At 41.4% G+C, this 144,179-nt stretch overlaps 1 protein-coding gene across 1 annotated transcript; it reads left to right on the top strand.

Annotated features, from left to right (window-relative positions):
* The first annotated feature begins 29,378 nt into the window (after positions 1-29,378).
* On the top strand, positions 29,379-109,717 carry TRPV4 (transient receptor potential cation channel subfamily V member 4). Its single transcript, XM_075214345.1, has 16 exons — positions 29,379-29,709; positions 48,154-48,552; positions 62,781-62,953; positions 64,649-64,801; positions 65,328-65,468; positions 82,874-83,172; positions 84,893-85,072; positions 86,445-86,603; positions 87,590-87,682; positions 88,914-88,987; positions 89,179-89,344; positions 92,418-92,484; positions 94,224-94,540; positions 95,479-95,606; positions 106,869-106,990; positions 108,779-109,717. Exons 2-16 carry the CDS (start codon positions 48,170-48,172, stop codon positions 108,928-108,930), a joined length of 2,607 nt encoding a protein of 868 aa, XP_075070446.1. The 5' UTR covers positions 29,379-29,709; positions 48,154-48,169; the 3' UTR covers positions 108,931-109,717.
* Positions 109,718-144,179: the final 34,462 nt, after the last annotated feature.

Here is a 144,179-nt window from a genome sequence, read left to right as displayed (position 1 = left end):
CTCGTTCCGTCTGGTGGCCTTCCTTGGCAGCAGATACCAAAGAGTTTGTGTTATCCTGTGAAACCTGTACCAGGAACAAGTCTTCTCGCAAACGTCCTGCCGGGCCTCTTATGCCACTGTCCATTCCAGCGAGACCCTGGACCCACATATCGATGGATTTCATCGTGGAATTACCGCGCTCATCCAGCTTTAACACCATCTGGGTGATAGTGGACAGATTTAGTAAGATGGCACATTTCGTCCCTCTTGTAGGATTGCCATGTGCTAAAACCTTGGCATCTCTATTCATTCAGCACGTTTTCAAGCTCCATGGACTTCCTGTTAACATTGTCTCTGACCGCGGCTCCCAATTTGTAGCCACATTCTGGAGAGCATTCTGTGCCCAATTAGGAATCAAACTATGTCTATCTTCGGGGTATCACCCACAGTCCAACGGACAAACGGAGAGGGTTAATCAATCCCTTGAGCAATTTCTCCGTTTATATGTAACTAAATGCCATAGTGATTGGGCTGCTCTGCTTCCATGGGCAGAATTCGCCTACAACAACTCGTGCCATTCGTCTACTCTGGTATCACCATTCTTTTGTAACCTCGGATTCCATCCTCGGTCCAACTCGCTGGAGGTCTGGAATCAAGCTAAATCTAGTTCTTCGATTTCTTATCTGTGCCGGATATGGAGAAAGGTTCACCTTGCCCTCAAACAAGCTTCATTTAAGTCTAAACATTATGCTGATCAGCATCGTGGACCATGTCCTTTCAAGGTCGGGGACAAGGTGTGGCTGTCTACCCGCAACATTAAACTTAAGCAACCTTGTAGGAAGTTGGGTCCTAGGTTCATTGGACCCTTCGCCATTATTAAACAGATTAATCCTGTGGCTTTCAAGTTGAAACTTCCTCCTTCACTCAAAATTCCTAACACATTCCATTGTTCCTTGTTGAAAGCAGCCACATGGTCACATAAATTCAGACCACGTCAATTGCACAGACCTTGTCCTGTCTCAGTCAGAGGACACCAAGAGTTTATTGTTGAAAAGATCCTAGACTCCAAAAGGGTGCAAAGTCAAATCCACTTTTTGGTCCACTGGAAGGGCTACGGCCCGGAGGAGCGATCTTGGGTGCCGCAAAAGCATCTTCATGCTAACCAACTCATTAAGGACTTCTTCAAAAAGTATCCTGGGAAACCTGGAAGTCGGGGTGCATTGACCCCTCCTCAAGGGGGGGGTACTGTTACGAACCGCGGCTCTCCGACGGGCCGCCGCGGCTCGCTTCCGGTCTTCTCGGACGCCCCGGCCGTCTCCATGACGACTGGGGTGTCACTTCCGCCTCTGACGTCCCGGTTGCCTAGGCAACAACCGGGACGCTGTTATCCAGAGGCCGCAGCGCCCGGCCAGCAGGCTGACACCCGGGCACATACCAGCAGGGAAAGGTAGGACTATTTATGTTCATGATGTAGACTCTGGTGATAGTCTTTCTGATTTTTATTTATTGGTGCTGTCTTGTGATTGCCAGTATTTCCTCGGGGCAGTGATTATGCAGTGGGAGGGGTTTTATTACTATGACTCCTATTGGATCTCCTTGCTATTTAAGGCAGTGAGGACTGAGCCTCATTGCCAGTTATAGCTTCCTGTTTAGCTAGGCTCCTGTTCCTGTTTCCCTGCTCCTGTGCTTATTCTATTATTGGATTTCCCGTGTATGACCCCTGGCTTGTTTTTGGACTTCGTTGTATTGCCTGTGACCCCTGACTTCGGCTCGTTTTCTGATATCCCTGTCTGCTGCCGGCCCTTGACCTTTTGCCTGGATCTCACATCGCTGTGTTCTTCTACGCTGCCTCAGGGTTCTCCCCAGTCAGTGCACACTACACGACCCTCCGTTCGTCTGCAGCCAAGTCTGTCCCCACCACTAGGGGCTCCAGTGAACACCAGACATCGGAGCAGATTCCGGGTTCTGTCGTGCTGACTGAAGGAGTTCCTAACACCCAGGTCTTCAACCCGGGATTTATCGAGGGGTAATTCCCAGGTTGCCTGCACTATGAATGGTCAACCCGGGTTTTTCAACCCGGGTTGCACAGAAAACAAGCTGATTGGCTGTCTGACCTGTAATGCTCACAATATTTACATTAACTGCATACATAAAACCAGGGAAAAAAACTCAAGAGGAAAACAACAGTATGGACTGAAACAACTACTTCTATCATCCACACCATAAGAAACAAACGAAAGAGAAAGGTCGCACATACTTTACATAGGTGACTAAAGTAAAGTACGGAGCGGTGAGCAGTACAGAACGGAATTGGTGGAAACACTGAAGAAATGTCTGATTGTTTACAAATGATACAATGGAACAATAAAAATTAAAATATCTTATAAGATACACTCACACATCTTTATGGACAAAACAGCAGAAAAGCAGACTATTACAAAAAAAAAAATGTTTTCAGCCAATGAAAACTGCTCTGGTGATGACTGCCACAAATTGCCAGGGCACAGACTTGTGCAGTATGAATGGGGTCAACCTGGGAAATTCCCGGGTCCGAGGTGCAGTACGAATGGTGTTTCTGAGCTGGGACGCTCCGAGCCCCGGCAAAAATCCAGCTTGAAAAACCCGGGATATTGCCGGGGCGGCAGTATGAAAGCGGTATTAGCTGTGCTTGCCTAGAATGAATGGGAGTCCGTCCCCGACCCAATCGCCGACAATATTACATAAAAATCTTTGCTAGGGCCCCCCAGCTGCCAGAGGCCCCTGGGCTATAGCCCAGAAAGACCATTAGCTAATCCGGCTCTGGTAAAAGGATAGGTAGGAAGTCCAGGAGGAGGACCTTTCCCCACCCCCCAAGGAAGACATGGAGTTCTCCTGGGACCCCTCATTGTAGTGAAAGTACACAAGACATACCGCCTGCACACATCCTCCTACCAAAGATAGACACAAAAGAGATAAAGAAAATCACTAAATGCTTGGAATTGATGAAAAGCCATTACAGGTTTTTTTTTTATGTTATATCTGTTTTTAAAGTTTATTTTTTGATTAGTTATACAAAATTGTTATTTAAAAAAAACCTTTGTGTGTGTTTTATTTTTTTACAGAAAGTGTGCAAAATATTAGAGCAAAATAAAGGAAATAAGATAATACAAATGAGACCAACCAGCTGCACCAAGTTATAGCCAAAAATCTGCAAATCTGGACGAACGATTATAAGTGGCAACAATCTTCCGGTCTGATGCCAGTACATGTGTGTGCTATTATTACTCTGTAATGAAGATCAATAATGTCATTCTTACATGCCATAAGCAAAATCTAATATACCAGTGATAAAGACCAGTAAGATTATTGTGCTAGTAGTAATTTATTATGCTAGTTTTAATTTACATAAACTTGCACCAGTAAACAACTTATAATATACCAGTGATAACTCCCTACATGATAAAATATACCTGTCACGATCTGCTTCCGGCTGCACTGCAGCACCCTCCATGGGGATGCTGCTTTGCCTTCTGCAGCTCCTGCCTGCAAGGGACTATATTAGACTCTGCATTAAATGAACCAGGCACCTGCAGTACCTCTGTACTACCAAAGGGGCCACTGTTGAACTTGGTCTATTCTCTTACCTGTAGGCGTTATGCTGGTACCAGTATAATGTCCAGCAATATTTCTTATACAATGCAGTAAACTAAAACAAACTGCAGTGCTAAAGTCCCAACCAGCTAATAAAAAAGAAATAAATCAATGTAATAGTCACAAATCACCATATAAAATGTAACATTTATTAATGTCATCATACCATAATAAAAACAAAAAAACACACATAGAAACGACCTTATAAACAAATTCAAAAAATATAAAAAAAATGATTGCAATACACTCCGATCGGATATATAACTTACATATACACACACACACACCGAGCTATTAGCGCTGATGGAGCTCAGAAGAAATGTGACCATTTGTATTGACAAAAACTCATATGATTGACCAATTAAAATAAAATGTAAAAGTAAAATATAAATATAACTGAGTCACTGTGTAAAATGTGTAGAATAAAGATCCGATCATAACCGCAATATCCTCAATATAATGTCCACATCAATGACTATAGATCATGAAATTGAAATTCATTTGTTCTCCTTTTTATATAGCAATATTAGAGGTGTATAATTATGCTCATATCATAAAGCTGCAATATCCTCAGTATATAATTGCAATCAGCCGTATTCAAGTCAGTGGCAATAACTCTTGAACTGAAAATCAGTCTGTTCTCCTTAATGTTAGATATAACAATATAAGAGGCATAGTATGCTCATATTGTGTATCTCCCGAAGGATATTACCTCTGTCAGTTGACTGTATAGATGTATAGATGACCTCTTCCCTCTGATGAAGTTACTTGTGTAATGAAACGCGTAAGGGATCTCACAAGTATAACATAGAAGTTGTCTTATATTTTTGACAGATTCATCATCTCTGGTTCTACCTGCGGGACTTGTATCATGTACGTCTAACATTTGGAGTTTTTTATTCTCATCAACAGCCGCACGAGTGGCTTTATTGTGGTATCTGGAATCAGATTTAGAGGTTGCTCTCTCTTTACAACAAAGTACTTGTCAGGTCTGTATAAACCATTATCCTAGCAGCAGCACGGCCGCAGAAGCTGGTTAAGTGATATGCCATCTATATTAGGATGCGATTACTGGCATCTCCACACATTTGCTTTGTACATCACAGCGTAAGAGTGCCTTATCATTAAGAGACCGAGTGTCTCAAGACTGGAATAAATTGAAGACATCTATACAGCCAACAGGAGTCGGGTCTGAAGAGGGGGAGGAGTCACGGTTAATCGATTACTCCCCAGGGGTGGATATAGACTTTTCTTTGGGAAAGGGGGGGTTAATTTATCAAATAGCAATGTTTGCAAATCATCGATATCCAAAGACTTTGCATGGTACATTTAAAGCAGCATTAGTTTTAAAGGCAAGTTTTGCCTTTAAAGCCATTACCGCTGTGATTTGCAAACATCACTATTGGATACATTTACCTCCTGAAGGTTATGTAGGAATATTATGAAAAGTGAGTTACTTCTGTATTCATCAAGGAAAGTTTAAGATCATTTTGCGTTCCTTGATGAATCAATCTCGGCAATTTTACTCTCTCATTCACCAACACTCTGTTTTATACATTATAAACATACGTCTATTTAACAAATCCCATTCATGTTAGCACTGAACAAAAATATGAGACACCTTAGGAAAAATAGTGCAATGTAAAGCAGAACCATACCTCTCAACCATCAGTCCATGCTCACAAAGACTTTTGAATTCACTAATGAGAAGTCAGCAAGTACTTTAAAGGTCTCATATATGTATATTTCGTCCACTTATCTGATGAAGTGAGCAGCATCTCACGAAATGCGTTATAAGTGGATGATACAACAAGACTTGAAAAGGATAAAATACTCTAAATGAAAACACTGCCCCATCCCTGATACTGTAGATCGAGATTGTGTTTACTATACTACATGTGTACTTTTCTTGTTTTTTAAATGTGAGGGCATTCTTTGGTTTTTATGATTTATAGTTTACAGTATTACACTATTGTAGTGTTCTTTTTAGAAGTAATACAGACTTTGGTATCGAATTAACCATTGGAGACACTTACTCTCTGCAAAGGGATTACTAGGAAACTCTGCCTGACTGGCTGCATTTGTTGGGAGTTGGACGCGTTTAAAATGACTGATAAGTCTGCTGGTCACTGATTCAAAGTGAGCACATATATAATATACACACTATATGGACTAAAGTATTTGGCCAGACCCGTTGCCAGAGGTGTATAAAATCAAGCACCTAGCCATGTAGTCTCCAGTTGCAAACATTTGTGATACAAAAAGGGTAATTCTGAAGAACTCAGTGACTTCAAGCGTGGTAATGTGATAGGATGCCACCTTTGCAATAAGACATTCCTGAAATTTCATCCCTGTTGGATATTTCACGGTCAACTGTAATGGATATTATTAGAAAGTGGAAGCGTTTAGGAACAACAACTCAGTCACAAAGCAGAAGACCACGTAAAATCACAAGCGGGGTTAACGACTACTAAGGCACATGGTACACAAAAGTCTGCTGATTCCATAGCTGAAAAGTTCCGAACTTCCACTGGCATTAATGTAAGCACAAAAACTGTGCGGCAGGACCTTAATGGAATGGGTTTCCATGGCCGACGGCTGCATGCAAGCCTCACATCACCAAGGCCAATGCCAAGCATCGGATGGAGTGTTATATATTGCACACTGACACTGGACTGTGGAGCAGTGGATACATGTTCTGTGGAGTGACGAATCACGCTTCTCTGTTTGGCAGTCAGATAGGGAAGTCTGGATTTGCCTGATGCTGGCAGAACATTACCTACCTAACTGCATTATGCCAACCAGGGCCTGATTATTCAATAGGCTGACTAGGCTGCAGCCTAGGGCGCTAGGCTTTTGGGGGGGTGCAAAGTTTTGGTAGTGCAAAATGGTGACAGGGAGATGTATAAGTTGTTCTCCAAAGTAAAAAAAAAAATCATGAAAAATAAGTGTAGTAAGGGTTTAATCGTGATGTATTTCCATGGTACAGGCTGAAGACAATGTGTCCTCTTTGGGTGAGTGCTTGAGGATAAGTGAGTAGGAGAGACAAGGATGTGAACAGACGCAGGTGTGCCAGCCCCTTCACATCTTCAACCTCGCGCTCATTTGTGCTTTCGTTCTGCTATACAGTTCTGGTTTTAATGAAAACAAAATGAGTGACAGATCACCGTGACCCTTTGAAAAAGCCAAGTGGAGCCGTGTTTCGAAAACACGGGAACATAATCTATGGTATGGGCAGAGGATGTGAAGGAAGCCAGTTTTTAAATGAAAGACGAGTTCACTTTTATCTGCCGCGTATTGTCATGGTGAGGAAGGTGCGGGGTGCTGCGAATGTATTAGCCTAGGGCGGCATGAAGCATTAATCAGGCCCCGATGCCAACTGTGAAGTTCGGTGGAGGAGGGATAATGGTATTGGGCTGTTTTTCAAGGTTTGGGCTAAGCCCCTTATCTCCAGTGAAGGGCAATCTTAATGCTTCAGCATACCAAGTCATTTTGGACCATGCTCTGCGATGCCACTTTGTGGCAACAGTTTGGGGAAGGCCCTATTCTATTCCAACATGACTGTGCCTCAGTGCACAGAGCAAGGACTACAAAGACATCGCTTGATGAGTTTGTTATGGAAAAACTTGACTGGTCTGCACAGAGCCCTGACCCCATCTAACAGTTTTGGGATGAATTGGAACAGAGATTGCAACCAGGCCTTCTCGTCCAACATCACTGCCTGACCTCACTAATGCTCTTCATGGGCCCAAATTCCCACAGAAACACTCCAACATCTTGTGGAAAGCCTTGCAAGAAGAGTGGAAGCTGTTATCACTGCATACTAAAGTATATGTATTTGACCACAATGTCATTACAGAGCCTGTTAGTGTAATAGTCAAGCATCCGAATAGTTTTGTCTATATAGTACGTGTGTGTGTGTGTGTGTGTTTGTGTGTGTGTATATATGTTATTAAAGTAATTATTAAAGTAATTCTATCGTTTTCAAATAAGCATTGCCCAAGCGATTGTATTGTGTTTCCAAAGCACAAAGTGATTTATTTTAGCAGAGGTAAAAAGTTAACAGTTTCAATACATGATTATTATATAATACAGTACAGTACAGCCAATACCAAAAGATACATAAATACCGCTGCGTTTGCATGCGCTCGCACTGCGCTCCCACGGGTACCAGTGAACCTTGAATACTGTGGTCGAGTAGACTGAAGCTAGTGGGAGCGCAGCTATGATATATATACATTCAGTGTTACAGAGTGAACAATGCAGATGACGTGGCTTGCTTCTATAGGTCCAGACTTCGGGTGGATCCAGGGTAAACAGGTCATAGGCTAGTTCAAACTAAAGAATCCAAAGGTGGGGGTCATCTCTCCAGGGGATGTGCTCTTTTGTTCCCACCAAGACTTTAGTTACAACTAGTCTATTAGCATTTTATAGTCAGCATCATATTAAAGGTTTATTCCCTAACATCAATAACTAGAGTATGCAATGTGCGATCTCTTCGCCGAATGCACCGGACAGCTGCTGATGTAAAGGGGATTAATATGATATCAGACATGACACATTTCCTTTAACCTGAACCTTAAATAACACTGAGGTGTACATATAATCATAATATATAAACTAATAATAAACTAAATGCTATCTGCTCATAAATCACTGTAGAATAGATTCAATATGAATATGAATTATATAAATAATTAAATGTTGTAATGCGAGTGTGTACGTGCGTATTTTACCGTGCGATCGCAGTATGCCACGTGTAGCGTGGCATACTGAGTGCAACCGACCAATACAACAATATTAACCAATATACTTTCGTTCATCCAATTATACGACTTCGACAATGTATATATAGGCGATCCATAGACCATCAGGGTCCCAAGACATAAATGAGGTTTTAAGAAATTTGGAATATTTTTGTCTAAAGATACTGATTCGGAATATCTGTTCTTCGAATTAACTCTTCCACTTCGTCCAAAAATACCTTTAAGAGCACCCACCTTTTAAAACAAATACATTTTCTTTATTCTCAATCCAGTTTCTTTACATTGCAGTCAACGTTTCAGTCTGATATCCAGACCCTTTTCAAGAGAAATTTACATAGAACAGCAGACAAGACAAGTATAAGCAAGATGACATTATAATTACCTGACTTAATATAGTGCCAAAGGGTTATCAACTGTAGTTCATCTCAAAGAATTACCAATTCTAGCGCATATATCCACCTCCAGGGGAGAGCTGGTGAATTTTAGCCCGGGGGGGAAAGGTTCGACTCAGTAGTCTATTTTAAAAGAAGAGATATGCAGGTGGCCCAGTGACCCAGCCTAAGGCAGCCCACTATGGGAGCGGCCTGGGTAGCAGATGCCCCCCAGCCCCAGTCCACCTCCCACTTTGTTACAAACAATATATGTTATACCCTGGAATGCACTTGAAGGTCACCTGGTTTCAGACTAACGTATTTAAACTACTACTAGGTGCTATACTCTACTAGTACACAGTAAATAGCATCTCCCATTACTCCACCAATGAACATATGTTCTCCAGAGTCCATTTCTGCCAGCATAACTCTTTAGCCATAAGTCCTTTAATACATACGTTCGTAATTCTAATTCCGTCACGCGCTCCACTGTGGAACGCATAGCAGGTAGTCTAGTAGTAAGGCATTTCTGAAACATTGACTACAATGTAAAGAAACTGGATTGAAAGTAAAGAAAATCTATTTGTTTTAAATGTTGGGATTCCTACATGGACCAGTACTGAGGAAGATAGTGATGTTCCTGCACTTTATTAAAATAACCCATATACTCATCACACTTTGGTACAAGGCAATCTATTCATCAGCCATGTACACATTAGCTATTTTCACAGTATGTTTTTGAGCTTCTGTTTTATGTTTCCGTATATATATATATATATATATATATATATATTTGTATATATGTAATAAAAAATAACAATATCACCAATAAATAAATGAGAAGATAAATTACAATTAATGTGGAAAAAAAAATGTGGATGTGTTTGCAATTATGATAATGATCACATATAATTACTCAAATATTTGCATGGATCATCACTATAATACACATTAATATTCATACTACCAAATACAGAGCTGTCGATCTGGATCAAAACATCCCTTTCTTGTAACATAAGTAGAGGCTTGCTTCTCCAATTAGCAGGAAATATAAAGAAGTGAGTGGGGGCGGGGCTTAGTGACGTGTTTCACGCTTCATTGTGGCACCACCCCCTGTTGTAATAGGCTAAATGTTGGTGTCCATTTAGGGGGTGGGGCCAAAATGATGTGATGTGATTCACCGAGCCCTGCTCCCACATGCCCGCCTTCCCCCAAGGCCAACACACAAAAGTTGGCAAGTATGGGTTTAACAATGAATGTTTATAATAAGGCTCTGATCCTGAACCACTTTCTCCATCATTCACCAGACATTGGGATAACAAATTCAGTGAGGAAAAGCAGTATTCTTTAGAACATGAATATATTGTCTTGACTTTCAGGAGATACTGGATCCCAAAGCATTGCTGCAAAAAGACTCTTTGAAGACCATTAGCAAGCTATACATTACTCTGGTTGGTCCACTTCTCACCCTATTTATTATCTTCTTTCCTTTTTCCCATTCGGTCTTCTTGTTTGGAAAAATCTCAATGAATAAAGTTTTAAAACACACATACATATAGAAAAACAATATTGTACATATGTATGATACAAAACAGTAGCTGTTCAGGGAATGTATTTAGATTTGACCATTCCGTCTTCTGTCTTGTTCATATACTATATACTATGTACAGTGTAGTAATAGCTTCAGGCTAAGATGTTAAGATCATGTGTTATTATTTGAGGCTTTGTAACGGATACTATGCGAAACCAAAATCATTCTTTTTCACTTCCCCTATATTTCACTGTATGTTAACTCATTGAACTATCGCTTAACAAAATGACCTCATTTGTCATCTGACAAGTCATATGTTTTTTTCTCGACAGTCAAAAATACATATGAAACATGGTCTGGCTTGGTTAAGTGCCCTAAGCAGTTGTACACAATACACATTTCTGAATCATTTCCCAGAATTTAGAGGAAATGTCACAATTAATCAAGGACAATCAGACAGGACAGGAGAACATAACAATATGTTAAGCTGATGAAAAGATAGTGAAAAATATGTTCCATCATGTTAGACATTTTAATTGTGTGTTGAATCACCAAAATATGGACTAAAATGTTTATCTATTTTTCCTCTAATGACAGAAATGTATATGTATAAATATGTTAATAAATTAAAATGCCTTTGCTAATTTGCTAATCTTACTTGTATAACTAAGCAAACATTAAGCCATCCTCCACAATAATCTGGCCACATATGGCTGGTCGTGCTGTGTGTGAGGTCTTCAGGGTAAATCCACACATGCCAACTTTTAAGATTTCCGGGGGAGAAGTCATGTGACAAGGAGTAGGAGGGGGACGTGGTGACATTGTCGTGTCACCAAAGCCCTACCCCCATGATAAAATGCCGAAATTTTTGGCATTGAATATTGGGGGCTTAATGACACAATTAAGCCCCGCTCCCTGGTAAGAAGCAGAAGTCAGTATGGGCAGCAGACAGGATGAACTGTAGCACGCTGAGGGCAGTACAGGCAGCAGATATGATAACCAATAACAAGTGGAGGTCGAGGTATGTAGCTGGAAAGAGTGGTGAAAAATGAGCAGAGTGTAAGGAATTACTTTGACACCTGCACCTCCGACCACTACAGGTCTCTGCATTTGCAAACTTGCCCTTAGATTTGCCCTTATCCAAGATGGCCAGTTTGGCATCAAAGAGAAACCATCTTGGATCCTGTTTCCTGTTTTGGCCTATAAATGGCACTTCCTGGTTCAGACATGTGCTTGAGTATTCTGCTTGCTCAGCTCCTGCTACTTTTCCTTGCATCTATGGCTACCCTCCTGTGTACCAACCTAGCTAACATCTCACTACCCTCTTGTGTACCGACCCGGAAAACATCTGACTACTTGCTGGATATCTACTCGGCTATTGGGCTTCAGATAATACTACCAGTATCGTTACACAGAGTCAATAATGAGCAGACATCACTACACTACAGAGCACGAACACTAGAATAGTTAACACTATTACAGGCAATGAGTGGATGGTGCGGACAGCCTAATAGACCCACTATTGACCAATTCCAACAGTGGATCAGTACTGCCCACTCAGAGCTAATCAGCAATGTCTAACACCTTAGTCAGAGAATGTCAAGGCAACCAATATACACAGCTTAGACAGGCTGAGAAGTAGTGGAGTCTGCCACGTTTCTGTCACAGCGTCTGTCCACAATCCTGGCAAATATGAAACTGTGGTAAATAGGAGGGAAAAGATGATCAAGAGATGATATCCAATATAAGTAATAATAAATAAACAGAAAGGATAAACAGATGAAAAATAAAATGTAAAGTATAATCCAATATAAAAAAAAACAATATAAAAATGAATACAGAACAAATATATAAAGATAGCTCACCCTGTGACAGCAGTCTTTAGTGGACTATAGGGAGTGTGTTCCAATGTGTTTGGCCACCTGTTTTGTGCCCTCCTCCGTGGGAGGACACTGTTAGCACACACACAACAAATTTTTTACTATAGCTAAGCATAATAGTATCCCTGTAACATCCATTACATATATTTATGTTCAGAGTTCATATTCATCAGGTTTAGCTTTTCCATTTCATCCATATCTCCTATCATATCAGGGTGTGCACCAGTAGCTTTAATTGGGGGTATTACCCTCTTTAAGCCCAAGCCAGTGAGCTTCCATATGTTTTCCTTCTTAATTGTTCTTATCCAATGTCATTGTTGAACGTGATTGTTCAGTTCAGTTTTGTTGCATTAATATTTTATTATTATCATTGCATGTCAGAGATTGAAACTGTTACCTTTAAGTTACACAGCCTTTAAATAAACACACCATATGGAATATCCCCATTTCCCGGTGTAAGTTATCACCAGCCAGTAATAGGTAGTTGTGCAGGAATTTCCTGAGTGAACCCCTTGTAGACCTTGCTAATATCTGCAACTCCAAAAAGAGGATGCGACTCGGGTGGAGGCACTACGTTTGGGAAACCCTGACAGTGAGATGTATCACCTTTCTCCACTCCATATATACTGAGATACCCAGCTGCACAGGGACTACACGATAAGAAATATTTTCCCTTTAGTCAGCCATAAAAAAATTTGCATTTTGAATCATTCATAAATATGTGCATGGAAGTTCTTACACTGTTACTGATGGAACTTACAGGAAAATTTCACCCAAAATATAAATTCAGTTTTGCTTGGAATATCTTAAATAAAACCTGGACCCAATAGATAGCTTTTCTGGGAAAGAGCTTTCATTCAATTTGGGAAGCATCCTGTAAACGTTCATATGTTATTAATTTATACAACATTATATTTAGTATTGTATATAAATGTCCAAATATGTACAAAAAAGAGACACAGTGGGGAAAACAAATTTGGGTTTGGAAGGTCGGTAAACACGCCAGAGGTCGGGGTCACAAGAAACACAGGCAGGGTCCAAATCCAGGCAAGGGGTCATACACGGGCAATCCAACAGAATATCCAAAGGACAGGAACAAGGAGCAGAGCTGGTCAGCAGACTGGTAACAGAAGCTGTAACCGGCAGTGAGGCTGCAGACCTCACTGCCTTAAATATACAAGTGGAACAATCAGAGCTTAGCTCTGTAAGTATTCCCAGGGGCTGGCTGATTAATTATAGCTTAATAGCCATCAGGCTATTAAGTGTCTCTGCGCACGCGCCCGGCAGTCCCCTTGTTGCCGGGACGCGGCGCTACCCTGCAGAGCGTCTGGCCGTTGCCTTGGCAACGGTCGGGAGTTAGGAGGAAGTGACGTTCCGGTCGTCATGGTGACGGCCGGGCACCGGGGCGCACTGGAAGCGAGCCGCAGCAGCTGTGAGTACCGCCGCGGCTCGTGACATTACCCCCCCCCCTTTAGGAGGGGTTAAGGAACCCCGACACCCAGGTTTATTAGGAAATTTTTTAAAAAAATTCCTTCAGGTGTTTTGAAGCATGAAGTCGTCTTCGCGGAACCCAGGACCGCTCCTCCAAACCGCGATTCCTCCACTGTACTAGGAAGTGCACCTGACCCTGCACTCTTTTAGAGTCGAGAATCTTCTGAATAATGTATTTTTGTGGTTTGTTCGTATTCCGCACAGACAAACTCGAAGGCTGAGATTGGTTTGGATATAGCACAGGCTTAAGCAAAGAACAATGGAACGTGTTAGGGATCTTCAACGAAGCAGGAATTTTCAATCTGAAGGCTACAGAATTAACTTGCTTGATGATGAGAAATGGACCGATAAACTTAGGGCCCAACTTCCTGCAAGGCTGTCAGAGCCTAATATTTCTCGTAGAAAGCCACACTCTCTAGCCCACTTTGAAGGAGCAGGTGGTACAGTGGCGATCCGAATTTTTTTTTGCAGAGAGTGAATCGCGTCTTAAAGAGAATTGAACTTTTTGCAAGATGACCTTGAGATCAGCGGCTGTGGAACGAATCCCCGGAATACCTGCAGATTTGAGGGAATATAGAGAATTGGACCTGGGATGAAAACCAAAATTACAGTAGAAGGGAGAGGTTTGAGTAGATGAATGGGATGAGTTATTGTAGGCAAACTCCGCCCAGGGTAACAAGGAGGACCAGTTGTCATGAAATTCTGAAGTATAACACCGTAAGAACTGTTCTAATGACTGGTTAACCCTTTCAGTTTGCCCATTAGACTGAGGGTGGTATGCTGACGACAGACTAATCTTGATCCCGAGAAGGGTACAAAAAGACTTCCAGAATTGTGCTATGAACTGGGAACCACGATCAGAAACTATATCAGCAGGGAGTCCATGGAGACGGAAAATGTGTTGTATGAACAAGACGGCCAAATCTCGAGCGGTAGGAAGCCTGGTTAGCGGTATAAAGTGTGAAATTTTGCTAAACCGGTCTACCACGACCCAAATGGTACTGTGTCCCGCAGAGGGTGGCAGATCTACAATAAAGTCCATGGACAAGTGTGTCCAAGGTTTTGCAGGAATAGCCAAAGGAACCAACTGGCCTACCGGACGAGTCCTGGGGATCTTATTCCTGGCACAAACCTCACAAGAGCGGACATGACTCCTGATGTCAGTAGACAATGATGGCCACCACACAGTGCGGGAGAGAATTTCCAAAGTTTTATAAACTCCAGGATGTCCAGCAGTTTGACTATCATGTGCCTCAGCCAAGACTGCTTTCCTTAAATGAACGGGGACAAATAAGCATCCTACCGGAGTTTTATCAGGAGCTAACATTTGAAACCTTTGCAGGGTGCAGCTCAGGTCTTGGGTTAACCCAGCATGGATCATGGAAGAGGAAATGATAGGCTCAGGACTAGTAACCGGAACATGATGTGCCAGAAAACCAGAGCATCTGCTCGGACATTTTTAGAACCTGGACGTTAGGTGATCACAAAGTTAAAACGGGTGAAGAACAGCGACCAACGAGCCTGTCTGGGGTTCAGGCGTTTGGCCGACTGTATGTATTGTAGATTCTTGTGATCAGTTGTAACAGAGATCTGATGTGTAGCGCCTTCTAGCCAATGTCGCCACTCCTCAAAGGCCCATTTGATTGCCAATAGTTCCCGGTTACCCACATCATAGTTGGCTTCTGCTGGGAGAACTGACGGGAGAAGTAGGCACATGGGTGTAAGTGGCGAGTATGGGGATTTTTTTGAGATAAGATGGCACCAGCACCGACGTCTGAGGCATCAACTTCAAGAACAAACGGTATTTCAGGATCTGGATGTCTAAGGACCTGAGCGGATACAAACGCTTTCTTTAAGGTCTCAAATGCGGTTATTGCCTGGGGTGACCAGTTAATTGGATCCATTCCTTTGCGAGTCAAGGTGACAATAGGAGCCACAATCTCAGCAAAGCCGCAAATGAATCTTCTATAATAATTGGCGAAGCCCAGGAACCTCTGTACCGCCTTGAGATTATTCGGTTGTACCCAATCCAGGATAGCTTGGACCTTGGTTGGATCCATGGAGAATCCCTCAGAGGAGATTACATAACCTAGAAAGGATACTTTCTGCAAACTCACATTTTTATAATTTAGCGTAGAGGTGGTGCTCTCGCAATTTCTGTAGAACTCGTCTGACATGATCCTGATGTACAGATAATGATTTAGAATATATGAGGATGTCATCCAAATAGATGACCACAAAATGACCAAGGAACTCCCGTAGCACTTTATTAATCAGATCTTGGAATACCACAGGCGCGTTACTAAGACCAAACGGCATGACCAGATACTCGTAGTGGCCAGAAAGCATATTGAATGCAGTCTTCCACTCATCTCCTTCTCTGATACGGATGAGGTTATATGCACCACGAAGATCGATTTTGGTGAAGACTGTTGCACCTCTTAATTGATCGAACAATACGGAAATGAGAGGAAGGGGATAGGTGTTTTTGACTGTGATGAGGTTCAATCCTCTGTAGTCAATACAGGTTCTTAGTCCTCCGTCTTTTTTGGACACAAAAAAACATCCAGCACCCAATGGAGATTTCGATGGCCTGATAAAGCCTTTCTCCAAATTCTCATCAATATATTCCTGCATGGATTTGGTCTCTGGACCAGAGAGAGGGTACAAACGTCCCTTAGGCAATTTGGAACCAGGAATAAGCTCGATAGCACAGTCAAAGTCTCGATGAGGTGGTAAAGTGTCAGCAGCCTTTTTGGAGAACACATCCCAGTAATCATGATATTGTGAGGGAAGTTGCTCCAGAATAGACTGAATCAAACGCAGAGGAAGAGTCAAGCAAGACTGTGTACAATAAGAGCTCCACTGGACAATTTCTCCTTTCGCCCAATCCACGACAGGGTTATGACGGGAAAGCCAAGGGTGGCCCAGGATCAATAGAACTGACGGACAATCGATAAGTAAGAAGGTCATTGACTCTGAATGGAGAGCTCCAATGTTCAGTTGCAGTAACGGGGTCTACCAAGTAATCTTGCCACCAGGCAATGGACTCCCATCTAAGCCACAAACGGTAATGGCAGATTTAAGCTTCACAGTCGGAATTCCCACGGAGCGGGCAAACCCGATGTCAAGGAAGTTGCCTGCAGCTCCAATATCAATGAAGGCCGACAGGGCCACGGAACTGGCACCGAAAGGGACTTGTGCAGGAATCAGGATAGCATTCTTTTGGGAAACAACTTGAAGACCTAAGTGGACCTTCCCCAGACATGCTCCTTTTTCAGGTTTGTAAGGGCAAGAGCAGGAGAAGTGGCCTTTATTACCACAATAAAGGCATAGGCCTTGTGACCGTCTTCTGTCTCTTTCGTCAGGAGAGAGGCGATACACCCTGACTGCCTAGGCTCCTCCTCCTCTGTGGGAACCAGGATAAATGCAGATGAAAAGGAGGATGCCTCTTTCTCAGTCTTCCTCTCCTTGAATCTCCTGTCAATTTTAATGGCGAGTTGCATAAGGCTTTCCAACGAGGTGGGGGAAGGATACTGCACAAGTGAATCTTTTATCTGCTCTGACAGTCCTAGGCGAAACTGGCAGCGTAACGTTGGGTTATTCCATTCACTGTCAGGTGACCATCCGCGGAATTCAGCGCAGTATTCTTCTACAGGACGTCCTCCTTGCTTTAGAGCCCGTAAATGAGCCTCAGCGGAGGCAACTCGGTCAGGGTCATCGTAGAGCAGACCCAATTCGTTAAAGAAGGCTTCCAAAGATTGCAAGAAAGGACTAGACTGCGGCAGGGTGAAGGCCCAAGACTGGGGGTCACCCTGCAGGAGGGAGATGACAATCCCAACTCTCTGTTGTTCTGAACCAGAAGACCGAGGTTTCAGCCGAAAGTAGAGCTTGTGGCTTTCCTTAAAGTTCCGGAACAGGGCTCTATTTCCAGAGAACAGGTCCGGCAAATTTAACTTGGGTTCATTGGTAGAACCGGAAATGGCTAGTGTAGTCCGGGGGTCCTCCTCTTGGGCGGACAAACGCTGGAACATTCCCCGGACCATCTGGTACAGGGTCTCAACATGACCCGCTAGGGCTTGAAAAGGAGACGATTTGGTTCCGCTTTCTTCCATCCCAACTTTGTCTCCGGAACGTCTGTTTTAGGCCGGTTATAATGTTAGGAACCCCTCTAGCCGGTACAGCACAACCCGGAGTCTGCTCTGCCAGTCAGGTTTTTACTGGAGCCCCTAGTGGTGGGGACAGACTTGGCCGCAGACTAGCAGAGGGTCGTGAAGTGCGCACCGGTTAGGGAGAACCCAGGAAAGTGGGGTGAAGTCCAGGCAAGGGTCGAGGGCCGGCAGCAGACAGGGAATCCTAGAAACAAGCCAAGGTCAAGGGTCACGAGCAAACAGGAAGGTCGGTAAACACACCAGAGTTCAGGGTCACAAGAAACACAGGCAGGGTCCAAATCCAGGCAAGGGGGTCATACACAGGCAATCCAACAGAATATCCAAAGGACAGGAACAAGGAGCAGAGCAGGTCAGCAGACTGGTAACAGAAGCTATAACCTGCAGTGAGGCTGCAGACCTCACTGCCTTAAATATACAAGTGGACCAATCAGAGTCTAGCTCTGTAAGTATTCCCAGGGGCTGGCTGATTAATAAATTATAGCTTAATAGCCATCAGGCTATTAAGTGTCTCTGCGCAGGTGCCCGGCTGTCCCCTTGTTGCTGGGACGCGGCGCTACCCTGCAGAGCGTCCGGCCGTTGCCTTGGCAACGGTCTGGAGATAGATCCTGGTCGTCATGGTGACAGCCGGGATGCCGGAGCCCACTGGAAGCAAGCCGCGGCGGCTGTGAGTACCGCCGCGGCTCGTGACAGTCATGTGACTGCTGGTTTTACACCCTCTGTGTTCCAAACTGTGCAGCTAGAGGCTTGCTCTGAATGGCAGCAATATTTTGATGGGTGGCAATGGAAAGACATTGGCATGTCTAAGGTATTTGCAATGCAGCCACCATCTGCATGCCTAAATAACTGCAATGTTTTTGTTTCTTCCGATTGTACAAGAAATGTAAATGAACTGCATGGGATGGGAATAGGATCATGGGAAACATTTAGTAGTTTTGGTGGAGTACCATTCTCTCATTCTATACGTATAGTGAAAGTATAGACATCTCCAGTGTCCATTTACTTTGATGACAGATTCAGACCATTAATGACAGTTGAGTGAGTGCTACATTCTTCACAATCAATAATAATTCTAGTTCAGGAGGTTGGGGGCAAGCTGTGCTAGCAGGTAATGCTTTATCATAGCTGCATAATGGGTTCCCTATTGTTCAGAAGACCTAAGTGAAGGTGTAAAACAAATAGAGTGGAAAACCAAACCTTAAAATCACAGTAAGACTTAGCTCCATTTCCATAATAATCAGTGGTATTCTGCAGACTACTGTCCCACTTGAGGGAAGGTAGAGGGGGAATGCTATTGAAGTAATTGTCAATCCACACTATAAAAAACACATGAACATGCCATACACTACATTAAGTATGTAGGATCCCATGTGAAATGCAGACACCGCACCTTCTGCAATTGCTGAAGCAATAAGGACTGAGACTTTTGGGACATGTGCAAAGTTGTTTGAATCTCATCATCCTAACTTTTCCAAGTGGGACCATCATAAACTCTATAAGATATAGATCAAGTCAACATATAGAAAAAGCTTTATTTTTTCAGTATATATTTTTGATTAATTACAAAGTATTTTTATAGAAATGGCCTGCAATCACCTTTCGCAATTTTTTTTAGGGGGGGGGTCGTGGGGGCGCCGCAATTTTTGCAGGGGGGGGGTCGCAGGAGGATCACGAGTGTGAGAGCCAGGGGGGTAGGGGGTGCTGGGAGAGGGATGAGAGGGCCAGGGTGTAGGGGCTGCTGGGAAATGGGGGTGAGAGAGCCAGGGGGGAAGGGGGTGCTGGGAGAGGGGTGAGAGAGCCAGGGGGAAGGGGGTGCTGGGAGAGGGGTGAGAGAGCCAGGGGGTAGAGAGTGCTGGGAGAGGGGTGAGAGCCAGGGGGTAGAGAGTGCTGGGAGAGGGGGTGAGAGCCAGGGGGTAGAGAGTGCTGGGAGAGGGGGTGAGAGAGCCAGGGGGAAGGGGGTGCTGGGAGAGGGGGTGAGAGAGCCAGGTGATGCAGGAAGACGTCTGAGAGAGCCAGGGGGAAGGGGTGCTGGGAGAGGGGGTGAGAAAGCCAAAGGGGAAGGGGTTCTGGGAGAGGGGTGAGAGAGCCAGGGGGTAGGGGGTGCTGGAAGAGGGGGTGAGAGAGCCAGGGGGTAGGGGGAGCTGGGAGAGGGGGTGAGACAGCCAGGGGGGAAGGGGGTGCTGGGAGAGGGGGTGAAAGAGCCAGGGGGGAAGGGGGTGCTGGGAGTGGGGGTCAGAGAGCCAAAGGGGAAGGGGTGCTGGGAGAGGGGTGAGAGAGCCAGGGGGTAGGGAGTGCTGGGAGAGGGGGTGAGATAGCCAGGGTTAAGGGGCACTGGAAGAGGGGGTGAGAGAGCCAGGGTGGAAGGGGGTGCAGGAAGAGGGGTGAGAGAGCCAGGGAGGTAGGGGATGCAGGAAGAGGGGTGAGAGAGCCAGGGGTTAGGGGGTGCAGGAAGAGGGGTGAGAGAGCCAGGGGGGTAGAGGCAGGGCTGGCTTTACCACTAGGCAACCTAGGCACTTGCCTAGGGCCCAGCGGTCGCCAGGGGGCCCGGCTGGTGGTGGAGGCATCAGCAAAGAAAAAAAAATATTGTGTCCAAGAGAGGAAAAAAAAAATCACGATTGCAGCGGCCCCTGGCAGCCTCCTCTCCTCCTTCCTGCTCAGCTGCGTTCCACTAAATGTCGGGCGTGATGATATCATATTCACCACGTGACGGGGCAAGAAAGAAAACAGAAGATGAGAAAACAGAAAGAAGAAAACAGAAGAGAAGAAAGCAATATAAAGCTAAGCAAACAAACGGAGGCACAATGGCACACTATGAAAAAGGGGAAAAAAATTGTTCCAAAAAAATTATGAATGGGGACAGAGGTGATGTGAATGGGGACAGAGGTGATGTGTAGGGGCACAGAGGTGATGTGTAGGGGCACAGAGGTGATGTGAAGGGGGACAGAGGTGATGTGAAGGGGGACAGAGGTGATGTGAAGGGGGACAGAGTTGATGTGATTGGGGACAGAGTTGATGTGATTGGGGACAGAGTTAATGTGAAGGGGCACATGTGATATTGTAAAGGGGCAAAAGTGATAATGGAGGGACAAAAGTGACAACGTTGGTTGTTGCTGCTAGGTACGCTAGATTGTTGCTGCTAGGTAGGCCTCCAATGATGCAAGTCACGTCCCCAATGATATGCCCGCACCTCCTTTGACGGTGCGCCGCTGCTGCGCTGCAGCACATAGCTTTCCTTCTACTCAGCTATAGGGGTATATGGTATGCTAAAAAAACATAGTGCTATGGATTGCTTCAGAGAGGTTGCTCCCAACCAGTCTCTTGCCTAGGGCCCCATGAGGTCTAAATCCTGCTCTGGGTAGAGGGTGCAGGAAGAGGGGTGAGAGAGCCAGGGGGGTAGAGGGTGCAGGAAGAGGGGTGAGAGAGTCAGGGGCATAGAAGGTGCAGGAAGACGTGTGAGAGTGCCAGGGGAGAAGGTGGTGCAGGAAGACGTGTGAGACGTCAGGGGAGAAGGTGGTGCAGGGGTAAAAGAAAGGGAGAGACATCTTAAGAATGGGAATGTCAGGGATGCATAAAACTCAAGTAGTAATGAAGAATGGGAATGCACAGAGGGGACAAGTGTTAAAAAAAAATCAAAAATCAAGCCTTCAAACTCCATTCACTTATTTTTTCCATACCCCCACTTCTAAATTTCCGCTTCAACCACTGCCCTCTGTTCCTGGTCTCGACTGCCTGTGTGAGCTGACAGCTGCTGCTCCCTCCTCGCACAGTGCGCCCAGTAGGAGAACAGAACACAGGATGCCATAATCAGGTAAGTTCATATATTTTCTCATGTGCAATGTGTTTTTAACCATCCTTTCTTGAACTGGGGGCACTACTGTGTATCCAATGACGTTTAAAACACTATGTATTGCTCATTATTGCGCTGTAATGTTTCTTGCATATTTATCTGTACAGAAACTATATCTGTACAGAAAAATATTGCTTGTCATAAATTTTATCTGTAATTGTGTCAATATATCTAATTTTTGTTTGCATTGTAAATGGTGTATTAAGCTGCTCCTGGGACTCACACTCTCAGTATCGAAAATGCTGTACCAATTTTTATTTGTGAATGAGTTTTTGTCTGGGCACTACTAATGATTTGGGGGCACTACTATGGCATAATGTTATTTTGGGACACTATTGTGGCATAATATGACCTTGGGGCACTAAGATGTGGCATAATATGAACTGGGCGCACTACGGTGTGGCATAATATGACCTTGGGGCACTACGGTGTGGCATAATATGAACTTCTGCCAAAGGCAAGTCTTTCATTGTTGAATATGATGGGAGCCCAAAGAAGTTGCTGTATCGTGGCCCAAAATTCCTCTTGTCGGCCCTGCCTGTGAGTCAAGGGGGTAAACGTCTCCAGGTAAATAATCAAAATGTTTCCTATCTGTTTCCATCAAACTGATGGATCACAACCAATTATCTCTCACCCACGTCTAATATCTTTATGTATATACGGTGTTATTTAAAATGAATAGAAAAGACGCATATCCAGTTACTAAAAAAAAAAGTTAGTAAAAAAAATATTTTTCTCTGACATTTTGCTGTAGATGGAAATACTTTTAATGGGGCCGTGTGGGTTCAAATGATCATTCAATAGTTATTCATGTGGAATGATTCATGAAAATTCAGCCATTACTATTTAATTGAGGGAAAAGGGTACCTGTTACCTATAGAGATTTGAAAAAACAAAACATTGGTTTCCTACAGTGGCGCCTGTTTAATTTGTGGTATTGCTGTAGTATGGGGTGGTGTGCTGGTGGCAATGTTGTAGTGTGTTTGGGGCTTAGTATTGTTAAGAAGTAGGAGAGGGTATTGCTATAATGTGGGGAGTGATGCTGATTGCTGTAATGTGGGGGGTGATGCTGATTGCTGTAATGTGGGGGGTGATGCCGGATGCTGTAATGTGGGGGGTGATGCTGGATGCTGTAATGTGGGGGGGCATTCTGGACGCTGTAATGTGGGGGGTGATGCCGGTTGCTGTAATGTGGGGGTGATTGATGTAGTATGAGTATGTGTGGGGGGTTATTTATTGCCGTAATTTGGGTACTAATAATGTATTGTCATGGTATTTATTGATGTAATTGGGGTGCTAACAATGTAATGTTGAGGGTCATTAGGAGAAATAATTCTCCACCCCACACACACACTCATACTACATCATATTGTACAGCACCAGCAACGCGATCTGTGCCAGCATCAGTGTGCAACAATATAGTGGATGGAGCCCACAACACGTGGGCCTGTGTGCTTTAAATGCCAGGGCTGATTTTTAGTCCCAGTCCGGCCCTGGTGGATATGTTGCCTATAGCAACCAATCAGATTCAAGTTGTCATTTTGTAGAATGTGCTAAAAACGTGTGAATTTGATTGGTTGCTATAAGCAACATCCACAGTTTGGTAAATAGAGCCCTGGACTGATCCTGGACTCCACAGGCAAACCAGCAGCCATAAGCCAGCCTGGAATTGCACAGAAATCTGCTTATATTGCTACAGCAAATGGGTGATCAATTAAAATACAATTGTTGTGATTCTGCTAGAAGGAAAAGAATTGGTAAGAGGGGATGGTATTCCATGACTGCAGCAGTGGCTTCAGGGCTAACACTGAAATTATTAGGGTTTGCAGCATTCAGTCAGAAGTGTGTGTTCAATACTGTCCAGAACTGAAGCATAGGGGATTTTGGGCTCAGACAGGAAGGTGATTATTTCACAGTCCTGGAAACTGGCTGAGTTGTGAGAAGGAGCTTCCCCAAACAACAGAGCCCTTACTGGTAAAGTTCTCCCCAGGGGCGGATTGGCCATAGACCTTACAGGGAAGTTTCCCGGTAGGCCGATGGCCTAACGAGGCCACCTCAGATTTTCCCTGGGGGGCGCGTTTGGATGCGGTGGGGGGAGGCACGTACAGGAAAGCAATCTAAAATATTGGTGTTCAGTGGGCAGCAACAGGCAGCCAATTGCTAGGCTCCAACGGTGCTGTTCAGCAGACAGGAAGTCTGACTTCACTTCCTGTCTGTCTGATGTGAGAAGAGACACTGCTCAGAGCAACTGAAGGTAAGTGAGGGGGGCTTAGTATACTATACTATACTAAGGGGGGATTACCTATACTATGCTATACTAAGGGGGGCTGCCTATACTATACTAAGGGGTGGCTGCCTATACTATACTAAGGAGAGCTACCTATACTATACTATACTATACTAAGGGGGGCAACCTATACTATACTAAGGGGGACTACCTATACTATGCTATACTAAGGGGGGCTGCCTATACTATACTAAGGGGGGCAACCTATACTATACTATACCAAGGGGGGCTACCTATACTATACTATTGGGGGGCTACCTATACTATACTATACTAAGAGAGGGCTGCCTATAGTATATTATACATTTGCCCTGCATGGCTTTAGAGATGACCCACTGTGTGTAAAGTCATCACATCTAGGTTTTCCTAAATGTTACTACAACCAAATTCCTGTAGTTCTAAATCCCGCCTACTTTTGTGTTGGCCCCACCTACAGTTATTTTGGTCCCGCCGACATGAGGCCACTTCGATAATTTTTTCCAGGGCCACTTTAAGTTCCCAATCCGCCCCGGGTTCTCCCTAATCTGCTTCACTATCTGATCCCTGTTAACAATTGCTAATGCAGGCAAGGGCAGACACTAGCTCGCACACTATATACAACTGCAGTCAGAAAGGATCTCACCAAATCACCAACCAATGGCTTTTTTGAATTATGCCTAACTCAGAGCTGGAGGCACAATAAATAGGAGGAGGAACAAGAGTCCATTGCTGATTTTTCTAATTCTATGTGTGCATTATAAAATGTCTATTATAATTACAGTTTGCTCAGGTTTTACAATTATATTTTTCAGATCTGCACACTTTAAAAAAAATCCTGTTTTGTATTAAAAGGGGCAAAAGTCCACATTTCCTGTAGTGGTTGAGTAGAAGCCTAAATGATTTTCAGCCAACAGATTCTGGGGTCTGATGGATATCCAGACCTGCCATTTGGGTGTGGTTAATTCTACACTAATTCCAAGGCAGACGTTCTCTCAGTCTGGAATAATTATGGGTAGGAATTTCCAAGCTGTCTGTGCAAAAACATACACGCCCAGTGACAGAGCCAGGTGGATCAACGAGAGAACCTCAATGGAAAGTTTGTATGTGTGTGATCCCCTAGGAGCTGGGGAGAGAGAGGCCTCAAAGTAGGAGACTATTGACAGTCAGAGCGAGTGACAATGAATTCACAGGGGCCAATTCAATTTGGCACACTATTACCGTTAGTACGGTAAACGTGCACACTATTACCGTTAGTATGGTAATTTTAACTCTGATTTCTGCTCGCATCTCTCGGGGCCATGAGTAAAATTGTGGGTTAAAATGACCATTTTAAAGGTAATACAACTAACGCCGCATTAATCCTAGACTAACGTGGCCAAATTAAGACTGACGCACATAGTTCAGAAGAAGGGTCTCTGAATAAGTCTACAAACCGGGTGATTTAATATTATATGAAGTCTATGTTAGTGTTTTGCCCCTACATGACAAAGTTCTACCTATTATATATAGACTATATAGTACCTATTTTTTCCCACGTACACTCTGTAGCTGGGCTACTTAAGCTATACCAATGACTACAGATGAAGTTGCCAAACAGTAAATATATAGGACAACACTGAAATGATATACTGTATACTGCGCCACAGTAACTCAGTGTAATACTGCTTATGGTCACAAGATGGCAGCAAACACTTTTAAAGAGATTAATAATTCAACAAATGTCTCCATAAATATATATACTACAAACTCAATTATTTCCAGAATAAGTTTCCTTTAATACAGTATTTGTGAAAAGAGCAACTTTATATATATATATATATATATATATATATATATATATATATGTGTGTGTGTCTAAGTTTTTTTAACTATATTGTCTAATGTTATTATATTATTTTGGAACAAAATGCACATGTCATAAAGTATCTTTAAATCATTTTTTTTTTTTTACAAAACATTTTTTTTTATTTTATTTAACTCCATGTTTACGCAAAAAACCCAGTGGTGCTAAAAGAGCTCTCTGTCAACTGTCTCTATAACAATACACTCATACCTTTATTATGCCAGCCACCCCACCACCAGAGTTGCTTGGAATAAAAGTTCACAATCTTCTCTTCAAAATAAAGTGAGACAGACCTGCAGATTAATTACATAGAAACATAGAAGCATAGAATTTGACGGCAGATAAGAAACACTTGACCCGTCTAGTCTGCACATTTTTTATCTATGGTGTAAAATAACAGGCATAGTGTATGATGTTACAACCCCTTAATCTAATCCATACCTGAACTGCACTTTTCAGCCATGTTGTTATCAGGAAGTATCAGTGAGGTAGCTATAACATCTACTTGGAAAAGTACTTCGGGGGTTAAATTCCACCTCCACACTAAGGTATTAAGTGAATTAAGATATCATTGTTATTTCTGTTTGCTCCCCAATGTCCACTAGTGATCTTTACAGCCAGCCAGGAGCCAGACCCAGTAGGGGTCACCTGATTGAAGACACCTGGGAGGGGGGGGGGGGGCTGGATAGTGTCAGCAGCCCACCAATCAAGACCTTTTGCAACTTCACTGGGCAGGCAGATCCCAAAGGGGGGTTACGAGGTGATAAAAGAGGCTACTTGGGAAGCTGGACATTTGTGTGATTAACTTTTGGCCAAGAGGTGATGCTCTGCCAGAGAGTTGATGGGGATCATATCTCACTGGATTTATCTGATCTAATTTTCTGACTTGTTGGACCTGCTACTGTTAAGGGGACTGTGCTGTACCTATCCCACTGGATTTATTTGAACTGATTTCCTCACTTCTTGGACCTGCTATTGTTACGGGGCCGTGCTGTATTTAATCCTGTTCTGCAGAATAAATCATCCTTCTATTTTTCCTCTCATACCGTGTCTGAGTGATTTGGGAACCACGTATCTTCACATATGGTAACCTTAAACCCTATTTGATCCTTAGTGCTTTGTAAGGATATCCTTATGTCTCTCCCAAGCATGTTTAAATTGCTCTTCTGTATTAGCCTCTACCACCTCTGATGGGAGGCTATTCCACTTATCGACTACCCTTTATATGAAGTCGTTTTTCCTGAAATTTCCTCTGAACCCACTTCCCTCCAGTTTCACTGCATGTCCTCGTGTTCTAGTACTTCTCTTCATTTGAAGAATGTTTTCCTCCTCTTCATTGGCAGATCTGCTTCATAACTGGCACTCGGTGGGAGTTCTACAGGAGATGGCTGACACATTTTAGCCCGGGGGGGGGGCAAGACTCGGATATTAGAAACATTTTAAAGGAGAAAAATGCAGGTGGCCCAGTGACCAGGGGGGCAGTGGGCCCTGCCCCAAGGTACCCACTATGGGATCGGGCTGGGGAGCAGACACCCCCTGCCCCCAACCACAGCCTGCCTCTGGAGTTCTACTAAATAGCAGTAAGATTCTGTAATAACTGCCACTATCAGCATACTTTCCCGAATGCAGCAAATTACAGCAATACATAATGAAGTACCGCCGCTATTTACCATGCCCGGAGCTGTTCTAGGACAGGTAAAGACCTCCCACTTCTCCATGAAGATGAGATGGCGTAACTTTGCTTTTCACAGCTTAATAAATTGATACTGCTGTTCCCATAGAGGAATATAGGGGCCGTGGTAAGCGCCAGTTAATGGGTTAAGACTGAAGAAATCTCTGATAAATAAGCTGACCTTCTGGCTCTTCACCACTTGTTAGAGAGACCCCATATTGTTACATGAAAATCGCTATCTTCTGCAAACATAGCACTTACATCCAAAACCCCATCCCACCCACTAGGTATACGCAGAACACGGACCACTCCTGAGTGTAGCAGTCTGTCATTTTCAAATAAAATCACTGTAAAAAAAAATAAAAAAAACATTGCTAGGGTTATAGTCGTATTTGGTCATCAGATTTGACCAAACATGTACATACCTGTATGTGGCTACATCTGAATGATCTTGCTGTTCTTTGGGCTAGGCAAGGCATCATTAGCACAATATGATGATGGCCACATGTCAAAACATGGCCATCGTTGTGCCACATTTCCTGTCTATCCCAGCTGACAACTGATTGGGATCGGCAATTTGGTGGCCAATTTATATTGAGATTAACCCATCAGTTCATAGAAATTCGGTGGTTGGTTTAGTGCGGGTGCTTTAACCACCCACAATGAATAATAAGCTTAGGGAATGTGAAAAGAAATTCAACTGAGCTGGGGAATTGTTAAAGATAATTGCACCACATTTGGATTGGAATATCCTAAGTCCAGTACTAATGTCTGCCATGTACCGCCTGCTGCTCCTCTAGGTCCTGTTCTCTCCAGCTGGCAGCATGTTGTCCACATTTACTAACACTATCTCGCCAACAGGGACATGGAAGATGTTTGGATTCCCTGAACACCGCACCCTAGGTAAATAAACTCTTTGGGACTGGGTTGTACTTACAATATTACATTTCAAAGTGACTTCTAGGCAATAAATAATTGCATGTAATTAGTATTACCTAAAGGACATTTTTAATCCAAGTAGGTGGTGAATTGTGTGGTGCTGCCACTATATTTTACTCTATGGCAGGACCAACAAAACCACAAAATGTCCAGCATGGGTAAAATTGCCTGTCTAGGTTGAGTTGTGAAACTTTTTAACAGAGGAAACTATTTTATTGTATAAATAGAAGGTATATTCCCCCTCACCAGGGAAGGGCTGGCAAAGGAAAAAAATGCAGGTGACCCAGCCCAAGGTAGCCCACTATAGGACCGGCCCCCAGCCCAGCCTGCCCCTCACTGTTCTATTACATACAGCACATATGTCTACTATACAACCACTGTCACTTATTGATCTGACATCAGATCACAGTAATGTAACGTTCTGATCCATGCTATCTCTGTATTAAACATGCATGTAATACTCATGAGTGGAGATAATACATTATCATTATTATAATAATTATTATTATTGTATAAATTGTGCAAATCAGGTCAGTTAGCATTTTCGGGAACCGATAAATAGAGGTTTCAAAGTGACATAAAACTGGTTTGTATCATTATTTATTTATTTATTTTTTATAAAAAAAATCTGCTTTTTAATTTTCAAAGACACACACACATATATATATATATATATATATATATATATATATATATATATATATATATACATTGTGAAACATGAATATGAGAACAATTCCTTAACTATATAATGCTGATAACAGTGTAAGCTAATTCAATGTGTGGGGATTGTAGTTCCCATTGTTTGTGGGATAATAAGCTATAGTAGTTTTCATCACTTTACATAAACTTTCACGTTGCACCTTTTGATGCATCAGCTATCCAGGCTGCTGGAAGTAGTGATGAATGTCAGGTTAGAGTTATTTTGGTTTAGGGAGGGAATGTTTTGTTAAGGAGGAGCAGGAGGCGGAGGGGTGGAGAAGAAGAAGGAGTTTCTCCATCTACACAGGGACAGCCGGGGTTAGAGGGTGAATGAGGGGGCTGCAGATTTGTTCTGCTCTTTCCTGTTACTGTAACTCCCCCAGCTGACTCCGGGACTGGATACCAGCAATGTGAGCAGTTACACGCAATTATTTTCCTGCACGACTTCTCTCAGCTAGCACTACTGGGTTCACTTCTACTACTACGGCTACAGTACAGGAGTGGATCTTATCAGCAGCTGCTCTTACTCCGAAATTTCTCTTCAATTAATCCACTTTCCAGGATTTAGTTTTGTTTCAGCCTAGTGATTCTCAGGCAGTGACTGCAACCTACTCCACTATCAGGTATGTCCTATTGCTGGCTGACCTACTCGGGTACTAGATTGTTCATGTGTCAGCATCGGTTATATGGATACAAAGTGCCTCATTAGTTTGTGGCAGGTACCACGTTTGATTTAATGCTACATTAATTTACAGTGGGACATGGAGAGTATCACCCACAGACAGACTTTTCAGAGCTTTGGTGTCACCAGTGACATAAAATAACCATGGTACCATGGCTGCACTCACAATACATTATACATCACTTTATAACCATATTGTCCTTTCTGTTAAACATCTTGGTTAGTAACAGATGATGTCTTGGCAAAAGAAAACCACCAATGAAAGTTAGGGGCACTCTGCTGGTTCCAGCATTTTAGATCTTGGTTAAGGTTGGTGTAGAGCAGTACAAAATCTCAGTCCTTTATTATGTAAGTGAAGATTTGCCAATTAAGAGTAATCATTTCAAGTAGCTTCTTAGCTCCATATAGCAGCACACAATGCCTAATCTGAATAAATGTACACCTAAACATTTTTAAAAATAAAAGAAAATGTGAATTAAAAGTGTCACGTGCAAAAGGCAGCCATGATGTCCACTTATTATCAGGAGTTACATGAACATGAAAAGGGTCAAACAAACAGTGTATAGGGAGAAAAACTGAAAAGTTTATATTAACGTAGAGGGGGGACAAACCTTGGCTGATCCTTCCATGTTGAAAACTAGTTATTGCACAGATTGGATGTGATCAATGCAGGCATGCACCAGTGCACGTGCAGACTTGTGAAAATACCAGCAATTGCACTTATATTTGCTGCGCCACTTAAATCATTGTATTTGTAAAAAAAAATAATGCAATATCTCCATTACTTAAAACTGCAATCCTATGATAGAATTATTATTTTTTTTACAATAAATCATTGTGGCAAGCCATAAGAAGAATTTTGGTATTTACCACATTTCCTTGCTTTATTTCTTCAGGCTGCTATTAATGATTTACAATTCTGGACAGTGTCATGGACTACCGTGGCAACCACAGTCATATGGCACGTGATGTAGTGTGCAGAGAGGCTTTGGAACACTCTTCTAATCTCCCTTTGATCTGTGTACTGTAAATTCCCCTCCTTCTCACCCTCTGCCTTCACAAGACATGCTGAGAGCTGTAAGTCTACGTGTGACTGGCAGCCATGCTGTGCACCCTCCAGAGAGATTTTGAAAAGGAGATAATAATTTGAAGGTGAACAACTTGCTATTTAAAGAAAAAAAAACTTCTATGTGTGTTTTTAAAAGTAGCATCAGGGTTACAATGAATGTAGAGTAAGGTATATAGCATGTTGCATATAGTTGAATGCTCTGATCTGACTGTATATAGGGTAAATTTAAGTTGAAAGATAAATGGGCTTTTGGGTTCAGTGTATAGTGATGGGATGGATGATTGGAATGCATGGAAATCAGATAAAGAATTTGTACTGTGCTGCTTTCATTGAATTGGATGTCCAGGAAACGCCTATCTCTACCTCTGAACTTTGCAAATAAAAGTATGTGTGTAAATCACCTCTATATGAAATGATATTGATACACCCACCAACTCCCGACCACCTCCCCCATACACAAACCTGGTTCTACATCTTGTGCTACCAGTGTCATAGATCTTGCCTCCACTGATGAAACATTTTGTCCTAATACAGAGGAATTCGCTCTCAGGAAAGAATCAAGTTTAAAACGAGCTATATGCGTTTGCACAGGGTGTGCCTTATAAATATTGCTTGTGGCCCTGATGCTAAATAATGCATAAAGTCATGCAATAAATAGATGCTATAGATAATCTCACTAGACATCACAGGGGTGACCACAGAAAATATTTGAAGACTAGACTGAACAGGCTTGTTAGATGATTTCCTGTTTTCCAGAGTATTGTTTTCTTTTTGTTTTCTTTGCATTCTGGGGGGGGGGGGGGCCTTTCAATTGTGCTTAAAGTACCGGGAGAAGAAATCCGCAATGTTACATCGCTTTGGCGTGCCTTCGCGACTGTTCCCGGGGCACTCCGCGGCTGACTGAACCACCCCATAGGATGTAAAGTGTATAGCTTATGGGTTAAACATATCAACCCTCGGTTTTGTAAAATCACAGATACTTGGAAATGTTCCCGTCGGCGTTTAAAACGGCAATTTTATTAAAGGCAAAACCCAGCACATCCCCACTCCGGGTTTTAATAAAATAGCTGTTTTATATCCCGCCAGAAAAATTGGTGATACATTTACCCCTATGTGTTTCTTCCATACATTGAAAGCAGTGTTTCACTTATTCTTTTAACATTGAATGCTGTTTATAAATACCCTGTAGCTTTCCTGGTAGTATTATCCTGTTCAGATATTTTGCAAGTCTCAACAGGTGCTAGATACCAGAGTCCTCATAATCCACTTCTATTAAACACAATTTAAACAGTATCGTACAACTCTGTCAATGGAGCCAGAAATGTGCTGTGCGTGTAAAATAAATGGAAAAAAAACTTGATCTGAGCACGTTTTGTTAGCTTTGCCATAGTTCATTTTCATATAATATATACTTACTCTGTAAGGCTGGATGCCCACTAGCGTTAAGAAAATGCAATGCGATGTGTTATCTGTGTTTATAAACACAATTGGGGGGGGGGAGGGGGTCAATGGAGGGCACTCAAAACAAAAATTTTTTACATGTACATGAAAGTAGAAAAGATCTGGGGGTATTATCATCATCATTTATTTATATAGCGCCACTAATTCCACAGCGCTGTACAGAGAACTCCTTCACATTAGTCCCTGCTCAATTGGAGCTTACTGTCTAAATACCCTAACATACACACACAGACAGACAGAGACTAGGGTCAATTTGATAGCAGCCAATTAACCTACTTGTATGTTTTTGGAGTGTGGGAGGAAACCGGAGCACCTGGAGGAATCCCACGCAAACACGGGGAGAACATACAAACTCCATACAGAAAAGGCCATGGTCAGGAATTAAACTCATAACCCCAGTGGTGTGAGGCAGAAGTGCTAACCACATAGCCACTGTGCTGCCCTTATGTATTACCATGCGATTCTAGCAAATCGCCGATATTCAGCAACTTTGCTGGCCAAATTTAAAACGGCAATGTGTTTAAAGGCAAAACTTGCATTTAAACACATTGCCGTTATAAATTTGGCCAGCGAAGTCGCCAAATATCGGCGATTTGCTAGAATCGCATGGTAATACATTTACTCCCAGGCCTCAGCCTATAGTTTCAGTTGAACAAAAGAATTGTAATTAATGGGTAGGGTGCAATTAGGCAGGAATTTAAAATGACCTTTATACCTTTTACACTTTTACACAATGTGATTTTGATTTTTGTCTGTACCTGCACTTCTGCAAAAGCTCATAGGATTTTTTGGGGTTAACAAATGCAGAATGTGGATGTGAAACGATGTATGTGCTCGATGGATAAATAGATGCATCTGTGCATAACTAGCATTTCCCCCCCCCCCCCCTTTATAAATGAGGCACTCGGTAGGTGATTTTTTTAACTCCTAAGGCAATTTCAGTTTCACTTAATCTACCATTAAAATGTTTTATAAATAGTCATTAAAATTATTGCAAAATTAATTGTTGTTTTATGGATTTGTATTCTCTGAACTAATTAAAGCTGCTTTGCCACGTAAAGCGGTGAACATTTTTGTTCTCCACTTAAAAATGGCTGCATCACGGGGTGTGGTTGGGTGGACAATGAGAAACTGCAATCTCCGCGTTTGGGGTGTGACACCCCCTCCAGAACATCACACAGCCCCAGTTTTCAGCCGTGTGAATAGTCAGAGGGCCCAGGGAAAAATGTGTCTAGTAAGGGCGCAGACCTATAAAGCTCTACTCCCTCACTAAGTGGTAATGCACTTTTATATTTATTTAAATTTGGAATTGGGACTTTGGCCCTTTTATTTAACCTAGTATCTGCTCCTTCTTACACAGACTATAACCACAGAAAGAGTAGCTATATGATGCATGGCACTTACTTTAGAGTCGAGCAAGAGTTCTACCAGGTTTTTCACCTAACCAGGGCTCACTTCCTATAGGTGATGTGTATCTTTATTATTATTACCACATATTTGATCCGGGCACATTGGTTACTGGTAAAACTACTGGATGTCTGTGTAGCAGTAGTCTCTGCAGGTTCTGTCTTGGTTAGAGATGGTTATATGATAAGACTAATCTTTACAATAACACAAAAGTGTGCTCCCATACCCGCAAATGCTGTTGGTCACTAAGGGAAGATTTTGCATATATGGAAATAAAATAAAAATGAGGTGCTGTGTATGTTAAGCCTCTTTGGTACAGCAAAATCTGTTTCCAGAAATGCAAAGCTCCCTCTATAGAACAGCAGCTTAAAGCCTAAAACCTAAAATTTCAGATATACAGAGGATCGCTTTATAAATACGTGACGGTTTGTGTAGAAAATATGCAATGAGGTTGTCATAAAGTAGATAATTGTAAAAAGTGGGGGACTGTACATAAAGCTTGTAAAGAAAAAAATCTTGTAGATCTGTAGTTGATATGTAGTAGATCTACAGCACTTACTGAAGGTACATTAGTACTTATAGAGCTGGAACAAATTTCTGCAAACAACAAATTCCTTTGGGATTTAAAAAGAGTTCTCTGTTGGGCTATGGAGATAATGTAAAAGATGTTAGAGGTATCCCAGTACTGTTGGATACTATCGCAATGGATGTAGTGCTCAACATTGCCATCCCATCCATTATAAACCAGGAAAAAGTAGCATCAGCATTTTGTAAGTCTGCTAACAGCCGCCCTCGGGCGTATTGTAAATCCCCACACCCAGAGTCAGCCCTTTCCTTACCTGCTGTAAAACCTCAGATTCTTTTGATCCTGGTCATCTTTTGTGTTATAAAATTCCCTGTTGTCAGGCCTGCCATCATAAACTGTGGGGCCTAGTACCAATTCATCTGCAGCCCCCCCCCCTCTTCTCTGTACATGCCCTCCTCCCTTATTACAGTAAATGTCTCCCTTCCCATGCACAGTACTTGCATCTTTCACTCATCACAGTATATGCTCCACTCCCCCTCATCACAGTATATGCTCCGCTCCCCCCCCTCATCACAGTACATGCCTCCCTCATCACAGTATATGCTCCGCTCCCCACCCTCATCATAGTATATGCTCCGCTCCCCCCCTCATCACAGTACATGCCTCCCCCCAACATCCCTCATCACAGTATATGCTACGCTCCCCGCCCTCATCACAGTATATGCTCCGCTCCCCACCCTCATCATAGTATATGCTCCGCTCCCCCCATCACAGTACATGCCTCCCCCCCAACATCCCTCATCACAGTATATGCTCCGCTCCCCGCCCTCATCACAGTATATGCTCCGCCTCCCGCCCTCATCATAGTATATGCTCCGCTCCCCGCCCTCATCATAGTATAAGCTCCGCTCCCCCCCTCATCACAGTACATGCCTCCCTCATTACGGTACATGCCTCCCCCCAACATCCCTCATCACAGTACATGCCTCCCTCATCACAGTATATGCTCCGCTCCCCCCCTCATCATAGTATATGCTCCGCTCCCCGCCCTCATCACAGTAAATGCCTCCCCCCAACATCCCTCATCACAGTACATGCTCCGCTCACCCCCGCATCACAGTACATGCCTCCCTCATCACAGTATATGCTCCGCTCACCCCCGCATCACAGTACATGCCTCCCTCATCACAGTATATGCTCCGCTCCCCGCCCTCATCACAGTATATGTCACCCTCATCACAGTATATGCTCCGCTCCCCACCCTCATCATAGTATATGCTTCGCTCCCCCCCATCACAGTACATGCCTCCCCCCAACATCCCTCATCACAGTATATGCTCCGCTCCCCGCCCTCATCACAGTATATGCTCCGCTCCCCGCCCTCATCATAGTATATGCTCCGCTCCCCCCCTCATCACAGTACATGCCTCCCTCATTACAGTACATGCCTCCCCCCAACATCCCTCATCACAGTACATGCCTCCCTCATCACAGTATATGCTCCGCTCCCCCCCTCATCATAGTATATGCTCCGCTCCCCGCCCTCATCACAGTAAATGCCTCCCCCCAACATCCCTCATCACAGTACATGCTCCGCTCACCCCCGCTTCACAGTACATGCCTCCCTCATCACAGTATATGCTCCGCTCACCCCCGCATCACAGTACATGCCTCCCTCATCACAGTATATGCTCCGCTCCCCACCCTCATCACAGTATATGTCACCCTCATCACAGTATATGCTCCGCTCCCCACCCTCATCATAGTATATGCTCCGCTCCCCCCCTCATCACAGTACATGCCTCCCCCCAACATCCCTCATCACAGTATATGCTCTGCTCCCCGCCCTCATCATAGTACATGCCTCCCTCATAACAGTACATGCCTCCCCCCAACATCCCTCATCACAGTACATGCCTCCCTCATCACAGTATATGCTCCACTCCCCCCCTCATCATAGTATATGCTCCGCTCACCGCCCTCATCACAGTACATGCCTCCCCCCAACATCCCTCATCACAGTTCATGCTCCGCTCACCCCCGCATCACAGTACATGCCTCCCTCATCACAGTATATGCTCCGCTCCCCGCCCTCATCACAGTATATGCTCCGCTCCCCGCCCTCATCACAGTATATGCTCCGCTCCCCGCCCTCATCACAGTATATGCTCTGCTTAATTAGGTGTAACCAGCCCAGGCAATGAGTGCTGATGCTCTGTTCGCTTTTGGGGGTGGGAAGTGGTTATGTCGTGGCTTCTGTTTATTTAATTCTAGATTTTTTTATACAGGTTTACACTCCAGTCATCGTCATCAAGAGGATGACTGGTGTATCTAATATGTGACTGCATCTAAATACGCCAGAAATGCGCTTTAAGCATATTTTTATGCAGCTTATTTTGACTTGCACCTATCTTAATGTACATGTCACTCAAAATATCCAAGTAACAGCACAATCTGGCGGCCTACATTTTTATATATATATATATATATATATATATATATATATATATATATATATATATATATATATATATATATAATATATATATATTTTCTTTTTTAAGGACTTGCAGTGGAGTCAGTCGCAAAAGAAGAGAGGGAACTGGTAGGGGGATTAAGTGTAGGGATCATGCCAGGTCACGGTCTATAACAAATCCAGACTTGGGTATATTTGTTTGACAAAGTGTAGATGTTGCCTATAGCAACCAATCAGATTCTAGCTATCATTTATTTAGTACATTCTACAAAATGACAGCTAGAATCTGATTGGTTGTCATAGGCAACATCTCCAATTTTTCAAACCCACAGTTTAGTAAATATACCCCTCAGTATCCTAAACAGGCTGTGATGCTTGTAGCTTGTGTGTAGGTTTCTGTTGCTGGTGACAGATTCCACGTGAAGCTGCCACCAGGTTAAACGTTAAGGCAAGAAGGGAAAGGGGGATCTTCAAACTTATGCCCCAGGTTTGTGAGGGTGCCGTTGGGCACTGATTAATACTCTTTATTGCCTTCTTCTTATTATGTAAGACACAGATTCAAGTTTTGTGATAACATGCATAAATGTCATAATATGTTACATATATATCTGAGGTCTCTAAATCTTTAGAAATAATTATAAGATGATATTATAAAGTATACAAACTGTACTGTTAGGAACATTGTGTAAATTCAACAGTACTGGCAAAATACTTAGGCAGTTAGGAAGAATTGATGCAGAACAGAAACTAGAGCAGGGACTATGAGCTATATTTACTGACCTGCGGGTTTGAAAAAGTGGAGATGTTGCCAGTCAGATTCTAGCTGTCCTCTATTTAGTACGTTCTACAAAATGACAGCTAGAATCTGATTGGTTGTTATAGGCAACATCTCCACTTTTCAACCCCACAGTTTAGTAAATATACCCCTATATATATTTGCAAATAAGAATGCACTCTTCGGTCAATGGCTAACCCCAGGATTACATTGGGTGTTGCTGGGCACTTCCCTAAAAACAGAGATTCTGCAGTAAAGATGAGTACTATACTCGCCTTCTAATAAACTGCAAACAATTAAAAATAGAACATTGATTAAATTGCAAAATACATTCTGTAATCTGTGCACATTTAACCTCTAGCAAAAATGTCCCCCGAAGGGAGGCTATCCTCTAAGCCAGCGGTTCCCAAACTGTGCGCTGCGCCTCCCTGAGGTGTCGCAGCGATGCTCAGGGGTAGGAAAGGGAGGGAGCCCAAGCGCTCCCCCCGTTTATCTTTGCTGGCCAAAAACAAACTTGCATCTACGGCGCCCAGCACCCTTACCCTCCACCCTGCTCCGTTCGCACTGAATGTCGGGCGTGACGTCATCAAGCCTGACATTCTCCGTGAAGCGCAGTTTAGGGAGGAGCCAGAAGAAGACAGAAGAAAGAAGGACAAGTATAAGGTAAGAAAATGAACGGAGGATAAAAGGGGCAGTGTAAGACAAGGAAAACTGATTTTTTTAAAAAGTTTTTTGAAGGGGCGTAGTGTGATATTGTGATGGGGCGCAGCGTGATGATTTTTGTACTTATTGTTGTTTTATTTTGTTCGATATTATTCCTGTTAATGAGTGCTGTAAATTGTTCTTTGACAGAAATATAATTGAAAAATATATATATAACAATATTCTTTTCCCTTGGATTTATGTGTATTAGTTTTGCAAACAACTTAATAAGTATTTCTGTCCTGACCTAAATACTTATTATGTTATTTTGACCCAACTACTTATAAAATGGGTCTGCTCGGTAATTATTTTGGATAAGGAGTGCCTTGAAAATATTATGGAGACACTAAGGATGCCTCGAACAGAGAAAGTTAAGGAACCACAGCTCTAAGCACTAGGGTCATTGTTTATTTTAAGGTGCCCATAACACTGCGATTTTGACAGACTATTCGGCCTTTTTTATAGACCATTAGCTGAACATTTTCATCATGTATGGGCCCAAAAAGACCACCGACCGCAATCAATATCTGATCAAGATATGGCCAATCTTCCTGAAATCCGTCCACTTTGCAGTCAGAGAGGCCGTATTGATCTGAAGTGGTTTCTTTTCTGTTTTTTTGTTTGGTTGGTTTTTTTTAATAATAAATCTATTTTATAGATCTTGCATCTTACTACTTTAGGAAAAAATTGTTCATAAAATTCTACAAAGACCCTTTAGGGAACTGGATTAACAGAGTTGTTTTTATAAACAAGTAACAAAATAGCAAATGTTGTTGTCTGATGCAATAAAGCGCAGGGTGGAGGGGAAGGAAAACTATAGCTGGATGGAGAGTCACGAGAGGATGAAACTGAAGTAAGGAACAGAAGTGGGATCTGTGGTTGAAAGTGAGACTGTGTTGAAGGAGTAATGGGTAAAAAACATTGTTTAATTTAGTCACCATAAAGTGTACTTGGTACCTACACACGGAAGAGGCAGCCATTTAATTTACTGGAAACTACTGACCTCACTGAGACATGGGGCACAAAGTACATTGAAGTCTGCAGTCTCCTGTTCATCCTTAAACCAATGGCTGGGAGTGCACAACTAGGAGGCGGAGACTGGTACAACCCCTGCACGTAGACGGTACGACCGCACTTACTGCAGTTGAACAAGCAATTGGTGGATCGCCTTCACTTGATGTTACTCATTCTGCAGCAATGCACCTGTCTGTAAAGGCCAGTGTGGTGCTCATGCTCTATAAAGCTGAACACTGGAGCAACAAAACACCATAGTGTACAAATAAGTGTGTCATTAAAGCAGTTAAGTGACAGTGGAGGTATCTAACTGCACTTCCCACAAAATCCAATGGACATAGGATTGTTGCTTACAGCCTAGGGTTAGTTTGCTACCATAGTTTTATCCTGGATTCTCCTCTAAATATTTGTTTTATATAACTATATAAATATTATAATATCTATCTGCAGTTTAGAGTTGAGCTAGGACAAGCCCCTCCCAATTTGTCAGATCTGCTCCTTTTTGTATGCTTGGCACCAACTCTAATTGAGGCCCCTGTGTGTTTACAGCCCTGCCATTTATTGGGTTACATCGAGGAATCCTGCACTCGCTGGCAGTTCATACAATTTTCACACTGACTTATGACCACAAAGCGTGATTTGTACTATTCCTATTCCTGTGTGTTTTAAGTGTTAATATGTCTGTCAGAGTTCACAACAAAGGTATTAAGATAACATAATTAGAGATTATTCTTTTTTTCTTGTAATTTTACCTTGCAATATGCAGTTGGTGCTGAACAGTATAATCACAGCACGTGGAATATTAAAACCAATAAGGTAAAGCAATACCACACCAAGCAAAGCACAGGTCTTAATTGCTGTTAACCATTTATTGTGCTGGGAACATATAGCTGTTTATGGAATGGAGAATGTTTACCTCCTCTTTTTGCTGCCAGTGAACTGCCGTTGCATTATGTTTCAAGTCTTTTTCCCACTGGTGTGAGTTTCACAACCTGTTTATTAATGGAGGTGCCATGGCTACATGTGACAGGGTATAGGGCAGGGAGTTACTGAAATATTATTGTGTCAGACCTATCAACCTGACTTCTTTTCTTTCTTTGTGATAATCAAGGCCTAGCCAAGTGCAAGGTGCACTGATTGTTGCAGCAAACAAAAGGTTAAGGACACAGTGTACCAGAATAATGAAAATAAAATAAGATGCGTGTATGGTATTTTGAAAGACTATGGAAATGTATGGTTCGCTGAAAAATATAGCAGAACACAAATACTATCATCATCATCGCCATTTATTTATATAGCGCCACTAATTCCGCAGCGCTGTACAGAGAACTCGCTCACATCAGTTCCTGCCCCACTGGGACTTAGTCTAAATTCCCTAACATACACACACAGTCAGAGACTAGGGTCAATTTAATAGCAGCCAATAAACCTACCAGTATGTTTTTGGAGTGTGGGAGGAAACCGGAGCCCCCAGAGGAAACCCACGCAAACACGGGGAGAACATACAAACTCCACACAGATAAGGCCATGGTCGGGAATTGAACTCCTGACCCAAGCGCTGTGAGGCAAAAGTACTAACCACTACGCCACCGTGCTGCCCAATACTATGCACCTCATAACCAAATATCTCATACTTACCAACTTTCTGAAGTTGGCTTCCGGGAGCCTGCCGGATGGGCAGATGCGGGAGATTTTCTACACTCTCCCGGGAGTCCGTGAGACTCTCGCGAAATGTGGGAGTCTCCCAGACATTCCGGTAGAGTTGGCAAGTATGAAATATCTACCATAGAAAATGTCTAGCAAATGCAGTTCTCATAACCACTATATGCTGGTACATGACCCGCTTAGCATGAATCTGTAAGGTTTTGCCCTCACAAGGAGTTTCTTATGCTTCATTCCAATCGAAACTTGAGAAAACTACCAGAGAAATAGCGTGACCTAGCGATCTATTTATCTCTCTGTATATATTATTTCCTCTGTATTGTCTATATTAGTGTTGGCTAACCTGTGACACTCCAGGTGTTGTGAAACTACAAGTCCCAGCATACCGTTCCAGCAATAAGCTGCTATATACTGGGACTTGTAGTTTCACAACACCTGGAGTGTCACAGGTTGGCCAACACTGGTCTATATCATTCCTGTTCATGTGGACAGCAGAGGGGACATGGTACAGAAATCGGTGGCCCTCCATGCCACTTTTTCTCTGGCAGTTTTTACGAGTCTTCTACTGTTTGTAACAAAGCTTAGGTAATTGTTCTTGTGGATAAAGCTTAGATCTCACACTCTTGACTGTTGGTCCTACAATTGTGGCTGCTGTACTTTGTTTTGTCAACTGAGTCTGTGTACTCTGCCTCTTCAACTTATTGTTTAAAAGTGTTCACAGTGCTTTACAGTAAGCAAACATGGGGTCTGTTTATTAATATCTGGTGATAGGGCTCATTTTCTGCCGCTGTTTATAGTGGCAATAGAAAATTAGCTACTGCCGTAATTTATTAAAATCTCAGTGAGGCCTTTGGCGATACTATTGGTCCGATGGTAGCAATAGCCTTGCCGGACCCGTGCGAGGTGATATATAAACATGCGTGACCTGACTAGCGGTGACTTGGCTTTCGGTTCCACTACTTTAAACTATAATAGAGATGTGCACTGACCCTCGTGTTTCGGTTTCAGAATCGGCTTTGCTGCTGGTTTTCCCAAAAAAGAAAAAAAGCGAAAGGTTCTGGATTTAGATCTGGCTTTAATTAAAATTTGTGAAAAATAGGTAAAATAATGTCATTTTGAGCTGTTTTTTCTCCAATATTATTATTATTTATAGCATTAATATTCATGTACAGTCCTTTAGAGTCTATTTTCTAATGATCATTTCACAACTGACTGGCTAAAATTAGTGACAGAGCTGTGGCACAAATATATGGCAGTTTAATAAAAGATACATTCCCTAGACTAGGGGACACAATAGATGATCTGGCAGCCATGCAAAAAAATGCACATTAGAGTTCATAAGTACCTTTAGTAATCTTCCAAGGTGCGATTCAGGAAGGAAGGAACATGCATTATGTCTTTTAGAAATCAACTAGGCAAAAATTGATTTCATTAAGACCTCTGAGACTATGCAAATGTTACTGTTTGGCATTGAGTACTAACTCTTTGATGCAGCTAAAATTATGTTTTAATAAAATTAGATCCACAATTATCCTCCTCTTGCACATTTGCAACTTCCATAGTAGTCTCCTCAATTTCTATGGGTAAATCCTCATCAACACTAATACTACTACTACTACTACCAATCCTCACCTTTCCAAATGGTGGAGCACTTTTCGAAGGATTCTGCTCTTTTATTACAGTGTCTGAATCTGAAAGCTCAGTCTCTCATACAGCACTCATGGATACCCTCCTTAGGGCTAGATTTACTAAGCTGCGGGTTTGAAAAAGTGGGGATGTTGCCTATAGCAACCAATCAGCTTCTAGCTGTCATTTTGTAGAAGGTACTAAATAAATGAAAGCTAGAATCTGATTGGTTGCTATAGGCAACATCCCCACTTTTTCAAACCCGCAGCTTAGTAAATCTAGTCCTTAGACTCTCCTTGGGATTCTGTGAGTGCTCAAGTTGTTCTTCAACCTCAGTGTTATTTTCAGGCACTGATTTAGCTGTTTTGGAGATAATCTGTCCATAACAAACGTACACTCTGAGTGACAAGGTGGTGCATGGGAAGTTGAGGAAGATGCACAACCGCGTTGGGAATTCTGTCTTGGAATGGCCTTTCTAGTATGTATACCAGTATCAGCAGTAGCAGGACCCCTACTAGCAAAAAGTGGACATAGTCTAAACCTTTTCTTGATACAGCGGGTGGTGTAGACAAATCACTACATTCATCAGAAAATTCCCTTTTAATCCTCCTCTTTACATCAAGAGCTGATGTTTTCTTTGAGATTGAATTTGACAAATAGTGTTTGAATTTTGAGGATGCTTTTGTCAACTCTCTTCTTGCATTACCTCTTTTACTAGTAGAGGTCGTAACAGTAGTACTACTGTCAGTACTGGTACTGGTCTGCTCCTGATCTGTACAGTGATCCATGGTTGCCAAAAGGAGTAATACTACTTGAACAGATTGGAGCTACTTGTAGATGGCTGACTACCACCACACTAGGAGAAGGCTCAAGGAAGGAATGTTATCTTACGATTCTTATGACACTGCTCTACAATATGCTTCTAACAAACTTTTATATTTAATTGGGGGGTTATGCTGCTCAGAGTCAAAGACAAGAACACCATGTTTACTTTTTGGGGTGTGTAGCTGCTGCTGACCCTAACACGCAGTGGGTATCACTGAATGACTCTTCCAAAATTGACAAGTATTCGAAAAGATTACATATAGCGTTTTTTTGGGGTGTGCAGCAGTGTGCTGACCCTCACAATCATACTTTTTTAAAAATAGATTTCACTGAATGACCCTTACTAAATGGACAAGTATTGAAAAATAGAAAAGATTACAATATAATAATATCTAGTCTTTTTTGGGGTGTGCAGCTGCTGCTGAATCTCACACGTAAACACCCAGTTTTGTTTTCAAATTTATTTCAGTTGTCACTGCCCCACACAAGATTACTTTCACTAGAAAAACTTTAAATTTTAAAAGAAAGAAATCTGTTCGGTGTTTTTGGATTCTGTTGCTAATTGTCTGACAAGAAAAGCACACTGTTTTTGTCAAAGAAATAAATATACTAGTTTGTTCAGAATGATATCTATCTAACTCAGTCTGTATATACTGTCTAGTACTAGTATATATTTGCAAAAACACATGCGCTATTGGGGTTGATTTAAATCATGCTTGCCCACTCTCCCTGAATATTTGGGTTTGTCTCCTGGACTACCAGGAGTGCATGCAATTTTCCCTGTCTGCAGCGGGAGCCTAATGATGTGATTCATGGTGAATTGGGCCATTTTGCCCCTGCGACAATGGTAACATTTTGTCATGGGGGGCAGGGCCAACATGATGAGATTCACCGCACCTTCCCCCCCCCCCCCCCACTAGGATCCCCCAGAGGGTAACAATGAAAGTTGTCAACTATAATTTAAATAAAAAACTCTATATAATGCAGCAGGTACAATCTTCCTTCTCATGTATGAATGATGGTAACAAAAGATAAGTTTTAAAGTACACCATAAAAATCGTTATAATATATGCATGATCAATGAAGAAATTTACATGATTTTGCAAATGGCTAATCCTAAGCAGCTAGCGACCGTCCTCCATTGTCAGTCTGAAGTTGCGCCAGTTAACTGCAAGTTATACAATTACTAAATGGTACAGTATATCTATGCAAACATGACCTTACAAGACGTTAAGCAAACGGGTGCATGAATAACTGCATCAGTACCTTTATGTCTAACAACCCACTGGTGCTGATATGGTTAAAGAAGTTGGCAGAAAGCAATGGTTCAGAATATGTAATTTGTGTTCATTCCTATGTACCATGCTGTACAATAATAGACCTCTGTATAGAATGCATATCACTTAGTCAAGTGTCTTTTAAAATGTTTTAAGTGTAGTTGTCTGCTCCTACAAAATGACATGTTTGTGTGTATTTATAGTGAATACAAAAAAGGGGTTTGTTTTAAGCAGTGTTTAGGCTCCGTTCCAAACCACATCTGGGAAAGATTTGGCCAGTGGCTTATTGTATAGTCTGTAATGAGAAGGTCTTTGAAAGGCAACATGACACTGAATCCTCGCCTGTGTCCCAAACCATAGCATTTTTGGTGTTTATGGGATTGATCTCAGCAGAGTTAGTGCTCTTACACACAGGCGCTATTCATGTCTTGCTCACACTACCCCTTGGTGAACGCAGCACAACCAGTGCTACAAATTGAACTTCATTGAGTTCATTGAAGCCGATGGAAAATGCGTCTACAGTACACATGAGCGTTCAGAGGGAATGCTGGATCATCATGAATACAGTATGTCATTGCTTTTCGTTCATGATCTGTTCACCCTTCACTTGATTGTGTACTGTTGGCATAGTCTTCATATAGTTTACTGAACCCCATTTGCAGTGCCAGCAAAGCTGCATTCACCAAACAGTAAATGTCGTGGAGACTGGTTGTACCCACCTGAAACTGTCCATATCTACATATTCAATGATGCATCCACACGGGTGTTCAGATTGTATTTGCTGTCTGCTTGATCTGCCATAGAACAGTATAGAGTACACCTCAGTCTTAACCTTTGATCTCCTCAAGGGTCACAAGGACCATTCACATGGCCTCTTGGGGCAACACAAGGTGAATGCTTGGACCAGATACAGAAGATACATACTTGATCTACGGGCATTCACACTGATTGAGTGTGTGAAAAGCCCTTTCACATACACTAATATGGGTTGAGATTTTATTTTAGAGAGTTGGAAAAGATAGAATCCTTTATAGCACTATTTGTATACAGAGCCAAATTTGCACCACTGAGCAACCTTCGTAAGTAATCCTCATGACGCATTTTAACTCAAGCGTAGATTGAAGTGCCCATTACACAACTATGCAATACTGATTTCTCTAGAGTTACATTTATTTGATGTGACTCATAGTGGATCCAAACCGATGTGAGATTTGATATGTCATAAAAGATAAGCAACTGCAGAGCAGCAATTTACCAATGCATAGTTGACATTATTTGTATAACATTACCCTTCATTAGCCTCTTTTTAGCTGGCCAGGTGTATGTATTGATATTGGATAGAATTATGTGCCCACTATCCAGAGGTACATTACAACCAGTGTTTCCACTTACAGGTTGTTCCCCTGTTGTTACTTATCATTTTTAGTATGTACCACTGCTTATTAAAAACATATTTTGACAAGGAAATATGAGGTCGAGACCAGGAAATCTGGATTTTGAAAGTGGAAACACTGATTACAGTGCACAGTAAGCCCAGCTTCAACATTGACAAGGATTGCTTTAGATGTAACTGATTCCTGTAGAAGGCTGTCAACAGTATCTGTGCAGAATGAAGTTTTGTGGGGGGGTGGGGGGGTTTGCACCCATTTAACTAATTAAGGAATGCATCTCTTTTTTTCTCGCATGTTTGTTCAAATCACTCACCAGCTACAGTTTTCTAGCTCAGTGTGACATGCTCTCTCTGGCTTACAGTGTTTTACATGTTTATCAACTGTGCAGCCTTTTCTCCCAGCAATAATCTCAGTCCGTCAAAATGCTGTTCACTGGGTTTTCTTACCGTCCTGAACTACAAAATTGCTAGTGTGACAGCCCTGTATATGAAACCATTGATGCCTTTTGAAATAGTATTTGACTAGAAGATCGCTGTGACTAAAAGGCTGAGTGACAATCCTTACGGTGTACTGTGGGTGTGTTCCTTACAGGTGTCAGTGCTATCGTTTTTAAATGTGTTCAAGTCGCACTTACTGGTGCTCATGTAGAGTTGGACCTCTGTCCGCAATGCAAGCGTAATATGTGCTTCCTAGTAATGCACATGCGCAGTAAAATGTATAAAGACTGAGATGTACCTGCCCATTGCGCCCCTCTAAGTGTACGGGGAGGGAAGTGGTGGGCTAGTTTTGCCCAAATACGCAGTATGTAGGGTGGAGGCAGGCACATATATGCTTTTTAGGAGGTGTATCTGTTGCTCCTGATTTGTTCTGGAGAAAGATCTGTGCCTATGATGAGCCTCATCAGCACGGGCCTTGTCCCATGGCTGGTAACTGTAACATTGGTGGTGCTAAAAGCATGGGTTCCCCGAAAATGCCAATACTAGTACTAGTCCATGCCTGCAGCCTGGGGTCTCTTTGCCATATACCAACCATCCCTAAGCCGGTCAGCAAGGGGGCTTAATTCTCTGGGGGGTTGGGACCCACAAACAAATACGGGCACACGTTCATAGGACAAACCATACTAACAGCACTAGGTACTCGCTTGGACTGTGGGTGTGAGTTAAGAAATATAATAAAACTGTTACATTTTCATTTTTGCATGGTACACTACAGGTCCCAGCATACCCTGTCCACTTGTAAGTGGTTGGGCATGCTTGTGCTTGTTGTACTGCAAGCATCAGCATACCCTTGGCTGGCAGGGCATGCTGGCACTTGAGGAACCACTAGTGCCACCCTGTCCTAGCATCAAGGGTCCACTGGTACCTGTAATGCATCTTGAAAAATGTAAAAACAAACAAACCACACAACTAATTAAAAGACAGACAAAACTACCTGACCCCTTTATTTGTTCACCTAAGTAATTACACCATGGCTGGCAGCTCCAGAATACTATATGATAATTCTGATCTTGGCAAAAAAGGTAAATCCTCATTGAGGATGCGGAACTTGGTCACACTTGAGTCTTGCTGCAAATTAGCTCTTAGCGGCAGTGCAGTAATATTATATTGTATTTTAATGATTGCATTAAATAACCTGTACAACATTCTGCAAAGGAGAAAATACTGAATTATTTTCTGGTACAAGGAAACAATATTATATAAACAATATTATATAAACAATATTATATAAACAGCTCTGATTGTGCTTTGAAATAAGGGACAACTGTAACCTCTAAAGGTATCAGCAGTTTCTATCCATATGGGGAAAAAACCTTTGGAAACAGTTTGCATAGAAAGTGGTAGTTTTAGTGTAAGTTTAGAGACAGGTTATTGTCTTACTTCTCCCTATCGGTCTTCCCGCCACTTGTACTGATTAGTTTGGTGCTGACATTCTCAGGCTCTGATTCTGATTGATACTGCAGAGGTAAATATAACCTGTGCAGAGAATACAAAAATAGTTTTCATTAGCAGTTGGACTGTCTAAAGATTATGTGGGTGTAAGGAGTGCAATATATTCATGTGATGTTAAAAAAAAAAAAACGCTCACAAAGTTATTCTAAATTTACACTTTCTGAGGAACAGGAACAGTCTTATGATTTCTTAGTTATTTGACTTGCATAATATCTTTTTTTCCAGGAAATCAGAATAAAGCATGACAGATCCCTCGCAGCACCTGAAACAAAGCGCGTCTCTAGATATTGATGAAAGCCAAGGAGATGATGTCTCAACACATAATGACACGTTCCCTCTATCCTCATTGGCCAACCTGTTTGAGAATGAGGAGGGGGCAGTACCCACTGAGGTGAATCGAACTCCACAGGCTCCTGCAGACAACAAGCAGAACCTCAGGATAAGATTTCAAGGTGCTTTCAAAAAGGGCATTGCTAACCCAATGGATCTTTTGGAGTCCACTATCTATGAGTCATCAGTGGTACCAGCACCAAAGAAGGCGCCCATGGACTCTTTGTTTGATTATGAAACTTATCATCATCATCCTACAGAAAACAGGCGAAGGAGAAAGAAGATACTTGCAGAGTAAGTAATTATTGTTTATTGCATGTTTGCAGTTACACATGATTATCTGTGATAAGAGGATTAGACGCTGGAACTATTGCTCACCTTCCATAGATTAGAGAGAGCAAATCATTGTGGTAAAACAATATTGTTACAGTTGTCCCTATATGTTAAAATATGTTACACTGTAAGGATCTTTTCAGTCAGATCCAAAAACATTCAAGTGTGCATAATGCCTAATAGCACCAGCTGCCCCTCAATCTGGTGGCACAGTCATACATTGCCGCAGTAAAAGTAATAAGTTATTAATTATGAAAAACATATACATTAACAACATGTAACATACATAGCAATCACAGGTGACATACACATCCGTCACAATTCACATTCTTCGTTACATACAGTAATGTATCTTTTTGTAAAATTATAACAGTCTGACAACTGTTTGACCACTTCTACCCTTCCAGAAATCACCCATTAAAGGATTAAGAGGAGTTTGTCTAATAAAAATACTTAGGGATGGATGCATACAAATATTCTTGTTAGAGGACTTTACTACGTTTCTTTGGTGGTGCTAATATGTTTGTTTATAGAGCTCACCACTCTGTACAGTTTCCTTGTTTCTCTTAGAATATTTTGTTTTATCTTGACGTTTCTTACTTTTAACTACCAGAAGCCTCCACTTTGCCAGTCAAGACTGCCATCAACAGAGGTGGCCATTTTGTTTCCTAATTCATGTGTGGGCTTATAAATGGCCACTTCCTGTTGTGCTTAACACATGAGTATTGTGGTTTACCCTTACTATGTGCTCCATTCTGGTTTTCTACAATCCTGTCTATCCAGCCTAGTTTACGTTTTATTTCTCTCATTCTATATTTTTGTGTACTGATCCTGGCTTACATCTGACATCTCATAAGATGTGTTCCTAAAACAGTTTATCTCCGATTCCTCTTTGGCTATCGGACTGTTTATCCAGTTTTTGTAACATAATGCATAAGGCTTAAAAGTCCTCTACAAATTGTCTGATATGAGCTTTATCTTCATACTCCTTCCAGGCAATTACAAAACATTACTGACACCAAAATTGTAGAATTTTATAGCACAGGCAAGTCAAGTCTTTCAAAGGCAGAATCGGTGCTTACATTACAAAGGTGTGATTGTGAGCTCAAGGTTACACTTTTAAATGGACACATTACTAATTTGCAAAATCTTTCTAGAAGGAGCGTATGCTATGCCAGTTGTGGTCCCTCACATCACTCCTTCCCTTCCACCAGCTTAGTCAGTGTTGTATATATTTCAACAGGTGTTCTATCAATTCCCCAACTAGTGTATCCAAGATACAATATATTCTTATGCTCCTTGCAGATGAAGCTTTAGCTTACTGAAATGAATAGTTCAGTGTTTGAAATTTTTTGACTGTTCAAACTGGAGTGTTAGTGCAGAAGCAGCACTACTAAAACTATGCCAGGGAAGACATTCTACATCGTCATCATCGTCATAATCAGCTATTTATATAGCGCCACTAATTCCGCAGCGCTGAACTCATTCACATCAGTCCCTGCCCCAATGGAGCTTACAGTCTAACTTCCCTAACATACACACACAAACAGAGGGAGAGAGCGACTAGGGCGGCGGTTCCCAAAGTGTGCGCTCCCAGGGGTGCTGCGGCGCTGTCACAAGGGTGCCGCGGGCCAGCCATAGAAAAAAACAAACAACACAAAAACTTACCAATCCGCGCGGCAGTGGAGGGGGACACAGCGTGAGAGGGGCAGTGGAGGGGGACACAGCGTGAGAGGGGCAGTGGAGGGGGACACAGCAAGAGGGGCAGTGGAGGGGGACACAGCAAGAGGGGCAGTGGAGGGGGACACAGCAAGAGGGGCAGTGGAGGGGGACACAGCAAGAGGGGCAGTGGAGGGGGACACAGCAAGAGGGGCAGTGGAGGGGGACACAGCAAGAGGGGCAGTGGAGGGGGACACAGCAAGAGGGGCAGTGGAGGGGGACACAGCAAGAGGGGCAGTGGAGGGGGACACAGCAAGAGGGGCAGTGGAGGGGGACACAGCGTGAGAGGGGCAGTGGAGGGGGACACAGCGTGAGAGGGGCAGTGGAGGGGGACACAGCATGAGAGGGGCAGTGGAGGGGGACACAGCGTGAGAGGGGCAGAGAAGGAGGACGGCGTGAGAGGGGCAGAGAAGGAGGACGGCGTGAGAGGGGCAGAGAAGGAGGACGGCGTGAGAGGGGCAGAGAAGGAGGACGGCGTGAGAGGGGCAGAGAAGGAGGACGGCGTGAGAGGGGCAGAGAAGGAGGACGGCGTGAGAGGGGCAGAGAAGGAGGACGGCGTGAGTGGAGCAGTGGAGGACACAGTGTGAGAGGGGCAGAGAAGGAGGACACAGCGTGAGAGGGACAGAGAAGGAGGACAGCGTGAGAGGGGCAGAGGAGGAGGACAGCGTGAGAGGGGCAGAGAAGGAGGACACGGCGTGAGAGGGGCAGAGGAGGGGGACACGGCGTGAGAGGGGCAGTGAAGGGGGACACAGCGTGAGAGGGGCAGTGAAGGGGGACACAGCGTGAGAGGGGCAGTGGAGGGGGACACAGCGTGAGAGGGGCAGTGGAGGGGGACACAGCGTGAGAGGGGCAGTGGAGGGGGACACAGCGTGAGAAGGGCAGTGGAGGGGGACACAGCGTGAGAGGGGCAGTGAAGGGGGACACAGCGTGAGAGGGGCAGTGGAGGGGGACACAGCGTGAGAGGGGCAGTGGAGGGGGACACAGCGTGAGAGGGGCAGTGGAGGGGGACACAGCGTGAGAGGGGCAGTGGAGGGGGACACAGCGTGAGAGGGGCAGTGGAGGGGGACACAGCGTGAGAGGGGCAGAGAAGGAGGACAGCGTGAGAGGGGCAGAGAAGGAGGACACGGCGTGAGAGGGGCAGAGAAGGAGGACACGGCATGAGAGGGGCAGAGGAGGGGGACACATGGTGAGAGGGGCAGAGGAGGGGGACACATGGTGAGACGGGCAGTGGAGGGGGGCACAGCGTGAGAGGGGCAGTGGAGGGGGACACAGCGTGAGAGGGGCAGTGGAGGGGGACACAGCGTGAGAGGGGCAGTGGAGGGGGACACAGCGTGAGAGGGGCAGTGGAGGGGGACACAGCGTGAGAGGGGCAGTGGAGGGGGACACAGCGTGAGTGGGGCAGTGGAGGGGGACACAGCGTGAGTGGGGCAGTGGAGGGCACGGCATGAGTGGGGCAGTGGAGGGCACGGCGTGAGTGGGGCAGTGGAGGGCACGGCGTGAGTGGGGCAGAGAAGGGGGGACACGGCGTGAGAGGGGCAGAGAAGGGGGACACGGCGTGAGAGGGGCAGAGAAGGGGGACACGGCGTGAGAGGGGCAGTGAAGGGGGACACGGCGTGAGAGGGGCAGTGAAGGGGGACACGGCGTGAGAGGGGCAGTGAAGGGGGACACGGCGTGAGAGGGGCAGTGGAGGGGGACACGGCGTGAGAGGGGCAGTGGAGGGGGACACGGCGTGAGAGGGGCAGAGAGGGAGGACAGTGTGAGAGGGGCAGAGAAGGAGGACAGTGTGAGAGGGGCAGAGAAGGAGGACAGCGTGAGTGGGGCAGAGAAGGGGGACACGGCGTGAGAGGGGCAGTGGAGGGGGACACAGCGTGAGAGGGGCAGTGGAGGGCACAGTGGAGGGGAACACAGCGTGAGAGGGACAGAGACATATCTCCCTATGTATAAAGGGGTTGATGTTGGAAATAGCACTGCTATAGCCCTAGGAAACACCCTCTGGTGACATGCTTCAAATCATGGGGAAGCCGATTGTAACAAGGACCGCAGGTACATGTACCTCCTCAATCCTTCTTCCGCTATCTCCATCTCAAAATAACAGGAAAGAAGGAGTGGAAAAAAATGCTTTATTATTTAAATATAGCATTTTGGCATTAGACAATAGTTTTACAATATGTTTTTATATCTTTAATATATATATGAATTTTTTTTTAAACATTTTACATTTTTTTCCTCTTTTTGAACGGAAGACTCAAGTCCACTGTGCATGCGCGATCCAGCTAACCGAGTCACGCATACAGATATCCCTGAGACAGCTGCATAGCGCTGTGAGTTTTTACAGGTTATTTGTTGATATTTCTATTGCTGCTATAAGTAAAACCGGCCCTTTCACTATATCATAGCAAATATACCTGTTTATATCAAATTGTATTAAAAGACCTTGAAAAGCATTGTCCACTTTAGTGGAAGCTGACTTTTCTGGTCGGCAGTCTGTGTGTGACATCTGGTCCACCGCAGCAACTGAATGTAATAACATAACAGCACTCTCTAGCCTCAGGTGAGAAGAACCAGGGTAATATTGGCTTGCATTTTGTAAGCTCAATTCAATTCCGTGTTGGTTTGGGGGTTTCTGCTTCTGCCATGCTTATGTATATTACATTTACTGGACATAACCAAGTTTCAAACAAGACAAACACTGATTATAATGTAAACAGATTATGGTTCACCTTTGAACTCTGGCCCAGTAATTTATGAAACCGGGCCTTTGGAATTCGTCCTTAAACATAATATTTATGAGAATATTCTATTTTCATTAATTTTATCTCTCCAATGTCCTGTCATCTTGGGAATTCATTGGTGGGCTGCATATGATCCATTTATATAAATTGTGAATCAAACAATGTTGTGTTCCCATCGGAATGATTTAGAACTTTTATTACCAGTAGGGGATGAGACTCACAACCTGTCTTCTAAGGTTCTGGAGCGGCTGACATTTGCAGTTTCTTGTATGTGATTAAAAAGAATGCTGTCAAATCTTCTCCTCGCTGATCCTACGATTGAACGACACAGCAGCAACAGGAAGCAGTTCACCTTTCCAGTCTGCTAGCAGTACCACAGCTGCAGGTTCTGAGTGAGAATGAAGCAATGGGATTCATCAGTGTTTCTAATTCACTAACAGATGCACCAGTTTTTTGTGTATTAAAAAAATAACGGGAGGGACAGTTTTTTGTATCTCTGTATACAAAAAGAGTTAAACAGGTTCACTAGGAACTTATGACCTTCATTCGGAGAAAAATGTTATCAAGGTAGATCTTTAGATTTAGAGGGTGCTTATGATTTAATTTTGTATAGGACCTGGAAGACTGATCTCTGGAAAAGATATGGACATTCCGAATGCCATGTATTACCATTTGGACTGTGTAATGCTTTAGTGAGTTTTCAGCTCTTCATAAAAAATATATACGGGATCATCGAGAACAGATTTGAATTGTGTTGGAACATCTCCATAAGCATCAACTATATGCGAAACACATTGAACACTAATCCAGTTCTTGAGACATAACATCTACTCACAAGAGCTATGCATATGTAGTAAAGTCCAGGTATTCTGGATCAGCCAACTCCAAAGAATATCAATCGGGCATAGAAATTTTAAGAATTTGGCAGCTTCTACAGGCATTTCTATCCTTGTTTTTTTTCTTGTGGCTAAAGTTCCTGTGCCCTGTTTAAAACTACTTAGGCTTCCCTTTTTAGAATTATTGCAACTGTTGCCTGTCCCATCCCGTCTTGTTCCTGGGGACCAAGCTACTTGAATTTCATTGTGGATTTACCACCATCAAAAGTATTGCAAACTATCTTCGTTGTTGTTTGCCTGACAAAGATACTTACTTTTTGCCTTTACAGGACGAACTTCCATTAATGAGACAGCTGAATTAGCTATTTTAGAATCCTTTCATCTATATCTATTACCTGACAATTTTATATCCAAGTGCTGTTTATCTCAAAATGTTGAACAGACACTAAATATTGAGATTAATTTGTTTTTGGCTATCAATCCTCCGTATAATGATTAGACTAAGCATACCAGTCAGATCCTAGAACATTATATTCAATGCTTTATCTGTCATCTACAGGATGACTGGCAGAGTTTCTCAACATGTTCCTATTATACAGAGCCCCTTCCTTACTAACCTCTAGTATCACACAAAACATCCTTTCCTTCTAACGTTCCATTCTTCACTATACACCGATAAGCCACAACATTAAAACCACCTGCCTAATATTGTGTAGGTCCTCCTTGTGCCGCCAAAATAGCTTTGACCCATCCAGGCATGGACTCCACAAGACCTCTGAAGGTATTTGGCAGCAAGACGTTAGCAGCAAATCCTTTATATCCTGTAAATAGTGAGGTGAGGCCTCCTTGGCTCGGACTTGTTTTTCCAGCGCATCCCACAGATGCTCGATCAGATTGCAATATGGGGAATTTTGGAGGCCAAGTCAACACCTTGAACTCTTTGACATGTTCCACAAACCATTCCTGAAATTTTTGTGCACTGTGGCAGAGCGCATTATCCTGCTGAAAGAGGCCTCTGCCAACAGAGTATACTGTTGCCATGAAGGGGTGTATTTGGTCTGCAACAATGTATAGCTAGGTGTTATATGTCAAAGTAACATCCACATGAATGCCAGAACCCAAGGGTTCCCAGCAGAACATTGTCCATTGCATCACACTGCCTCCTCCAACATGCCTTCCACATACATGCACCCGGCTGTACACATGATGTTAAAGATAACCTGATTTATCAGACCAGGCCACCTTCTTCAATTGCTCCATGGTCCAGTTCTGGGTACTCGCGTGCCATTTGCAGGCAATTTTGGCAGTGGACAGGGGTCACAACAGTCGCCGGTTTGCCTGTTGTTTTTCCTTGGACCATTTTTGGTAGGTTTTAGCCTCTGCATACCAGGAACACCCCACAAGACTTGCCGTTCTGGGGATGATCTGTCCCAGTCATCTGGCCATCACAAGTTGGCCCTTGTCAAACTCGCTCAGATCCTTACACTTGTCCATTTTTCCTGCTTCCAACACATCATCTTCAAGAACTGACTGTTTACTTGCTGCCTAATATATCCCATTCCCTGACAGGTGCTATTGTAACGAGATAATCATTGTTATTCAATTCACTTGTCAGTGGTTTTAATGTTGTGGCTGATCTGTGTAAACAAACATTGTAAATAGCCACTTCCTGTTGTACTTAATGCTTCAGTATTGTGATTTCGCCCTCTTCTATGTTCCATTGTGACTTTTACTTGACCTACAGTCCTGTGTACCAAACATGGCTTACATCTGACTGCTCTCAGTTTCCATTTTTTGTTTCCTCACAAGCACTTCACCTCCTCCCAGAGCTCTCCTGTCAAATTAATTTTGGGATGATAATTCTCTCACAATACAGTAGCTTGTATGCCATGTCTACTGTGTGTTTATGTATGTGTATGCCTGTGATAGGCATTATTAAGCTCACAACCTTTCTGTGGCATGTGTACTTTTAATGTTTGTATTTGCCCTTTACATTACACACACAGATTTAGACCTATGTTGTAGTTAAAAATAGCTGTTTTTTTGGTGTTGTCTACATCCTGGCTAAGACCACACCTAAAACATTCCGTTTACAAAAAATTAAATAAGCTGGATGGAACATTTTAGTTATGCATAGGGGTTGCTCACTTTAGGTCTGTTTTAATTTGGAGTCTGAATAGCTACCTGTTATGTGTAGAGGTCACTACAAAGAACTCTTTGTAGATTTACTCCCAGGCATATGCCAGAGTTGCCAGCATTTGAACATCCTTTCCAGAACTGTTAAGTAGGTGCATCTAGGTATGCCTCCCACAGAATGAGCATATTAGATCTTGATTTTGCATTACATGCTCCATTATGTTCTCTGTTCTAATAACTTAAGTGTACAGGTCACTCAAACACTCAACACCAATACCTAAAGCACTGGGCAATTTACACCCCATCACTGTGCGTGTGCAAAATAGGTTATGCCGCGTTCCTTAATTAAAAACTTAGCGTTCATTTTTTGGAATGCCGTGATGATATCAACACCCTTTATTTGACCTCAATGCAATTTTCATGTGGTTATCGTGTTGATAGCCATGAATGATCCCTTAGAATACTGTTGTATGATAATAGGAGTGGCGGTTAGTAAGTGTGGCATACAAGGGAGTATTAATTGCAAGCAGTTGGTTTGAGGCCAGGTAGTCCTCCATTAGACGGTTGAGAAGTTGCATAGCTTTAATTGGTAAAACCATATTTTAAAGGAGATTTTTTTTTAAAGTGGATATTTGGCTTTGCAGTGAGTTGTGTCATCAAGGCTTCGTGCGCCCTCAGAGGAAAGTGAAGCATTATGCGAAAGGCTGGCCTACTCTGCATGAATCTGATAGAGCTCCCTAAAATTTGGGAGTCTCCCAGATATTCCAGGAGAGTAGGCAAGTATGGGATGTATGTGTAGGGGATGCCTGAGACCATCTGTTATTGCAGAGCACAGTTGGTGACTGGAGAGTCAGGCCATTAGGGAAAAGCAGGGAGGATCTTGTATCTACCACTATTAGAGCAGCTCACATCTGTTTCAAAGTGGTCCTCAAACTGAATCTTCCAATCGGATGATCCAGATGGAGGGTTTGAAATAGCTCAATAAATTCTCTATCTTTTGACTGGTTGAGACATGTAATAGTCACTGTTCAAATTAAAAAAAATTCAAAGGTACTATAATATGTAGTTGTTTATGCTCAAACAAGCAACGTGTCATAGTTTAATTTAATTTAATTTAATTTCTTTTGTTTTAACTGTGAACTCAAAGTGTGAATTCGGTCAGTGCAGTCGAATACAAATAGAACTAGCCCAGAAATCAAAGCTAGACTTAGCATGTCTTGATTTAATCAAAATTATGCAATTTGTTTTACTTAAGTGTCACTTGAAGGATATAAAAACAGACTACACACTGTAAAATAAAATATTTTAGATGTTTGCATAATTATTGAACAGCGCAAATACCTGTCACATAATTGTAATTTGGGAAGAGGGTAGTACTACAGCATACTGTATTTGACTTCCCAAGACACTAGTGTGGTCCTGGCTACATTTATTATTAATGTCTCTGTTTATATCTCATTACAGTAAATGGGCATCTGTAACTTTAGGGGGATTTAGAAAGACTACAGTGTATAAGAAAAATTTCAGTTATTTTTCTCTCTCCCTACACATACCTACTGGATCCTCCCTGTGGGTATAGGAGCTAAAATGTGAATTATCTAAGCTGTCTCTTAGGAATTGCCTTTATCTGGGGCTCCTGTCTTACTGTATATGCTTTCACGGCATAGTCATCAATTTCTGTGTACACAGTATAAACTGTAGGCTTCTCAGTGGACACATTTCCACTAGTTGAAATATTGAGAACATTAACATTTTTCTTCATCTTGGATGGGTTTAGATCCTTTTCTGTCCTAACCAAGGGCCTGATTCATTAAGGATCTTAAATGAAGAGGATTCTTATTTCAGTCTCCTGGACAAACCATGTTACAATACAAGGGGTGCAAATAAGTGTTCTGTTTTGCACATACGGTAAATACTAACTGTTTTTTCATGTAGCACACAAATACTTGATAGCTTATTTGTACACTGAAATTTAAAGTTGATATGTGTGTGCTACATGAAAAAACAGTCAGTATTTAACTTATGTGCAAAACAGAACACTCATTGGCACCCCTTGTATTGCAACATAGTTTTGTCCAGGAGACTGAAATAAGAATCCTTTTCATTTAAGATCCTTAATGAATCAGGCCCCAAGTTATTCCGCTGATTAGTCGCAGTGTTTCCAAACCTTTATGGACTGTGTATTTTTTTGTTTCTGCTCCCTTTGTAAATTATTAGACGGTGTACACCCTTTTCATTGTGTTATACAAGGCGAGAAACGCATAGAATATGGGTGTGGATGACTTTGTTAGTACTCACACTACTGCGGGTGGCTTTGAAGTGAACTAGTAATTTCCTGCCTTTTAGTTTTTAATCAATATTAGAGGAACATAAATGTAAGTATTTCTTATTTCCCCTTAGAAACACCAGGAGCAATCATAGTTGCATATGAAACATAACTAATTTATGTTTGTTTTTAAAAAAAAGCAAGCCCTTGTATTTTACACTATGTGCTAAATAATATTGTAAAGGCCTCAAACATTGCAAAATTAGGAAGTTGAGTCAGCCAGCATTTTCCTCGAGCACTGATCTCTTATCACTAGTTCAGAGCTTCCCTCCTCTCCTTGAGCTTCTGGAATGCCTTAGGGATCTATTCATTATCCTGCGATGAGCCAAAACTCCAAAGTTGTTTGGTTATCGCAGAACTTCTAACAATGTATGAAAGGGTTAACGCCAGAGAAATCAGAGATTTCACCAGCTGAAGGAGAGGGATTCTTCGATGGGGCTGGCAGCCCCATCATGGTATACAACGGCGGTAAAACGATCTGTATCGGTGCGAGAATTTACAATACAGAATGTTTATTACTGCAGCTGGCCATAATAAATAGAAAAAACAGAGATTATACAAAGCCACTCAGCTTTCTATCTGCTACTAGAACAGGGTAGACTGCTTATCAACAGACACCGGTTTGCGTCAAGAATTCTGATTTTTTTTTTATTTTTTTTATTTTACTTTTAATTAATTTATTTATTTTATTTATTTTTTTATCACCGATTACTGATGTTGGAACTGAAAGCTCCGTGCAGGTTTCCAGTGTCAATAATCCACTGGATCACCACACAAGAGCGATGATCTGTCATGTTAATAAAATAATGTTAAATTGTGGTATTTTATGGCTACAATAAGAAGCAATAAAAAAAATGACACTCTCCTCTAAGGACTGCATCCGTGTGTGTTATATAGCATTTATTACATTCAATTGTCTGTATTAATTTCTGCATTAAGAGGGCCACTACCTCAATTATGAAACAGATGAACATTATGTAGCACGTGATACTTTCTGTGTAATTATTTTCCGACAATCGCTTCTGTCATTTTCCAGAACTTGGAACACTTGACCTGGAAAATATTTCGGAAAGTCACTCTGCAAATATATATAATAAGCACTTGCAATGACAGAGAACAGTGCTCAAGATGTAGAGTGTCCAACTGTAGTTAAACATTTAATAAATAATCCTTGAAGTGTCTTTGGTGAATGCTCTAAGCACAGAGTCACTTTAATAAGTAATCCTACTAAGAGAGACTGAGTCTGCGACTTGGCACAGACACATCAGTCAGCTGAGTCTCGATAAACCGGTGTGGTGACTTTTTTTTTTTCATTGACATGAAAATATATTTTGTTCATTTGCATATCAAATTACACATTACACATGGGCCACACCCCCAGCCCATTGCAAATATATCATCATCATCATCATCACTATATATTTATATAGCGCCACTAATTCCGCAGCGCTGTACAGAGAACTCACTCACATCAGTCCCTGCTCATTGGAGCTTACAGTCCAAATCCCCTAACACACACAGACACACAGACTAGGGTCAATTTGTTAGCAGCCAGTTAACCTACCAGTATGTTTTTGGAGTGTTGGAAGAAACCAGAGCACCCGGAGGAAACCCATGCAAACATGGGGAGAACATACAAACTCCACACAGATAAGGCAATGGTCAGGAATTGAATTCATGACCCCAGTACTGGAAGGCAGAAGTGCTAACCACTTAGCTACCGTGTTGCCCCAAATAAAGAGGCGCAGCAGCCGGAAGCTTCATGAGCAAGAATCTGCCAGTTGTTGCCCCTTAATGTTAGCGACATGACATGTCATTTATACAGTGTTTTAGGCTGTCATTACCCTGCGGGCAAGGGTCTAAAAGAGAAATCTAGAAATATGAGGATCTTTCGCTCCTTTCAAAGGTGATATTGTGCTTCAAAAGTCACTTCTGTGTAGATTTGCCCTTTTACCTTGTAGTAGTGTAAGGAGTTTGACATCACTCAGAGGTGATCCTGAGACGGAGGGTAAAGAGCCAGGTGAGCTATGGAGGAGGAACCACTCCTCTGGACTGAAGCCAGTGTAATAAAGAGGCATAGAAGATAGTGTTCTAGGGAGGTCGATTCCTTTAACAGGTCTATTGCCAATTCTGAGGTTGTTCCTTCTGCCTTTGTCTACATATTCTTGTTTGTCAGACATCAGAAGTACGTAATTTCATAGCTGGTTGATGACTTGTACTAATGACTGTTGGAAGCTATTGATCTCTTCCTGTTTCCATACTGGGGCATTCACTTTCTGCAACTTTTGTTTTAAGATGGGCATTTACTTTGTGGACTCTCTTCTGAATGGTCTGTTTGATTGAAAGGATTATTGCGATATCTGCTTTAGTAGAAGCTGGATCTTCATTATCTGAGTCTCCGTTTTTACTTGCTACCTGCTGAGGAAGTTGAGGAGAGGCTTTTGTAATAAAGAGGAAGTTGCGGTTTGAAGTATTTTGGCAGGTGGGGTTTGAAGCATTTGTTTAGTATAACTAGCCAGCGCTCCCAAATATACCTAGTGTATGTGTGGAGGAAAGCCACTAGTTAAGGTGAAAGCTCTCTGGCAGCATGGTTGCATGCTTAAAGGACATGGGATTAGTTCCAGAGGTTATGATGACCAGAATTATGTTATAGTTTTGCCCAGATACTGAGTAATAGCAATTGCATTATACATGAAAATGAATAGGCCTGGAGAATTGTTTACATTCCGTTGTTATTTTAATGCAGTCTCTCTTTTTGGGGGGGAGTGGTTTGTGTATGTACAATCAATTTTCAGTTTATATTCCAAGCGTAAAGCTAACCAAGCTAAGTTCTGTTCTTGGTTTTTCCAGCTAGACAAATAAATGTTTTGCTGTGTAGTCAACCTTAAATAAATGACTTGCAAAGCTCCAATATGACATGTGTGGGTGCATGTTATTCGACTCTGGGCAAATAGCACATCGATAAGGGCCAATTTTGAAAGGCGTGCTATATACACTGGGCCTGGGACAGAATCTCTTAATTGAAACTCTGCTGAGGTGATGCCCAGAACATTAACAGCTAAAGTAATCCTTTCTCAACACTTACCGGTTTAGATAACAGATCTACTAGGCCTTGGTATGCTAGCTCCAGGGCAGAACACCAGGACTACTCCCTATCAGTTGCTGTGAGCGAAGGCTGTGTCTCGGGTGCGCCGGTGCAGGTGATCATTAAGTTGCAGGCAGTCCCAGGATACTGAGGTGATGGGGCGGCTACACTTGTATTTCCTTCTCTGATTTAAGATTACTTTTGGTTGCCCAATTTTGCCAGATCTGGCGAAATTAGGCCTCAGTTGTATAGTAGCCCATTATAGCAGTGTGTCTTTGTATATCAATTTTTTCTTTAAGCTCACTAGCAAGTGGAGTCTTTTATGAAGGGGTTTAATCTTCCAAGGATGCAGGTGAAAGACACTGTCACACTGTCAGTGAGCATCTAGATGAAGCAACCCAGGGACCTTTCCTTGTCCGGAGGTCACTGCTTGCACCTAGATAGGGGCTTGTTTAATTATAATTAATTTTCCTTTTTTTTCTTATTCATTTTATTTCTTATTAAAAATAAAAGGTTGGGAAAAAATATGTAACTGAGTGTGCTGTGTGACAAGCTGAAATGTTGCTGTTTTTTAGTCAAAATCTAGTCAAAATCTCGATGAAAGCACTTTATGGAAATCCCGATGAAATTTTGAAATAAAATAATTTAAAGTATTATTATTTTAGAAAGATTAAAAGACTTATGTTAGTCAGATAATTACTTTTTTGCTCAGCCAAACTAACACCCCCCGTGAATAACCCTTAATGTGCACTACTACAGTGAAAACTGTTCCAGTTTTTTAATGCTCTTCAGAGCTCAACAATAAAAGAAAAAAAGAAAACAATAGTGTTCCCTATTTTAAAATGCAGCTTTGTAAATAGAACCTAATACATAATTTATTACACTATAATATAAAGTAGATGTTGAGCCCTTGAAACCACATTCACCTACTACTAGGTAATGATTTTAAGGAATAAATAATTTATCACACATCCCCTATTGTTTGTTTCTGCTTGATTAATCAAGGGGTAGCCCGAAGTAGATCATACATTGACCGTTCATTGCATCAGTGATCAGTGTCTGGCACCTGCACAGTTAAAATGTATGTCTACACTGCTATAGGAGAGTAAAGATGTATAATAAGCCTCATAACAAAAATAAAACTCATAACATACATGGTGGATACCATAAACTTAAAGTGAGGAACCAAAGAAATATGGTGATAACGGGATGTCTTGCATATCTCCGTAAAGGATACAAGACCAGGTCAGTATGTGCGGTAGGAGAATAGCTCTCCCAGCAAATACACTGTTTGTCATGTATGTGTTACTCTGACTGCTTTGTAAGAACTTTTCGTGTTACCTGCTTTCTTACAGGAAGGAAAATCAAAATTCCCAGAACTCAAGCCCTAACCCTCCTCCCATCATCAAGATGTTTAATAGACATATTCTTTTTGACATCGTATCACGGGGCTCCACATCAGAGCTGGAGGGATTCCTGCCTTTCTTGTTGGCACAGAAGAAGAGACTGACAGATGAGGAATTTCGAGGTTAGGTGCAGACACTAAACATTGTCCTGTGTATCTTTAACTTTGTTTTAAGCATCTCAGCAGGAATCTTAAGCTTCTAATGTGGTCAAATTCCATAGTATGCTCAGAAAGCACTTATAAACCATAGACATTCTGTGGTTTATAATCCTTCTGTTACAAGTGGTCTAATGTACACTATAGTGTAAATTTAGAAGGCTTTGACGTTGATAAAATGTCCCATCATTTAATGGTATAGAACTGCAAGGCTCTATATACAGGACATGATATAACAAGGTTACTTCTTCCTTCTTATAATCTACAGTTTAGAGTATATTATTCCTTATAATAGACAAGCAATTCTAATAAATGCTGAAGTGATACAGAAATAATATTTATATATTACGCAGACTAAAAAGCAGGTAAGCATGAACTTCATTTGTATAGGTGTTTAGATTAATATTTAAACTTGGGGATATTATTAGGGACTCCCAAGACATTGCTGACAAACATTTGTTACCAGTCCTAAGCATCATCCTAAGATGCCTTATGCATGTAGTCCACTATAAGTTACACTGCCACATACACATTCCGTTTTACTAACCTACACCATTCCATAGAAGAACCCCCAACAGAGGCAACTGTTTTTCCCAGTGCTCTGTGGTTCTGAAAACTGTGGCTGTGTGACGTGGTGGAGGGTGTGAGCGAAAGGCTTCTAAATGATCCTCGCACACTCACAGCCCCCCTCTGCAGCAATTTTAAAATGCAAATTAAATAGATTTGCCATTCCTGTACTAGAGAATTGGCAGAACCTCAGTAGAAATGGCTGCATTGAGCAGCACTTGGGGCTCCAGCTAGGGGACAGCTTCAAAGGTGACTAAAACAACCCAACTGATGACCCACATTCCTGTGCTGCTCCTTTCTGAAGTCCTCCTTTCTTTAAAATCCACCTTTACTGCTTCCCAAGTGACTTTATTTCCCCCACACATGTTCATGCCCTGATCCCCTTTTCACACAATTATGTTCTATTGGCAAAGGATCCCTTCGCCCACTACTAGGAATGAGTGCCAGGATCTGCCAGTATGTGGCTAACTATCTGGTATGGTCTTCAGTCGCCAAACCTCTAAATACCTATGATGCAAAACTTAACACTTTGTTTTATTTATTTGTATATGATACCTTTTATTATGAATTGGTTATTTTTAGCATTAATATTTTGTAGCATTTATTAATTCAGGCGATTTTGCTGCAGATAGTTTTGCTCCACATTCGCACTAAAGTCTGTGTATTAGAGTGTACATCAGTGATCTAAAACAGATTGGTATTAAAAAAGAAATTCAAAAAGGTTTGGACACCGTGGACTATAATATATATATACATAGTTACTTTATGGATACATAGTTACTTTATGGATAACTTGCCGTACAGCTCTCGGGGGAATTTAATTAACAGTTAGGTGCTTCGGCAGCACTTTGCTATTAAATGAATCGCCCCCTTATGATCCTTATATGTAAAACTGCTTCAAGCATTGGACTGTTACTAAAGTATATCAAAAAGCAGTAAAGCTCAAACTGTAACCTAGTAGTAATATAATGAAACCTCTACTTTGGTAAAGGTGTGAATGATAGGAAGACCTGCAAAATACATGTGTCAATTAATGCAAAACACAAATTGCACTTTCACCGAGTATTCATTTTACATTTCTTTTTTTCTATTCAGAGCCATCAACAGGGAAGACTTGTTTACCTAAAGCTCTTCTGAATTTAAACGGGGGGAAAAATGACACTATACCGATGTTGGTGGATATTGCAGAGAAAACAGGGAATCTACGTGAATTTATCAACTCTCCTTTCCGGGATGTTTACTATAGAGGTGAGTTTCATGATCCAAATCCAGTTGAACCATAATATACAGATTAATTTTGTGGTTTACTTCAGAGCGTAGATTGTCAGTAATATATGACATAAATCGCAATATAATGCACTGAGATTTAGTAAGATTGAATATAGCGCAAAAATAAGAAATGTTTTATGTTGAAAACATTTAGTGTTCAATTAATGGGTCTAGAGAACCCTCAAAACTATTACCATACACACTGGGGCAGGGAGAGGAGTATAGTACAGTGTCTGTACAATAGAAAACACACAAATACACAACAAATGTAAACACAATGTTAAACATTACAAATTCTATTGAAGTATGTAAATCCAGACATTTACATTTATTTCTAAAATGTTTTTGGAGTGACTATATTATATACCTGTATCTGGTGATTCCTAAAAATAAGAAATAAAAGTGCAAATTGGGTTATTAGTTTGTCCAATTATTTAACTGGAATATCCAATTTTCTTATTTGCTTGGAAAAACTCAGGTCATGTCTTTTGTTGTGTCTTATCAGGACAGACGGCTCTTCACATTGCTATAGAAAGGCGCTGTAAGCATTACGTGGAGCTGCTGGTGGAGATAGGAGCGGATGTCCATGCTCAGGCCAGAGGGCGCTTCTTTCAGCCCAAAGATGAGGGTGGATACTTCTATTTTGGTAAGTCTGGTCTATTGTGCCGGTAACGCAGGTTAATGCATCATATATAGAGAGTGATGCCTCTTAAACTTTTAAGCGCAGTGTTAACATTTTGAATGTGATGGTGGGACAGGCACTATTGGCTCTTAGTTACTTTTATAAATGTGTATAAGGCACAAGAAAAGCAGATAGGTGTTATGAAGCTGAAGGCTTCTGGGTTTACCTACATTTAAATGAAACCAAGTCAATTGGGCCCTCTGCACAGTGTGTAGAACAGGGAATCTATATGCCTGACACTACTTGTTTTTGAAACAACTGGACTAGCTGTGTTGCTTTATCTGCACATATAGTGTACTGTCACTAAGCCTCATCTAAGCTGCGTCCTCTGTTTACCATGTGGCCTCTCATTATAGCCAAATAAAATGTGTATCCTAAACAATTTCCTATGGGACATGCTGGGAGGTACCTGCCCAGCCCATCTCCATGCCTTTGCGGGGGTGGGGGATGGGGTGAAGATGCGGGCGGGTGTTCTCCCAGGATACCATATGGTGTTGGGGTGTTATAATGAAAAGGAATGATTTGGGCTTCCAGTTCCACTGGTAAAATGGAAAACAAAAAACAGAATAAAGGTGCCTGAACAGTTTGGTCATTTGATGCCTACACTCTTACGTATCAGCTCACCAGTATCTGGGTTCCTCTGCTCTGTAATACACACAATTTGTAATACATTAAGGCACAAATGGGGGTCTGTTATTTTTAAAATCGTAAGCAGGGGCCTATGTCCCCCTGTATCATAAAGAAAGCATGAAGCAGTCACATTGATATGAAAGAGATCATGGGTACCAAAGTGTGCTTTGTCTCGCAATATGTTTTAGTATACGGTTACTTTACATCCCTGTTTAAACACTCTACAGTGTCTTAATGCTGCACGAACAGCAATAATGATACTATACAGCGTGGGTGAACAAATCTCAGAAGTTGGGTAGTAAAGCCACCTAAAAAATTGTGCTGGAACCTATATTTTGGAGGTGGTTACTAATAATGGATGGATATCTTCACTTGCACCCTAAAATTTTTACAAGCCCTTAGATTTTTGTGACGGTCTCCAGAGAACTACATTATTTTGTCCAGTTCTGGTTTACAGCAATAAACAATGCAACCCCAGCTGCGCCATGGCTTTATGTGGAAGAAGCGTTATCTGTAGTGTGTACTCCTCTATAAAGTTCAAATTAGCAAAAGTGACTAAGTGCCTGCATGTGGCATAACTGTATGTGGGTTGAAGGGGGCTTTAAGTGTACACGGGTGTGAGCATAATTGTAACATGGCATAACGCAGCTGGTGAGAAAAGGCCTTAGAATATGGGCAACGACTGATGATTTCACTGCTCATGTGTTTTGGGGATTATATTCTCCCTCTTTTAAGACATTTTCTTAAATGCTTTGCTTTCCCAATCCTTTTAAATTTTTCTACATCACATAAAGGATGAACTTCTGTGCATTGTTTTTTAGTTGAGTTCTGATAATGTTATATTGTGTTTATTTAAATAGCAGGGAATTGCAGTAATATAATTAACAAATCAATTTATATTAAGTATCCTGTTAACCCCAAAGAAATTCTGGGTTTCTTTAACCAAAGTGTATGTCTTGCCCTCCACTTCATTTAACATTCTCTTCCTGAGATTTATTTGCCGGATACAACAATTTAATTTCTCAGCTGAGTTTACCATGGCTGGTGTAGAGATTCCTATTACTATGACTCCTTATACAGGACATGGGGCTCTGTTCATGAAACAGAGAAAAGCCCCATCCCCAGAGTAGGGGGCTTTATCCTCCGTAACCCTTCTTCTGTTATCATCATCTCAGTATGGTGGTAGCTGGGGAAAATCAGTGAAACAAATGCTTTATTGTTTCAATAAAACGTTTATTCACATGGGAATATCTTCAAACTAATTTTTATTTTTTAATATTTCTATTTTATTTTAAACCTCTGGAACAGAAAGCCAAAGTGCAGGAGATGGGAAACTCAATATGTGTAGTGTGCTGATCCTGTCTCCATCCCACCAACAAAGGGGTGGCAATTTCCATAATGGCTCTGGGTTTAATGTCGGAAAATATATCTGTAATTCCCTTTCATATTGATATTACGCATTTTAAAACCAGTATATCACTTGTGTGGTATTTTCTAATGAGTTTGTTGAGTTTCCCTGATGGGTTCTCTTTATTTTCCATGCTATGATCTGCCCTGCATTATTTTTTTCTTTGTACTTTCCATTTTTATTTCATTTATCATAGCTTTTACTGGATCTTGAATGCTTTATGTATATGTTTTATTTATAGCTTTTCCAGTTTAAATTATGCAAAGTTGCTTGCGTTGTCCTCGTTTTGTGATGATGATCTGTTTGAATAGATTTTGTGTGGGGAGGAAGATTTTTACACTTTACACATATTGCACACAACCAAAAAAGCAATTTGGTTTCTTATTTTCTTGTTAGATGTAATACAATTATAGTTAATTAGCATTCCCAATATTTACAATATATACTTTTCACACCTAACATTTCTCATAGGAAAATCAGAATAAATTAGGAAATGTTTCCAATCTTCCAAAACCACTCCTGGTTCATCGATGCAGGATATTGCTCTTGTGATTTCTGTAAAGTCGGTACTACTTGGAGGTATACCATCTACATGTGGTTTCCATTTACTTTCAAAATGTTTCCTATCCCCATTGTATGTTGTAAAAATAGTTAAGCAATATAATCTTCATACAGGTATCTCTATAATGCAGGCAGAAATTACCCTCAAGACTTAAGATAAACCTGTGCAATTTGGGCATAGTTACAGCCTATAAAATATGAAAATATAATATTTCAGATTGTAATCAAATACAGTACACCTCTATCTGACCAGCATGCAGGCTGCCAGTCACCAGTGGCAACAGGATGCAGGTTGCCAGTGGCAACAGGATGCAGGTTGCCAGTGGTGTCAGATGCAGGCTCTGAGTCGCTAGTGTGCTCTTCTGTGTGGCAAGTGCCGGGAAGCTCTCAAAACCACTAGACGGCTCCTGGTGAATAATGCTTGATTACCAATGCATATAAGGACTTTTACTCTCTATCCCCTGTTTTTAACAAAGTCAGGAGATTGGGGGGGGAAGATCTTGAGACAAGCAAAGTGGGTCAAATGCGGGAAAGTTTACAGGTCTAAAAAAGAAATCGCCTAAAAACTGTCTGCATTATTTAAAAATGGAATGTGTGTGTAGTTGTATGCTATTTTAGATGTGTTTTATGCCTGTAAGTGACTGGTCCTCTTTAAAACACTATGATCACGATGTTCGTGTTTCTATATAATGTATATACCACACCATATAATTAATGCCGCTATATGTAGCACGCAAGGTAAGTTATGGGGTGTGGGTCTGCAAACCATTGATTGTAGCTACACTAGGAAACAAAAGAAAAAAATATACCAGCAAGGTGTAGTATACAAGCAATATGCCTCACAGTAGCAGAAAGAAGTATGATGTTTAGTTGTACCAGACATGCCACAAATATGGTCGTTGGTCAAAAAAAAAAAAAAAGTGCTCAAATGCCCATTAGGAGTAACAGTGTCTAGTAACTTGCCCATTAGTAACAATAATATACAATAAGATCCCGTCAGTAATGTCCTGTGAGATTTCATTACTTGTAATAATGGACAGTTGGTTGTTTTTAGTAAAAGTAATGCTCAGTTAAGTACGCCTTAGTAGCAGAAATGCCCAATAAGAATCCCATTAGCTGACATTATTGCCCAGTAATATGCCTGTATTTGCAGTAATGCCCGGAATTATGGTAGTGCATATCAAATTCGATAATTTATTGCCTAATTCTTGGTAAAATAGATGCTTATTCATTTAAAAATTCTAAAAGCCACCCTGACAGCACACAGTGCATTTGAGCTTAAATAACAGAATTATCCAACAGAAAAACCCACCCCCAACAAGTATGTCCACATTTATAGAACAAGAGACATGCATCATAGTTGTTAACCACAACATTAGAATGTGTAACACAATATAGGCCATAAACGTCATATCAGTTGATGTCTTTACCTCGAACACTCCATGAACTGTGCACACACATCATAAAGTACATAGTAAATAGCAACAGACAACAAATTTGATTTTGGAAAACCAGAGGTCACCACTTTAATTAAATTGCTGTTGAAATTGGTGGCAAGAAAACTGCATCGGTCAGCTAAATCTAAAGAGAGCAGCTGAGTTGAGATAATATTATTAATCCAGGAAGAATTGGAGTGCGGTGTTTTGGGACATAGAAGTGTCATGTGTAACGTGTGCAACATGGTCCATACATAGACTTCCTTATCCAACCACCATGTTATAACATGTGTATGGTGGTCATGCAGAATTGGCTTGATTCAAGCAATTATAATTTAGCATATAATATATTTTTATAATTTCTAACTTCATCATCCGTAAAGGTAATCATAATATTCATTAGTAGCTATATGATTAACCACAGTACCGTATTCGCCGCCTTTGCCAACATCATCTCCTCTTCTTGGACATGCATCTGATCACAGTGCTGTGCTGGTGGTGTTCATTGACACACTTAACGTGAGCACATCCACAGCCATCTTCTAATTAGTCCCCGCCAGTGATAAAGCATCAGGCACACCCTTGTACTACATCCAGTGACTGTGACATTGAGTTCCCACGGCAGCTCTCTATCCCACCCCCAGGTTGGAGGATAGAGTGGAGTAAAATAAATTAATACGTTTTCAAATGGTCAATCAAAAACCCAGGCATCTTGAAACTTGGTGTACCTGGGAGTGATGTAGAATCACAAGGCATTTCTAAGAAATGCTGGACAGTTGCCAGGTTGTCTTCAAACTACTACAGAGTAATGTTGTGGAGATGATATATAATTTGCTGTAGCAATCAGTGTTTAAAAATCTAAAACGACAGTATAAAAGTAGAAGAGTAAAAACATAGTGTAGTAAAGTCATTGTAAAAAAACAAACAAAACAAAAATTAATTGTAATTAGTCTACAATAACTACCCAAAGAGTCAAATATTTGTATACAGTAATACACATAAACTATGCTTCAAGGATCAGCAGCCTAACACAGGCTCTAACAATAGGTAACAGATTCCAGTTACATACATAATAAAACACACAGGCAGATATGAAGCACACGTTACTATGAGATGAGATGAGGTGACGTTAGATTCAGAGCGGATGAGAAGAAGTTGGTTGATGTGCACACTCTTAAACCACACAGTTGCACAGATGTGAACTAATGGTATAAATAAGTATGTGAGGCATAGAGCTGCTGTGTATGATGCTTGTTTCCCAAGAGGTGCACAGTGTTGCTGTACACTAATATTGTTCCTTGCTGGTCAGCCTTTCCCTTGCCTGCACAGTACAGGTTTATGGTGTTTCCTGGGCAGGAAGTTAATGCCCAGAACATAAATACAAACTGAGCCAGCTTGTCCTGCAGTTAGGGAGTTCCTTGAATGTGAACAGGCAGAGTATATATTCTCTCTAATGACAACATCGGCAAAGGACAGAGGCTTGTTGTAAGAATACCAAGGGGCCTTTCATTCACTAAAACCAGGCAAATAACAGTTTAATTGGATAATCTCATCATAAGCCAAAATGGTGACGGAGTCAGGAAAAAGGGAATTTGTGAATTGAATAATTTACACTTCTTCTTTTATCCCATGTCTGCTAAGGAAAATGACAGTCCCATTAGAAGAGACCGATTCAACAATTCTGACAGTGCACACACAACCATGATGTGAGTGAGTGATCTGTACAGCGCTGCGGAATTAGTAGCGCTATTTAAATAAATGGTGATGATGAACAAATGCCAAGATTGCCGAATTATTGCACCTATTTCTGCGTGTTATCAAACGGCAAAAGCCATTTATTGGCTGCATAATATGTGGTTGTACACAGAATTTTATTTGTGCCCATCTATCCATCCACATAGGTGAACGAGCATCCCCTGGTTTCATCTACTTCTACAGGATTGCAGGTCCAGAAGGTGGAAAGTGAAGCGACCATTGCTTTAGGATCACCTAGAACACTGATCACTTGAGCCTCATTTATGTCTTTAGTCAATCATGAGCGTGAGGGGACCTCAGTCTTTAGTACATTATATTACATGGATATTTGTGTGCACATAAAAGCACTTACATGCTGCAAATATGTTTTGAAGGTACAAAAACCATTCCATTACAAGTATAGGGTGAGTCCCAATTACCAGCAAAAAATATTTTTTTTGTTTAAATTTCTTTTGTTGCAGATGGTGGGAGAGACTCTGCAGCCACCTAGTCACTAGACAACATCTCCTTAAATCTCCTTTAATGTTGGATTTCCACCCCTTGAACTTCACTTGAATATCTTATCCCGCAACACGAGACGTCATCTTTACATTCAGGTGTGATCTGAGGCCCGTGAGTGTGGCTCATGAGTGTGCATATCCTGATGTCTTAAACAGTGCCTCAATCCACCCAACTTCCTATGATAAGGTGTGAAACTTTGCACTCAGTGCCACCTTTCCCCCCTAAGCTATGCACATTGGGGCTGATGCAGTTGGTTGTATACACGCCCAAATAGTGATTTCTAAAAGTTTGCACATACAAGTAGCTCAGGTAACTCCGCTGGTTGCACAGGTAACTCCACTGGTTGCACAGGTAACTCCGCTGGTTGCACAGGTAACTCCACTGGTTGGAACGGAGTTACCTGTTATCCCTTGAGACCGAGTCGCACAGATCAGTGGGATGACCGGGGACCCGGGTAACCTACTTTACTCCCATTATGGGCACTGGACTAAGAGATTATTTGGTACGCATATAGGAGCGCACCAGCTCTTGTTTTAGTTGTTTGTAAGATCCTTTTAATAAATGGTATTATGCTATACCTGTTTTATTCCTTCATTCACATGGGATGAGTATTGGAGTTTTTCTCAAGCAACGAGGAACCCATCTATGATTTGATGTGCCTGAATAATCGAGAAATCCTGTAAGCAGAATCCCTAAGGGGACCCCCTCACGTGGTTTTCTCATTTTATAGGAGGCTCATCATGATTGTTTGCACCTGGAAGAGGGTTCACTCCTGTGTGACATTATAGAGATAATTGTATTGTTAATATCCATACAATACTATTCTATGTATATATTATTATTATTATCATTTATTTGTTGGGCGCCACAAGGTTTCCGCAGCGCCTTACATAGTACAAACAGTAGACCATACAGGGTGAAACATTACAGAACAATAAACACAGAGTACCAATGCTTCAGAAACTCCGGGCAGACATATGGAGTAAATACGGAGCAGAAGATTCGGTATGGAGACAGGAGGGGAGAGGGGCCCTGCTCATGCGAGCTTACATCCTAAGGGAAGGTGGACAAAAAGGCACGAAAGGGAGGCAGTGATACAAGGGAGAAAAAGGGGCAGGGGAGAGGGGGGAGAACTGCACAGTAGATGAGGGGTTAAGTGGATGGTTGGAAGGCTTTCAGGAACAGGTGAGTTTTGAGTGCCCGTTTGAAGGAGCATAGATTGGGTGCGAGACGGATGGAGCGAGGGAGGTCATTCCAGTGCAGGGGGGCAGCTCGGGAGAAGTCTTGGATTCTGGAGTGGGAAGAGGTAATTAGAGTGGAGGAGAGGCGACGGTCGTTTGCCGAGCGCAGGGAGCGGGCAGGAGTGTGGATGGTGAGGAGGTTAGAGATGTAGGGGGCAGTAGACTGGGAGAGAGCTTTGTAAGTGGTAGTAAGGATTCTAAAGAGGATTCTGTAGGGGAAAGGGAGACAGTGTAAGGCATGGTAGAGAGGGGAGGCAGAGGAGGAGGGGCGTGAGAGAAAGATGAGTCTAGCAGCCGCATTGAGTACAGATCGGAGGGGGGCAAGATGAGAGAGGGGGAGGCCAGTGAGGAGAAGGTTGCAGTAGTCAAGGCGGGAGATGATGAGTGCGTGGATGATAGTTTTGGTGGCGTCTTGTGAGAGGAAGGGTCGGATGCGGGCAATGTTGTGCAGTTGGAAGCGACCGGCATGAGCAAGGGATTGGATATGGGGGGGTAAAAGAAAGAGAGGAGTCAAGGGTGACACCTAGGCAACAGAGTTGGGTGACAGAGGAGATGGTAGTGTTATTAACAACGATAGAGAGGTTGTGAGGGGAGTCTGGAAGGAGGAAAGACAATGAGTTCAGTATTAGAGATGTTAATTTTGAGAAAGCGTGAGGACATCCAGGAGGAGATGGCAGAGAGGTAGTCAGATACGCGAGAGAGGAGGGTGGGAGAGAGGTCAGGAGAAGAGATGTAGAGTTGAATGTCGTCAGCATAAAGGTGATACTGAAGACCAAAGGAGGAGATGAGCGCACCAAGGGAGGAAAAAATATGTCTTTGAGTTTGTTTCAGTCATCCACTCTTGAGGAACCTCTTTACCCATTGTGAGGAGCCATGTATACACTCTTGTTCTTGACCCATTTAGCGCTATAAGGTATAATCTTTTTATTGTGAAAACATAGATCAATCCGCTACCAGCCATTACTAAAGCCAAAAGGGGGTGGCCTGACAGCTCTTGGCCGGGAAACCAAACTCTTCTTTGGCTAAGTAGCTGGGGCTGCCCGAACAGATGGTGGAATAGCTATGAACAATGAGCATCTCTTTATTTAGGGAAAGTGCTCCACCACCACATGATATGTCATCAATGGCTGCTGATTGGTCATGCTTCCTTGCCACGCAGAGACCCTTCTGAAAGAACAAGCACAGAAAACAACCCATGAACTAACTGTACACAATAAATAGGGAATGGATGGGAGGGACAATTATCGGTGAAAAGAGAAAGAATCCCCCTAGACTTTATATAATCTCTTGTTGCCTCAGACCGTCCCCCCTATCCTATTGTGATTGGCTAGCCCCTGGCAAATGCATGATACCTCAAATGTTATCCTTTGAATGACCCAAATGCAGGATTTCAAATAATCTGGCTAATAAAAAAGTTAGCTTTTCAACCAATCTACAAAATGTGTTTTAAAGTAAAATGAACCATTGAACAATTTAAAAATATATGGCTTCCTAAACATTCGTAAGGTGGGTTGGGTAGATTCATCCTTATGCTAAATAGTTGGAAACATTGATAACTGGATGTAACAGAAATAATGTTTGGGGTTTTTTGCCTTTTTTTCTAAAGGCAATAATTAGGACAGATGAAGCCCCTTGAATGAGAGGGTTAACTTATTGTAAAGTGAGATGTCCTGGGTAATACAGGATCATTGTAATTAAGTAATGTTATATGCTCTTTTCTTTGACAAAATCAAAGAATGTGTATCCTGAACAGTCAGCTATGAAGGGATAATCACCAATTATGCTGTATTTTACACAGCCACTGTGCTATATATAGTGTCAGGGTGGAATTATCTGAATTCCCTGTTCTCCAGCATGTAAATAAAAACACTATCTAATGATGTGGGAGTTGCGAGACTCAAGTAAATCTGCCACTTGGTAATTTCCTTATAAAACATGATGTCGTGATCTATTTACATTTGTTTATGTTTCACTATAGCATGTTCTTACTTGACATTTACTAAAACTTGCTTAATACAGGGTAAATCAAATGCGAGAGGCAATATATTACTGACCGTTATAAAATGTAATTACTGAAGCTTGGAGGTGTCTGCTCTACTTTGCATAGTTTCCATTATTTTATATTACATCTGCCTACATTACATGACAATGTGAGTAGTCATGGTTTGTTTCAGTGGAGCAATGCTGTTAGGATATGGATAGACCTGTTAGTCACTCTTGGTCCGTATCTTTATGAAACTCAAGTGTATCATGATAAGAGGGCAGTGATCCTTACCAAACCCCTTCACACTGTGTATCCAGGGGGCAGCTGGCAGGGACATCAACATCATCTCCACAGCTGCTGTCCTCTCTGCTACTACGACTCGCCTGTTTAAAACTGACCCTAGGTAGTAGCAGAGGGGAGAGCGCTAAACACCTTTTGAAGGAACATGTTTTTGTTAAACTTTCATTTTCTGTGAAATATATGTAGGGTCGTTGGAAGGGTACTTGGGCTCCAAGCCTAAGGATGGCTCCTTTGGTGCTGCAACCTCTCACCTACACTCATCACCTTGTGTGGATTCAATGGGGCTGGGGATTTTGGCAAGCAGAGGAAATGCATGTCAGTCAGTACTGTTTCTATCAGTGCAGGCTGAGACAGCAGCACCAAAATTCCAGTCTATCACTGACCTGGTGGTGCAATCAGCAGCTTCTTGACACAAGTTAGGAAAACTCAAGGTTATCTGTATAATTAATATCTGCCCTCTTTTCCCTTTTGTCAGCCAATGAAGAAGGGGTGTGTTTAATTTAAATCCCTTGGGTTGCTGGCGCACAGTGCGAGGTGCTAGGAAAACCACCACACTAAATTAGTAATAGGATATCACTCATTCAGGGTTTTTGGCACCCACCCTAATTAAACTCATGGCAGCACTGTTTAAATATTGTTTTAGGCATTAAGAAATCAATGCTGGCTAAGAAAACTTATTCACTGTCAACTGCCATTTGGATGTTAAAAAGATTTCCTGCCACAGCTATCATCTGACATTGTTTTCCACGATGAGACTAATATGCTTTGGATATGTTCCATGTTTTTTATTGATTTTTATATATTGTTATTATTGTATTGTTGTTTCCATCTGCATACAGTTTTCTCTTATTTCATCCACTGTGGCATTAACGTCTATATTGACCACTTTTGTGTCTGACTAGCATAGACCCTGTTTGTGCTTTTACACCTGAGTGCGTTCCAATGTAAATATACTGTGGCATAACCATGAAGAACTGGTTGTAAAACCTTTAATAAAAACGTTATTTTCCTAGTTGGATACATAAGGGTGAGTGTGCAGATTTGTGCTGCCAAAAAATACTGTTCTTCAGGCTTCACGTCCTAAATGTATAAGACTTTAGTTTGAGAATCTTACAGTCCAGAGCAGATGTTCTAAAAGGTGCAAATGCATGAAATCTAGAGATGAGCGCACTCGGATTTATGAAATCCGAGCCAACCCGAACGTTGCCGATCCGAATCGGATCCGAGACAGATCCGGGTATTGGCGCCAAATTCAAATCTGAAACTGAGGCTCTGACTCATAATCCCGTTGTCTGATCTCGCGATACTCGGATCCTATAAATTCCCCGCTAGTCGCCGCCATCTTCACTCGGGCATTGATCAGGGTAGAGGGAGGGTGTGTTAGGTGGTCCTCTGTCCTGCTATATCTCGTGCTGTTCAGTTCAGTGCTGTGCTGTGCTGTGCTGTGCTCAGTCCAGTGGTGCTGTGTCCTGTGCTCTGTCCTGCTGAGTTCAGTAGTGCTGCTGGGTCCTGTGCTGTGTCCTGTTCAGTCCAGTGGTGCTGTGTCCTGTGCTCTGTGCTTCTAAGGGCATAGTTATTTCCCCATTATTCCCAAGTTTTTAAAAAATAAAAAAAAAGTTATAAAAAAAAAAAAAAAAGTAATTATAACCAAATTTGCAAAACCAATCCAGCAGTATAAGCCCATTGGTACTGCAATATTACCAAGTTCACACATTCAGCAGTATCAGTCCAGTGGTGCTGTGTCCTGTGCTCTGTCCTGCTGAGTTCAGTAGTGCTGCTGGGTCCTGTGCTGTGTCCTGTTCAGTCCAGTGGTGCTGTGTCCTGTGCTCTGTGCTTCTAAGGGCATAGTTATTTCCCCATTATTCCCAAGTTTTTAAAAAATAAAAAAAAAGTTATAAAAAAAAAAAAAAAAAGTAATTATAACCAAATTTGCAAAACCAATCCAGCAGTATAAGTCCATTGGTACTGCAATATTACCAAGTTCACACATTCTGCAGTATCTTGTGCTACATATAATGGAGACCAAAAATTTGGAGGATAAAGTAGGGAAAGATCAAGACCCACTTCCTCCTAATGCTGAAGCTGCTGCCACTAGTCATGACATAGACGATGAAATGCCATCAACGTCGTCTTCCAAGCCCGATGCCCAATCTCGTAGTACCAGGCATGGAAAATCCAAAAAGCCCAAGTTAAGAAAAAGTAGCAAAAAGAGAAACTTAAAATCATCTGAGGAGAAACGTAAAGTTGCCAATATGCCATTTACGACACGGAGTGGCAAGGAACGGCTTAGGCCCTGGCCCGTGTTCATGACTAGTGGTTCAGCTTCACCCACGGATCTTATCCCTCCTCCTCCTCCCCCCCCCCCCTACAAAAAATTGAAGAGAGTTATGCTATCAGCAACAAAACAGCAAACAACTCTGCCTTCTAAAGAGAAATTATCACAAATCCTCAAGGCGAGTCCAAGGGTGTTGGTGGTCGTCAAGCCTGACCTTCCCATCACTGTACGGGAAGAGGTGGCTCGGGAGGAGCCTATTGATGATGTAGCTGGCGCTGTGGAGGAACTTGATGATAAGGATGGTGATGTGGTTATTGTAAATGAGGCACCAGGGGGGGAAACAGCTGATGTCCATGGGATGAAAAAGCCCATCGTCATGCCTGGTCAGAAGACCAAAAAATGCACCTCTTCGGTCTGGAGTTATTTTTATCCAAATCCAGACAACCAATGTATGGCCATATGTAGCTTATGTAAAGCTCAAATAAGCAGGGGTAAGGATCTTGCCCACCTAGGAACATCCTCCCTTATACGTCACCTGAATAACCTTCATAGTTCAGTGGTTAGTTCAGGAACTGGGGCTAGGACCCTCATCAGTACAGGGACACCTAAATCCCGTGGTCCAGTTGGATACACACCAGCAACACCCTCCTCGTCAACTTCCTCCACAATCTCCATCAGATTCAGTCCTGCAGCCCAAGTCAGCAGCCAGACTGAGTCCTCCTCAATACGGGATTTATCCGAGGAATCCTGCAGCGGTACGCCTACTACTGCCACTGCTGCTGTTGCTGCTGTTAGTCGGTCATCTTCCCAGAGGGGAAGTCGTAAGACCGCTAAGTCTTTCACAAAACAATTGACCGTCCAACAGTCGTTTGCCATGACCACAAAATACGATAGTAGTCACCCTATTGCAAAGCGTATAACTGCGGCTGTAACTGCAATGTTGGTGTTAGACGTGCGCCCGGTGTCCGCCATCAGTGGAGTGGGATTTAGAGGGTTGATGGAGGTATTGTGTCCCCGGTACCAAATCCCGTCGAGATTCCACTTCACTAGGCAGGCGATACCAAAAATGTACAGATAAGTACGATCAAGTGTCCTCAGTGCTCTAAAAAATGCGGTTGTACCCACTGTCCACTTAACCACGGACATGTGGACAAGTGGTTCTGGGCAAACGAAGGACTATATGACTGTGACAGCCCACTGGGTAGATGCATCCCCTTCCGCAGCAACAGCTGTATCAGTAGCAGCATCTACAAAATGGCTGCTCGTGCAAAGGCAGGCAACATTGTGTATTACAGGCTTTAATAAGAGGCACAACGCTGACAACATATTAGAGAAAATGAGGGAAATTATCTCCCAGTGGCTTACCCCACTTAGACTCTCATGGGGATTTGTGGTGTCAGACAATGCCAGTAACATTGTGCGGGCATTAAATATGGGCAATTTCCAGCACGTCCCATGTTTTGCCCACACCATTAATTTGGTGGTGCAGCATTACCTCAAGAGTGACAGGGGTGTGCAGGAGATGCTTGCGGTGGCGCGCAAAATTGCTGGACACTTTCGGCATTCAGCCAGTGCCTACCGCAGACTAGAGGCACATCAAAAAAGCATGAACCTGCCCTGCCATCACCTCAAACAAGAGGTTGTGACGCGCTGGAACTCCACCCTCTATATGCTGCAGAGGATGGAGGAGCAGCAAAAGGCCATTCAGGCCTACACAGCCACCTACGACATAGGCAAAGGAGTGGGGATGCGCCTCAGTCAAGCGCAGTGGAGACTGATTTCTGTGGTGTGCAAGGTTCTGCAGCCATTTGAACTTGCCACACGAGAAGTCAGTTCCGACACTGCCAGCTTGAGTCAGGTCATTCCCCTGATCAGGCTGTTGCAGAAGCAGCTGGAGAAAGTGAGGGAGGAGCTGGTAAGCCATTGCGATTACACCAAGCATGTAGCTCTTGTGGATGTAGCCCTTCGTACGCTTTGCCAGGATCCGAGGGTGGTCACTCTTTTAAAGTCAGAGGAATACATTCTGGCCACCGTGCTCGATCCTCGGTTTTTAAGCGTATGTTGTGTCTCTGTTTTCCGGCGGACACAAGTCTACAGCGGTGCAAAGACCTGCTTGTCAGGAGATTGTCCTCTGAAGAGGACCGTGACATGCCAACAGCTCCACCCTCATTTTCTTCCACATCTATGGCTGCGAGGAAAAAGCTCAGTTTTCCCAAAAGAGGCGCTGGCGGGGATGCTGATAACATCTGGTCCGGACTGAAGGACCTGCCAACTATTGCAGACATGTCTACTCTCGCTGCATTGGAGGCTGTCACAATAGAAAAAATTGTGGATGATTACTTTGCTGACACCATCCAAGTAGACATGTCAGACAGTCCATATTGTTACTGGCAGGAAAAAAAGGCAGTTTGGAAGCCCCTGTACAAACTGGCTCTATTTTACCTGAGTTGTCCCCCCTCCAGTGTGTACTCGGAAAGAGTTTTTAGTGCAGCGGGGAACCTGGTCAGTGAGCGGCGAAGGAGGTTGCTTCCTCATAACGTTGAAAAAATGATGTTTATAAAAATGAATAATCAATTCCTCAATGAAGTACAGCACTGCCCTCCAGATAGTACAGAGGGACCTGTGGTTGTGGAGTCCAGCGGGGACGAATTGATAATGTGTGATGAGGAGGAAGTACACACTGTAGGGGGAGAGGAATCAGAGGTTGAGGATGAGGACGACATCTTGCCTCAGTAGAGCCTGTTTAGTCTGTACAGGGAGAGATGAATAGCTTTTTTGGTGTGGGGGCCCAAACAAACCAATCATTTCAGCCAAAGTTGTTTGGTAGGCCCTGTCGCTGAAATGATTGGTTTATTAAAGTGTGCATGTCCTATTTCAACAACATAAGGGTTGGTGTGAGGGCCCAAGGACAATTCCATCTTGGAACTTTTTTTTTTGCATTATATGACCAATCAACAGTCGTTTGCCATGTTCAAAAAGTAAAACCAAATTTAAACAAATTCAAGAAATTAAACCAAAAGTAAAATGCCCTGTCATAATTTAAAACAAGAGGTATTGACGTGCTCTAAAACTACTGTATTGTTGTTTATATTTTATAAACACTACACTTGAAAGCTTGAGTCTTTCAATGAAAAAGTAACTGTCCATTGCACGCATATTTGCAACAGGGACAATTTTAGGGTTAAGAATAGTCAAAAAGTCAACTAATAACACTTCGACGCTGTCTGTCTTTATAAACACTACACTTGGAAGTTGGAGGAGGTATTGTGGCCCCGGCACCAAATTTACTACCGGGGCCACTCCACTGTGCAGTCCATATTTAGGTGTATCAGATATTAAACAACGGTGACAGTTGATGCCCAATTTTTTAATTATATTGTTGGCGCTGTAAAAAATTGTGTTCCGGGCACACCACACTACGCAGTCCATACCCTTTTTTGGTGGAATTCTGACCCGTGGAGGGTTTTTTAATTATATTGTGGCCTCGGTACCAAATTGTGTACCGGGGCCACCACACTACGCAGTCAAGATAGATAGATGCGTATCATAGATAAAGTACATTCAGTGTTGTGTGGCAAATTGAAAAATATTCAAAATGCACTGACATTATCAAAAACAAGAGGTTTTCACACGCTGAAACTCCAACATGTATATGATGGAGAGGATGGAGGAGCAGCCGTATGTGCAGTGTAATGCAGACCTGTTGAAGGTTTTTTATATATTTTATTGTGGTGCCCAGTGCCCACTACTCTACGCAGTCCAGATACTACTTTTGGGTGTAATTCTGACCTGTTGAAGGTTTTCTATATATTATATTGTGGTGGCCAGTGGCCAGTCCTCTATGCAGTCCAGATACTATTTTTGGGTGTAATGCAGACCAGTTGAAGGTTTTCTATATATTATATTGTGGTGGCCAGTGGCCAGTCCTCTACGCAGTCCAGATACTATTTTTGGGTGTAATTCAGACCAGTTGATGGGTTTTTAATTGTATTGTGGGGAACACTCCTCTACGCAGTCCAGAAAGATACCTCGTTGCAACATTTTGTACTAAAAAAAAATAATTATTGTGAGGTGTTAGGTGTTCAGAATAGCCTTTAAATTAGTGGAAATTATTGTTATTGAATGTTATTGAGGTTAATAATAGCGTAGGAGTGAAAATAAGCCCAAAAACTTGATTTTTACACTTTTTAGTTTTTTTTCAAAAAAAATCCGAATCCAAAACCTTAAATCCGAACCAAAACGTTTCGGCAGGTGTTTTGCAAAACAAATCCGAACCCAAAACATCCAGAAAATCCGGATCCAAAACACAAAACACGAGACCTCAAAAGTCGCCGGTGCACATCCCTAATGAAATCATGACAGTGACTTATTATCTATTTATAATATAAAGCTGTGCTAAGAATCAGACTTTATTTAGCCATCTTAATGTGTATTGTATATCAGAATAAAAATGTCACCATACACTGTGCAAATATTATGCAAACAGCCCATTGTAATAACTCAGACCTGACACTAAGCTGTCATTTAGGACGCCTTCATACTGTCCCCAGGGCAGGTGGGGGTGTGAAGCAGTCTTCAGTGTTACCACAGCAGCACTCTGGTGACACCTGAGCAGGAAGAATTTATTGTTACTTACACCAGGGCTAAGTAGAAATGAGTCAGCATTATGCAGCATTTTAGAATTCAAGGCAAATTCTGTATTTGTTTAAGTTTAATCATATGCATTATGTTTACAAATCGGGTGCCATATTTTTTCTCAATTATAAGAATCAAATAAAATATTTTTGTTTTAGCTGAATGTCCAGTAATTGCTTTTTTCCCCCTTGAACCATAGACAAATTCCCCCTCCCCCCCCAAAGAAATGTCCATTTCTGCCTCCTGAAATGTTATACAGATAAATGTACAATGTAGAGGACAGTAAATCTGAGTGAGTGGCATATGCATTGCAGACACAATCAAATTTGGAATGCGAAACATAGAAGGAACAACATAATTTAGAACTAGATAGGAGAAAGCAATTTGCAAAGGTTGTGGGGATATAGACATAGAGAAACCACTATAACATAGGCTTCAACTTTGACAATGATTAAAAAAGTTCTATATTACAGATATTGCAAACAATACTTTATTATATGCATGCTCATGGAGTGTAATAAATATATAATTTCATCTGTGTGCATTACAATAACCATTCTATGTCTTTGGTTATGTTATAATAATGATGTTTCTATGTCTTTGGTCATGTTATAATAATGATGACTTGTTCTTGCTGCCGTAGGTGAACTTCCTCTATCTCTCGCAGCTTGCACTAACCAACCTGACATTGTGCACTACCTGACCGAGAATGCTCACAAGAAAGCAGACCTGCGTCGGCAGGACTCACGAGGCAATACTGTCCTACATGCCTTAGTTGCTATTGCCGACAACACACGAGAGAATACCAAATTTGTTACCAAGGTGTATGATCTTCTAGTTATAAAGTGTGCCAAACTGTATCCTGATTGTAGCCTGGAGGCAATATTGAACAATGATGGTATGTCTCCCCTTATGATGGCAGCAAAAATTGGCAAAATAGGGGTGAGTAGGTCTAGAGTCTAGAGTTATTTCCATGAGTTTCGGCAAGCTCTGCCACTTCTCAGAATAAACTTATTAAAATCTAATAGGCTGTTATCTTGCTTGAACATTTATTAAACTAAAAGTTTTGTATAGCTTAAAAAAAACAACGTATTGTGACCAGAGTTCCCTTAATTAAGCAGCCACAATTCATTGAGGAATCGGTATTCCAGTCCACATTGTTGCATGTTTGTGTGTAGCTCATACTAGATTGTCCTGTACCTCAATACTTGCACATAGGAAAGAAGTAGAATAAATTGTGATTACAATATTCTTTAGAAGTAAGCCTCATTTAATCCATCATCAATCACATGCCTCTTAAAGCTGTGTAAATGTTATTAAGATGAATGTGGCAAGGAACTAAGCCACTGTATTGTATTCAGTCTTCGTGTCCTGCTTGTCCAGGATGTCCTCCGGTTTGAAGCAATGGGGATAGAGAAATCTGATTACTAGAATACTCACAGCAGATCTTGTGGGAGGCTGTGGTCTTTCCACTCTTGTGCTTATGTTAGGGACTGGGGCAGTGGAATGTAGGCTAGCTGGAACAAATGACTTGAAGTTAGATAGTACAAGGAGCAGAGGAGATCAGTGCAAAGTGCACTAAGGAGTCCTTTTACCCCCCCCCCCCTTAGGACCCTTTTATTATTATTATTATTATTATTATTATTATTATTACTACTACTACATTTTTAGCTTTTCTCCTAAAATACTGCTTGGTTTAGCCTTGTTCATGGATTAAATAGACCTGTTAAGTGAAGTAGCGCGTTTGTAGGCACATCACAAACACAGCTGTAATTAAACATGCCCTGAATGCCTCGATCCCCAAATACGCAGAAGAAGGAATGTAATCCTATAGTCAAACTTTGTAGTCTGTTCAGATGATTTTGACTCTGCTAAAGGGAAACTATAACACATGCCTTGTGTCCTAGTATCTGCGAATACAGAGCTGCATACTTTAAGATGCCTTGGAAACAGCAGACATGATCATGTGTTTCAGTTTTTTGATTATACTACCCTCTGCTGATAGCAAAGAAAATTACAGTAAGACTCTAGGCTCTGGCAAAATGGCCAATTTATACATTGTTGCAAGCGAACAGTAGTTTTACATAGGATTTAGAGTGGAAACACTGCATTCTCATGTAATCATTTACTAGTCTACTCATCATCAACATTTATTTATATAGCGCCAGCAAATTCCGTAGCGCTGCACAATTGGGAACAAACATTTATAAACAATACTGGGTAATACATACAGACAGAGAGGTAAGTGGGTCCTGCTCGCAAGCTTACAATCTATGGGACTGAAAACATCTTTTAATTGGAGAACACTGGATATACATATTTACTTAATTGCCAAGCTGTGCTAAATTCACCTTTTTTTTAAAACAATGGGAGTTAGATTGGGACAAAAGCTTTAAAAAAAATTCTGTGATTCCTAGTGATTTTGATTAAAAAAAAAAAGGGGGGAGATGACCTTTAGTACACACCACCCGAACCCCTCATCCCCTCCCATAATGTATCTTTTCAGAAGAGCACGTAGAGATTTTCTCGTACTTTGATAAGTTTGATGTATTACTGTAAAAGGAGGAAGTGTGATTAAGTTGTCTTTAGCTCCAAAAATATTGTGTTTTGTGTTTTACATCCCTGGACTAATAAACATTTCAGTATTTTTGTTCTACTTTAGATATTTCAGCACATTATCCGGCTAGAGATAAAAGATGAAGATGCCAGACACTTGTCTCGTAAATTCCGGGATTGGGCGTATGGCCCAGTTTACTCCTCTTTGTATGACTTGTCCTCCTTAGACACATGTGGCGAAGAGGTCTCTGTGCTGGAAATCCTGGTTTACAACAGTAAGGTGGAGGTGAGAGGCGGATGTAATCATTTATGGCCAGAATATAATACATTGTCTGATTTCAATTCCATCTAGTCTAGATTCATAGGATAATTCCACTTAAAACAGAGAATGTAGTTTTGAACGGAATATTAGAAGTAATACCTGATTCCAAAAGACCTTACTTTGGGTTCTGCAGTCACATGATTCGGTAACCTGAAAAGGTCTGTGGCATTCTCCTTGTTCCAGCCAAACCCGGTCGGTCTTCATTCAGGCAACGTGTTAACTTTATCCGTTATTCAAATCTGTCTGAGAATTATCCTGGAGTGAAATGTAATAGATCATCCCTGACTAGAAGAAATACTAGGTTCACTCTCCTACGGTTCCAATTTTGTGATTAAGTCCTCCTAAATGTGACTGTTACAGACATTGCTGGTACGTGTAGTCCTCAGAGATGGGGAGATGGCTAATTCAGTATTTCAGATGAGTGATTGAGCCACAAACCTGTATCTGTTTTGGAAACAAAAGGGTAGAGTAAATAGTTTGTTTCAAAGTTTGCTAACTTTATCCAGAATTGCTTACAGCTAATTAATAATATCGGAACAAAATGCACAAGTGATATTAAATATGTGTATGTGAGCTCTGATGTCATCACTTCAGTGATCATTAAGAAAACGTTTGCATTATAAGGACTAAAACACCCCATACTGTAAATTGTTATGGATATTAGAAGTCATTCTGATTTCTGTGACCCAGGGCCGGTGCTAGGGTCCTCGGCGCCCTAGGCACAATTTCAAAATCCCCCCCCCCAGCACACTTCCCCGCCCCCAGGGTCTCAATGCACCCCTCCCCTCTCTTTCCTTACCTTAAAGGCGACTCCATAAAGATGCTCCTTGCTGCTGGGTCCCGTCCCTCACTGACACTGTCGGGCCGTGATGATGATGTCACGCCCGACAGTCAGTGAGGGGAGTGGAGGAGAGGAGTCGGAGGGACGGTCCACCCCATCAGCTGTTGGAGGGGAGGGAGGTGGTCGCGATCCATGGCCCCTCCCCCCTCCCTGTGGATCTATCTGAAGCTGTGCGGCGGCCACGGAAGGTATACTCAGAGGTCGCCGCACAGTATTAAAGTACAATACTTCTGTGACGCCTACCAGATCCCGGCGCCCTAGGCAACTGCCTAACCTTGCGTAATGGGAGCACGGGGCCTACTGTGACCTGCACACAAGCCTACAGCCACATGCTTTTATATGGCCACATAACTTCTCAGTGATTTCTAATATCCATATAATTTGCGGTATGCAGTGCATTATTCTATATATATATATATATATTGTATTGCCATGTGTTAAATGTTCTGTATTACTACAGAGCCATAAATACATTTCTGTTTGTTTCCCATGCAGAACCGTCATGAAATGTTGGCAGTTGAACCCATCAATGAACTGTTGAGAGATAAATGGAGGAAATTTGGTGCTGTCACATTCTACATCAGTGTTATCTCCTATCTCGTTGCCATGATCATCTTTACATTAATTGCTTACTACAGACCCATGGAAGGCAAAGTTAGTCCACACCCATTAGAATCAAAACCACTATTTTGAAAATGCTTTGACTTGTAATCAAAACCCTGTAGATTTGTAGTGTCAGTATAGAGTGGATAGATTTTGAAGATGGCCTATTGCAGTAACACCTCTCTGATAAACGCTCACTAGCTAGGCCGCCTAGATTTCATTGGTTGAACAGCAGCTCAGTTATGACTGCTCTTATTCACAGTGTGTGCCTATCAGGAATTTTTGTGGGAATGCTTAAAAAATAAAAATAGTAGTAATCTTTTATCTAGAATGTTTGGGAACTGGGATTTCTTTCCTAATTTGAAGCATGTTGCCCAAATCTGCATTCATCTTCCCCTTTGTGTAGCAGCTATCCTTACAGTGATAATAATAAGAGGTGCTTTTTGATTATGCCTGTATTTATTGACATTTCCAGCAGCAATATATATATTTTTTGTTTTTTGATGCCTGATTTTCTGAGCTGTCTGGCTACAAGATCACCACCAGTGCTGCTCTGGTCCCTGCTCAGCTCTCAGCACTGTGCTCAGAGGAGAATAGTGAGCATACTTGCCTATTTTCGCAAGTGTAGTCTGGGAGAGGGGCGTGACTAGAGGGCGGGGCACGACCAAACGCATCATTTTGGCCCGCAACGGAAATGCCGGTTTATTGCGGGGGTCAAAATTACGCGATTCACAGCGAATCACGTCATTTAGGCTAGGCAGTTGCGGGATGCGGGAGACTTGCCTGCTCTCCCGGGAGTCCGTGAGCCGACCTTAATTTCGGGAGTCTCCCGGACATTCCAGGAGAGTTGGCAAGTATGATAGTGAGGTGTTCACAATCAACTGGGATCATAATGAGCTTCCTGGTCTGTGACCACACACTGCAAGACATTTGAAGCCCCAGAATGCCGTGCACACACGCTGGCTTCCTAGGGCTCTATAACAGTGCAAGACGGTATATGTGAGCTAGTGGTTAAAGTGTTCTTTCTTCTTGTCCAGCCACCCTACCCATACAAGACAACGGTGGATTACCTGCGACTGGCGGGAGAGATCATAACCCTAATTACTGGAGTATTCTTCTTTCTTTCCAATGTAAGTGTTGGTAATGATAAGTCATGCTTTATGGTATCCAATTGATACGCGTTTGAACAGCTGTGGTGTTCTGTATTGACTCTTATGGGGAATCATAATTGCACTGTTAGCTTATTTGACTCCCAGGCACTATTATCTGTGTGAGATCACATGGTTTTGGGTTATATGTTGCCATAAGATGAATGTAATAATGGCTTTTACTACTATTTGCTATTTGTATATATTTGTTTCATCCATACATAAGTTGGCATGGAGTAGGCAATACACTATATATATATTAAAGCTGCCATTCTAACTTGGTGATTTCTAATCCATAATCCAGATAAGACATATAGGGGGGAATTCAATTCTCAGTACATTTTTTTTTAACACTGCGGTAAGTTATTTTTATGCGGTTTTCACTCATTCTGTAGCGCATTGACTTTACCTGTTATTCAAATCTATTTTTAACTCCCCATTTTGTTAGTGAAAACGGTCCCATCGCGGACAAGTAGATGATCCATTGAAAGTATAGGGAGAGAGGGAGAAGCAATAAAATCTATTCAATTCTTTAAACGCGGCGCGATAAAATGTCAAATCAGCAGTTTTATCTTGCGCACCCCATGGCTATGCAAAAAATTAAAAACATAAGAAAACTATTTGAAATCATGTAATAATGTAAAAAAATTACATTATGCTTCTCAACAATGTATAACATGGAAAAGGTGATTTTTTTTTTTTACATAAAGCATGTAAAAAATAAATAAAATTAATAAGCACAATAATCACTAATATATATATGTACTAATGTGTTTTGTGATGGTATAGATAATTGTATAGTAAAAAAAAGTTTAAAAAAAAAAGTATAGTAAATAAAAGTGTAGATATAAAATAGAAGGTTGTGTAATGCAATAAAAATGTATGCCAATGCATTTTTTTTCTAGATTCTAGATGGCCGCGTTAAACCCTCCACTCCACTAAAATTTTGCATGCAGCAATGGTTAATGAGCGGATCCAGCGTTACTTGTTTTCAAATTGAATACCATGATTTTTAACGCTTTAAGTGAAAATAGCCGCTATTGCATGTCCAAACCCGCCAGATCGTTTCGCATTTTTTAACGTTGTAGAAAAATTCCGCGGAGAATTGATTTCCCCCATAGTTATAAAAAAAAGACAGACTTTTTAACCCCTTCCTAATCAATTGCAGCTTAAAAAATGACTGCCTTATTTTATGTTTGTCATTTTTTTGAAGATGAAAGACCTGTTTACGAAGAAGTGTCCTGGAGTGAATTCCTTGTTTATAGATGGATCTTTTCAACTGCTTTAGTAAGTCTTCTTGTTCTACATGCAAAGATATTTATAATTATTGTTTATATTAAAGAAAGCTGTATTTTATATTCAATGAATATGTACTTATCTTTTTTTTATTAAAATACCTGTATTTTTTTTTTAGGCAGATGATGTGATATTTTGTATGTTTATATGACGATTACCATGTTCTGTCTTTTTATCTTTAGCTTTATTTACTCAATACTAGTTATCGTCACTTCTGCCCTGTATTTGGCTGGCATTGAAGCTTACCTGACTGTAATGGTATTTGCCCTAGTTTTGGGCTGGATGAATGCATTGTACTTCACCAGAGGTTTGAAACTCACTGGAACGTACAGCATTATGCTTCAGAAGGTGAGGTTTGTGCTTTTTTTTATAGGTTTGAAATGGGCATGTTTACTCCAAAAATGTTCATCTATACAAAACCTTGGGTGTATCTTTTTAGCTTGTTGTGTCATTGTAGTCCTAGAAAACATGGTTTAGGGTAGAGGTGAGCAAAATTTTCAAAACTGTTCTACAAAATACTTGCCTCGTTCTGCGTGTAGGCACATAGGTTTGCACATTTATCTGGCAGAATGTGACTTAATTATTATATCTGGAATTATCCTATTATTTTTGTTGAGCCCGAACTTCTCCCTTATTGCTTGCGAGGAAAAAGAGTGAAAAGGTTTAAAAAAAGAGATATTGTCGGCAGATGTGTAGAGGGAATGTTGACTCTGATTTAGTGCAGCTTTGGGGAGGTTCTGTCTCTTCCCAGTAGTTGCTGCATAGTAGCTATGTTTTAAAGAAAGTAACCACCCAGGATGTGGGACCGGTAAAGCATTTTTTCGCCTGATATGTGAATCTACTGTGCCTCTGCGAATTGTGGATGATGCTGGCGGTCGGCTCGTCACAGTGAATAGGAGAGTGTCTGGTGCCGGGCAGCATGGAATTTTTGCAGGTGTGTGTGTGTGTGTGTTAATATGGGAAACCGAGGTGGGAGAGTGTGAAAATAGCAAACCCTGGGAGGCGGCGGATGTCAATATTGCAATCCTGGGGGGCGGGCGGTTGGTGTCAATATGGGATCACAGATGGAGTGTCAATATCACGTCACTGGGGGTATCAGACTTCAGAGGAGAGGTGTAGGGCACTTATATAAAAGAAAGGGCGAGTTTGCCGGCAGTTCACTTGCTGGTAAACCTTTAAAAAGAATGCTTATTACCCTGGGGGGTCTTTTGTGTATAGCCAGCATTTGTGCAGTGCCTGGGCACAGTTTAAAAAGCATTTACATCTACATCTTGCTGGTGAATGGTCAGACCTTCACATAAAAGCAGTAGCATTAGCATCAGAATAATTTAAGACAAATATTTATGGTAAATATATAGACACAGTTATCAACCAGCTGGAAGCAAGATTTCCAGATATGCCAATCATATCCTGTTTTTTAAGAGTTTTCAATCCAGACAGCCATGATCAAAATGAGGCTTGTGAGGTTCTTTTTGAGTATTCTAAAAATGAATGTCCTGCAATCCTAAACTATGAAAATAGTAAACTAGAACGGGCAGTTCTATCAAAATTGTTTGAACTAGAGTCCTACAAAAATCAAGAATCAAAACAAATAATGCAGAAATTTTCAACAACAACTGAGCTCATAGGGGCATATTCAATTGACGGCGGGATCGCCAAAAATCCCGCGCTCGAAAAATATTACCGTTAATACGGTAATACTGCGCGGAAAAAACGTTAATACGGTAATTCACTCCCTGAAATTCAGCAAGATATTACCGTATTAACGGTAATATTTTTCGAGCGCGGGATTTTTTCGGTGATCCCGCAGTCAATTGAATATGCCCCATAGAATCTTTTCCAAATTTAGCAAAACTAGCTGTTATTGGACTGACCATACCTGTAAGCACAGCTGAATGTGAAAGAGGATTTTCTCCAAAACAAATGAATACCTGTTTAAGGAATGGCATGAAGCAGAGCACACTAAATAATCTGATGCTGATTTCACTAGAGGGACCAGGTCCTGCAGACTTTGATTATGAAAAAGCTGCAGACGACTGGGCCTCTAAGAAGAAGAGAAGAATTAATATATAAAATGTTAAACTAAAGGTTAAATCAATATAAGGTCAGGATTTCAATATTTAATTTGTGCAATGGCCCCCACCTGGCTACTTTTTCATGCCATCCAGCTGGTAAAATTTTCTGGGGAGAACAATGGAACATAATGAATTGACAGCCTTCATCCCAGCTCTATTTATATACAGTAATTTCAGCAAAATTTAGTATTTTTTTAAATATAGTGTGGAACTCGAAGATTGTATCAATGGAACTTTACACCTCTATGAAATGGCCTGTTCTACTGTGAGATTCACTTCAAGTGAAATGCAGACACAACTCATTGCTCATTCATAGTTTAGAGTTCATTCTTAATTAATCCCATATGTTCCCATCTGAATGGATTCTGTATGCAATGTCCATAGCTGACACAGGCAGGGGCCAGTGATTCAATAATTAGGCTTGTCTTACAGATGGATATTCCACAATTGATCCTATTCAAGAAACTTATACTTATATAAGGGAGCATGAAAGGTCATAGTTGCTCTATGTGGTCAACCACTAAATTTGATGTCATTGTTCTAACTGTTTTGCTGTATGTTATGCACTCTTTACTAATTGGAGTTCCCATCCTACTACATAAGAATACAGAACACTGTTGATCTTACAGATGATCAGTAGATGGCATCAAAGAGCTAATAACATTATTTTAAAAGGATGTCATGTTTTTCTTAATTTCATCTTTTCATTACTTACATATAAACGTCTCTACAGTTTCACTATAATGTCTTTTAATATCTTAGCAAGACAGTAAGTAATAAGAGTACCATTATCATTATTATACTTTCCCTTTTCACAAACTGTTTCTCTTATTATTCAATAACCAGGTATTTTGCTTGCATATGTATATACAGAATGTTTACTTTTACTATGATTTTTCATTTTGATCAGTAACTACTTGGGAAACAAACTGTATACCCATGTATTAGCCTGTATATCTGCATACTTGCCAACTTTGGCAAGTTCTGCTTCAGGAGATTGGGGGGTGGGGGGCGTGTGGGGGCGGTGCTCGTCGAATTGCACCATTTGGCCCTGCCCCCTAAACTGCCATCACATTTCCTGGCCTATTATAACAGGGGGCAGAGACAATGATGCACAAATGACATCACTAAGCCCCGCTCACACTTCACTATTGAAGTGGCCGGGAACCAGGAGGTTGCCCTGCTCTCTTGGGAATCTGGGAGGGCTCCCAGAAATTTGGGAGTCTCCCGGACATTCCGGGATAGTAGGCTACTATATTTGTATACCTTTACATCTACATTGTGTCTGTCAGCATTCCCGAGCTCTCAATTTAATTTCATGTTGATTTGATGTTCTTTCTTCTTAGATCCTGTTTAAGGATTTGTTCCGGTTTCTCTTGGTGTACTTCCTCTTTATGATCGGATACGCTTCAGGTATGTAGCAGAAAACTGGGTATTACCATTCTAGGAAACCTGTCATCTGCACAAATGCACCAGATGATGCGTGCTAAACATCATTCCTATTTTTGGAAATATGGATTTTATAGAATAGGACTCAGGGAAAATTATTTTAAGAGAAATATTAGAAATAGAACAATAACATTTGATCTGAACTAGAAAAATTGGTGAAAGTTTAAAATTGTACTAAAAAGTGTTTAGGATTTTTTTTAAATTCTGTAGTAATTACAATGATCTGTTCACGTTAAGTTGTAAATGTTGTTGTAAATGCATTTATTTGGCATACCTGTTTAGGTGGAGAAACAGTTTAACTCATTTAAGGGAATACAGGTTGCACAGTGGTTAGTATTGCTGCTTCACATAGCTGGGGCCATAGATCGGATCTATAGGGCACTGTCTGTGTGGAGTTTATATGTTCTCCCATGTTTGCATGGGTTCCTCGCAGCATCCATAAACATGCTGGTAGATCAATTGGCTTCTGACAGAAATGGACCGGTGTGTGTGTGTGCGTGTGTCCATGTGTGTGTGTGCGTGTGTCCATGTGTGTGTGTGCGTGTGTCCATGTGTGTGTGTGCGTGTGTCCATGTGTGTGTGTGCGTGTGTGCGTGTGTGCGTGTGTCCGTGTGTGTGTGTGTGTGTGCGTGTGTCCGTGTGTGTGTGTGTGTGTGTGTGCGTGTGTCCATGTGTGTGTGTGTGCGTGTGTCTGTGTGTGTGTGCATGTGTGCGTCCATGTGTGCGTGTGTCCATGTGTGTGTGTGCGTGTGTCCATGTGTGTGTGTGCGTGTGTCCATGTGTGTGTGTGCGTGTGTCCATGTGTGTGTGTGCGTGTGTCCATGTGTGTGTGTGCGTGTGTCCATGTGTGTGTGTGTGTGTGTCCATGTGTGTGTGTGTGTGTGTGCGTGTGTCCATGTGTGTGCGTGTGTCCATGTGTGTGCGTGTGTCCATGTGTGTGCGTGTGTCCATGTGTGTGCGTGTGTCCATGTGTGTGCGTGTGTGTGCGTGTGTCCATGTGTGTGCGTGTGTCCATGTGTGTGCGTGTGTGCGTGTGTCCGTGTGTGTGTGTGCGTGTGTCCATGTGTGTGTGTGTGCGTGTGTCCATGTGTGCGTGTGTGCGTGTGTCCATGTGTGCGTGTGTGGTAGGGGACTGTGAGCTCCAGTGTGACAGGGACTGAGGTGTATGATTCAATAATCTCTGGAAAGTATGGTGGTGTTATAGTGAGGCTAACATTAGTAACCATAGGTGTTCCTGCTCTAACTACCACATAGGCCAAATAAAAAAAAGACTTTAAATGTGGCACAGGAGTCTGTTTTTAAATATAGATTTTATAATGTTCAGAGGTAATAAGTTATATTATAAAGTGAAAGTAAAAATAGTTGTCACAATTAATATGTCTTTAAGTTTTCGGTTTGTTGAAGGAAACAATCAGTAGTTTTAGTTCATCCAATACTAAATATAGGCCACTTAAGATTGTAAATAAAGTAACATTTGTATGTTAATAACACAGCAGTGGTTTTTAGTTTCAGTTGTGGTACGTTTGAAGTTTCAAATGAAAAACAAATTTAATTTTGGCAAAGTAAATAACGGGCTTGAGTTTACAAATTGAAAAGCAGTTGTATGTAATTTAAAAAGATCTGATAATGTGTTATAATGAAATGGTGAGTGTGCAGTAGAGATGTGTTTAGTAAAGGCTGTAATTCCTGGATTCTTCTCCTAGCTCTGGTTTCCTTGCTGAATCCCTGCTCTACGAAGGAGATCTGCAACAACAACGGGACAGACTGCACTGTGCCTGAATACCCCTCATGCCGGGACAGCAGTACCTTCAGCAAGTTCCTTCTGGATCTCTTCAAGCTGACCATCGGGATGGGGGACCTGGAGATGATCAACAGTGCCAAGTACCCAGCCGTCTTCATCATCCTGCTGGTTACATACATCATCCTCACCTTTGTCCTCCTACTTAACATGTTAATCGCTTTAATGGGGGAAACGGTTGGTCAGGTATCAAAGGAAAGCAAACAGATCTGGAAGTTACAGGTAAAAAGAGAGAGAGAGTCCATTTGTTGCCTTTAGGTTCACTGTCTTAATTGCCAGCATAATTTGGGAAGTAAATGTATGAAATGAATATATAATTTATATGCATTGCACTGCTTAGAAACACTGTCAGCACTGCCACAGTTGGTACCAAGATTCTGGTCACACACAATTCTTATATTATACAGACTAATCCAGGCCTTTATTTGGGACAGTATCCATGAAACACATGGATCACAACAGTCATAGAAATGGTCAGTAGTGGATTGAAAGTCTAAACTAGACCCAATCCCTGGTTGCACATCTTAGTGATGACGGAAAAGATTTAGGTCACAGTAAAGAAATGTACAAAGGGCAATAACTAGTTATGCAGAAAATCAAACTGTTGCTTTTATGGTAAACCACGTCTGACAAGACAATATAGTGCAGAGTGTTGGTATGGGAATTCCATGTGTTCACATACGCTTTCTTAGGGTGCGCTAGAAGTATAGAGAGATGACCTAATATAAAACATGATGACCTGAAATAAAATATATAATTATAAAGATACATGTCATTAATCCATAAAAACAAAGTGTAAGTTCTATTTTACAGAAGAGCTTACAAAATAGATGCAAAATTTTAGTTATTTTAACAAAACCTTAAGCTTGTTTTCAACACCAAGAGCATTAACACTCAATATCCATTGAGCCTTATATTACAATATAATTTAGCTTCTATCTCCAACCGAAGGCCTCTGATTTTCTGCATGATGAGTGTCCTCTGTTAATTACATTTCTTGCGAACTGTAACTCTCTCACACTATATAGTATTATACTTGCTGTCCACCCGGGAGTACAGCCATTGTCTTCAAATGGATTGCACAATAATATGCACATGTTTTTACTGGACCTTTGAAGACCTTCCTGTTCAGGGAATATAACAAATTGTTTTTCCATCAGTGGGCGACAACCATCTTGGACATAGAGAGGTCATTTCCTGTCTTTATAAGAAAAGCTTTTCGTTCTGGAGAGATGGTAACGGTTGGGAAGAATTCCGATGGAACCCATGATCGACGGTGGTGTTTTAGGTAACATTTATAGCTTTGGGAGGTCAAAACTTTTACATGGCAAATGTAACTTTTAATTATTTTGGAAGTGATTTACAGGGTAACTTTATTTTTTCTTCCCAATTTTTTTTAAAATAATGTGATTATTTTGATAACCATTGTGAGCATTAGGGTTTTATAGTGTTAGTACAGCATAGTTGTCAACAGTGTGAGAAAATTGGTAGGAACACCGTTGGTGTGAAGTCACAGCAATGGTAACGTGGTGGGGGGGACGGGGGGAGTTGTGTTATACGCTGCACAAGGGAAATTAAGGTGTTGTAGGTATTCAAATGTGTGTCTGTGGTTATAAATGTATTTTACTAACTTAGTTATTTCAATAATAAAATGTATATAGTTTTTTTTTAATTTCTGTTATATAATTAAGTACATACCAATAGTCTAATTAATTTTCCTTTATTCCAATTAATATAAGAGCTGTAAATGTTCCAGTGAAATTACATTATGCTATAAAATACTTACAATTTACACTGTCATCCTAATTCAAATTACATAGAAATAAGTAATAAAAAACATTTTAATGTGCTGTCTTATTTTAGAATAAACTAATATACGTTTTTAATACAGTATACACCTATATATGCATTGTAAATAACAAAACAAATTGTATATATTACAGACTCTATATTATATACTTATATATTGCATAATATATACCTACACAATGAATACACATATGCTGGTCAGGAATGCAATGTCTTCCTGCAGCTGACCGTGAACAGTTGTAAGTTAGTACACAAACAATCACTATCCTCCATGGTTCTTAGACATCCACATTATGTGCACCAGGTACAGCAGCAAATATCTGAAAACCGGGCAATACCATTTCTTCTTCTGCATTAGGGGACACAGGCAGTGGTTCTAGAAGACAGGATACTGTATAAAGAATGGACTCCTCTTCCAGTACCTTGCGTAGAGGTGGACATGCCCTCTCTTTAGATTTTATGTTATTGTATTGGACTACTTGAGGGATAACCTCAGCTGTCCCCTGGAGGTGTGTGTTTTACACCCCAAACCTCCTTTTTTGATATCAAGATGTAGAAGTAATATAGTAAAGGTTTTTGTTGTACTAATATAGTAATAATAGAATATCAATAAGAGACGTCATAAACAGTATAACAGAGTGGGGGAGATGGGTAGATAGTAGGGATGTGCACCGGCGACTTTTGGTGTCTCGTGTTTTGTGTTTTGGATTCGGATTTGCTTGAGGTTTTGGGTTCGGATTTGTTTCGCAAAACACCTGCCGAAAGGTTTTGGTTCGGATTTAAGGTTTTGGATTCGGATTTTTTTTGAAAAAAGCATAAAAAGTTCAAAAATCAAGTTTTTGGGCTTATTTTCACTCCTACACTATTATTAACCCAATAACATTCAATAACAATCATTTCCACTAATTTACAGTGTATTCTGAACACCTCACAATATTGTTATTAGTCCAAAACGTTGCAACGAGGTATCTTTCTGGACTGCGTAGTGGAGTGGTCCCCACAATATAATAAGAAAACCATCAACTGGTCTTAATTGCACCAAAAATTGTACCTTGACTGCGTAGAGGAGTGGTCCCCACAATATAATAAGAAAACCGGCATCAACTGGTCTTAATTACACCAAAAATTGTATCTGGACTGCGTAGAGGAGTGGTCCCTACAATATAATAAGAAAACCATCAACTGGTCTTAATTACACCAAAAATTGTACCTGGACTGCGTAGAGGAGTGGTCACCACAATATAATAAGAAAACCCTCAAATGGTCTGAATCCCACCAAAAATTGTACCTGGACTGCGTAGAGGAGTGGTCACCACAATATAATTTAAAAACCCTCAAATGGTCTGAATCCCACCAAAAATTGTACCTGGACTGCGTAGAGGAGTGGTCCCCACAATATAATAAGAAAACCGGCATCAACTGGTCTTAATTACACCAAAAATTGTATCTGGACTGCGTAGAGGAGTGGTCCCTACAATATAATAAGAAAACCATCAACTGGTCTTAATTACACCAAAAATTGTACCTGGACTGCGTAGTGGAGTGGTCCCCACAATATAATAAAAAAAACCTCAACTGGTCTGAATTCCAGCAAACAAGTATCTGGACTGCGTAGTGGAGTGGCCCCGGTACCCAATTTGATACCGGGGCAACAATATAATAAAAAAACCCTCAACTGGTCTCAATTCCACCAAAAAAGTATCTGGACTGCGTAGTGGAGTGGTCCCCACAATATAATAAAAAAAAACCTCAACTGGTCTGAATTCCACCAAACAAGTATCTGGACTGCGTAGTGGAGTGGCCCCGGTACCCAATTTGATACCGGGGCCACAATATAATAAAAAAAACCTCAACTGGTCTGAATTCCAGGGAACAGATGGCAGACACCGGATGGACGTCTTAAACCAACATAGCAGTTAAGGGCGCAGTTCCTCTTTTTTGTGACTGCACAAACAATTAACGTAGTAATAGAAATGACAGGTTTTTTTTTGTTTTAAATATAGAAAGAAAGAAGGTAGTACTAGAAATGGCAGTTTTTGTTTTTTTTTTACATATAGAAAGAAAGAAGGTAGCAATAGAAATGGCAGTTCCTCTTTTTTGGAACTGCACAAACAGTGATGAAAATGAAGGTGGAGCTGGTGGCATGTCACGGTCCTCTTCAGAGGACAATCTCCTGACCAGCAGGTCTTTGCACTACTGTAGACTTGTGTCCGCCGGAAACAGAGACACAACATTCGCTTTAAACCGAGGATCGAGAACGGTGGGCAGAATGTATTCCTCTGACTTTAAAAGAGTGACCACCCTCGGATCCTGGCAAAGCGTACGAAGGGCTTCATCCACAAGAACTACATGCTTGGTGGAATCGCAATGGTGTACCAGCTTCTCCCTCACTTTCTCCAGCTGCTTCTGCAAAAGCCTGATCAGGGGAATCACCTGACTCAAGCTGGCAGTGTCGGAACTGACTTCTCGTGTGGCAAGTTCAAATGGCTGCAGAACCTTGCACAACACGGAAATCATTCTCCAGTGCGCTTGACTCAGGCGCATCCCCACTCCTTTTCCTATGTCGTAGGTGGCTGTGTAGGCTTGAATGGCCTTTTGATGCTCCTCCATCCTCTGCAGCATATAGTGGGTGGAGTTCTAGCACGTCACTACCTCTAGTTAATTTAGATTGCAAGGCTTGTAAATACTTTGAAGATAAAAAAAAGCAGGCTGCACAGACTGTGGAGCTAGAAAGTGAAATTAAATGGACCACGTTACTTTGGTGGCTATCTATGCCCCCCCTCCTCCCCGTCCTACACTTGTAGTTGAATATAAAAAAAGCAGCCTGCATAGACTGTAGAACTAGAAATTCAAATATACAAAGAAATGGACAAAGGCTGTTTGGTATCTGTCTGCATCAGATCCCCTCTCCACTAGGAGTAAAATAGAAAACTATTCAGCCGTTATATAAGCTAGAATATAAATAGAAATTGAGAAAGGCAATTTGGTATCTGTCTGCATCATAATCGTCAACATCCTCCTCAGCGCCAGCTACATCAATATCCTCCTCCCGGTGTACAACAATTACACCTTCATTAGCCAAATCTGTAACTGGACTGTGGATGATCCTTCCAGCATATGCAGAGGGCGTGCTGCAAATGCTGGATGGAGTCACCTCTTCCCGTACAGTGATGGGAAGGTCAGGCTTCACAACCACCAACACCCTTGGACCCGCCTTGGGAATTTGTGATGTCATCTGTTTAGAAGGCAGAGTTCTTTGCTGTTTTGTTGTTGTTGCTGACAGCATAACTCTCTTAAATTTTTTGTAGGGGGGGGAGGGGGAGGAGGAGGGCTTAGATCCTTGGGTGAAGCTGGACCACTAGTCATGAACACGGGCCAGGGCCTAAGCCGTTCCTTGCCACTACGTGTCGTAAATGGCATATTGCCAACTTTACGTTTCTCCTCAGATGATTTTAAGTTTCTCTTTTTGCTGTTTTTTGAGAACTTGGGCTTTTTGGATTTTACATGCCCTGTACTAGGAGATTGGGCATCGGGCTTGCCAGATGACGTTGATGGCATTTCATCGTCTATGTCATGACTAGTGGCAGCAGCTTCAGCATTAGGAGGAAGTGGGTCTTGATCTTTCCCTACTTTATCCTCCAAATTTTGTTTTTCCATTATATGTAGCACAAGAGAGCGTGCCCCTAAGCCACACACACTCGGCAAAGCCTTTAAAAATTATATGCGGCACAGGAGAGTACCACTGGACTTATACTGCTGAATCAGTGAACTTTGTAATATATCAGTACCACTGGACTTATACTGCTGAATCAGTGAACTTTGTATATCAGTACCACTGGACTTATACTGCTGAATCAGTGAACTTTGTAATATATCAGTACCACTGGACTTATACTGCTGAATCAGTGAACTTTGTAATATCAGTACCACTGGACTTATACTGCTGAATTAGTGAACTTTGTAATATATCAGTACCACTGGACTTATACTGCTGAATCAGTGAACTTTGTAATATATCAGTACCACTGGACTTATACTGCTGAATCAGTGAACTTTGTAATATATCAGTACCACTGGACTTATACTGCTGAATCAGTGAACTTTGTAATATATCAGTACCACTGGACTTATACTGCTGAATCAGTGAACTTTGTAATATATCAGTACCACTGGACTTATACTGCTGAATCAGTGAACTTTGTAATATATCAGTACCACTGGACTTATACTGCTGAATCAGTGAACTTTGTAATATATCAGTACCACTGGACTTATACTGCTGAATCAGTGAACTTTGTAATATATCAGTACCACTGGACTTATACTGCTGAATCAGTGAACTTTGTAATATATCAGTACCACTGGACTTATACTGCTGAATCAGTGAACTTTGTAATATATCAGTACCACTGGACTTATACTGCTGAATCAGTGAACTTTGTAATATATCAGTACCACTGGACTTATACTGCTGAATCAGTGAACTTTGTAATATATCAGTACCAATGGACTTATACTGCAGGATTGTTTTGGGATATTTTTTTTTTTTTTTTTTATAATTTCTTTTTTTGAAATTTTTTATAATTTGGGAATAATGGGGAAATAACAATGCCCTTAGAAGGACAGAGCACAGGACACAGCACCACTGGACTGAACAGGACACAGCACAGGATGCAGCAGCACCACTGAACTCAGAAGGACAGAGCACAGGACACAGCACCACTGGACTGAGCAGAACACAGCACAGAACTGAACAGCACAGCACAGCACGAGATATACCAGGACAGAGGACCACCTAACACAACCTCCCTCTACCCTGATCAATGCCCGAGTGAAGATGGCGGCGACTAGCGAGGAATTTATAGGATCCGAGTATCGCGAGATCCGACAGCGGGATTATGACTCAGAGCCTCGGTTTCAGTTTTGCAATTGGCGGGAATACCCGGATCTGTCTCGGATCCGGCTCGGATCGGCAACGTTCGGGTGGGCTCGGATTTCAGATATCCGAGCCCGCTCATCTCTAGTAGATAGGAGTAGATGTTTAATAATGAATTGGATAGAGATATGTAGTGGGATAGAAGGATTTATGTGCTGACATGTGCTATATAAAGGTTAGTGACTGGATCTAGAATAACAGTAATATGGTGTGGTAGCTGAGATGTAATAGGGTAAGTAGGTTGGTCTATGTTAGGAGGGTTTAAAGGAGTGAAATTAAGGAAGAATGGGAGAGTGTTGGAACAGGAAGTAGATGAAAGAAAGAATAGTAATCAGGTGGCTTTAGTAGGGCATAGGCAGTAGGAAATAGGGTGTTAACAATGCATATTGCAGTGAGAGGTGTGTATGAGAGAAACAATTTAAATGTTAAAGGAAAATAAATTCAGAACAATGATAAGGGTAGTTGTAAAGGAAAAGGATAATTATTATTAGATCTAAGATCAAATAAATGATGACTGTAAGATAAACGGATAAATAATACTAACATAGTCTCAGAAATAATAATAATGCAAATAATAAGAATTGCAAAACATGTTATGTACAAATATAATACATGAAAAAAAAAAGAATAATAAATATGAGATAGCTATAGATAGATGGATAGCTAGAGATAATCTTTAGCAGGTATAGAATTCCACAGCAAAGTGAGTCCACACTGGCTGAAAATTGGATACATTCTTCATCTCTATTATCCAATAGACTATCCAATAGTCCAGGGACCTCCTTATAGGCTTGAACTCGATGGAGGGTTAGTTATTACCAGAACACACCGCAATGCATTCCTAGACATTGAGAAAGTGAAAAGCTTTGCTTGTGATACCAAGATAGTTGCCATAATGTATAGGATTTATGGAGGTGCAAGTATCTAGGTGTATTATTTCATGTGATTTGGACCAGCAAATGACAGGAACACTAGTATAACAATGTCACCTGTGTGGTCCAGTGTCCTGTCCCAGATTCCTGTGTCTGTGCTTTAGCCTGCTCCCACAGTCTTCAGATTTGTTTCAGCCTGTGCAACTACCTCTTGTGACCTACTCTGCCAGGACCATTCCCCTGTCAGCGAGTGGTTTTACTTTTCTTCTTTCTCAAGCCTAGTGGGTTCTTCTGCAATTTTAGAAAACAGTCCTGTCTTTTAAACCAGCCTCTTAATGAGTTGATAACAGATGGATAGCCAGATCTAGACAAATGATTATGCATGTTCCGGTATTTGGAGTCCTTTATCCCTTTTCTCAAGGAGATCTAGGAACTCACTGTGGACCCTCTGATTTTGAGGCTAGCTAGGAGGACCACAATGTCTCTTCCGGATGCGGCGTACTTCAAGGACAGAAGGTTAGATAGTCTTCCAAGAAAAATATTTTCCAACTCTGATTCAGTGCTTAGACCATTCTTTGTAGCTGCTTGGGTGATAAAAGGTGACCTTCACTTGGGCAATACAACTCATGGAATGGTTGCAAAATGAACGCCTCAAGCTGAGCTAATGCAGTTTGCTTCTAATATCTTGGGTGCATTTTCCTAAATGGAGGACACAACCCTTGATTGGTTAGCAGCCAATACCTTAGCTAATTTTGTGGGGATGCACAGAGCCTTCTAGCTCTAATGTAAATTAGTGGACAATATTTCCAAGAGGTCCCTGTCTGCTTGCCGTTTTATTCAGTGAACTAGAAAATGAAAGGATGCTACAAGCTAGAAGAGTTCCTTCCCTCCTCAGAATAAACCCAAGAGTTAAAGCATTAAACAGTCAAGATATAAATCCGATGCCCCAAACTATGGAGTAGCCCATAAAGAAGCCCTTCTGTATTGGCAGACACATATTATCAGGGCACTTGTGCTGTTATATGTAATAGGTTTAAGCGGCGTTGTTGGTAGATGTTAAACCACAAGAAGCTTTTTAGATTTAACTAATTTGTTGGGTTTTTTCCTGAACTTGGTGTAACCGATATATATATTTATAGTTGCTCACAGTTGGTACTTACTGTAACCGACAGGCAGTATGACAAGCTTATGCAGTTAATATACTTAACAGTATTATAGAACATTAGTATATGCAGATGGTAATAAGCTTGTGCTCAAAGTCAGAGAACAAGTTACTCGTATATATACTTTTTGTGCCTCCAGTCACTTTATATATCTATATATAAGAGAACACAAAAGGATGCAGCTTCAGTTCACATCTTTACAGTTCAGCTGGCGCTGGAAGAACCTGCTGAGAGCTGAACTTCCTGTCTATGCATGCTCAGTAGAGCGATGCAGACGGCTGGAGGCTGCCCCACTTCCTGTCTTTACTAGATCACAGGGGACACCACTACATAACATTCTGTACTTCCAAATGAATTGACATAAGGTAAGTCTTCCTGGCTAGTAGCTGGTAACCTGGGGCACTGAATTTGTAGCTGTATACATCCTCTCTTCACGGTTCTCATGTGGAAGGTAGTCTTCTGGGATAGGGACAATGTTCCTTCCTCACTGTTCCCAAGGTATTTGGTCTCTTCAGGATTTCGTCCTACTGATCAGTGTCCTGTAACTCGGGGCCATTTATCTGTCCGTGAGCACCTGGACATCATTCCTCCATGTCAACGTCGGGACAATATGGGCCCATAAAAAAATTGTGTAGGGGCCCAGCAATGCTGTTCTCACCGCCTGGGTCCTCTGCTCGCAATAGAGCAGAGCGATGACCTTCTTCTGAGCATATGAAGGCTGGCGCAAGTGCCGCTCTGAAGAGGTCTCCGCTCTGCTCTTATGAGATCAGCATTGCTGTGCCCCCCTCACCACCAGACCCCATAGGCACTCATCTTTTGTACCTCCTATTGTTACAGGGTGCATAAAGGCATAGCCCCAGTGGTGGCTTATCTAAACCATCTAAACCAGCAAATGGACACTCGCAACCCTCAGGTCAGGGGAGAAGCACCTGCAGTGAGCAGAGTGTTTTTCCAGGACCTCATGAAGATCTGGAGGCCCCTGAAATTATTGGTGTTGTGACTAAATGACAAGCTCTTTCTCTGACCTCGTCACACTGGCAGCTATGTGTCTGTTCCATAGAACTAGTATATATTATGTTATAGGAGACCAGTCTACCTGGGAGATTACTTTTATTATTATTATTAGCACTACTGCTGGCACTGACAACTAATAGCTTTCGTCCAAGTAACCTTTAGGAAGACAGAAAGGGTTGGCGCCGTTGGTTATTGCATATAATTGACCCAGGTGGTCTTGGTACACAGGACAATAAGAGATCTGGGTGATCTATTGGTTATACTGCAAAAGATGTGACTCATTTTCAAGAATAATAACTAACCTTTTTTTGTCTTCTAAAAATAAGTATTTAATATAATTTATAACTTAACATATTGAAGATTTAACATTAATATATAAAAGTAAAAACATTCATTTAATTAAGAAAAGAGCAACAAGCAAGCATGGTAACTTAAGCAGCAAATAAAACTACTATTATGTGAAATAAATATGCTATTGCATGTTAAACTGAATATTAAACAATTTTACCCAGATTAAAAATCTGAGGGCAGTCATTCCCATCCCCATCTCTCAACTGGGATTTTTTTTTAAAATGTACCTAAATTAAAAATGGCTACTTTGACGTAATTGCTGTAAACAGATTTTTTTTTTTAATTGGCCAAATCAAAAACTATTGTAGAAATTGGAAAGGAATGATTGAGAACATCCATTACATTCACAGAATAGTTTAGTTACCGCTAGATTGTGCCTTATCAATCCACAAACACAACATAGTCATCCTGATTATACAGCAATTTACAAGCAATTTCAGCACAAAAGGAGCTACCGGTAAATAACTTCTCATTTGAGATCACCTCGCTGTATGTGATTGCACTCCGCATAGCATGTGCGGAAGGCTTAATGTTTTCTTTTTCCAATAGTACAATAAAATTGTAAGGCAAGGAGGACTGCAGCTGGATAAATGTTCACTTATTTTAAATCCATAACTACTTTTTGTTTTGTATTCTAGCCTGTAAATTAGCATGTTGGTATTCAAATCAGGTGGTTGGTTTTTAATGTTCTTACTAAAACATGTCTATCTTCAATCTATATGTTTACCTATGTTTAGTATATGTTTAGAAGGGGTTTAGACCAGATAGGTTCCCAAAGGCATCACTCACGATCATTAGGGAGGGGGCTGTGGTGGATACTGTACTAAAACCACATTCTAATTTGCATATTAATGAAGTCTCCGGCTATACCACAAGGCACAGCATGAATTAACAGATGGTATTTAAATCTTCTAGTAAATATGAGAGACAGGCAGTGACTGGCAATTATGACAGTATTTAATGGAATATCTGTTATTGATTCATAATTAGACCTCATTAGACCTTTGTCTATTTTGTGCTAATTCTTCCATGCAATGAAAAGGTTGCCATGGTTCGGCAGACTGTTAAATAATCTGCTAGGAATATGTGGCTTAGAAAGCGCTTAACCGTAAATGGTTAACATTTACTTTTAACTACAGTTTATTCTAAATAGTAAAAAATGCATTGTGCTGCTAAGGAAGTTTGTATTCCTCAACACTATCAAAATATAAATAAATGCTACAAACATTGTGGACAGTCAACAAAAACTACAAATTTAAATTGGGTCAGATGTTTTGCAGCTGAGAGGCATAATAAAGAGCAACAATTAAAAGCAAAACCTGCAACAAATAATATATATATATATATATATATATATATATATATATATATATATATATATATATATATATATATATATATATATATATATATATATAATATCTCCTTCAAATGTTTTATGCAAGATAGTTTATATATACTTTATTAGAAATTATCATAACCAATTCTGGCCCATACGTTTAAACAACACAGATAATAAGGTATACATATTTGGCATCTCTTAAAAAACAAAACACAAAAAGAACATTAGCTAAGTGCATTTTTTGCGTTCTACTGCTGTTTAGTGTAATGGTAATAGCGTGCGGGCCACGTTGCTTTCACAAGTTAATTGAATTCCCCCCTAAGCGACAGATTCAATTCCCCGCATGGGCCGTGCACTATTACCGTTACTTCGGTGAATTCATCGCTGATTTTTGCTCGCAGCTCTGTGTCCCCTTAGCCTTAATATAATGGTCTCGTCTACTGTATTTTATTAAGTCTAACCTAAAATAATTTTTAGCCTATGTTAATCTTTAACCACATTTACGTAATACACTTCCAATTTCTCCTTTTCCTTATGCTTATTTTTCTCACCTTTTGTTAGCTGTCCTCACTTATTTCTTTCACTAAACTTGGAAATAGTAGAAAACTTAAGAATAAAATGACTTACTGACCACCGCTAAATAATGTTGATTTCTGATGATCGTTTTCTGTTGATAATCATTGTGTATTTGTATAATGTCATAAATAAAATTATATATTGCAATCTGCTTCCAAAAGAGAGCTAAGTAATAAAATTACTTTTCTCGTGTACCCATGGCGTAAGTGTGAAACCTGCTTTGGTCCGGTTATGGGTAAAACACTACTGGACGTGAAGTGTTAATAGTACTTTTGATGCATATGTGAACCAGATGGCTTACATTTTTAATATTATTAGAAGTAACACGGACAAAGTGACTGTATCATAGTATTTACAAGTGAAAGAATTCTGCAATATAGTTCAACAAGAAAAAGTTGTAATCTAATTGCATTTTCAAAGCAAACCTCTGTGGAATAATAATTTCCTTCTCTGACCTGCAGTCATGCTGATGTTTTACTCATTTTAGGGTGGATGAAGTGAATTGGTCCCACTGGAATCAGAATCTTGGTATCATTAATGAGGATCCTGGGAAGAATGATACTTATCAATACTATGGTTTCTCCCAAACTGTGGGACGTCTCCGGAGAGGTAGGCCTGGCTAAACATGCAGATTAGTTAGATATTTTTGGATTTTTATCATCTACAAAAAATTACACATTTTTACAAGTTGACTTCTTTCTCTCTCCATGCTTTTGAGGTCATAGCTGTATTACCCGGTGGTACCATTCCGACACCGAGGAGTACTACACTTAAACGTTGTCAGCCAGCACATCCTGGTTGGCAAGTGGATGGCAGTGATGTAATTTCCATCAAACACATATAGCATACATCTACATAAATGATCCACCAAATATTCAACTGACAATAGTACAACTTGGCTTAAAAAAAACAGACTAATAATGTGTATTAAATAGTTAATGAAGGATTTCTTCAGGGACAAAATGGAATTCACGGCAGTGACATATTTTAAAGTTAACATCTAACCTGTAACAATTATATCTACCTTGTTGATAACATTAGTTTAGCCTGTATTATTTTAATTTTACTGCTTATGATTGCAGTTTTGAAATTGACATGTATCCATATTTTAACGTAATAATCCTCTTATGCAATCCTGCATACCAGTCTCCAAAACTACTGCTTGTGCAACACAGAAAGGTAATCAGAATCACGGTTCAGCCTACTCTGCTCTACCAAGAGATGCCTCCACTAAATAAAAGTGCCTCACTGTGCAGAGATGTGAATAAACTCCACATCAAAATCCCACCTCCTACCTCAGTGTTGGCTAACCTGTGACACTCCAGGTGTTGTGAAACTACAATTCCCAGCATACCCTTCCAGCAATAAACTGCTATATATATTGGCAAAGCATACTGGGACTTGTAGTTTCACACCTGTAGTTTCACAGGTTAGCCAACACTGTCCTACCTCTTCAGAATCAACCCTCTAATTAATCTTTTCCACCTAACTTACAGCTCTGTTTAGCCTTATTTATGGCTTATATAAATCTGAGTGAGGTAACATTGGTACTGTTCATATTACATGGATTACGTGTGTGTGTGTGTGTGTGTGTGTGTGTGTGAAGCTTTGTGCAGTGTTTAAAGTACAAAATTAGTAAATAAAAAACAGAAAAAAATAAACCAGAGAGTATGCTCCCCGTCTCAGATCCTCACCCAGCTGCAGTGCTGGTCCTATATTAGTGGAAACAAGCTCAAGGCTGGTCAGTGCAGGGCAAGTACCACTTTGTGGGCCAGGAGTCCCAGGGTAGCCTTTTACTGATCAGCCAACCACACGTGTCTTCCCATACTGGATCCTGGGAATGCAATGTGTAATAGTCTTATTTGATATATGGATTAATCTTGGTGGAGTTCACAGTTGTTGTCGAGGTATATATCTCCATAATAGTGTGACCTATCGATAATCGGAAGCCAGAGGAGACGTAATGATGTAGTACATGTAAAACAAAGTTTAATAGTACTGGTTAAAATAACATACAAAATACACTAGTTGTAATGCTCATCACAAAGCCGATGGCAGGAGTGGGTCTTCCTTATCTGAATGGAAGCAGGATCCACTAACAAATACTAATAAAGTTTTTAATTTTTTATACTACAGCATTATGTTTCCTCCTGTTTCCGGTTATCTATAGGTTACTTAATGTGTATTATGTACTACACTATTTGATTTCTCCTCAGTTTTCATATATATAATATTAATATTAATATTTGGTAACCTATCACGCACAGGTTGTAGAGCAGTTTCAACTATTTAAAAATTGCAATAAAAATGTGAGGTTGTAATCTGCAAACCAGATTTGAAGTGCTGTTTTTTCCCCGATAACATATAACCTCATTTGTCTTTTCTGGGGCTTTGTAGATCGGTGGTCTGTGGTGGTCCCTCGAGTGGTGGAGCTGAACAAATCACCTCACCATCCTGATGATGTTGTGGTTCCTCTAGAGCATATGCACCCAAACTACCAAAGGCAAGGCTACCCCCAGAACTGGAAGAAAGATGAGACCCACATCTGACCATCTGCTGAACTCCAGCCATCAAACACCCCTAGGTGTCCACAGACACCTGACACCTATCAGAGACAGAGAGGTCCAACGCCATCTGTGCTGCTAACCAGTGTCTGGAACTTTGCACATTTGCACAACTGATTATTTTATACAAGACTTGTCCAGCTACCAGAGTTTCGGATCTGAACTGTAAACCAATATATTTAATATTTGAAATTATTTTTTAATTGTAAAGATTTTTTTAAAAAAATACACATGTAACAGTGTCTCAGAATTAATGTACTATTAAGAGAAACCAGTACTGTAACATGAAATTCTTCTTTGGGAGAAAATACTTTTCATACTTTACATATCACAGTTGTTGTTAACTACCATTTGGTGTACATTTCATGCTTTCTTTATACATTATATAAAGAAAGATTCCAAAACATGTGATCAACCTCTAATACTCATGGAATATTAAGATCGATGTTAATGCAAAGTTGATTGGCTATCCTTCTCTGTATGTCCTTATGATGAAGTGAATGTAGCACATTTTTAGCTTTAGCTCTCTGCAGTAAATTACCTAGAATTTAATGAAATTGTCCTCCTAAATGTCAAAGGCATTGTCTCTTAGATATATCACTGCTTCCCAGAATCCTTCACATGCAAAATGCTTTGTCAGTTGGCAGAATTTAAACTTAGAAAACTATAAACAAAATACACTTTTTCAAAAGCCATAAATGCCAGCACCATAAATTGAAAACAAAGCAACTTTATCCAGAGGGATTCAAATTTCTAGCAGAGGTCTTCAGCATTGTAATTTATAGATATGGGATCTTTTGTCCGGAAACCCACTATCTATAAAGTTCTGACAAATGAAAAGCAAAAAAAAAGGAAAAAAATGCTGCTGTTCTGTGATTTTGTATAATCAGCATTTTCCGCTGCACTTACTGTGAAGAGCCTGTTCGGGGCAGTTTCGGAAAAGGCGGTAATACTTTTTAAATGTGTTTTAGGTACCAAGCATTCTGGATAATAGATCCTATACCTATTATATGAGATACATGAGTTTGACATATTTTTAAGGCTTTTTTTATTATTTTTGCTTGTACACACTTAAAATGTCTTGTGAAAAATTGTAAATTACCTATTGTACAAAATGTTTTCAGCTGAAATTTTAAAGTAGCAAAATGTTTTAAAATAAAGATCACTCGTTGCTTATATACAGCAGAGACATTTTGTGAGCCTATCAAGTCACTAGAAACCAGTGACATCACTTCATAACACATTCATGAGGCACTGGTTCTTTGTGAATTCATAGCCTGCCAAATTACTGCCTCTGTTGTGTGTAGATAAAAGTTGTGTTTTAAAATGCTAAAATCAACTCGCTGTACCAACAATGTATTTGAAGTATTTATTTTCTTAAATTATGTTTTGCTGTTTACTTTAACCATGCTGCCAGCACCCCAGCATGTCATTGGTCTGCCATAGACAAGGACACCCTTGTGGCATTCAGTTTGCTTAGCCCATGGCATGAACTCCACGTTTAGTTTTGGAACCCAATTGATGTAAAACAGTTAAAGAAACCTGTTCACACTTATCTGGTTAATGTGGGTGTGTCAGCCATCTTAATATTGGGAAAAGAAGCAGTGTGAGTTAAAGATATAGGGACAGATTCAATTGACCGTGAGGTGGTGCCTTGATGTCCGGCTGCGCACAATGCTGGCCAATATGGTGCAGAATCTCCGCTCATTTTCTCTTCATATCACTATGGGACACGAGGGAAAATGAACGTAGATTTGAGTGCAACGATTGAGGCATTGTCTCTGCGTACTGTGGCACCTCGAGGCTAATTGCATTTTTCCCCCATAGAGTGGGAAAAGAAAATACTCTAATGAGGAAACCAAGACATATGGAAGTCATTGTCAATAAAAAGTATGATTTGAAAGTATTGCTAATTAAAGTGCTTATGTCGGAGTTATAGATAACAATGATGTATTAGTGTCCTATAGTGGCTTACTATTATATTTGTGGGTGCCAATTACTCAACTTAAGCACACTGGAGATTATTTACTAAGACATTGCAAAAGAAACCCATAACAGCCAGTGTCAATTAGCGTTCATTAGTCTAGGGCTAGTTAGAAAGTAAAAGGAAAGAGATTTCTGAAATTTACTTGGTTAGTAAATAACCCCCACCTTATTATTAATAATTTGTAGCACCAGTTAGTATTGTATGTACAATCCTCTTCAGAAGCTGTATTTATTTTAAATAAACTTTGTTGAAACACTTCTGTGGTGCACGTTGTTATAGGCTGTTAACTACATGTCAAGTTTTTTCTAAAACATTTAGGCTCTGATTCATGGAAAGTAAAGCTAAAAAATTAGTCACTTTGCACCTAGGCAAAACCATGATGCATTCCAGGGGGAGATAAATTTAAAATGTGATGGCAGATTTATATTTGGGGTAGGACATGTCCTAGATCAACTTTACATTTTAGTGTACAAATAAGCTATCAAATATTTGTGTGCTATATGAATAAACAGACAGTATTTATCTTATGTGCAAAATAAAAAACTAATTTGCACCCCTTGCATTGTAACATTATTTTGTCCAGGAGAAATCTTCCTAATTTTTTTGCCTTACTTTCCTTATTGAATCAGGCCTGTAAAGTGTAAAATCATTACGAATGTAGATTGGTTTTCTAAATGTGGAACGTAAACCACACAGAAGTTCAGCCATGGAAGTTTTTCTAAATCTCCCAAAGCTGATTTTCTCCTGTCCTTGGTCACTTCTTTTTTTTACTGCTGAACTAAAACCATTTTCTTTAGCCAATAAATCACAAAAGTGAAATACTCAAGGACTCTGTATCTGAAACTCCGCTTTGTACTACTTTTCATTTAGACTAGCAGTCAGCATTTTATTGGTCACTTCACAGACATACTGAGCGGGACTGGACTGATGGTAAACACGGAGATGCGTTTGGTTACTCAGGTGTAGATACGAATTTTCCTAATTAAAGATCTGTTAGCATTTTGTGGCATCACAGCACACAATTATGCCAAAAGACCAGCTAGAAAACTCCTGCCTAATAAAAGCTGTGTTCAATACAAATGCAGTGCAGGACTTAAATACAAGAACTGTAGTGCTAGGAATAGTTACAAATGTAACGGGGCAGATGGTCGGCACCCGAAAAGTAGTATAAGGAAGGATTCTACAGCCCCGGTGGTATGGTAGAAAGGTGAAGGTCCCACTAGTAGTGTTGGAATAAAATAAGGAACACAGGGCTAAAACTGCATAAACTCGTGGGTTTATTCTCTTTGCTTGTGGCATAAGGCTTTACCACAGCAGCAGATCAGTAGCGGTAGTATAGAGAAGTAATAGCACAATACCATCAACATGCAATGTTATTCAACATGTCACAAAATAAATTACATTTTAGGAATCTTGGTTCAACAATATGCAAATATAACTCAACACAATACTTTTAGTGCAATTATAATGATTATACTTATCAGCAGAGAAGCAACAAGGATTAATCCAGTTTGTTAAGGTTAGATGCTTTCTAGTTCACCCTATGATATTCAGATCCCAATGGAGGAAATTATAATCCACAGGTTTAAGCGAAGTTTCAGCTTACACATGAAGCGTATTTACTTGTATAAGTTTAAATCAGTAGTCCATTTAGCAATCTGTCTAATGGAGTAATTAACTCTCTCCCAGCAACTGTAGAGTTAAACAACTTGCATCCATTTTAGGCAGTTTCAGTCAGCTTGTAGATAACTTTAAATACAGCAGATTTGGATGGAACAAGCTCTTTCTAAGCCAGTGCTATAACACCTCGCAATAGCAATTTTACAGTCCTGGTCACAGGTTTTAATAACAGTTTGATGTCTCACTTAAATAACTTGAGCATAGTCAAGCAAAATAAACTGAAGATCTGTCTTCATATGAGTCCTGCTGACATCTCATGGGCAGTGTCAAGTTTGGTCTTTTCCTTTACTACAAAGGTGCTTCTTTTTGGGCTGGCTGCAAACATCCCTCAGGACAACAATTCAGCCATAGATTCAGTGGCTCTTTATGGGAAGATCCAACATTAGTTCAGCTAGCAGTCACAAACATCACTTCTCTCAGTAGCCAGTCCATTTTTGGCTCCTCCACTTTGCCCCAATAATCTTCCTGAAGCCTTCTAGTACATTCTTGGGCTCTAGAGAGCAGCCTTGGCTGTAGTTTGCAGTCTGTCCACCCAAAAATGGCCAACACAATTTGCTTTTAACTTCCCAGAGGCACTCTGGGGAACTATAATTTTCTGAATGAGTGCATACAGTAATATACCTGTGATTCGCAGGGTATTGCACAAAGAGCTGTAGTTATACTTCAGAGTAAACTTTAGAAAATCAGAATTCATTAGAAAGTAGAACCTTAACTCTGTGTATCCAATAATGAGCCAGGGGAAAGTACTCTGGGTATAGAGCTATGTGGAGGCATTATTGGTTGTGTATGTATAGTAGTATGTATAGGAGAATATGAGGCTACGTGGTGGTATGGGGCAGCTATACTGACCATTTAACTGCCTATGCATTGTGCTAAGGCTGTGTATTGTACATTTGGATGTAGTATATGGCCTGGTCAATGAGTTGCATATGATGGACAGTTTGTTATAACTATTTTTGGTACACAGTATTTAGTTTTCATTTTGAGCTCCAATAAGCATGTATTATTTTGCCATACTATGAATTCCAACTATACACCCTGCTAAATGGCTTCCTACCTATAGTACTCTGCTAAAGGTAGGGTACTCACTTAAAACCCTCTGTTCCGCACACATTTTCCGGATCTGCAAGTATTTAAGTGACAATATGACAAATAGGTGTATATTTACTAAGCTGTGGGTTTGAAAAAGTGGGGATGTTGCCTATAGCAACCAATCAGATTCTAGCTTTCATTTATTTAGTACTTTCTACAAAATGACAGCTAGAATCTGATTGGTTGCTATAGGCAACATCCCCACTTTTTCAAACCCGCAGCTTAGTAAATCTAGCCCATAGAGTGTGTAGGTGTACTGATGTGATGTGGGCAGTAAAGCCTCAGTCACATGTCTTTGATGAATTTTGACCCTATGCTCTGTATAGTAATGAAGGTTGTATATTTTTATTAAGTGTCTGGTTATACTACCACCCACACCTACAATAATAATTTTTTTTAATTTGTCCTTATTTTGGAATGTTGGCAAACCTAAAGCAGGTCTCTGATCATTTTTTAATTGAGAAATCGGGCAACCATGGGGCCTGAAGACTGCTCAGGTCATAAAATTCTGAAAAGATGTGGACTATCTAACACTAGGTATTTAAATTATGTTACCCATAACTTTTCTAGCCCATTTTTAACAGCAAGTGTCCATCAGTAGTTCATATTACTCTTCATAGTCTCATGTTTCACTAAGCAGTTCTTCCACTCTGATGTTCCTATCATAACTGTAAGACTGCGCTGTGGGCAGTGGATGTGATGCCAAGTTTAGGCCTGCCTGGCATGATTAAAAGACAGATTTTTGGATAGTCCTGTTTAATCAAAGTTGTAGCATTCAAGATGATGACGTCATTGAGGATACTGTCAAAAATCTACCTTTTCACCTGCCTTTACTGTGAGGTTTTAGTCTCTTCTTCTTTTTAACTAATATAAAAAGAAAAATATGTGACATTTGAAGTTTACATGCAATTCACATGGAAAAGCTAAATGATGAAAACCACTAATATAAATACAAACCAGTTAGTGGCCATGTAAGAGGTTAACAAGAGATGTATATATTAATGTTATTATTTAGAATCGTGCCTCTATTTATATGTATATGTTAGATATGCTCAGGCTCGGTTCCTCGAGAACCGAACACACCCGAACTTAGGGGATCTGAGTACCGAGCCGATCCGGCTCAGTACTGTTGCGTGTCCTCGAAATCGAAAACGAGGCAAAACGTCATTGTGACGTCGACGGATCTCGTGAGTTTTGAATTCCTTTTTACGATCCAACATAGTCAGGGGTGGGAGTGAGGGTGGACCCCCATTTTTCTTTTCTGCCACTGCTGTGTGCCAATGTGTCCTAGATGTGGTAGGAACTGCCGTGTGTTTGTGTCATTGCTCTGTCGCTTGCTATCCAGCCAGGTCGCTGCAGTCTTTGTCCGAAAGTGTATGAAAATAATATTGTAACCTGTGAGGTGGTCTAAATTGACTGCAAATTGCTTGAAATTAGTGTTATTGAGGTTAATAATAATGTAGAAACAAAAAAAGAGCAAAATTATGTGATTTTAGCATATTTTAGGATTTTTTCTAAAAATCCAAAACCAAAACACGAAGCTAATCCAGATCCAAAACCAAAACCAGTTCACGGGAGTCAGAGAGCATCGCTAGTATATGTTGTAAAGTACTAATATTGAGGATGTACCTGTTCTGTACTGGGGTTCTTGTATGGAAGGTGTTAAACAGACTGGTATTTCATGAGGGAAGTAGCTTCCAGTTTCTGTCTCATGCAATCTGCTCAATATGATCCTGACTTGAGTTTACAGAAGCAGTTAAACTACTCGTGTGTTGATCTGACAACTCTTTTCTCATGGCTTATATCTCACTGTGGCCCAAGGACCTGCTGCCTGCGGTGCTCACAGCTCGAACATTCAAGGGCGCAGAATATCTTGCTTGTCCTTTAGCCGCTTTGATGTGGAGTGCCCAACAGGACTAGACATTCATATTAAAAATGGAGTCCCTCTGAAGAGATTGGTAGCAGTGTTAGCATTTAAAGGGCAAATACAAATATAAGAATTGGTGAAATTACACAGCTAAATGTTTAATTAAATTTTAAATGTAGAAAAAGTGAAAAAGAAAACATATTGCCCCTAATGTTGTTTCTACTGCTGCACGTGTGATGCTCAAAGACATGGAAGCACCTAATTATTAAATTCTCTGAATATGCTCGACTGAAGGGGCCTAAAACTGGACATACATTCTGCATGTCTCAATTACAGTTCATCTTTGTATTCGGTATTATGTTAACAACAAGACTCAAGACTAGTTGCAATATACAGGCATGCGGCCTACAATTGTGTGAAAAAGTTTCTTGATTTTTTCTATTTTTGCATATTTGTCACACTTAATTGTTTCAGATCTTCAAACTAAATTGAACACAAGACAGAGACACAAAATATTGTTTTTAATTGGTCATTTCATTTATTGAAGGAAATAAAGTTATCCAACATTAACTAGCCCTGTGTGAAATAGTAATTGCCCACTTAGTTACTCATTTAACTAATAAACCAAAATTAATTGATAGTTGGGTTCAATTAGACTAGACACAATCTGGTTTGATTACTCCCATCCCTGTTGAACATAAACATCACTTAAATAATGTGAGGTTGGCTAATACCACTTTCACATTACTGCCCTTGCAATATTCTGGGTTTTTCAAGTCGGGTTTTTGCCGAGTCACAGAGCATCCCAGACCCCGTTCACACTGCACCTTGGACCCAGGAATTTCCCGGGTTGACCCCCGTTCATACTGAACATGGGTCTGCCCTGGCAATAAGTGTCAGTCATCACAAAAGGAGCTTTGTGCTACATGAAAAAACAGTCAGTATTTAACTTATGTGCAAAACAGAATGCTAATTTGATTTGATTATTGAGTAGAGCAAACATTTATCTTAACAAAATATTTTTATTCAAATTGGTAATTTCTTTCTTAAACAGTAAATATTACCTCATATCTACTAGTACAAATCCAATTTAAATAAAAAAGTGCTTGTTTTTTTAATCAAAAATGTCATAAAATTGTAGTAATAATTTTTTTACATATAGACACTTTAGACACACATGTGCCAATACAGTAGTACAAATCAAAATTTTTGCTCAGTACTTACATCACACACATTATAAAATATATAAATAACATTTTAAATATTGTAGCCTCAACCACAGGCATTATAAACATAACTTTACTAAACATTTCCTATAACCAACAAGAGGTTAACCAGACTCAGCTTCTGCAATGCCTTCAGGGACTGGCTACGCACATGGATACCCTCCAGAGAACCCTGACTCCTCCCGGAGTATCTGTTGCTCCCACACCCCTTGTTGTCGGCTCTCCAGAAGCAGCTATACCTAATCCTACTGAAGGGATTCGCATCCCACCTCCCGAAAAATTTGGTGGTGATCCGAGAAAGTGCAGAGGGTTTCTCAACCAATGTGCTATCCAGTTCGAGCTATCACCAGGAAATTTCTCTTCAGAACGAGCCAAGGTGGCATATATTATTTCGTTACTCACGGATCAAGCGCTTTCCTGGGCCTCTCCTCTATGGGAGCATGATGACCCCCTGTTACAAATCCATCCTCCTTCATACAAAGCTTCAGAAAAGTGTTCGATGAGCCTGGATGAGTTGCCTTTGTGGCCTCCAGCATTTTGAAGCTACGTCAAAAAAGCCTTCCCGTGGGTCAGTACGCGATTCAGTTCAGAACTCTCGCCTCTGAACTGAACTGGAATATTGAGGCCCTTATAGCTACCTTCTGGCAGGGGCTGACAGATCGGATCAAGGACGAGTTGGTCTCCAGGGATTTACCAGCTACCCTAGATGATCTGATCTCCTTATGCATCAAGGTCGATATCCGGTATTTGGAGCGTAATCAGGAACGAGAACAATCTCGCCGGGCTAGTCCACGTTTGGTCTCCACTTTTCAGAACCCATCAATTGTACCTGAGGAGCCCATGCAGATCGGGCGTTCGCGTCTAACTGTGGAGGAGTGGGAACGAAGGTTTAAGAACCATCTATGCCTCTACTGCGCTGACCCCTCTCACATTCTTTCTCAGTGTCCCAAGAGACCGGGGAAACGCCAGATCCTAGTCGGTGCCGGGAAAGCTGGTCTAGGACTGAGTACATCTTCCCCTTATTCCCCAGACAAGACAGACTTTTTGATGCCCATCATCATCAATGCTTTCCAGGGTCCGGTCTCCCTTCGGGCCTTCGTGGATTCAGGGGCAGCCAGAAACTTTATTTCTGCATCCTTAGCAGCTAACCTTCATCTTCCCCTGGAATCATTATTGCAACCCTTGGTTCTGACAGCGGTGGATGGTAACAGAGTGGCCAATGGATCTATCTCTCAGACCACCCGGCCGATCCGACTGCAAGTTGGTCTCCTCCATTTTGAATGGATCTCGTTTCTAGTCCTTCCACAGACTGTTAATCCGGTAATATTAGGACTACCCTGGTTAAGGGACCATTCACCCTAATTTGATTGGCATCATGCTCAGGTTACTTCCTGGGGTCCGCTCTGCGCTGATCGATGCCTCAATAACCTACCTATTAGATGTCACGCTCTCAGACCCAGTCTTGGGTTGCCATCTGAATACGCTGCCTTCATGGATGTCTTCAGTAAGACTGCCGCTGAGACTCTTCCACCCCACCGTCCCCGTGATTGTTCCATTGAACTTATTCCTGGAGAAAGGATTCCTCGTGGCAGAACGTACTCTCTGTCCCTCCCTGAGACTCGAACCAAGACCGAGTATGTATCTGAAAACCTCGAACGAGGATTGATTAGAAAATCTTCCTCACCTGCCGGTGCAGGATTTTTTTTGTAAAGAAGAAGGATGGTTCTCTAAGACCATGCATCGACTACAGACTACTCAATGCCATTACCGTGAAGAACAGGTACCCCATACCCCTGGTTTCCGAGTTATTCGATCGGATCAAAGGTGCCACAATATTCACCAAACTAGACCTCAGGGGCGCCTATAATTTGATTAGGATTTGTGAGGGCGATGAATGGAAGACCGCTTTTAACACTCGGGATGGCCACTATGAATACCTGGTGATGCCTATGCAATGCCCCAGCGGTCTTCCAGGAGTTCATTAACGACATCTTCCGAGACCTACTCTATCTCTCAGTTGTTGTCTATCTGGATGACATATTTATATTCTCCAGAGACTTAGAATCCCATAGAGGTCACGTCAAGGAGGTTCTCTCTCGACTACGTTCCAACCACCTTTACTGCAAACTGGAGAAGTGTGTCTTTGAAGCCTCTCAGGTCCACTTCCTGGGATATATTGTGTCCAGTGCTGGTCTTTCCATGGATCCTGGGAAAGTGGCTGCCATTCTCAATTGGCCACAACCATTGGGCCTTAAGGCGATCCAACGCTTTATTGGCTTCGCCAATTATTATCGGCACTTTATCCAAGACTTTTCAACACTCATTTCTCCCATTACTGCTCTTCCCCGCAAGGGAGCAGCAAAATCATGGTCTGCCGAAGCCCTCAGTGCCTTCCAGTCATTAAAAAGGGCATTCTCCTCCGCCCCTATTTTGCTACAACCTGACTTGTCTCGGCCTTTCTTTGTTGAAGTTGATGCATCCTCCATTGGCATAGGAGCCATTCTTTCACAGAAAGATTCCGATGGAAAGTTTCATCCCTGTGGTTTCTGTTCCAGAAGATTTATCTCCAGCGAATTAAACTATGGTATCGGGGATAAAGAGTTATTGGCCATCAAAACAGCACTAGAGGAGTGGAGACATTTGCTAGAGGGGGCTGAGCATCCTGTTACTGTCTACATGGACCATAAGAACTTAACGTACTTGCAAACTGCTCAGTGTCTGAATCCACGTCAGGCCCGCTGGTCCTTGTTTTTTGCCCGTTTTAATCTCATTTTGACCTTTCGACCTGGGGTTAAGAATATCAGGGCGGATGCTCTCTCCCGGTCATTTGATGATAAAGATCTTCAACCCGCCCCCACCCCCAGAACCATATTGGATCCTACTACCATTGTAGGTTCCTCCTCCTGGTCGCTCCTTTCTCACTTCCAGGCTTCGGCCTAAGGCTCTCAAGTGGGCCCATGATTCTCTGTTTGCCGGGCATGCGGGTGTCAAGAAGACCTTCCCGTTGATTTCTAGGCATTATTGGTGGCCCTCTATCCGGGCGGACGTTAAGGCCTATGTTGCCACTTGTGGAATCTGTGCCAGACACAAGACACCTAGGCAGTCTCCTGCAGGACCCTTGGTACCACTTCCTATTCCAGAGAGACCATGGACTAGTATTTCTATGGATTTCATCACTGATTTACCAGCTAGCCATGGATTCAATACTATCTGGGAGGTAGTGGATAGATTTTCCAAGTTGGCACATTTCATACCTCTCAAGGGACTTCATTCAGCTTCTATCCTTGCTAACCTCTTCATCAAGGAGATTTTCCGTCTTCACGGCTGTCCCCAGGATATTATCTCGGATAGAGGAGTACAGTTCGTGTCCAAGTTCTGGAGATCATTCTGCAAAGAGTTGGGGGTCAATCTAAAGTTTTCCTCAGGGTACCACCCTCAAACCAACGGCCAAACGGAGAGGGTCAACCAAGACTTGGAACAATTTCTCAGGACCTACTCTTCGGGTAATCAGGCTGAATGGAGTCGTTTCTTGTGTTGGGCAGAATTTGCTCATAATAACCAGGTGCATGTATCTACTGGTTGTTCTCCATTTTTTTCTTACCTATGGGTTTCACCCTCTCCTTCCTGAACTTTCACAACCTGGTTCAGTGCTTCCGGCCGTGCAGAATCTCATTCAGGACTTTTCTCAAATATGGTCTCAGGCGAAGTCCAAATTATTGGAATCCTCCCGACGCTACAAAGCTAGCGCCGATCGTCGCCGTAGACCAGTCCCCAGACTTCGAGTTGGGGACAAAGTGTGGTTATCCACAAGGAATTTAAGACTTCGAGTTCCCACCATGAAGCTCGCACCCCATTATATCGGACCTTTTCAAATAACTCCCGTGACATTCAAACTCCTTCTTCCTTCATCACTCAAGATTCACAATGTGTTTCATATTGCTCTACTTAAACCCCTCGTTCTCAACAGATTTGTCAAAAGAATACCACCTCCGGTCCCAGTAAAGACTGATCATGGGGAAGAATATGAGATCAATCAGATTCTGGATTTATGGATCTCCAGGGGTCGCCACCAATATCTTGTTGACTGGAGGGGTTATGGCCCCGAGGAGAGATCTTGGATCGATGTACAAGAGATACATGCCCCTCGCTTATTGGCCAAATTCAAGAGGGAGAGAGAGGCGACCTTGCAAGCCCTGAAAAAGAAGAAAGGGGAGAGTACTGTCAGGCGCCGTCTCCGCACTGACACTTGGTGCAGGAGACGGACGCCTGCACCTTCCAAGCAACCACGTCCTGTTGCCTAGCAGCGGAACGCTATCTCTGCTCACCTGTCTGCAGCCAGCATGTCTTACCGCCAAAATCTCCCTAACCCTATCAGGAGGCACCTTAGGGTATATAAAGCAGCCTCTGACACATGTCTAGTGCCAGAGTATTAGGTCTTCAGCCTTGCTCCAGCGTTTGTTCCTGTGTAGTTGTTATTTGGATTCTGACCCCGGCTTGTTCCTGACTTCTCCTTGGTTCCTGATTCTGGCTTAGACTGATATTTGGTATTGACCCGGCTTCCTGACCATTCTCCTGCTTCTGATTTGGCTACATCCGTTCCTCTGGTTTTGACCCGGCTTGCTGACTACTCTTCCATCCTGCATCCTGGTGGGCTCTCACCGCTGCCTCAACTGTTACCTCGCCAGCTGACTGATACTGAGGGCTGCGACCTGCATGTCCCTTGCAGCGAAGTCCATACCTCCTTGCGGGGGTTCCTGGTGAAAACCAGGGGCGTGTTAGACTCCGGGCCTCAGTACTCAGTAGCGCCAACTGCTAGCAGGTATCATCAATTCCACCTAGTGATTCTGACAAACATTACCTATAACTATCAGTAATGTGGGTACACAGGGTTATGTGAACTAGCCTGGTACTCTGGGTTAGGGACAGTAGACGGTTACTCCGGATTATGGGAAGTAGCCGGGTACTCGGGGTTATGAGGAGCCATTTGTGGAGGATGATGTGGGGTGTTTTATGTTGCAACAGAATTTGGAGGATACATTTGTTGACCTCTGTAAAAGGGGTAAGGCTCCTCTACATGGTATGGAGGTTGTGGTTGAGGTTGTGCAGGTATTTGAAGTATTGGAATGAGGCGATCTAGGTAAGACATCATGAATTCACAATTCTCCCTCAGAATCCGCTCCTGCATTCCCATTATTTGAGTTATGAATGAGTCCTGCAACTCACGCTCATTGTCTATGAACCGTTGGAGATGTGCGTCTTCTTGGACTGCCATAGTATCCATTTCGTTCAGGTGAATGAACAATACTGTGGTCATGACCTGTTGTAAGCTGATATGTGCTTGAGGCCTCCTCCCTTCTGCACACTAGCTTCATGCTGCAACATACGTGTTCATGTTTTAATATGTTTTTACGTTTAGTTTTGGATTATTGTAGTTTTGTTTTGTTTTTAGTTTAGTAATGTTAAATTTTCATATACTTATTGCGTTATTACTTTAAAAATTGTAACATTAATAAACGTACTGTTTCACTGTAATATTGGGTTCTGCGTTGATGTCAAGGGTTGTGCCGCTGCCCATGGTTCTGTTTCTTGCAATGGTTGCGTATGTGCTGAAGGCTGTGCAGCTGGCAAAGGTTGCGAGTCTGGGAATTCCTCGGCTGACATACTGATGCTGTCTTCTGTTGTATTGAAACACTGCAATTCAGCATATTCTTCAAGCGAATCGTCGCTAATGAGCAGTGAGGGCGCGCTTGACTAACTGCTTTCTGATGTAGGACCGCAAGCATCACGGCAGTTTGATGATGACAATGCGATCGGATTTGCCAGGGTAGAGTTCCCAAACACTAAATTACATTGCTCATAAAATTGCCATTCCATGCGGGCAGCTTTACTCGTCTCTGGTTATGGTCATGTACTTTACAGTACTGTTTTCGTAGTGATTTTAATTTATTGATCACCTGTTGCTGACTGCGCTTTATCCTAAGCCGAGTTTGTATTTGGCAATGTTATTGTACACTGTTGCATCCTTAACATTGCCTGTGATCTGTTTCTTTATCTCCTCCTCTTCTCTAACGGCCAACAGCTCTCACATCTCATCATGTAGCCAGTGTGCCAGACTTTCTCCTATCTGGCTTCTCTGCAGCATTGAAATTACATCATCCTCCAGCGTCTCAGACACCCAATCAGATTCTTCCTGTGAGTCCCGGGTTGGGTTGAAAAACCCGGGTCCCACCATTCATATTGCAGGCGGCCCGGGACTGACACAGGAATAACCCTCCAAAAATCTCGAGTCTAATTGAGAAGCCGGTATTTACACTGACCCCCTTTCACACTGAGCCACAACACAGCTCATCGGAGCTCGCCCTAGCAAAATCCCGGATTTTTGCGGCAGTGTGAAAGGGGTATAAAAGGTCTCAACAAGCAGCACAGTATGCCTAGATCAAAAGTAATTCCAGAAGAGATAAGTCTAGAAATGGATATAAAGCCATTTCTAAGGTCCTGGGTATGCAGCAAACCACAGTGAGAGCTATTATCTTCAAATGGAGAAAACATGGAACAGTGGTGAATCTTCCCAGGAGTGGCAAGCCTACCAAAGTTTCTCCAAAACTGCATTGTTGATTCATTAGTCACGAAAGAACCCAGAGGAACATATAAGAAACTGCAGGGCTCAATCGCCTCAGTTACTGTCAGCATGAAGACATGGGTCCCATTACATCTGGCGGCAAGCTAACACAGTATTACACAATAGGAACATGACACCAACAGTCAAACATGGTGGTGGAAATGTGATGATCTGGGGATGCTTTGTTTCTTCAGGACATGAGTGTCAAGCCATAATTGACAGAATCATGAATTGTGCTCTCTGCCAGAATAGTGTGAGGGAGAATGTCTGGTCATCAGTCTGTGATCTGAAGTTCAAGCGCAATTGTGTTATATAGTAAGACAACAATCCAAATCACAAGAGCAAGTCCACCTCTGAATGGCTCAAAATAAACAAATTTAAGGTTTTGGAGTGGCCTAGTTAAAGTCCTGACTTGATGTGCTGTGGCAGGATCTTAAATGGACAGTTCATGCTCAAACCCAACAACGTGACTGAATTAAAGAAATTCTACAAACAAGAGTGGGACAAAATTTCTCCACAGCGATGTGAAAGACTGATCTCCAGTTATTAGAAGTGTTTGGTTGCAGTTGTTGCTGCTAAAGTTAAAACAACCAGTTTTTAAGTTATGGGGGGTAATTCATTTTTCACATGGGTGATATAGGTGTTGGATAAATTTTTTCCTTTTAAGTAAATACAATGATATTTAAAAACTGTATTTTGTGTTTACTCAGGAAGTCTTTGTCTTATAGTCAATTTTGTTTCAAGATCTGAAACTATTAAGTGTGACAAATATGAAGTATTAGAAGAAATCAGGAAATTGGCAAAAAAAAAATTCACACCACTGTATGGATATCCTATTAGTCTAAATATAAGAGAAAGGAGTTTGGTGTCTGAGAAGGAGAAGAGTGGGAGTGTGACCAAAAAGGTGAGTCAGTGCTAGGACTGCAATCTGTCAAGGAAGAGCCGATGGGGAAGGAGGATGCATGTCAGTGAGCCCTAACACACCTGGAGAGTGAGTACAGAGGAGTGAGAGATTGCAGAGTGGGGCACAGCCAGAGGGAGAGACAATTATAGAGGGAGAGCTGCCAGAATCAGACAGTAAGCTGCTAATACCAGAACAGAAGCTATCACTGCCAGGGAGAAAGCTGCCAGATACAGAGCTGACATTATGGAGAAAGCTGCCAGACAGGAGTGCCAGAGGTCCAGATCTGCTCTAGGTGTCCACATGGAGTCCAGATATGGTCCAGGTATCCAGAGGGAATCCAGAACCATTCCAGTGGCTCTCATGGAATCCTGACTTGTTCCAGGTGCCTGCCTTTGCTACCACTTCTACTCTTTGGATTTATTAAGGGAAACCATGAGGGACCCAACAAGGTCTTTGATCCCTACTTCAAGTGTCTGGCTTTGAACTGCTTAACATAGGCGGGGTTACTCCTCCCCTCATCATCTTCATATATTTATAATCGTTGTTGTTGTTGGGACTACTCCCCCCATGACTTTCTTCAAGAGAGAGACACTACTATTCTTACCGCAAATTATGCTCATCAACCCCATTCTGGGATGAACTTAGTGTTACTCATTGTCTTTATGCCACAATAATTATTTAATACTACCTGTTGCTACCTAATTTTTTAAGACTACTGACTCTGCAATTGTATAATTTCCTGAGACATGTTATCATGTGTATTTACATGCGATTTAGGGTGTGCTCTTGTAAGTCCAAATATGAATGCCGCCAGTGATTGCTTGCTAAGAGTAGGGTGTTTATTGCTGTATTGATACCAGTTTTTTTTGTTATATGCTAAACTCTTCATCATTATTGTAAGATGACATATTTTCATCTTCGAGATTTAGGCTGAAAAATGCATTATGATTGATATGCAATTGGCCATCTCGTCGCCTAGCCAACTGATAAATGGAACGTCCAGTCTTACCTAGTGTGTGTACCTGTTTTTCTATACTTGTGAGAACATCGACCTGATTACGACCAAGGTTCCTACAATGTTGGTGTGTAATGGGGACAAAAAAAATGAGGTCCCCACAAAACTTACCAATGCTAGTCAATGCAAGGGACCTTGCTAATATACTCTGCATCAAAATCTGAAATGCCTGCACGAGTCACTTTTGTTGGACCAAAAGTGTGCAAGTGTGTCTGACGTGGAGGGAAAGTATGTGCACACCACCACTAGAGGTCAGTGGAACATACATATATTCGACTCGAGTTTGGAGATTGCAGATTTCCTGCCCTTTTACAAAATATGGGGAAAAGACACGGTCACATCCATCTCCTGCTGAAGGTGCCGACTATAGCCTGGAGAGCAGTGGAGATGAGTATGTCCCTGACACTTCAGAGGAGGGTAGTTCAGACACCAGCAGTGATGCACCATTGCGCAGTAGTGGGACAAAGTGAAGAAACACAGAGACGTGTTTCATGACAACAATTCGACCTGATGGCAGCTGTGTTTTAAACACAGAAGGCTGGCAAAAGGATGTGATGTCCATCCAAACACTGTCCAAAAACAGATATGGCACCAGGGTGTATAACACAAAACAGTACTGCCTGTACTGTGAGAAGCCCCTCTCAAAAATAGCGTGGCATATCAAGCATGTTCGTAATAAGACTGAAGTCTGGGCCATTAAATTTACCAAGCAATTGAAAGAAAGTTGCATGCAATTTGCACATCTTTGTAATTGATGACACTTTGCACACAACTCTGAGGTGATAAGAACAGGACACGGTGTTCTGATTTCATGCAAACTACCAAAGAGAGGGTTCTCGAAGGCTCCATGCACTGTGCAGTCTGCCAAGGCTTGTTTGCAAGAAAATACTTGTGGCGACCACGGGAGGGCTGGCAAATTTTAGCCCCGGGGCATGACCCGAATCAACAGCCTATTTTAATGGGAAAAAAAATGCAGGTGGCCCAGTGACCCAGCCCAAGGTAGCCCACTATGGGAACAGCACGGGGGCAGATGCCCGCCTGCCCTTGGTGGCGATACATGTAGACATGTAAGGTAAACCAAAGATGCATAACCCAAAACTGGCAAAAACAAAGTTCAGTCTCTGTGTGCCATTGCTCAGCCTGTTTTACCTGATATCAATGGTGGCTTTTGGAAGGTCTTGAGCAACATGACCCCAGATTATATTTTACTCAGTCAACAATGACCAATGCATCATGCAGATGGGGCAGCATCTTTTCAAATAGATCAGATCATATGTTGGCAAACACAAGTACATCTGTCAGAAGCTTAGAGAAATGGGAAGGCTACTGTTACATGCAAAAAGAGCTACCCCTTTGGAGAGGATGAGAGACTTTACAATCTCATCAAACTTTCTGCTTGTAATAGATGTGGTGAAGCTGGTAGCTGGCTATAACAAGGAAAATGGTACGTTTAAGACACCCTTGCTGGCCCTCAAGGTTGTGCATGGCTTGCCAAAGATATTAAACATTGTGGAGTGCCAAGCAAAGATGGAGGGGTGCACTGCTGTGGTTGAAAATGCACACAACTTCAGGAAGATCTATGAGGCAAGATAGAACCAGTTGATCTCATTGGCTGCCTTGAAAATACTTAAGAAGTCAAAGTGAAATATGCCTCAGCTATTACCTTTCACTGAAGATGTGAAAAAAGATGTACTAGTATCTCAATGGGAAACAGCAGACGTACCAAAACAATTTATACACGGAGCCTTCGCTTAACAACTGTAAAGGTCACACTGGCACAGTTGAACTTGTTTAATTGAAGAAGGAAAGGGGAAGTTTCCAAGACGCTGTTTACTACCTTATCTTCAAGAGATACTTTGGATTTCCACAAAAATGTTGCCCTAGTGCTTTCCAAGCTTAAGGCACTTCACATGGATTGAAATCCAGGGAAAACCAAGGTGACAGCAGGAATGCAAAGCACAATAGATCTTCTTGCACAGAATCATAAATAAGGGGAGAGGCTACCCAAAAGTCTATATGTTTTCCAGACCAGCTGCGTTGTCACATTTCATAGGTTCCGATTGCATACGCCTCTTTGCACTAGAGTGTGGAGCTAAAAATCACCAAACAAGGTATTTCATGAAGCTTCAAAAGCATGTTGCAACTCTTTCAATGGTCCTCAACGTATATGACACAGAATTGGATCGGTTGGCAGACTTCGTTAGGCACGACATCAGGGTACACCGGCAGTATTACCCCCTCCCAGAACGTACCCTCTAACTTGCCAAGATCAGCAAACTTTTAATGGCTCTCAAGAGGGGAAGACTGGCTGAATTTACAGGCATGAATTTGGAAGAGATGGACTTACCATCTGCTGGTGTCTGAACAGACGGAAAGTTAGAAATATTAAATCTGATGTATGCTTTTTGACTTTTACATCATTTTTATAACAGTCCAGCTACAGAGTGAAGGATCAGATGAGGAGCAATTCCCTATAACAGTGAGACAAGTGGACATGCATTCAGTCAAGATTTCCCCATCAGAAGGGAGACGGTGTATGGACCTGGCAACGCATGACCAATGGCCAGACAAAACTTCCAGAAGCATTTCGCCTTCTCTGTTTTTCGCAGGTTTGTAATGGACCACTCTGCAGAGAAAAACATGGGACAGAGTTGAGATCCAAGCTGTGGATAAAATTTATTCAGACATGCTGGGTGCCTGAAAGTATATGATTGCATCGCATGCATCATGGCTGAACCATCAGTACTGAAAGATTGAAACTCATTAGCTGAGCAATTCTACATAAAGAACCAGATAACAGCTGTAAAGAGAATTAAAAATGAGTTGAAACGATATGCAGAGGTTGACCATGACTGTAACCTCCATGGCTAGGTGTCGGTGTATGGATATCCTCAGACGGACAAAATACATGAAACTTTCCCCACCATGCAGTCCGTACCAGTACTTTGAGCAAAGACAAACTGAAAATCTCAAGTTGTAACTCTAGACAAACCGCTCCTCCACATACCTATATGATTGTCCTGTTGACAGGGCATTAGGAAAGAGGTGTCCCTATGTGTCATGTTCCAGACATGGGTCCTCACGATGCAAAAAGAACAAATATGTGTGTGTTTATGTATAATCACCAGCCATTTCCTTTGAGTTGGGCAGGAATATCTCAGGATTATCTCAAATTAACCCTTATATCTCCGGAATCTCTCAAGTTAACAAAGAGCTACCATCACTCTGCTGGATGCACTGTGTCTGAGAATAGGCGAGATTTACCTATAACTGAAACAAAAAACCTTCATCTAAACACTGTTACATGTTTTTTTGTAAGGTGATTTCCTTGTTATTAGTATGTCTCAGTTGTAGCTATTACTGTTTTTAGTGGCTCACATATTAGAATTACTAAATAGCCTCCAATGGTTCTCTGAAAGTCCTCTCTACAATGTATCATTAAATTGTAATTTCTAAGGTTTCAGTTTCATTGAATTTTGGTGACACACACACTATTGTATTTTGTACTAAGTAATGCTATAATACTAAATGCTCCTATTAAATATACTGAATGCAATAGAAAACATCTGTACAGCAGCTGAGTAGCTGTGAGGTTTCCATTTGACTCTTGCATATCTCTGCAGTATACAATACTTTTCAATCTATTAATGCATGCATATATCTCAGTGCAGCATTATGCATTTAAAGGGTACTGTAACACAAGGTAACCAAATTCCCTTATTGACTGACAATGAATGACTTTCTGGATAAGCCAGCATGTGACCTACCTTTTGTAATGAACCATTTCACCCATGAGACAGTGCTCCCATCTTTTGCAACCATTGACATTAGGGATGAAGAAAAATGTGCCCATGTCCATGATCCACCATCCTTGCCCTCATCCACCCAGACACACAACTGGTCCACTCATTCATAACCACAGTTATTGGGGCCAAACCCCTCAGTTAGCTAAGCCATGCCCCCTCAGGCACCAGCAATCAGGACTGTAGGAGGTATTATCACCTTGTTTAACAGATGCAGTAATCTATGATGATTATATACTTGATATTAAATGTTAAGGCAACCTAGGTTATTCCGTTTGGAAAAAAAGTGGGGAAAATAGTAGGATACTAGAGTCTCAGAGGGGACAAGCTGAACGTCATCACTCTCCCCTACCAATAAAGAAACTCTATGGTAAAAAACAGGTGAAATGTGTCACACTCTACTCCCTCCTGCAGTCAGTTAATAAAGCTTAGTGACTGGTGTCGGTAAAGGAGAGGGAACAGGCTGAAAGGCAAGGCAAGAATTTCATATCTGCGGCCAATAGAATTATACCACCTGAGACTAGTTTCGCCTCTCCTCATGGATGGATTGGCCCTGGCTGTATTTACTATATAGGTAAACTCATCAAATGCCTTGGACACTGTTCTGTGGACAGAATAGAAATGTATTTTTTTAATATAATTACTATTTTTTCTTATTTAGTATGAGTATTCGGAGTGCATCATTATTAATTTAGCACAGCATCCAGTTATAGTTTGGTGGTATGTTCTTACTGCTCTTCTATCAATGCAATGATCCTACATACCAGATGTCTTCCCTATTATAACGTCCTGCTAATAGAATCTTCAGTGGAGGGGTATTTCCCGTTTGGCCAAATGTAGTTATAGATCAATCTGTCTTTCTTTTCAGATATTTGCAGGAGTTTCAATTATTTGGATAGTAGATGCAAATTTACAATGTCTTCATTTAGTTTCTAAATTTAACAGACATTTGAATTATATTCATTAAATTAATAAACTGAACTGGAGAAAGTGAATTTCCTAACAATTTGACTTGCTGTATTTACATGAAATCTACACCAGAGGGCGCCAAAACCCTGTAAAGTGTTCTATTTGATTCTCATCTATCTAATAAGTTTATCATCTGGTGCTGTATAATGTACATTAATGGTATTGTTTGGATCTGCGGTTGTTGCCAAGTTTATAAATAAGTCGGTAAAATTAGTCCTGGTTTGTTGAATCTCGTTACATGACAATCCCACAACAGAAACATGGTTGAAGACAGGAAAAAAAAATATGTTACAAATTGCTTGTAAGTTTTAGTGCAACCCCCTGTCACTGATGGGGTCTATGCATCATAATATGCTGTGCTGTGACATATGCATCCCTGCACATTGCACTGATGCATATTTATGCACTGCTAAGGTGCACTATGCCAGGACTACTTTGGGAGCCCCAGCGAGGTGACCAATCTGATGCGCACAATTTTTCCTATTTACCGGCAGCTTAGCACGCCGGTGATAGGAGAAAATGCTCTGCGTATGCGCACAGCACTTTCACTGTATCAGCCAGAGGGGCTTCTGCAGCATCCCATAGGAAATGACAGGTAACACCATCCTGGGATGGCGTTACCTACTGCGCAATGCAAAGCTTATCAAAACGTGCTGCATTGCAGAACATCGCAATCCCCATAGTAATTTATGGGCACTGTGGTGCTGCATGGTATTAGCCTAAATGGAGGAGATTTCTGTGAAAGCTCCTCCGTGAGGCATGTAATGCATAGCAAACATAGATGCGGAAACGACTGTTTCAGTGGCTTTTAAGTGGAAAATTACCTTGGTGCAGAGACCCCTGTGTGTAGTGCTGAGGTGTACAGGTTAGGCAGTATACCTAATTCTCTAGTCCTGGCTAGCTCCTGTGCGTGGATGTAGATGACCAGATGGTAACCGCACATGCAAGTTATTTATACAAAATAAAGGTGGGGTACAGGTGATGTAACTTGATGTTTCAATCATTTGGGAGCCAAACTATCTTTATATTGCAAAATAAACAATTTATTTACACTCCTCCTTCACTTCAGCATATTCTTAAACGGTTGCAGTGATAAAAGAAATATGTACAGTTCTTATACATCTCCTATTGACTCCTGCAACTTAACAGCTACATGGACAGGATATTAATGGGTAGTCACATTTGAAATGGTGGTCTTTTAGCTCACATTTCTCTTACAACAGTGTTCATTCAACCCTCCTCTACATGGTTAATTTCTCTTACCCCTCCTCTGTGAGGTTAATATCTGGTTAATATCTGTCACCCCTATGTCTGTTACCCCTCATCTACATTTCTAGTATCTCTTACCCCTCCTCTGTGAGAGTATTATCTCTCACCTCTCCTCTGTGAGGATGATATCTCTAAGCCCCTTAAATGTATTCTGCTTCTCCTTTCTATCATCCTGCCACATTCTGAGGTAATCTATTCCTCAAATCTGTCACAGGTCACTAGTATTCTGTCAGTGATGTAGTAATTTGGCCCCTCGTGGCAGCAGGCCATGGACAAGCTCCCTAGATTGCAAGGGAAGACCCAGGACCTCTTCTCCTCCATTCTGGGTCCCTGGTTGTCACTCTCAAGCAAGCTTGTATGTCTTGTCAGCATATCAACCAGCAATCACTGCCCTCTAACAGAAACCCTGGCTATACCCTTTTGCAAGGCCCTCGCCTGCAGTCACCGGGGGTGTGGTTTTCTATAATGCCAAAGGGGGAGTTACATTAGTTTTTATAGAGTTATAGATTTTTTCACAAAAGTTCTCTAAATGTAAAATATGACGCCATTTTGCGTCAACTATTTGTGTTTTTAGGACAATTAATACAGTTTAGACTTTTTCATCCCTAAATTCTTAAAGTAACCCATTGCCTATGTAGAATAGAGATTTTAGAGATTAGCCCTTTTGTGTGCTGGACTGATTTTCATGAAGACAGAGTCGTTTATGATGTTACAAATTTATAGTGTATATAATATTGTGTCAGTCCACAAGGTGACAGACTCCACTGTGTGTAGGCTATGGGTCTATGCTAACGCTTTGTATCCACCAAAATGAGGCATTAAACTTGTCCCCTTGTCACCAGTTTTCTTTAATACAAATATATTATCATATGGGACAGCTAACACAAGACAACAACCCTCGGACCAACATTGCTGAGCAGGCGCGGGCTGGGAGAGGAAAGCCCGGGGGGCACACAGACGGCATCTCATATCATCAGATGCGGCCGCTGGTGAAAAGGTGGTATATTGCATCCGGGGGGCGGACGGCCGGCCTACACCCCGGCCCTAATAGCGGTCTGACTGAGCGGCCTTGTGTATCAAACTACTATTGTCCCATAGATTGTTGTAAGCTTGAGAGCAGGGCCCTCCTGCCTCTCTGTATGTGTAACGGGGCAGATGGCTGGCACCCCAAAAATAGTCAGTATAGGGAAGGATTCTACAGATCCGGTGGTATGGTAGAGAGGCGAAGGTCCCCCCAGTAGTGTTGGAATAAAACAAGGAACAGAAGACTAAAACTGCATAAACTTGTGGGTTTATTCTCTTTGCTTGTGGCATAAGGCTTTACCACAGCAGCAGATCAGTAGCGGTAGTGTAGAGAAGTAATAGCACAATACCATCAACATGTCACAAAATAAATCACATTTTAGGAATCTTGGTTCAAAAATATGCAAATATAACTCAACACAATACTTTTAGTGCAATTATACTGATTATACTTAAGACAAAAATCAGCAGAGAAGCAACAAGGATTAATCCAGCATGTTCAGGTTAGATGCTTTCTAGTTAACTCTATGATATACAAAACTCAACGGGGTAAATTATAATCCACAGGTTTAACCGAAGTTAACCGAAGTTTCAGCTGGCACATGAAGCTTATTTACTTGTACAAACTGAAATCAGTAGTCCACTTAGAAATCCGTCTAATGGAATAAGCAACTGTAGGGTTAAACAACTTGCAATTCTCTCATCAGCATCCATTTTAGGCAGTGTCAGTCACCTTGCAGATAACTTTAAATACAGAAGATTTGGCTGGAACAAGCTCTTCCTTTAGCCGGTGCTATAACAAATCTCAATAGCAATATTACAGTCCCGGTCAGAGGTTTTAACAACACAGTTTGAAGTCTCACTTAAATAACTTGAACATAGCAAAGCAAAAGAAACTTATCTGTCTTCATATGAGTTCTGCTGACATCTCATGGGCAATGGCAAGTTTGGTCTTTTCCTATACTGCAAAGGTGCTTCTTTCTGGGCTGGCTGCAAACATCCCTCAGGACAACAATTCAGCCATAGATTCAGTGGCTCTTTATGGGAAGATCCTAAATTAGTTCAGCCAGCAGTCACAAACATCACTTCTCTCTCCAGCCAGTCTGTTTTTGGCTCCTCCCCTTTCCCCCAAGAATCTCCCTGAAGCCTTCTAGTACATTCTTGGGCTCTAGAGCGCAGCCTGGGCTGTAGTTTGCAGCCTGTCCACCCAAAAATCGGCAACACAATTTGCATTTAACTTCCCAGAGACACTCTGGGGAACTATAGTTTCTGAATGAGTGCATACAGTAATATACCTGTGATTTGCAGGGTATTACATATGTATTACCCAGTATTGTTTTATTACTGTCTGTCCCCAATTGAAAAGCCCTACGGAATTTGCTGGCGCTTACAAATAAATGTTGATGATAGGACACCTCTGCTATACACATGTATATGTTGATTTATTAATATGACATCTGGGTGCATTTTTACAAATTATGGTTATTTTGTTTGCTACAATATAATGATAACTTGTAGGTTCTGCGCATGAAAATGTTGAAATACGTTGATTCTACTAAGCCTGCACTTGGTACCATGCATAACACACACACATAGTGTGTTAGGAGCACCTTTCACAGTGTCCTTAACATGGCTGCTAACTACAATATTCTCCATGATAAAACTGCCCTTGATAAATAATTTGTAGTTCCCCATGGACGCATAGGTCATACACTTATTTGGGTATTTCCAGACATCACCTATTGGCTAATCACTATTTTCCTGCTATGATGTTGTACAATGATAGTTACTACATCCTGTTGCTCTATTAAGTAGTAGTGTCTGTTATCGCCTGCTTCACATCTTTGTACATTTCAGTATTGACTTTCTTCAATTCCTTTGGTCTTCTGGACATTTACTTTGGTTTTCACATTACATACTTTGTATACTGTCACCATATGGGGCTCATCATTAATCACTAGTCATCAGCCTGGACTCAGCTTACTATATTGACCACCATATTAGGCACTGCTTTGTATACCAGCCACTAGCTTGTCTCATCTTAGCTCCCTAACCACTAGCTTGGGTTCTGTGTTGTATTCTAGCCACCAGGTTGGGCTCTATGGTGTATACTAGACCTCAGATTAGGTTTAGTTTTGTCTACTAGCCACCTTATTGAGCACAACTTTGCCAATTATCTGATTTGGATAAGCTTTGCATAGCAGCCCCAGCAACAATGGTCCAACTGCTCCAAAGGCTCCCCTTCGCTCTTTTGAGCATTTGTAGGGGCAGGTGTATGTGCAGATAAGCCTTGTTTGGGCAAGTTCCAGAACCAAAAGCCAGAGTAGCACTTCACTATGCATGCTTCGGCTCTAGTCTATGCTTATAAGATGGACACATGACTCCACTCCACCATGAAATGTTAAACTCATAGAAAAAACTAGCCTACACACACCAAGCTCATTGAGACTATTAAAGATCATTGTAGTCAGACCAGAAGCATACATTTAATTTCACTGTCACAATGCTCAGGTGTGGACCCTAGCAGTTTACATTGGCTCACATGAGATGCATAATCTAACTGGCCCCCATTTTCCCTAAAGGGCCTAGCAAGCAGGTGTTGTGCTTTGCCATGGCATGATCACAGGCTGTGTGTGCCCCAGGCTAGCCCCACCATTCAGCTACTGACTAGTACTGAATAAGCACAAAAACATAAATTGGACAAATGACACAGAATATAATAGGGACAGATTGCGCTCAAAGTTTGTGGCAAAGGCTCAAGGGCAGTGATCGAGCCGAGTGAGGTCAGACAAACAAGGATAGCCAATAGGCAAGCTGAGTAACAGATAATCAGAATAGTAAAAACAGAAACTAAGGACTGCAACAAGCATTAATGTAATATGTTTCTCATGGACTGAATGTCTTAAATAGCCTGAGTGGGTGATATTGCACATCATGAGACCAGCGCCTCTATAAATTAGACAGACGGGTACACTGGAATGATAGCAGCAGCATTTTAGGCAATGGAACTGAAATGCAATGACTATGTGCTTATTTCAAAAACAAACCCAAAATATAGCACTATCCATGTACTATGAAGATGATCGCGCATGTGACAATGTCATTGGCCAATTTAGTCCACTTTGACCCAAAATCTCCATGTGTGTGGGGCTTTAATAGACTTTTCTGCACACTAAAAAGGAAGTTTAGAGTAGATCAAACCCCCCCCATGATAACCACAATGTGTTAAATACTCATAGCCTACAAAATGTTTATTTGGTCTGTGCTAATATACAACTTAGTCCACACAACTATAAACAGTACAGGGTGAGTAAAGATTTGTGTCTGTTCTGTGAGTCTCTTGCTGGCAAGGTCTGTGTTCTGGGATCCTAACCGACCAGTAAAGAAGTTAATGTCCTACTATAGTTTGCTATTATAAGAAAAATGCTTCACTGTGCCCTGTCGGCTAAAGCAATACAGCTGACCTTGACAAGCCCCATCATGTTTATTTGGAAATTTCTAAAAGAGTCACAGGGTTATTGTTTACATCATCCAGACAACTGTATTTATGTGTATAAAGTTGATGGGTCTGGTACATTCATGTGAGTTCTTGTGATAGTGTGAGCACACAAGACTGAGGCTGTTAAAGACCTAGGGGTAAATGTATCATAGTGCGGGTTGTACAAGTCGCCGGAAATCGGCGAGATGACAGCTTAAATTTAAAGCGGCGCTGCCTTGTAAGGGGAAACTTCCCTTTACAAGGCAGCGCCGCTTTAAATTTAAGCTGTCATCTCGCCGATTTCCTGCGACTTGTACAACCCGCACTATGATACATTTACCCCCTAGTATGAGTTGCTGTATAATATACTGCTGCTACAGAACAGCGACAAAGAGTAAATTGTTAAAGGTACATATAAATGAAATAAAAATATTTTTTGATATGTTTGGGGGTTCTTTGCAATACCTGCACCATTAGGAGAGTTAAGCAGTAACTTGGCACAGTCTTTAAAGTCTGTTCTTCCTATTTCAACATATTGTAGTGTGTTGGCCCCTGGTGGGAAACATTGCTCCAAAGTTATGCACAGATCTGCAGATGTGGTTGTCATTTATGTTATTTCTATTGAGATTTTATTTTGAAACTAATGGTTAATTCACACACCCAGGAGCAGATTGGGAAAGTGACCCTGGCAAAAGTATTGAAAGTGGCCTCATGTTGGGGGGACCAAAAGAACTGTAGACAGGGCCAGCACAAAAATAGATGTGTTCACAAACTATTATCCCTTCCACAACAATGGATGGCGAGGTCTATGCAACACGCAAAGGCAGACAGAGCCTCGGCAACACAAAGCAGAGCTTCCCACACTAGGCGGACTGAGCACATAGTAAGAGAAGCATTGCACTGGTAGGCGCACCAGTGGGTGGAGTAGACGCATTATTTATGTGAGTGGAACAGCTTAACCCAGCAGCAGGGAGTTCCCAGGGTTAGCCAGTGATACTAGTTGAGGCTGGGAATTCCTTGCTGCTACATGAAGCCCGGTTACCATAAGATAGGTCTTATTGGTGTCTCATCCACTGTCAATCTCCCATTTGGATTTAGATTCTCCCTTGCAGAATGAAAGAAAACAATAAATCTCATTGCCCTACCTATCTGTACCCAAAACCGCAAAACTGTAGGGTATCCCAGCCATATGCTATGGGCCATGCCCTTGCCCCCAGGAAGAGGCTCCACCCTCCTAATGCCCTTTTTGCCTCTTTGTTTGGGCTTTTAAATATAAGAAAAACATACTGTTAATTATAACTGTGATAAATTACCTGTATACACGGGTAATAACAATTCAATAACATTTTATAGTAAAGCGTACAATGTGAACCTTACAGAATAGGAACCACATTAAAGTTGGAAATTTAGTTTCCTCTGCTCACACTTTCAGCTGCTCTAAATGCCTCCATGAGGACCTGCCCAGACTGAACTCTTTGCTGCTGCGTGAAGTCTACCACCACCAAGGTCACTGGTACTGAACTCCTATCACTTTGGTTATTTATCATTTAATAAAGGGGTGCTGAAAACTGGTTATACACACAGATAATGCCTACTAGACAATCTTGGACATAGCAATATAAACTTTGCATCCACTGCACCTTTTAATATTATATTGCCATTTGCAAAATCATAACTATAGTTTAATAAGAATAATGGTTTACAAATATTCTTGAATTACCTTTTCATCATGTTTTATTGTACTTCCAGTGTAGAGTAGTATGAGGTTATCCACTGTTTGTGGTTTTATTGAATTTAGAGGTAGTTTTAATAAAATGTTATATAATTGTAATGAAAACTGTATGCTTCCTCAGATTGCTATATATTTTATTTTACTGCTGATTTGCCTCTTTATCTTTAAGATTTTACTTATTTGTTTCAATATTCCTTTAAAAATTAAATATATTTTTTGTAGAACCACTGTATGGGATTACCAGATTGATTGAATTATGTAGTTCGATAGCATTTTGCCAGTACAGCTTGGTGCCACAAAAATACCTGCATCCATCCCATAGCCCAGCAGTTGTAAAGCCCTTTTCAGTGACATGTAAATAATACTGAGGTAGTGTAGCAGGGGGTTTGCGGAACCAGAAGACGTTGTGTTGTTGCTTCTTTATTTCTTCTATGCCTGTATCTTTCCCTGATCCCCAGTCTTGGTGCTCTGAAATGATGTGAAACAAACAAAAAAAAAAAAAAAAGCTATACCAGGCTCTTCCATTAGCGGTAACTGCACCTCCTGCGGCTCGTGGAACACACTTTAGGTAGGTAGAGGTGAGAGAGGCCAAGATAAAAAGCATTGCCTGGGGATTCTGTGATTGCTGAATTTGAAACATTTCCCTGTGGGGATAGTGAGAGAAGGAGGGGGACATATACTCATCTTTTTAGCTGTACCCACTGGTAACTCTTTCTCTGCCGGAATGGCCAATATACATGTTTATATGTAAGAAGTAATTAACCTAATCTGTGTGATCCCTGAAAGCTAAAACATGTTGGTCATGTTTAAAATACTGAGTAACATTTATAATAATAGAGTTTTGGTCACCAACAGTTTGCTACTTTATCTGGAAATGTTTTTTTTTTTTTTAGAAGACAATTATTTTGTAGACTGCAACAATTGAGGACACTATTATTCACTTTTATAAATATCCAGCATAGAATATTCTAGTGATTCGGACGCCGCAAAGTTGGAATAGCTCAAATCTCTCAAATTTATTCAGCAGGAACAAGAATAGCTCGGTGGCTAAGTGGTTAGCACTTCTGCCTTACAGCAGTGGGGTCATGAGTTCAATTTCCAAACGTGGCCTTATCTGTGAGGAGTTTGTATGTTCTCCCCGTGTTTGTGTGGGTTTCCTCCGAGTGCTCTGGTTTCCTCCCACACTCCAAAAACATACTAGTGGGTTAATTGGCTGCTAACAAATTGACCCTCGTCTGTGTGTCTGTCTGTGTGTGTGTTAGGGAATTTAGACTGTAAGCCTCAATTGGGCAGGGATTGATGTGAGTGAGTTCTCTGTACAGCGCTGCAGAATTAGTGGCGCTATATAAAAAATGATAAATATATATATATATATATATTCCACTCTAAGTAAAATAGATCCTGAATATATATCTAAATGCTACGTTTGCAATGGCATGTGCAACATGTTTTTAATTGCATGATACAATGGATATAAACTGCACTGCATATATGTATATGTATATATATATATATATATATATATATATATATATATATAATATGCAGTTACCGAGTCTGTGTTTTTAAACATGCAACAAGAGGTTATCTCGTTCAAGCCAAAAGCATATGGAAATGTATATGCAAACGCTTCTTAATCATATCATCATTATCTATTTATATAACGTCACTATTTTCGCAGTGATGTACAGAGAACTCACATCAGTCCCTGCCCCATTGGAGCTCACAGTATAAATTCCCTAACATGCACACACACACAGACAGACAAAGAGAAGAGAGACTAGGGTCAATTTGATCGTTTTGGAGAGTGGGAGAAAACCGGAGCACCCAGAGGAAACCCACACAAACACGGGAAGAACATACAAACCGTGCTGCCCATAACCACTGTACTGCTCATAAAGGGTTAAAAAACTGCACTGCAGCTTAATCAGGGGCAGGCTGGACCTGAGAGCATGTGCACCCCAAGCTGGAACCCTATTAAATGCCTTGGACCTGCATTCTAAATGTCCAAGAGACCAAGTTATTCACTATGACAGTATTGGTCCCATGGGAGTCCCATAGGACCAATGCTGTAATAGCAAATTACTAGGCTGCGATCAATATTATATTTGTATTTTTTACTATTGAAAAACACCTTCAGCTGCATAATTAGTTAACATATATATAAAATACAATATAGTTAAAAAAAAATGTTTTAACTTAATCTTATTTAAAGTTTATTTTCTTTTGGTACTTTTTAATTATATTATTTTTCTTTCCTTGAACCATTGTTTTCCAGTTTTCCTCTGCCTGATTGTCGTGATGACTTATTCACTGAGCCAGGCAGCAGATGATTGGAAAACAATGGTTCAAGTGGCAGATGATGCACAGTACCATCTTTTTTTTGTAAATAACAAAAATTTAAACAAGCCAAAACCATTACTGAAGCCAAACCATTACTCTCACAGCCCCAGCTGAACATGGGGGCGGTGATGGTATGTAGGAGGCTATGGGGCCCTGGCTAGAGAGAAACAAAATATTAATAGAATATTTTCCTAAATGGTTGTGCAGCTTTAAATCATACTTACCAACTCCCAGAAACTTGTTTCCGGGAGAGGGGGCGTGACTGGAGGGCGTGAAAACGGAATTTGCGTTGCGGGGGGCGGGGACAAAATGACGCGATTGGCCTCATCCCGCCCCCTCCCGCCCTCCAAAATGGGGTGATTCACCGGGAGACTGACCCGAATTTCGGGAGTCTCCCGGACTTTATGGGAGAGTTGGCATGTATGCTTTAAATACAGAATTTTAATGTCGGTGTAAGCAGCCTAGTGCCTGTAAAATAAAGTGAAAAACACAATGCTTAATGTATATGTTCTCTTAAAATGGGTGAAAATAAACCACATTTCTACATTTACCAGTGCTATCTATCATAGGATAGTTGGACAAACCTCCCAACACTGCAATTTTTGTCAGAACACTACAAGGAGTTGTGACTATATTTATCATGTTTCTGAAGCCTAGGATGTCTCCCCCCCATTACCATCCCCTAAAAACACAGTTGCATTGCCGCATGCAGTGGCGCACGCAGGGGGGGTTTCTGGTTCTCCAGAAACCCCTCCCCTCCGGGAACCAACAATACTGTACAGCAGCCGTGGCACTGTCAAAGAAGCGCCCACGGCAGTGCTGTATTGTAGTATAATACAGCACTGCCGCGGATGCGTCTTGACAGTACCGCGGCTGCTGTAGGATTCAGCCTCGCTGAAATGGAGCTGCTGCGCATGCGCAGCAGTTCTCTCTCGCTCTATTTTTTTTTTCCCGGGGGGGCAGAAACCCCCCCCTTCTAAACCCTGCGTTCGCCCCTGGCATGCGCCTGTGCAGATACATGCAGCACATGTTGACGATAGAGAGCAAAACATACCTCCCAACATGTCCAGCATTTCTTATAGTAATATTGTATAGTAAAATCAGTGCCAGATAACTTATGAAGGGTCATTTATGAATTAGAGAAAATGTGTAGCACGTTTAATTATGTGCTAATGTATCTAGTATATACCTGAACCCATTCTGTTTTTGTGAACTGGCTCCATAAAAATGCTCCGTGTGACCTTTTGGTCCAAATGTAAGTTTACATGGAGGAAAGAGTAAAGTCATCACTTTCAGTCTTATTGGAATTGTCACTTTTGGACTAACACATTAATTCATTTCAATGTTTACATGTTTCTTCTAAAATATTACATGGTTTAGATATGTATTTTATGTAATCCCTTTCCTTGCCAATAAAGTACATTTGCTGTATTTAGCAGCAGGACCCTCTGATGTTCACCGCTGCTTGGCTCTTTTCAGGGGAGATGTAACACTGCAGGTCTAAGGCTTTGAATTAGATACCCTGCATTTGATCTCTGCTGCTATGGAGATAGCTGAGTTACGTCAAAGGTGATCTTCAAAGTTCCCAGCTATACATAAGTGCGGTGACCCTACTAAATAAAGCAAATGATGGCGGTCTCAGGGTATGGACCTACCAAAGTACTATTATTTGGCTGGGATTACTAAAATGACCACTTAAAGTGTTAAACCCTTTTAAATATGATACGGCATGTCTTAATTAAATGCTTTACTACATTGGTAGAATTGCACAAATATATACAATGAGATTTTACCCATATAAACCATGTCCAATTGAAGGTACAGGGTGAGTTTCAATCTCTGCCACTACCAAATATGAGTAAAAATCAAGTTGTTTTGCAGTTTGAAAAAGGTCTGCGACCATACGCTAATCCAGGAACGCCCCAGTAAATGCATTCTCTCAGCATCTTGAAGCTCATTTAAATATCTGTCAAATCTTGTTTTTGCATGTGGGTGCTGTAAGAGTTCACTAGCCTGTATCCAGCAGGTATTGCCCCTGTCATCGTACCTTCTCGCATCAGAAGAAGCAATATTTTCACTCCTGCTGTCACTGCCACTCGTCCTGCTAACCATGCACTTACCTGTATAAAAGGGTGCATGGCACAAAAATTGGTGCACACGGGCTTGCATTTTGTTTTGCAGCTCATTAATTACCTTTATCGTATGTAAGATGATGATGAACTACAGCTCTCAGCATGCTGTGTTGCATAAATAGCAGAGAAGAGATGACGAGGACATCAAGGGGGCCACCACTGTTGGCATAGCTTCCATTTCTGCACATGTATGTAGCACCTATGTAGTTCTTAACTGGATAACTTTGGCCCATATGAGCCTTCATAAGGCATTTTGACATCAGTGCAGGAAAGAGTAGTATTCAAGACTACCCTGGAATAGGACAGCGTTGAAGACCCATTAGTTGTGCATTCCTTCCCATTATGCACTACTAGTGTAAATATATAGCAGATGTTGCGGTACCATGGATCAAAAGTTGACAACCCTCCACTAATAATTGCCAACTCTGGCAGACATGGCTATTCCTGTTTTAACGTATGATGTTTTAATGTACTCTTTTTGTTTGTATCTCTTAAATAATAATTAAAAGCTAAGAAAAAATGAACGGATAACTAGAGTTGCATCCTATGTACAGAAGAAAGTTTGGAATTTGCAATTGGTCAGTGCTAAGAAATATGACACTTCCAGATACAATCATTTTCAGGGACACATCAATACAGCCTGGGACTGTCCCTGGAAATTAGTGACACTTGGCAGCTATGGTTACTGTAATTAAACAATACGCCAGCATAAGCCTAGTTTAGAATGTAATACTTATCTAAAAAGTAGCAAGCATAACTTACAGCTGCTATTTTCCATTCTTGATCTTCGTTATTTTAATGTTCCCCGACTGAGAGACATGATCAGAAACCAAGGGAGGGAGGATGTGAATAATGTGCTTTGCTTTCTGTCACTGCACCACAAAGTGTTCCCAGTACTCAAGGTGTTAAGAGGATACAAAATACGGCTCGGCGCAGAGTAAAAACATGGCTTTACTCATGATTTATAAGCCAATTTTCACCCAAGCTGCATGAGGAGGTTGGAGAATCTTTCTGGGTCAATGTGTCACTGGCAAGTGGGTTATTGCTTTAATAATGTAGCGAGAGGAAAGAGAAACACTAGGAATGGAAAAGAAGATGAAATATAGGGGATATACATGTCTCTGTGTGTGTTTGTGTGGATCTGATACAGATGCAAATCTTTAGCTATTTTTCTTTTGCAAGCAAAAAAAAAAGGCCATAACCAAATGAACATAACTTCTTCCCTTACACTGATACAGTATAATAAAGCAGTCATTGAAGTTTAGTATACTAGTAAGCACATACTATTAAACAAACGCCAACATGATCTATCAACTCTCCAAAGTATCACAAACACACACACAAATATAGGATAGATATATATATATATATATATATATATATATATATATATATATATATATATGTATATACATTTGTGTATTTATATATATATATATATATATATATATATATATATATATATATATATATATATATATATTATCCGAAGGTAAAGGTGGTCCTACCCAAATGAGCTTACATCCTAAGAAGCGTGAACAAACTGATGACTGTTCTTCACCGTTTTTCTTAACTGAATGCCTTCTGTTCTCAGAAAGGGATTTCTGCTCTTGTGCTACCTGGGTGTCCCTCTGGTCATCCACCAGTAGGGAGTAACTGTGTGTCCTGTATTTTGCTTTAGCATCACACTCATTGCTGTATATGGAGCCAGGACTCTTGTTCCCAGTGTTCGCAGAAGTTATGGAGGCAGCTGCTGTCACTAAGGAGGACATGGAGATCAACCAAGAAGGAAAAGAGATTGCAGCATCAGTAACAGGTGAACTCTCTGGCTCCATCAGATGGCATCCTAGTAGATCTTCAGAGCAACCCTGTCCTGGGGTGATGACTCACTGCTCTGTCATTTACAGTTGACTTCAAATATTTGTGAGAAGATGATTAAATGGGAGGTAAAGCGCAGAGCTGATCTAAACAAAATAAATTAGATTGTGCACTTAGCTTACTATTATAAATCATCAAACATAATTGTTGTTAACCATGAATAATATCGCATGAAGTGTTTTAAAACCTAATAAATAGTTAAATAGTGAAACATAAG

This window comes from Mixophyes fleayi, chromosome 1, assembly GCF_038048845.1.
Source record: "Mixophyes fleayi isolate aMixFle1 chromosome 1, aMixFle1.hap1, whole genome shotgun sequence".
In the NCBI taxonomy this organism is placed as follows: domain Eukaryota; kingdom Metazoa; phylum Chordata; class Amphibia; order Anura; family Limnodynastidae; genus Mixophyes; species Mixophyes fleayi.
This window is presented reverse-complemented; position numbering and strand designations above follow the sequence as displayed.

Bases quoted from the DNA above. Each gene is read 5' to 3' on its own strand.
- TRPV4 (XM_075214345.1), top strand. From the start codon at position 48,170: ATGACAGATCCCTCGCAGCACCTGAAACAAAGCGCGTCTCTAGATATT. The intron at 64,802-65,327 runs GTGAGTTTCATG...GTGTCTTATCAG, and splicing joins CCGGGATGTTTACTATAGAG to GACAGACGGCTCTTCACATT. The intron at 106,991-108,778 runs GTAGGCCTGGCT...GGGGCTTTGTAG, and splicing joins TGTGGGACGTCTCCGGAGAG to ATCGGTGGTCTGTGGTGGTC.